This window comes from Magallana gigas, chromosome 5 (assembly GCF_963853765.1).
Source record: "Magallana gigas chromosome 5, xbMagGiga1.1, whole genome shotgun sequence".
Classification (NCBI taxonomy): Eukaryota; Metazoa; Mollusca; class Bivalvia; order Ostreida; family Ostreidae; genus Magallana; species Magallana gigas.
The window spans coordinates 10,122,439-10,233,861 of record NC_088857.1 but is presented as its reverse complement, the minus strand read 5'-3'; the positions used below and the strand labels follow the sequence as shown (position 1 = coordinate 10,233,861).

Here is a 111,423-nt window from a genome sequence, read left to right as displayed (position 1 = left end):
GGAATTCTACCTGCATTACCAAATATAACAGATTTTGTACAACAAAAATCTGACAATCTTAACAAGATCAAGTAAAACAAGATTTTGAACGACCAACATATGACAAGCTTAGCAAGGCTAGCTATGTGCATCTGATTTTTTCCAATTCAAGACTTAAAAAGCTGATGTCGTATGATCAACGTCATTTAAAGAAAAACCCATATTTTTCCTATTCTTATAATTATAATTTTCATAAAATTGGCAAATATATAGTGACGTGCTTTTGATACACCGTGTTTGACCTTTTGTCAAATTGTTTTTTTTAATTCAATGGCTGGATGTAAATAAAAAATTGTATTGTACATTTTGTATTTACACCCATCCAGTAAATACAAAATGTCAACATGTCGAACACTGGGAAACAAAAGCACTTCACTTTTTTTTTTTGCACAAATGCTAATTTTACCTTATATAAGAACAGGAAAAAATGTGTGTAAACTTCGCTAAAAAGGAATCCTTGTTAATGATATCGATCACTCATTTTTTATTCTACTTAAAATTAGTTGTAATATTTACACAGAGAGCTACTTTGTCGACAACTGTGGTGCAACTGGTAATGCATGAAATCTAACCCTAACCAGTGTCCGAAAAGTTGCGAGTAAAATCCTTTGCGGGGCGTTAAAAAATCAATGAAATCAATTAATGCATTAATTTGATTTGCGAATTGAAGTAAAGAAAATAAATAAAAAACATTGAAAATTGGAATCATTTCATAATATTCAATATATTTTAGGCAATTTCAACACGTCTGAGAATGTCGTCCAAAAATTCACGATGAACATTCGTGTACTAGAATTTTACAGACATACGTCAAAGGTAATGGAATAATCACACTGTGACTATTCCTCGCTTAGTGATACAAACAGTATATATATATATATAGTAAATGACTGTCCACAGGTACTTGTTGTACGTTTTTTTTTCATAATAAAAAAATGACCACCTAGCTATATACCTAATACCACCTGAGTGTATTATTATATATAGGTAGGGGTATATTTTTTCATTACGTGAACAATGTACAACGTCATGTACCTGTGACACTGCTGTACAAATAATAGTTATTTAAAAAATATACATATAGACTTAGTTCATATATTTTAATACTGTTTCATATGAAAAATCAATACATGAATTTATTGACTCACTACACATAAATAATATATACATGTATCTGGATAAGATATCAGCTCCCACATTCTCTCACGTTAACCATCGTCATTATAACGTCATTTAGCCTGCTGGGTAAACGGCCAAGTTCCTTGAACACATGCATTCTCATCAGTATTGGCATTGCCTCAAGCCACGATGCTGTAATGGGTAGAATAGCTTTATCCGGTCTTTATTTCACCCCAGACCATGTCATCAATACAAATGGTTTAATCATACAACTGACCAGTGCTTTAAAGGGGCATGCTCACGATTTTGGTCAAAAATAATTTTCTCCATTTTAATGTTTACAATGCTTTAGTAAGGCATTTTTAATAGGCAACCAAAATTTAAGTTTCTTTCGTTAAGTTATATAAGTGAGTTACAGAGCTTACAATTCTTTGCTATGTAAACAAAGCCTTTGTTTATAGTTTGATCGTTGAAGTGAAAACTCCAGTTTTAGACCGAAAATGAATGTGGTAAACGTAAATCTGTTTATTTATGCTTAAAATGAATAAGAAGACGAAAACTTCAGCTTGAAAAAGAATTTTTACCGGTATATTGAACTAATGTAAACAAAAACAGGGCATCAGCCTTATTTACATGACAAAGAATTGTGAGCCCTGTATCTTGCTTATAACTTCACTACTGACTCTCCGATTTCATTTGGTCATTGGAAACGCATTTCTAAAGTATTGTAAATAATAAAAACAGAAAAATATAATTTGACCAAAATCGTGACCATGCCCCTTTAACTTCTTTCATATAAGTATACTCTTAGGCGATACCCGAAGGACATGGTAATTTGTCGTATTTGTTGAAGGTCCTGTTTCTCAGTTATTACTTGCCCTATCTTCACCAAACTAGCAGGGATGATGCATCTGGACCTATTTATGGACTTGAAAGACTTGGATGCTGAATTTCAGATGCTAGAGGAGGTTAAGGTTTTTAGAGCTGGTTAAAGTTTATGGTGCCCTCTGATGATCACTGGTCGTAACTTCACCAAATTTGCATGGATGGTGTGTCTTATGTTACTGATGCGCCTGACAGGTTTGAATGCTGAATCTGAGCCATAGGTTTTGGATGCTGGATGAGGTTAAGGTTTTTAGAGCTGGTTAAAGTTTTTGGAGCAGGTGCCCTCTGACGATTATATCTTGGTTATTATTGGTTCTAACTTCACCAAACTTGCATGGATGACGCGTCTTATGATATTGATGCACCTGACAGGCTTGAATGCTGAATCTGAGCCATAGGTTTCAGATGCTGGATTGGGTAAAGTTTTTTGGAACAGGTCACATGTTCAATAGATAATAGTACTATATAAAACTTGCATAGTTGATTAAACTATAATATAAATGAATCGCAGAGGTAGCTTCAGATGCAGAGCATGATCTCCATTATCAAGGATGCTAAAAAATGTATCGTAGTTATTACTGGTCCTAACTTCACCAAACTTGAATGGAAGGTGCGTCTTAGGATACTGATGCACCAGACAGTCATGAATCTGAATCTGACCCATAGGTTTCGGATGCTGGAAAAGGTTAAGGTTTTGAGAGCTTGTTAAAGTTTTTGGTGCAGGTGCTCTCTGATGTTTATAAATTAGTTATTACTGGTCCTAATTTCACCAAACTTGCATGGATGATGCGTCTTTTGATACTGATGCACCTTCCAGGCTTGAGTGCTGAATTTGAGCCATATGGGTAGGAGATTTCTTTAACATCCTTGATATGGTGATCAGGCTCTGCATCTGAATCAACCTCTGCGATTCTTATATATTATAGTTATCTCAACTATGCAAGCTATTATCTATAAAACATTTGACATGTTCCAAAAAACTAACTCCCATCCAGCATCTGAAACCACTCAAATTAAACCTCTATGATAGATGTGTCTGTTGTTAAATGATAAAACATGATCCCTTCGCGTCGGTTGACAATGGTTTTCTCGGGGTGTCAATTTCAACTGTTATCCTCCCAAACAGGCACTATTTATTTTGTTATACTGAATGTCTGCTTTTATATAGGAATAACGTGAATTCTACAGCGAACCGTACGCGCATAATTTTCGCGCATGTAACATTTTTTAATGTTACCCGTTGCTAAGTGCGTTACTAACGCTGAGGGTAATAGAAAATATTATTAACTGCGTCTTAACCAATCAGATTTCAGTATTTAACATGAAAGTATAACAATGTATGATATGATACACTATTGTTATATATGATACAATATTATATAATGTATTATATTGTAAAAAGTTAAATGATACAATATGATATTGTATCAATTTGTTGGATATTATATGATATTGTATCATGATATTGTTATGAATAGTATTGTATATTATGATACAATATTGTATAATATGATATTGTATTATATCCTAGTTCATCGCATGATACTGTTATATATGATATTGCAATATATAATATTGTACCATATTGTGTATAATATATAAAATCGTATTTTATGATATTGTATAAAATGATATTGGTTTTCATAATATATTAATATATCCGTGAAATTGTATTATATGATATTTTTATATATCATATTGTATCATATGATACAATATTTTATAATATGATATTGTATTATATAATATGTGACTATATCACATGATATTGTATCATTTAATATGAAACAGTGTTGTATCAAATTATATTGTATCATGTGATACAATATCATATTATGTATCAAATATAAAATAGTTTCATACAATACAATATCATGCTATATCATACAATATGATATCAAATGTTAGAATATTGTTATGTATAATGTAATATAATTTTGTATCATTTAATTCTATATTGTATCATATACCGTATAATATGATATTGTATTATGTGATCAAATATAATAATGTATTGCACAATAAAGGTACTATCATATGTTACAAAATCATATTGGATAATTATTTATTACAGTAGTATATTGTGTTATATGATTATATATTGTAAGTATGATAGGATGCAATATTGTATTTTATATTATTGTATTGATAATTATTGTATCGTATAATACTGTATGAAAGGAACATATCTTTATCATACAATTTTTTAACATATCATACGATATTGTGTCAAAACAGTGTCCATGAATATCCAATATCGATCATTAACTATGATTTTCATATTATATGATAAAGAAAGTGAAATTTGGTATCAACAATCCAAAGTACGATTTTTCGGCTCGCATATTGCAAAAGACATAGGCCTATAGCACTTAGATCTCTTTAAAAATATCTTAATGGTTTGAGATGCATGTACAATCAAATTTTAAAAATGATCACGTAAAGAATGTATGTCAAAAAGTGTACTGAATATGGAATTTACATGTTCTTTAACCAATATTAATTTCTTTAAGATCTGACAAAATATAACACAAGAAGCCTTTATAAAATTAATCTTGTTTTTAATGAAATATATGCGTGTATATTTGGGAAAAAATTAAGAGTGTTCATGCATGCATGCATATTTAAATGTCAGCACGCCACTTCTCTAAAAAGAATACTGCTTCCCAATTTTTGTAAAACCAAGTGTAAAAATTATAAAGTAAAATTTGAAAATGTTCCTTTTTTTAAGCCAAGATCACAGAGACATTGGGTCTAATTTTTTGGTGATTAGCCCTTTAAAAATCAACGATTGTGATGTTTTAACGTGGCAAAATGTTTTATGGGTTGAGTGGAACATTAACACAAAAGATATACATTAAATATTATTATACAAATTTCATAAGCTAAGCAGTTCCTAGACTTAGGCATAAATGCTTTTTGATAAGAACTTCAAACATGCCTAACGAATGTAACGAGTTGTCTCTGCACTATATTCCGTATATAAACACGGCGGAGTCATTGTTTATGTGAGTGAGGCGGCTCGGATCTTCGATCGCAGACATGAACCTTCTCTGGGATTCAATTTCTAAAACTGTTGTATATTTCGGACTTTTGACAAGCCATTTATGTGGATGTAAGTTAACTACTGGTTATTGCCTGCATTTATCAATACCAATAGTTAGCTATCGGTTTGTATTTCCATATTTTCATTTTTGATAGATCTGCATCTATTTTACTTGCAGTGAGCTCTGAAAATGGCGGTGCTGCAGCAGCAGGCACTTCTAAAATGTCGATACCGGCGCTGGGTGCAAAAGTGAACTTTTTCGATGTAGATTCAAAGGACAGAATGTTGAAATCAGACACACTTTGGACGACGTTTAAATCGCAAAACGATGAGTCCAAATTAATGCAGTTTCTCCTCTCAAGAGATGGAATCGAGGATTTGGCGCATTTGAAGTTGAACACGGTTGCCAAAGTGGGACGCAAAAAGCGCTCTTATCAGTCGTATCAGGCCCAAAGATATTATCCGCCAATTCCGCCAGAAAACATCCTAGTGGTTGTAAGTATTCTCTGGTGTCAAACAATGGTTATTGAAGAATTGAAATCGGCCACTGATAAATATAACAGTTACTGTATATGTAAAGGGAATAGAGAGATGACAACTCAATTGTACCCTCTTTTCAGCTCACTCTCTTGAAATCATCACACAGTTTGATATAAACTTCAAATCAATTAATTTCCTTCGTAAATACTGTCCTGTTTAACTGTTATAGTCCAATATCAAGAAATGAAAAGTTGAAGGGGGGGGGGGGTACCAGTTGTCTCCTTTCTTGTATGGTATATTTTGTGTGTGTGTGTGTGTGTGTGTGTGTGTGTATATATATATATATATATATATATATATATATATATATATATAATCAAAATAATAAAAAACCTTGTGCAGATGACTCTAATAAGGCAATTTTTGAAAACATTTTGATTCCAGTATTGTTATCTTGGTACCAGGATGTTTATCTCACCCCATCCAGCAGCAACCCGATGTGCCTATACTGGCCTTAAGTCTGTCCCAAGATATTTATGTAGCACAATTAGAAGATTTTTGTTAAAATTCAAATACCTTTGATAGAAGTCCAATTGAAATAGATGAAAGGGAAAATATCCAAGAAAACTTCATTTGTACATCATCATTTTTCACTCTGAAAAATTCACAGAAACAAAAACAGATTTCTTATGTAGATTTATGATGGAAAATGTTCAAATCGTTTTTCCATTCGGATGTCCCATTGGAATACCTCACACAATTTTCAATGTTAACATCCGCGTCTGTTGCAATTCAAAATCCTTGTAGACATCACATTTTTTAGCTGTGTATTGAAACCTAATAAGCTGGAAGGGGCGTTTTAAAAGAGAAACTTTTTGAATGAACCTTTTTTTAACTGGAAGGGGCATTTTAAAAGAGAAACTTTTTGAATGAACCTTTTTTTTAACTCTGAGGTTGTTATTAATAATGAGTAATTACCCAGTAAGCAAAATGTGAATCATGGATATCTTGAGACAGAGTATTAAGACCAATTCTTGCCAAATACCATATCTTGGCAGTGCATTAATTGTTATGTCATTTTATCAACTCGTATATCATCATACAGTGTAGTCTAATGGTTAAAGTATCTTAATGGTTGTGAACCACAGATCACAAGTTCAAATCCACAAAGGGCTTTAGTTCTTAGTTACTGAATTACATTTTTAAAAATCATAATATTTTATCCAAAATTGCATATTTTTTTGGCTTATTTGACTTATACATGTCTTATGCACATCGTATCTTTCATATTAATCAAGTAATATTTGACTCACTGATGTTTTGAGCCACCCTTAACAATCTGAGCTTTTTTTTTTTTGTTGAAATCCAGTTGTTTTGCAGATCTGAAAATTTTCAGTGTAATTGTCATGCAACTTTGAAAAAAATAATCAATTCTTTTAAAAACTTATCCACCTTCTGGTATATGCCCATTTCTTGCCTATGTGTTGTTAAATCATTTTAACAAGACCTAAAACTATATATGAAAAATGAGGTAACAATGCTTTGGGGAGAAATGGAACTTTGCAAGAATTGGTCTCACATTTAAACATTGAATTGGGAGAAGTCAAAGAAATATTGGATCAGCTGCAAGGATAGTAAAGAAGTACATGTACCTAACAACATGGTGTTTTACTATTGAAGACAGAGCCTCACGTGCTATGATGCTGGTGTTAGTATTGTACTATAAAGTATTTGTTATCACCCTCAATGTCAAAAGTACTGAGATTTTAGGGTGTATAGTGTTGGGAATGAGATTAAATTTTGTGACATTTTGTCACCTCTCATTGCAAATTTAAAGACAAATGGTTTAAAGCTACAAAACGCAGAACACGCTATAGTATTTATATCAGGTATCCATGTGGGAATATTCAAGGGAGTTGTATTTTACATCTATATCATGTTTGCATGGGTGTACCGGTAATATGTGATAGAAATACGACTTGCAGTGTCATATATACATAGGTATACACGTGCCATGTCCACGTATCTACTGTATTTGTCAAGGATTAACTACTTGGCAAAGATATCATCTGACATGGAAGCACAAATTGTGAATAGAAATAGTATAGTTTCAAACACATTTCTTGTGGCGTCTTTTCCTTACAGTAGATTCCTTATTGTATGCGAGTACTTAAATCCACGATTTAACGGTTTTGTATTAAATCGCAAGAATTAAAAATTGCAAATAACAAATTTTTATCCTAATTTCAAATAGTTTACATCTGTAATAGAAATAAAAACAAACCTTTGAAATCCGCGAGTTGTGCCTCTTGCAATTTTACGCAGATATTAATTTCTCGCATTTACCGGGTAATTAGGAATTTACAGTAGTCATGTATTGATATATATGGTTTATTCTAGATGAGAAAATAAGATCTCTTTCCAACATATTCCATTCTATCAACAGTTTAAAAGGATATGGGGGATTTTGTACGTCTTCTTCAGAAAAATTTCCTGGAATATAAAAAGTTCACTTATTGACATCTCTTTGAAACGTTATCAATTTTAAAAAGATTTTTCCTCATTGTCTTGATTTAATGATTGGGAGAGACCATTGGTCATTGACCTGTAGAATGGAGGGATTATCATCAGAGAGAGGTTGTCGCTGGCAGTCCTTCATTTGCAGACCTGAAACAACCATAAACTGATAACACACTTGCATTGATTGTGTGAACGTTTAATTCATTTCTTGATTGACTTGTACTCTGTTAAACTCTGCTTCATGCATCTGCCTCATTTAAACTTCAAATTGTTGTAGGGAAATTTAAGGTCTGAAAGTTTCCTAAAAACAATGTATATTTGAAGTAAAAGTTATAACACTTACAGTTACTCATGTCATGTGTCATGAAGTTTTACACTGTCACTTTTTTCTAAAGATCCATGACAATGTGTATTATCACTATAAAATAATCTAAATACAAGTTGAACTTTGATATCTAGCTCAAACACTGATATCTCGAATACAATGGATATGACGAAGTGATTGGTAAATCCTAACCACTTACTTTTTAAGTATATTTTAACCCTTGATATCTTAAATACTCAGATACTTCAAAGTTTTTAAACAGTCCCATCTAGTTCGAGATAAAAAAGCTTGACTGTATGGTGTTCCTGTGTTGTGTACCAGCTGCAGACTAAAATCGGACTGCATCCATTGTTTTTTTTTGGTTTATGATCTCTCTGTTGCTTTGATATTATTTTTAATTTATCTATAAACATGTTTGATGTGAACATAAATACTATGAAAACAAGGTCCAAGTAATCTCTGAAGAAGGGAGATGATTTGTTGAAAAGGTGACATGTGTACATGGTGGAAGAACTATGTCAGCATCCTTGACACGGTTACTTTTATTGCTTAAAAAAACAAAAAAAGGGGGTATGGGACACCTCCATATTGTGACGTACTTTCTATCAGATAAATAATAAAATCAAGTATAATTATTTTCTTTCCCAGAATTGTCACGTAAGCTTAACAGCTTAGCGCAATAGGTAAGAGCATTGACCAAGAATCTGTAAGTCATGAGTTTGTATCCCGCTGGGGCTTTTACAATTTTTATCTTTTTCAAATATTTAAAAATGTTTTTTAGTCAAATAGTGCATAATTTAAAAGTTCTAAAAGTATTTTGATTTATAATACACATGTATAATGTACGTGGTACTATTATTCATATCAATATCAACAGGTGTCTCATACCACCTTAAATGTTTTATTTGTTTTTCCATAATAAGCAAAATTATTAGAATATAGATATATTAGTACAGTATTGTTTAGGACATCTTTAGATATTGAAATGGATATTCAGTCATCATATTAAAGAATAAAAAAATACTCAGTTTAAAAATGTTCATACTGTATAAAAAAATACATAAAATAATTTTTTTAAGAAAGGTAGAATTATAAAATCCCCAGCTGGTTTCAAACTTGTGACTTTCAAATCAGTAGTCTTGATCTTGTTTTTGACTTATGACAAGGTTAAGTTCTATTAACAGAAAGGATGTCAAATTATGGAGGCTTAAACATGTTAATTAATACCACCTTAATCTTGTTCTTAGAGGATGAAAAATAATACTTTTTACATGATCCTAAACATTTATATTGATTATAATTTAATCAGAACAAAATTTTAAGATTTATTACTCACGAAATGTCTTACTTTTGATTTTTTTTTCATTTTTGAATATCAATTATTTACGTTAATGTTATTCTTAGAGGATGAAAAATAATACTTTTTACATGATCCTAAACATTTATATTGATTATGATTTAATAAAAACAAAATTTTAAGATTTAATACTCACGGAATGTCTCACTTTTGATATTTTTTCATTTTTGAATATCAATTATTTTACATGTCAGGTCTTATTTGACACCACAATTAAATCTACAGACAATTAACCTTGCAAACTGTACCCACAAATGACATTTATTTATAGGTGCATGAGGGTGAGGAATGGTAAAGGAAAGCTGTGAGGTTTTTTATATCCAAGTATTGATCTGTGTTAATTAAATATCGTATCCGATGATGACTGCTTGTACACTGAAACAAAAATAATTAGCTGGATACAAAATCAATGTTTTAATTTGTCGTCCTGTTTGCTGTCCTGGTGCTCTTAGTCAGTGTGATTGTCAGATCCAAGTCTTTAATCTAAAAGGAGATTATGATAGTCAAGAAATCAACCTCAAAGTTGAATGAATGAACTTTCTAAGAGAATATATAGGACATAGGTAGACTCTGACTCCTTCCATCTATTTGAATTCAAGGTGTTCTATAGTTACCCGGTATATAAAGTAGTGGTATATTGCCAATATTGGGTATGGTATTTGCCTTGGGTGACATGCAGTCTGCTATGAGCTACAGGGAATACAACAAACCGATTAACTATGCATAATAATGAACAGCAGATCATATATTTCTGGGCCGTATTTCATGGAAATGCTTTTTCTGGAAGGACAAAGACAATTAATTTTACACTCAGTACATGTAATCATTTTCCTAATAAATGGCAATTTTGCTACAAAGATATATATGTACTTTGAAATTTTGAACAAATTTGAAACTTTGTTGTTTTTACTGGTTTGAAGATATTGAAATCTCTGTGTTAATGATTTGTTAAAGCATTGAAATTGCTGTAGACCTGCTGGGAACAAAAAAACTTCACTAAAGCAGTGAAGGAAACTTGTGTCAGAGCACTTCTTATTTCTCAGTGTTTAACAGGTCAATTAATTTTCGAGGAAAAAATATTTTCTAAATTGTATCCCCCAAAAAATTTGAAGAAATATGTAGCAATAAAACACTATTCTGAAAATATTAAGTTTATTTCATTAATAGAAATGATACTTGAAAGCAATGGTATTGTTCTCTCTATTTATGAGTTCTTCACAGGTCTATTCCGCCTGATACTGAATGCTCAGATCCCTGATTATTGTCTTAAAACTCATTTTGATAATAAATGTATATTTAAACTGATTATGTTTGGATGCCTTTACTCTTGTGTTTTGTAATAGCACCGATACCTGTCAACACCAAACTGTCAACTCTATGTAGTTTCTTCATCGTTAGAAAATGAATTTGGACATAAATAACAGCATTTATAAAATTTAGTTAATTGAAAGTGAAAAATTAAAGACAAGTTCAGTGATGCCAAATTACTGGTAACTCATTTTAACGGTAATTCATTTTTTGCAGTGCTTAGGTGCTCCCTTGCAGAATCTGAATAAAACTGCCCTGAAAGAAGCATTTGCCAGCTATTTGAAGTTGCCAGTGGAGAATGTCTGCATTGACAAAATTTTGGTAATAATCCACAAAATAATATTGTAATATATTTTGTTGTTTATTAATGCATATATAAAAGTATCATGAAGCATGCAGGTAAATGAAATGGCAGTGTATATCTGTGATCTGTTTCTGTACTGTGGATACTTTGTTGTGATTCCAGACACTTAGACTAACCAATCAATACTCATAACTTTTGTGATAAACATGTTGTTCCTAAATTTCCTTTTTTTTTCACCTAAAATAACCATCTGACATTCATAAATAGTCAAGTACATGTAAATGGAAAAAATTATGACTTTACTACTCTGTACTATTAAAGTTGTTTTTCTGAGAACCAAGTGCCCTTTGAATGGTTACAATGAATTCCACCTACATTCATTGCCATACATATATGTTTCTGTTGCAGATAAGAAAGAACATGGTGGAATTGTATTTTGTGAAGAGGGGCCACCCGGTGGATTTCTTTGATGTGGATAAGGACCTAATCCCCACCACAGACATCAGGAACCGCGATCTGCTGGAGTACCTGCAGAAAAGGATCCCCTCCATGAATATTACCATTGAAACAAGCCAGGTTTGTGACGTCTGCTCTTTGATCACTTCAATTATTATCTCCCTTATCAACCTCTCTATCAAAGCATGTGGTGTGAATTGGAATTTTGGAATGTGTATCGCATCATCTCCCATTTTTCTCGTACATACTCAGATAAATAAGAAAAGCATTATGGTAATTATTTCAAAGTAAAATTCAAACTATGGTGTTTTGGGTCAGAATTGATGTTTTGATTTTGAGTTGGAATTTTCAAGAAATCTTTGATTTAGAAAAATGAGTTGTACAGAAAAACTAATGGTTGACGTCAGTATTTAGAGAATTTATGCATGATAAAAAAATATCTTCCATACACTCCTGAGTTTTCAAACAAGTTGAATCTATTATTATTTCTTGGCACTGTGCATTAGTCTGTTAGCATATTGGGGGAGGGGAATCAATCATTTTATTTTCATATGTTCTGATACACATTGCACTCACTCTTACATGCTACAGCTATAATTATTTTATGTTCTTTAGTTTAAAATAATGTTACAGGGATGTATGCTGATTGTGGTTGTTTGAATTCGTCTACACATGCCACCCTCATGAATAGTTAATGCTGTACAGTGCCATTAGTTCAGCAAATATGATATTATGTGGGAAGTCCCTCAGGATTACGTTGTGTTTTTTTTTTTCATTAGTTGACTTGCAAAGCAAGATAGCCCAATTAGGGTTAACAAGTAACAAACCCAGGCGATCAAATCCGACAATTTCCTTTAACGTAGATCATCTATCATGTGAGTTATCATCAAGTCCGTTAAAGAAAGAGGAGTAGTAGTAAATCTCCATCATGTTTTTATCAAACTTCAATAGAAGATGTTTAATAATGAGAGCAATTCAACTATGTCACAGTAATCTAACCTTGTTATTCCATTTGACCATGAGTTAACCATTCCTCTTTTGAACTTGAAACTGAACAAGATATTCTCATCGAACTTCAAACAAAGATATTTTCATTACATGTATTTTGGGGTTAGAACCACTCAACTTTGTCTAACTTTGACCTTCCTCATAATTCTGACTTCACTATTTCATATTTTGTGTTTGCCTTACTATCTAACAAACTGCTTACAATGTTTTTACCAGTTGTCATTGATATGAATGGGTTAGAAATAATTAAAGAAAGTTCTTTCATTATTTTTCATGTTTAACTTGCATTGGTCAAAAGGTACAAAATCATACATTTCTTTTCATGGTGCAAAACAAATGTACAATTCAATTCAATTTAATTCAGTTCAATTTCAATGCACCTGTACATGTACCATTAGGTGGGACATTCATATCCTTGGAATGCAAGTCAACAAGAAAACTAATGTTTGTCTTAGGGGAGGCTAATGGTACTAATGTATACGGGTACCTAAGATTAAAACACAGTATACTATAGGTGCATCATTCATATTATACGAAAGATCACCCCTTTATGGAGGTTACAAACCAGTTAAGGTGGAATAACACATAATGATAAATAAACTGTACAAATGTCAAATAAGCGAAAAATTTGCAGTTTGGGGATAAAAAATGAATATCTAAAATAATTATTCCAGTAAGTGACAACAAAAGCCCCTGCAGGATTTGAACTCAAGATGTACGGATCACAAGTGCGACACTTTATCCACTCGGCTATGGAGTAAGTTACTTGTGTCAGTCCATAAAATCCTTTTAATAAAACGAAATGTCGTTTTGATCAGTGGTCAGCCATTTTGTGATGATGTGTTATTCCACCTTAATCCATTGTTTATAGTGAAAAGGAAAATACTGCAACAGATTACTTGGCCCTGCTATTTACATTGCTATATTATATAAAACTACAAATACTATGATAATGAACTTTATACATGCTATATACTATTCTAAGTAACAATATTTAAGAGTGAAAATGAAGAGTGGGTTGATATTAAGATTATTGAAAAAGTTGTCAAAATTAGAATGAAAAGAATAAGGTTATTACGCAGTACCAGTAATTTAATTGTTTGTTAAAAGCTATGCTGTTGTTCATTGATTGATAGATATTTGAAGTGGTTGATTGTGAATGTAATTGTATTGATTGATTGTGGGAAAGTTTCAATTCAAATATATCCTTAACACTTAAAATGTATATATGTACCGTGTAAATATTGATATCAAGAATAGGAGTCACATGCCTCAAGGAGTGAAGTGTGTTTCCTTTTTGTGTTAAGTGTGTGGGCTGATGAACTAAAAAACTTCCTGTATATTACAATCATAGCTACATGTATCAGTTTTAAGCAATAATTACGAACCTATTTTGCAGACCCCATTGATAACCTCAGCAAAGTTTTGGACAGAGAGTTACTTCCCCTATTTAGCAGCTGCTTGCAGTGTGTGCATAGTACTGGTGATGGCAGTAGTGGTATGTAAAACCTCTCAGAAGATTTTACCTGTTAAGTCTTGGTTTCTCTACTGTATTTTAACATCAAACATCGCAGTAGAACCATATACATCAACTTTGACTTGCAGTGTTGGTTGAAAAGTTCTTCATTTATCTGTTGGTAAAATAAAGTATTCTTTCCTATTTTCCAAGCAGTTTCAAAGTGAAAATTTGTTTGATATCATTAGAAACTTTAAATGACAGATTTTCTGTTGCTGTCGGAGAAGAAACAAAGAAGAACAAGTGGATGTGAAGGAGGAATATACAGAGCCTGAACAAGTATTTTACCCCTCCTTGAAGCCTCAGCAGATATTCTACCCCTCCATCAAACCCGATGTGAAACACCCAGTGATGATTCAGCCAGAGGGAAGCCCCGTGTTTGTCACCAAGGGTTGTGTCGCCCCAGTACAAACACAAGCCAAGAAAATCAAAGCAAAGGGACTCTTAGAAAGGTGAATATCTTGTCCAGTGTATATGTATCTGCAAGCATTTGGGTACTCTGAAATGTTTTACTTGAAAAAAAATACTTGTACAGGTATACATAAGCCTATAAAGAGAGAGTATAATTTTCAGATTTGATTATCTATAGTTGAAGCAACCAATGAAGGCAAAAAGTAAATTATTGCTGAGTGTTTTTAAAAAAAATAGATTTGAATCTGATATGATTACTGGAGTGCATGTTCATTTAATTTGATTAATGAAATGACAATTTTAGGTTATATTGGAAGTTGTTCTTGACAGTATTATTCTGGTGTTCCACTTCAGCACCATTGAAAACTATGTATTAAAAGATATGTGTTAGCAAAGTTATTCATGTCAGGTTTCCAAAGTACTTGCATCTCGTATTTCTTAAAGTTTAATTTTTACTAAATGGGATTAACAACATAGTAGATGTTTAGTGGAACAAAGACCTGCGAGTGATGTTTGATAGAATGGTTGGTCTGTTGTCCAAAATACATATACAGAGTGTTTATTACCAGAACAAATTTGTTTTTTCATAACGACAATGTGAAAAATCCACTAGAGTTCAGCTTACACTTAATCTCCTTTGACCATATCACACAAAAAAACCAGTGTTATAGTTTTGTATGGATTATATAGGTATAATCTGTGTAAGCCAATTCACTCTGTGTGTATCCTGATAATTTTGTACACTCATCCAAGAAACTCATCTTAAGAAATTGGATATCTAAGTAATTATTTGTTTTCAGATAATTTTTTTTAAAATCATACCATATGACAGTTTAAAAAAAAAGTAATTTAAGGTGGAATAGGACTTATGTCAATATTAATTTGGATTAAGCTACAGTATAATTGAGATACTTTCACTGGTTTAGAATTTTCGAATTTCACAATATTTAACCAAAATTTTTTAGAAAGGTAAAAAATATAAAATCCCCAGAGTGATTCGAACTCATGACTTACAGATTTGTAGAGAAGCCTCTAACCCACTTCTTTTTGGGAAAATAATTATTTTTTTCAAATTACACTTGATTTTATGATTTACACATGTATTTCAATAAATAGTATGTCAAAACATGGAGGTGTCTAATACCACCTTAAATTGTTTTTGTAGAAAAAATATTAACAAAATTATGACAGGTTTGTTTTCCATAAATCATTCTTTGTACAAAATTTGTAAATAAAAATTAATTTAAGTTTGTTTTCTAAGTAATATGTTTTCATGTTATTGAGCATTGCAATGATCCTTATTTTGACTTAATCTGTGTTGGAAACTGTTGCTATAGCAAAGTTTTAGTAAATCAAATTTGATACGTGTATCATAAATATTTATTTTAGATTATATGAAACTCTTCATGAACAAAGTTACCTTCATCATGTTCATGATAATCATATTTTGGTTTTTCTGTGTATAGTATGTATCTATGATAGAAAATTATTCACATTCATTTGTTTCTTTAACAATTTGTCAACAGAGGGTTTGTGGTTAGCTAGGGGACAAGATAAAAACTTAGTAACATAATATCTACAGTTTTATGTGTAGGCTTTTTTCTGTTCATGTCCACCATTTTGTGAAATCAGATATTTGGAGCAACCAGCACTGTAATGTGTATAATCATTAATCCTATAGATCAATAAGTCATGGGATTCTGTCCGACTTCTTACTATCAGAATGATAGAAGGAAAGTTAACATGGTGTCTTGATCATCAAAAATGAATTGTTTTTTTGCATGTTAACTTCTAGCTCTTTTTCTCTCTTTCTTTAAAATATAGAAGAGGATCGAGCGCTTCACTGAAAATTGATCTCAAGGCAGCCTCCCCAGAGACAAATCGCTGGGAAGGAACTCCCCCCAAAGAAGGGTAAAAAAAAACTGTAACCAAAATCAATCCAGTCAATGTCATGATAATAAACTCCTAAAGCAGGAAGTCGTCGGAAGGGTTTGATGTGACTTATTGATATCTTTATAGTACTGGACTTGAATATTTACTTACTGCCGGAAATAGACTGAGTCGCAGAGATTTACGCAACGCAATCAAAAACAGTAGAGTCCTATATGAAGAATTTTGGGTATGTCTCATGTACACTTTTGTACATGCAAATGTTGAAGTTAAACTTAAACCCTAAAATAAATTGGCTTAAATTTGAAGTTAAACATCTAATTTGAGACTGAGAATTATTTTCTTTATTTAGCAAAAAAAAGAAAAGGTTACCTATGTATATCAAACTTTTTAGGTCACCTGAGTCACTCAGGTGACCTATTGCAATTGGTCTTCGTCCGTCGTCGTGCGTTGTGCGTCGTGCGTTAACAATTTTACATTTTTAACTTCTTCTTGAAAACTACCAGGCCAATCGTTACCATTTTTGGTGTGAAGCATCTCTATGGTAAGAAGAATCTAAATTGTGAAATTTATGGCTCTACCACCCCTGGGGTGCCACGGGCGGGGCCAAATATGCAAAAAAAGCCATATTTTCAAAAATCTTCTTCTCTACTTCCACACAAGTGAGGAAAAAACTGAATGCATGGTTATGATGTCCATGAGGCCCTCTACCAAAATTGTGAAATTTATGGCCCCTGGGTCAGGGGTTCTGGCTCTAGGGTGGGGCCAATATGGCCATATAGTAAAAATGTATTAAATCTTAGAAAATCTTCTTCTCTACTATCATATATTTTTGTTAAAAACTAAATGCATGATAATGATGTCCATGAAGCCCTCAACCTAAATTGTGAAATTCATGACCCCTCGGTCAGGGGTTCAGGCTTTAGGGTGGGGCCAATATGGCCATGTAGTAAAAATGTATTAAATCTTAGAAAATCTTCTTCTCTACTCTCATATATATTTGTTAAATACTAAATGCATGATTATGATGTCCATGAAGCCCTCTACCTAAATTGTGAAATTCATGACCCCTGGGTCAGGGGTTCAGGCTCTAGGGTGGGGCCAATATGGCCAAATAGTAAAAATGTATTACATCTTAGAAAATCTTCTTCTCTACTCCCATATATATTTGTTAAAAACTAAATGCATGGTTATGATGTCCATGAAGCCCTCTACTTTAATTGTGAAATTCATGACCCCTTTGTTAGGTGTTCATGCTCTAGGGTGGGGCCAATATGGCCATATAGTAAAAATGATTTAAATCTTAAAAAATCTTCTTCTCTACTCCCACACATGTGGGCAAAAAACTGAATACATGGTTATGATATCCACAATCTCCTTTACCTAAATTGTGAAATTCATGGCCCCTGGGTCAGGGGTTCAGGACATGAGGGGGGGGGGGGGGGGGGCAATATGGCAATAAAGTGTTAATGCATATAATGTTTAAAAATCTTCTTCTCTATTCTCACACATCTGTATAAAAAAACCAACTAATAATTATGTTTACCAGGAAGTCCTCTACTGAAATTTTAATTTTCATGTCCCCTGGGGTATGGGTTTTGACTCTAGGGCAGGGCCAAAATGGATGTATAGATGCTAATGCATATAACGTTAAAAAATTATCTTCTTTACTCCCACACACCTGAAAGGAAAACTAAATTCATTATTTTGTAGACCAGATATTTTAGTTTTTCACCAAAATTATAGGTTTCACAGTTCTTTTTGAATTAAATGTGGTTGTCATTACAAATTTATAATTTTTCTACTCCAGTATGAAACCTAATTAATTAGATGCATATATGAGACTCCATGACAAGTTTGTGTATTGGATATATGCTACTCAGGTGACCGTTAAGGCCAATTGGCCTCTTGTTTCAGAATAACCACTGTAGCTTATCTTTGTAAATTGATATAGACTACAAAATCTATATATTGCAACAATCGGATTGTAGGAAATTCCCATGAATCACCCGGAGAAGGTTTACGTGGCAGGATCAGGAATGAAGAACCGATACCGGACCATTATACCAAGTAAACTACCCTTCATTGTTATACTCCAATTATTATTGGTTAAGCATGTATATTAAATGCATAGTCTAGTTGGTTTTATTAAAATCTTAAATACTTAAAAATTGTTATTAAATTTTTTCACACTGATGTCCAATTACAATCACAATTACCTGTTTCCTTTGTGTTGAAGTGCATAGGACATCTCTATTAATTTAAAATTAGCATTTACTTCGCTTTACTGATTTATTTTTAGTACTTAATTGGTACAATGTATTTTTTTCTCCATACACTGTTGTCAAGTACAGGTACTTGTATATATCACCAGGATTTACAAGTAGAAAGAAATAGTGCCTCTTGAATTATTATAATGTGATTATTTCTAATTTTCATACTCAACTGGTAAAGGCCAAGGTACCGTATATATGGTAATTTTCATGATAATCTTTCTTCCACAATCTCTTTCAAATCGCAAAATATTGACTACGCAGAAATTATACCCTGTATTACTTACTATAAGAGACTTTTAAAACTGCAAAAAATGACTGACACAAATTAAAAATATTACATATCTTCCCCATTCCGCAAATTTTTTGACACATGAAAAAAACAACGGATATACGTTATGTTAAGTAGAGACCAGGGCCAGAGATGACCTGGTAGATGCACTGTACCAACCATATCTGATTTCAGATGAACACAGCAGAGTTATCCTTCCTGATAGTGAATGGGACCCCTTGTCATCATACATCAATGCCAACTACATCAGAGTAAGACAGACATCAATAAAATCTTTCATTCATTTATTTATTTATAGAGCCATGGACTTTGGTTAGTTATGTCAAACAGTGATCTGATGTTGGCCTGTTAAATTTTTAGCAACTCGAGGATGGCTCTAAGCTTTGCCTACGCAATTTGTGTAAATTTCACTGGAGACCAGATCAATTTCAACTTGTTTTGATGTGCAAGCTAGGCCTACTTAGTTATATCATACTGAAAGCTCTGATCTTATTAAAATGACTCCAGTTATCTGGTCCAGTTATGTAATGTAGAATTTGCAATGCTAGTAAGATTGTATTACAATGTGTTTTATTGGTTTTGAAGCTTAATCAATAATTATTATTAAGTTACAAATCTCATATACAAAGTATTGGTGATCTATGAACTCTTTAATGTTTGTCAGGCGTAATTAGATTCATCTCACAAAGGAAACTCAAAACTTAATCCTTTTGGAGAAATATGAGAAGTGTTGTAAAAAGCTGAAGTTACACAATCCAAAAAAGTTAAAAGGTATTGTGTGCTAGAATGAGATATGTAACAGCTTGGCAGTGATTGTATAATGTTGACTTGCAGGGCTACGAAGGAGAAGAGAAGGCGTACATCGCCACACAGGGCCCTATGTCTCACACCATCGTAGACTTCTGGAGGATGGTCTGGATAGAAAAGTCACCAATCATTGTCATGATAACAAAGCTTAAGGAGAAAGCCAAAGTAGGTCTCATTACACAATTGCCAATGCCTTCTGCTAAACGGATTGTCCTTTCGTAAATTTTCATTACCAGGTAGTGCATAAATGACAAGTCTATTTTAACAGTTTTATCTAACCCTACCTTACATCCACTAGCCTATTAGCCTTGACCAAACTTTACAAAATACTACTTAATTAACAGTCTTGATAAGATTTTAGCTGTTTCAGTCCATTGTGATTAACTGGTTGCTCGAAGAAAAAAAAAATGATTTACACTTACTTTTTCCAAACCTCTACCTGTGGTAAAAGAACAGAAAATGGTAGAAAATGAGCCATATAATCTACTTGTATCAAATAGTATTGTTTCCCAGAAAAAAAATCTTTCAAGGGTGCATGTATCTTTATTAGTGCATTGGGAAAAGGATATTCACAGATATTTATCCCTAAAAGAGATCCTCATCAATACATGCATATTTTGTAAGCTACCGATATTGTCAACACATGTACAAAAAAGATGATCGTGTGTTCTTTCAAGAGTTTCATTATCAGTACATGCATCTTTATAAAATACCGGTAACGGGTAATCTCAATGAGTATCAAATGGAAATGTTCAGAATTGCATTATCAAATTTTTCAAAAGTATCCATATCATTTTATATAAAAAACCAAATTGTACAATCTAAACTAGTGTATAACACAGTCAAAATTTGTTATCTCGAACTACCGGTAGATGGGACTGTTTAAAAACTTTGAGATATCTAAGTATTAGAGATATCGAGGGTAAAATACTTTAAAAAATAAATGGTTGGGACTTACAAATCCCTTCATATATCCATTGTATTTGAGATATATCAAAGTTCAACTGTACATGTATTTTATCTACATAGACAAAATGTGAGAACTATCTACCTGAGGAGAGTGAGACCTGGTGTACTTTTGGAGACATTGAGGTGAAGGTCGACCGCATCATTGACAAGCAGGGCTACATTCTCAGACATCTACTTCTACGTGTAAGTATGCTGGAAAAACCCCTATAGTTCGGTCAATGTGGTATCTTTGAGTACTGAAAGTTCTGGTTGAATTTGAAATATCACTATGTTTGATTGACCCAAGTCGGGGCATAAAGCAGAAGTGATTGAATATTGGCCATAAAATAGAAATCATTCAATGGAATTTGAAATACCGGTAATCCAAAGATTGATTGACCCAATGAGGGCATTAGGCAGAAACGATCCAATAGGGGTCATTATTAAAGAAGTCTGATACACATACATCTGAAGCTTCTCAATCTTGTGAAGCTTTGTGCCCATGAAAACAAGACGCTTCGCCTAGACCAAGTGTCCAATGTAATTTGTTTTCCAGAGTGAAGGAGAAGTGCAGCATGTTCTACATTACTGGTACACAGCCTGGCCTGACCACAAGCCGACCCAGTCCCCACACATGCTGCTACAGCTGATTCAGGAGGTGGAGCTCCGGCGGTACCGGGGCGACAGGACCAGGGCCAGGGGACCAGTGATTGTCCACTGTAGGTAGGTATCCACATGTATTACTGAGTACTGATCAACATTCAGCAGGTATCACTTGCTTTTATTTCTTTATTCACATATATTATCATTTACTTCTGTAATACTTTTGCTTTTTCAAATATTCTTGAATGTTGCACAAAGATTTTCAAACCTGCATTATAGCTTATGATTTTCTGGAAGACAATGTAGCACAATTTTTGTTATAACTTAATAAAATATCTGGTAGTACCGGTAATTTTTGAATGGATGATTTAAAAGAGACATAGCATGGTACATTTGGTAATTGGCTTGGTTATTTTTTTTCACTGTAGTGCTGGTATTGGAAGAACAGGTTGCTTCATTGCTATCAGTACCGGTATGAGACAGCTGAGGGAGGAACAGTCAGTGGATGTGCTAGGAATTGTGTGCAACATGAGGAGTGACAGGTGCTCTCTTTTTTCTGATAATCAAATACTGTGGAATCATTAGAGTTGGTAGTGGCTCAATTTTCACAGAATTTGTGGGTTCCTCCTACCAACGAATTAACATCATCCACGAATTAAGAAATCAATCAATTTATTAAAGTCATACTTTCTTTTGTAAGTATAAAGAATACACAAAATTACATCCCCGCGAACCTATTTAATTTCAGCCATAAACAAAAATTGGCCCTCATGAATTTTAATGATTTTACAGTAATTTAACCAATTGTCAATCACAGTTAAATAATAGGGGAATTCACACCATTTACCGGTACTATATGCTGTATAGTTTATATATTATTAGAAAGGGGGTATGTTAAAAACACATTCATGTACATTTGTATTGGCATTGATTTATTTGTTCTTTAATTACAGAGGTGGAATGATCCAAACTCATGAACAGTATGAATTTATACATCAAGCTCTGTGTGAATATGAAAAGGACTTGGCTGAACCTGTTTCCAATTGCCAGCCTCACCACTAACCCTACCCTAGCTGGATGCAGCATTGGTTGATTCTATTGGTCAGCGGCAGACTCACCTGCTAAATTGGCAGTACGCAATTATATCAGCAGTACAATTTATACGCAAGAGTGTGTTAGAACCCTGATTGTCTAATGTCAGAACCTACTTGTTGGCATTTTAGCATTGAATGGTGGTGTATGGAGGGTTGAATGTTACTGATTCTTAGCTATGTACTTGTTGATCAGTGTGTGTAGTCATTAAATCTCCTCTGTTGTTAGAGGGCAGAGTCCTTGTTATGTGTCTGTCTAAAATTGATGTACTTGTGATGTAGTAAATGAAATTGTTACATATCTTTTTATTTTAATTGTATCAGACCATATTTTTTTTTGGGGGGGGGGGGGCAGAGTATTCTCTGCTCTATAAGGCTCATTTTTGTGCAATATGGAAATGGGAACTATTCATATGGAAAGAGAGTAACATTATCTTATATTTTCAACGGCAAGTTATGTGACCAAATGTGTATATTTTTGTTGTTGTTTGGTTTTTTTTATGCTTACATACTTCAGATACAAGTCTCTACATTTAAGCTCCGGTAGTTTTAAGAGTATTTTAACTATACATTATGGCATATTACTTTTTCCAAACATGATATCTTTAAAAGAGTAAGACATCCCAGTGATGTGCATGAGTTACAAAGTCAGTGGGTATACCGGTATTAATTATGGAATACATTTGCAGTGTTTTAGATAATTTTTTTTGTATGGATAGGCATGTTGAATGTTTGAAGGTAATAGAGAATAAGTACTACGTATACCTGTTGCTGTGGACAGGTTCACAGATGTGTATTGACACTGTTTATGTGTAGAAAAGATTCTGTTAACTAACAAACTCTGCTATACTCTTCATTTTATCTTTATGTATCTAGGTACACTGTTACCTAACAATCACTTTGTTCTGAGAGAATTCCTGTTGTTTCCTCCTTTTTTATACAGAGGAGATTTCTCTAGTCATGTTTTAACCTTTTTAGAATCAATCTTGCATTAATTTAAAGTATTGTGTTCAATTTTGTTTGTTTTGTTTTTTTTTACAACTTATATATATATATACTCGTATGTCTTTACTGGTGAACACAACTTGAACAATTTGTGTATTTGGTGCATTTGTGTAGTTTTATGTGTATTCACTATAACATTATCTTGAATTCCCAACAATTCTAAATTTTATCTTATACGTATAGTACTAAACAGAAGGGGAGGGTTTCCTCACTCAGAATAGAGGGCCAATATCGAAATTCAGTTCTGGTACTGAAAAATATAAACACGGAAATCCTATACTAATTTAGATTGTAATGATCTTACCTAGAGTCTCAATATATGACTTTAAAAGAATCATGAATTCCATGGCTATATTGGGTTATATTATAGCAGCTTCACATGTATTTTCTAGAGCCTTGCATTCCTTTTTAAAATGTCTTTGTACTGAACATTATAAATGTGTATATCATCATGCCCTATCATATACTTGAAATCTATATCAGGCTAATATTTTTTTTGTCTTTTGACATTTTAGAAGTGCACAAAAATATGCATATGCATGTATAAACATAAAAAATTATCCAATTATTCAATATCTTTTTCAATATTTCTGAAGCGTAAATTTATATTGATCATATGCAAAAAACTGCATCTATGGATCTCATTTCAACCTACCTCACTCTTAAACAAAGGCTTTTTTTTTTTATTTAAAGAACACCAGATAACTGAGGGTGTATTCTTGTGGTCGATTTGAGAGCTGCAAGAGTAATCCTATTTGCTCGTATGCAGTATGGAGATCTCCGGTAGATCTCCATTGTCTACCAGTTCTGGAGGTAGCCAACGAATACACCCTGATAAACTCAGTTGGTTTATTGGTAAAATATCTTGAATGATCCTTTTTAAATACATTATTTTTCACATAAATGGCAAACAATTATGACTTTGGCAAATTTTTTTAAATATTTACAGTTATTAATTACAACTTGGTACAACTATTTACATTATTCATTGACTTTTTCTCTATGGGTTTATGTTCATATTTATGTGGGTAAGATAAAATCCATTTGACTTGTTACAACTGTTATGACATATATATTTTTGTTCTGTGTTGTATTCTTTTATATGTGTATTGTACTGGTTATTTTCTGTACTTTTATTCACTTAACCACCGTATTCCATGAAACAGCGTTCGGCTGAGAACCAAGAGTTTTCATCATAACACAATCAAACTTTTTCTCTCCATTTCCTATTTTAATCTCTCCACTCCACCTGAATACAAACAGTGTTATAACTGTAAGGGTGCATACATTCTTGAATGGATCTGATCAGGGTTAAGGCCAAAAAAAATTAATGAACAGGTTCTCAGGCCAAAATTTTCAAAATATAATGCAACAGACAGGTCTTTTATATTTATTTTTATTGCAAGATTCCCAAAATATTATATTTGATATTGAAAATTGAAATAATCAATAATTGACTGCCTAATAACCAACACATTTATTCTTTGGCCTAAACTAACACTTGTGCTCTGAAGGTTACACGTTTTCTAGGTGGCCTCAGATTTTTTTACTGGCCCATAGAGCTAGGTAGTCTACTTAACATTCGTATGATTTGCCAAAAATTGAAAATTATCACTAGATGCTGTAGTGTATGCAGGATGGATCTGCTAACAATTATTAATGTGTCAGGCATAGGCATTTTACAACAATGTTCATCTTAAGACATATGATATAGAACACTGTACAGATTGTTTTGGTGTTATATAACAGTATAACTGAGTGGTAACTGAGTCGCTGTGTAACCTTCAGCTTTATGACAGTCTGGATGAAGAGGCTCATTATCTGTGATATCTTTGTCAGTAGAGAAATAGTTCTACTATGTGTTATACTTTATGCCTTTGTGCAATAAATATCTTTTTGTGTTACCTAGTTTCTTCATTTAGATTCATATACAGGATATCGACAAATTAAATTGTATTTCTAATGCTGGTTATTAGAAAAACCCAAAAACTATCGTTAAACACATTTCCTTTTTCATGCTTTTAGTATGACAGACTTATTTCATTTCTTCTGAGGAAATTTTAATGAAAACTTTAAGAATTAATATTTATGATTTATCAGAGTTAAAAACATTAACATCTATTATTTTTTTTTAAATCCATTTAGATTTTTATTCTTATGGACAGATTCAATAGTTGGGCTCTTCTCACATCATTTTCTATGGAATAAAACGTGGTCTGGAAGTCTTCCATACATATGTTCATGATAAAACGTTTAACAAAATATTAAATATTAACACTTTAATCACAAAACATAATGCGATATACACACGTACATGTACATGTATTAACAAATTCTGATCACAGACATGTAAAAAAGTAACAATGTGCACATGATACTGCATGTGTACATTCAACACAATTCAAGTGTAAAAAAACAGCTTTCAAAACGCTTTTGAAATTTTTGGTTGGTATTTCCTCATAGCTACAGTATTCATTAATGCTTTTAAGATCTGTAAGGAAAAGTAATTTTGGAGATAGTTCAAGTCATATTTCATTTGCAGAATCACAGCCAGCATCCTTTGTTATAGTCTTCGGAAACTCAACTTGTCAGCATGTTCTTGAAAGCCAAGACGACTATTTTCTTTGTAAATTCAGAGAGAGCTGTGACCATGTAGTACATGTCATTTTCACGTCCATCTTCTGCAATAAACCAAAAATATAATTTCAAGAATACTAAGAAGCAGAGCAGAATCTCCATAGCTTACCAATTCCCACTGCTATACATTGTACCAAATTCCATAGAATTTCATTGTTAACTTTGAGAAAATAAAATGAGAAAACATGGGGCTTTTGTCATTAAAATAATGGACTAGTAAGGAACATTGAATTTTAGATGTATAGGCTAAGTAAGAGCTATACATACCATTACCATATACAGTGTATATTCAAGTTTCTCACTTAGATTTAATTAGCTTTAATGCTCTCATGTCAAAATTCAACATGTGGATGCATATGCATGAATATTTAATCACTTGCGTGCATACAATTTCAAAGATTTACACAGCATTTCTCAATGGAGTGAATTTGCAACATTGGTATACTATATTTCATTTGAGGCCACACAAATTGAAGTTGGGGGTTATTAGGACTTTGAATTCTTTATTTATGATGAAGATTGATTCATATAGTATTTCACAAACATTATGGATATCTTGCATGTAAAATATATATATTTTTGGAGATCAGGTTTCATTTTGATCCCTCAAGGGAATCTCAAATTATTAGATGTAACAATGTTCTTGATAAGGCATGACTTGCTGTTTAGGCAAGAAAACTTATGTAGCTTTGACTTTTTAAATATCTTAATGATTATGAAAAACCTAATTATAATTAGTCATCTTATATGCAAATTGAAGACAGAATTATTTGCTGATCCATTTGCATAGTCACTGCACATGACTGCACACAATTATTGCTACTTTCATTAAGAGTAAAGAGCAGAAATGCTTAAAATATGAATTTATGAAGACCTTGCATATATGATTGCAAAATTATTTACCTTGATCAGAGAATTCATGTAAATCTAAAATAAGCTCCCTAAACATGTCCATCAGACTATTGAGGTAGTGCAGTCTATCCTTTGGCTTATCCATTGCTCCAATAATGTTGTGTATCATTCCAAGGACATACGACAAGCTGAAACTGTTCTTTACACAAACCTAAATTAAGTAAAAATTACAATTAAAAACTAATGAATTAAGAATATTGATAGAAAAATATTTGATATTTGCAAATACATGTACATGTACCAGGTACGGTTATTAAAAATTACTGATTATGAAAAGATGTTTAAAATTAAAAATATTAGGCTAATAGTATTAGACTCTAAAGTACGTATTTTGTGCCGAAAATGAATATATAGAAATCAATCAAACAAATAAGTGCTTTATGTTAGGTACTGTAGTTTGATTTCTTTTGCAAACATTACATCCTATAAACAACAAGGTGAAGGATTGAGTAGAAAATTACCTGTACATAAAACAACCCATTATCAGTCAGTATAATGCATAGATAAAGAGCCTGTAAGCATTAATTTGCATACATACATCTCAAAACTTGATCCAGTCATTGTCAATGATATGTAGATGGTTTATAATCAATTTTTTGAGTCGGATCCTTTTGATTATTGTGTAAACGTGATTGTACCAGAAAGTGAAAATAATGATAAATGACCTTAAAAAATGAGACCAAAACAAGCATTTTTTGTACAATAGAAATCATGAAATTTTTACCACACAAAATGAAGTAGTAATCGTGGAAAGTTCAACAGTTCTTCCATTAATGGCTTTGCTGATCAGCATTTTGGACGTAATAACATCACCACAAAGGATAAAAAGGTGTGCCACATTCTCTGCCATCCATTCCTCGGGAGAATCTTCAAAATGAAAAAAAAAAATCAAAATATTTCTCAAAACTACTAGGTGGTATATTATTTGTGCAGGAATTAAAAATAATTCTTCTGCGTACAACTGTTGGTATAATGAAAAGCTTGAATTTATTTTTTTTGGGGGGGGGGGGGGGGGTGTTAAAATGCATACTTGTAAGTTCATCCAGGATACTAATGATGTCATCCTCTGTCCATTCACGCCGATAGCCATGTAGAATTTGCACTGCATTGGCCAACTCTCCAAAATGCTTCGCAGACTGTTCTGGGTTAACAGGTGTGCTTACACAAAACTCATACCACTGAATTTCTCCTAAAAAGCAAGTAAAATAAATGTCACTATGGAGTAACTATATAATGTACTCTCTCTCTCTCTCTCTCTGTGTTAACATTATCATTCACAGCATTTTGTACAGTAATTTAAATGTTTCTAAACAGAAATTAAGATTTTAATTCTTTTTACTGATTTATTTATGATGATTAATTAAGTTTCGTCAACTGCCTCCTCCAGACAATCAGTGTACCATTGATTTCTGGCCCATACAGCAGGAACAATATCCTGGCCTGATGAACCATTGGCCATGGTTTCAGGATTCTTCCCAACCAGAACGCTCTGTCCACTATTGACTGGCAGTGGTCCAGTATCACCCTCCTAAGGAAGGTCCTTACTTCATGCTCTGTTTGGACATGGGTACCTACAAAAAATATTTATGATCAAACATATCATAACAATTTTAATGCTGAATGCAAATGGGTACCTACAAATACAATTTTGATATAAAGCATACATATAAATTTTAATGCTGAATGCTAATCTAGCTGCATCCTTGGTGTGAAAAGAGGTTAATGTGCTTCCAAATGCTTTTCTTCTTAACATGAATAAAATTGCTTGAATCAAAATTACAATATCTACTAGACATATAATTATCTATTTACTCTATAGTGTGATGGTACCTGGCTTGCTGTTGATAACAAGCTTGACATTTTTCAACAGACAGGTGTGATGGGCGATTGCATCATAGGTCCTCTGACATTCCGAATCGTCCCAACCAGCAATCACAGTGTGGAGGAACTTCCCAAAGCAGGCGAGTGACATGCACTGGGTCAGGTTATCACAGTCAGAATTATTGCACATCATCTGGAACAATGGGACATGCAGTCATAACTTTGAAATTGAAAAACTGCAGTGCAGGAATATGATTGCAGAGTACAGACCCACTTTATTTATAGAATTGAAGGAGCTTACAAAAAAATAACCTATTTCTCTTTCAATATGTAAATTCATTTCGAGGAATTTAAAACAAAGGTAATATCTTGCACAACTTGCATTCAAGATTAAAAATAGCCTTGTGATTTTTTTATGAGGAGGTGGATGGGGGGGGGGGGGGGGGTTTACAGTTATTATATGTTTTCAATCTTCTTAATTATTAATTTATATTTTTGTATTATTTATGTTATTAAATTGATAATTATGATTAAGTTTTCCAACAATTATTTAATAGGTAAATGTGAAACAACTGTTAGGAGTTAGCTTAAAGATTTATATAGTTCCAACTCACAAACCTTTGTCAAAATCTCATTAACAAATTTGAGTCTGTCTCTAGTTGCATACAAGCAAGTTGACCTTTTGGTAAGTAGGCCTACAAAAAGTAAAACATGACGGTAAACTATATCCCCGAGTACCCAAACTCCGTCACCATAAGTAGAAAACATTCCGCGTTTCTCCGCAATTTATTTTTTGCGGTTTTTATCACTTGCAATCACTAAATATAATCTGAAACGTTATAATTTATAAAATTATTTACAAAAATATTTTTATTATTATTCAAATAAGCCCTCTGAATACGACGTTTATCACACGTGCTATCATAGTTTATGAACTTAACTCCGTCACCCACATGATCTACGATACGCCAGGGAATGAAGACACATTAACAATTTAGTTTAAACTCAACTTGTATATAGGCCAAGTTAAAATAAGTAAAATCGGTGTATAAAATTTAAATTGTATTTAATTTCATCAAAGTGAAATGATCGTCAGAATTAAAAAATGGGTCCTTGTAACAACAATCACAATGACCTTTTCAGAATGTATGGAAGCCGTTTGATTTCTGTCCTTACATATTTCAAAAATATCATATCAATAATGATTATACTGATGATTACATTATTTATTAATTACATTTTTAATAAATGTTGCATATTCTAAATACCGACATACCTTATATATCTGTAACCCTGTATAAGGCAAAAATTACGGCATGAGCGATTTGACGTTATCATCAAGTGTAGTGCATGAATGCTATTGCGGACTGAAAAAAATGTATTAATAACCTAAATAAAAAATAAATTACATGTGAAATGTTTCATCTTGACCTCTCTTAAAATGACTGAACACCGTAAATGTTTGAATGGGCCCGCATGTCAGAAATATCGTTATTTTAGTGCACCCGTGAAAAAGTGTTAGCTGATTTCACGCAATTATTGTTGCATAAAATGAACAAGGTGTAATTTTGTTATGTTTGCACACATTCTTAAATTTAAGCGTTGTAAATTGTTGACATTTGATTGAAGTTTTTTGACATTCAAAAAATGACGTCATAACCGCACTTGATTTTAAACGGCGAGGAGTTTCCCGAAAGTGACGGAGTTGGGGTAGTGACGGAGTTAGGGGGCTATGCGATATATATATATATATATAATAAATTATTATTATCTTCATGACATGATGACAAGTATCAATTTCTTGATTCATATTTAAACAACTAGGCAATTTCTACATTTACATTTGATGAGTTTGTTGATCGATCAACATACCAAGAATTCTTATACCTATGTTAAAACATTTTTACAAATTCTGATACATGTAATCCATTCTTTAAAGGTTATATTGACATTAAAAGTTAAAATTCATCTTTATATACCACTAAAAAACAAAATAATTAAAAAAAATATTCTTTTAAAACTGAAGATTATTCTATTACCTAATCTGTAAAATGTGTCCAGAAAGGCTTTTTGCTTATCATGGGGGAAGGCCTGTGAGGTTTTGGTTATATGGAGTCTTTTCATGAGATCACTTGGAATAAGAGGCATCAAAACTCTGTATCCTTCTATCAAGTTTCTCATGGCTTTTGATGTTATTGTCAAAATACTCAAATCTTCAACTGAAATAGGACATTCAAATAATACAGAAAATCTATACACCTATCAATTTTCTAATAAATAAAAAATATAGATCGATATTCATGCTAAGTTTAAGTTTGCAACATTACCTGTAAGATACCGTAAAATGAAGAATTTCAACTCTAAAGGAAGTACGCTGAAGTGCCCAAGAGATCCTAATTTCATTTTTTCCGTTTGTGTTCCTGAATTTTCCTTAGCTTCCAGTCTGTGAGAGCGTCGAAGTTTCTTGCATTGCAAAAAGGCCTTGATGTCCATTACAGATGATCTTAGCCTGAGATTTAAGAATAGATTTCTGATCTTATAGCAGAACAAAGTCTTAATGTTTTACTTAAAACATTTTCGAATTTTAAAATCAAAATGAAATTGATATACGTTTATACCTTTTCATCTGTGGTGGCTATGCGTGGACACTCTGGTTTTCCACATTTGTCGTCTGCATCATGCTTAACATTTCGCGGGAACTGTCGTCTGCAAAAAACACATTTAGTACGACACAAAATAGTGATAAAATTCGGATTTATCTAAATAAGTTAAACTGGTAATGAAAGACAATAAAATGTTCACAAATAACCTTTGCTATTTCCCCATTTTTGTTAAAGAAATCTGTAAATGTTAACAAACTTACACAAACTTTCGTACCTCCCCAAATTAAAGAGTGATATTATAAGCGATAAATTAAAGACTATGAATATTTTTCTATAAGCTTTGTTCTAAGCTAGTTTTGATTAAATCGATTAAACTATATTTTGCAATCAAAATATTCAACATTTATGTATATTTGTTTATTGTATAATATTCAAGGATAAGAATCTAACATCAGCCTTAATGTAGAATATTTTATCGACTATATACCGGATGTTTACGTTTTTCAACTGCAGCATGGCTACTACAAGTTTTCAGAAGAAAGCTCGAGTTAAAATAAATCAAATACCAGGAACTAAACCGTCACTATTTAACAATCAGCTACTTATTTCCTCAGGTGTCCCGTCTCTCGACAATATTATAGGTAAAAGAATTCAATTTTAACCGAATGAGCAGAGACTGTGCGTGAAAGAGCTGGTGGCTATAGTGCCATTATCTTTAGTGTTAGTTAGTTTAGTGTTTAGTTTATATTTTATCATGGAGATACTGTTATTGTATGGGAGCAGGTTAAGACAGCTTTAAGTACAGTTTCTATATTATGACACTTAATTGGTTCCCTTTTCTTTTATAAGAATTATTTTTTACATGTATGAAACCTGACTGGTTTGGCTTGAGAAATCTGAGTATAAAGATAATAATTTGGTGCAGTACATTATGATTTTAGTCCTGTATGATGATTTGATAAATTATGCAGTTAAAGTCTGATCTAAATGTAACATCATTTTGGACAGTCATAACTGTACATAAACATGCATGGGTATTTTAACGCAATAAAATTTCGTGATTTCTATATAACGAATGGAATACTTTTGGGAAATTAATGATTCAGAATTATTAGAATATGACATTCATAGTGCATCATGAACTCATCACTTCTAATGCATGCACATTTCGTAAAACATGGTGAACCCCGTTATTGTTTGAAATGAAGCAATTTTAAAATCTCTAACTTCTTTGAAAATACATGTATTATCAATGGTGATTGATTTTTTCAAATTATTTTTTAGGTGGCGGACTTGCTGTTGGAACAGTATGTTTAATTGGTTGGTATTTTTTGTAATGTCCAGTACACAGACTCTTAGATATCTAATGCACTTCTTTCATCATCATCTAAGTTGAAGCTGTAACATCATGTGTAGATGCATAGATTATATATTTCAATGTAGATTTTTGTTGTGCTGTTATCTGGGTTGTAATTCTACTATAGTTTTATATTGAAACCAAGAATGAATACAGTCACCTCTGTCAAGTAAAGATGCAAAATAGATTACCCAGGTAGTAAGAAGTCTTTATAGACCCATGCATGTACAACTTCACTGAAATCCCAACATTTTCTTTGACATAGCTTTCAGATAGCAGATAGAGGACCAGATATTATCGTAAACACTTGGCGAAGCAAAGATGGAGGTCATTTTTAATAACTAAAACATTTGAAATCTGTAAATTGTCATATTTATCCTTTGATATCCCAGGGCTTAACAAATTAGAAAAAAGGGGGTAGTTATATGAATATGGTGGCAAATTTTAGTTACCAATTGTACAGAAACATTCAATACAGAACCAGGATTGCTAGAAAATTGAAATAAGTCATCTCCCTTTGTTTTCCATACAATCAATGTAAAGATCGAAAATCTTTTTTTGTGGAAAAATCTTTTTAAAATGAAATGTTACTCATGGAGACAAGATGGATCTTTTTGCAGTGGGATTTGTGGGTATTCTGTGTATTTATTATTTTTTTTACCAATAGTACATTTTAGTCTATATTGATGAAGATTTTGAATTGGACTTATTCTGGAACAAGTATATGTACATGAACATGATGAACAAGTAATCATACAAAAATTTACTCTAAACAGAGGAAGATGTGTATGGCAGCTACTCCCGTCTACTGTTGAAGTACTTCTCTGCAGAGGCAGCCATGACTGGCCATTCCTTGTTACTGGCCAGTGCTGATCAGGATCCTCAACTAATTGTCAAGGTTCTATACTTAAACATCTATATGAAATTTAAAGAAAAAATGATGGCATTTTTACCATGTTTAAGAGCATGTTTTTTATTTCTTTTATGTCTCATCATATCATAGGTATTTGAAATGTGGCTTGTATATTAACAGGAGCTCCCTGGACCAATACTAGATGATCCAGGCGATGTGACGAAGGGAAATACACCTGAACAGTCAGAAAACATGAAAATAGCCTGGCGATATCAGCATTTACCTGCCAGTCAGGTGCATAGTTGTTTAAGATTTTGAAAATTTATGACAGCATTAATTGAAATAAGCAATAATTTCATTTAAAAAATATGAATTTCTCCATGTACATATACATCCAACAGAATTTTGCGACTGATTTTCTCAACCACTCTTTAAGGCAGGTCACTCTAGTTCTAAGTTTGGTCATTATTACGATCTTACAAAAGTAATGGAACCACAGCTCATCTCATCTGTAAACCCAGCTCTTGTTGGAATAGAGGAACTGGAAAGGTCAGTAGTGAACTGTTCCCAGTAACACTGAACAAGTTCAAACTCAATTTTCATTGGATTATTACTGGTACATTATTGATCTTCTATTTTCATAACTTGTACATTTAGACAGCGATACCTAACATAACTTACACTTATCTTTGGACAGAGAATGTAAAGAATGCAAGGATCTAAATCCCAAGTATAAGTATTTATTGAAGAGAATCAAAGAAGAGATTGATAGAGGGCATTTTAGTACAACAGAACAGACAGATAAAAGAAGCATATTAAGAATAGGTAAGAGAACTTTATGATTGAGGATCTGAATAAGAGAGGATTTCTCAATTAATATTTATAAAGTGTAAAAATAAATTATCTACCCTCAACTATTTTTTGATTATTTCCGGTATTTCATCTATTAAAATGTACCGATAAATGATATTTGTATACTGTAGATTCCTAATTAAACACATAGAAAATTAAATATGATATCAGCCTAAAATAGCGAGAAGCACATCTTGCAAATTTTAAAATCTCGCTTAGTTTTTCGGACAAAATAAACTAAAGGGAACTATGACAAAAATTGGGTGTTCGCAATTTTATATTACTATTCCCTGTGTCTTCACAGCTGTCCACTCCCTGGGTTCTCCTCTGTGGGATGAGTGTGGGGGTCTGGCCAGTAACCAGGAGGACTTGGACTACTCCCTCCCCAGGTTCTTGCTGGCCCTCCGCGTGTTGATGAGGTCTGCCTTCGCCGTGTGTATGATTACCATACCTACACATTTATTTCAGGTATGGGCTGATCAAGTTATGTGTTGCATACCTTTGTCAAAATACACTGTATGTCACAATATAAAATGAAACAGTAACTTTATTGAGTTAAACCTAGAAATAACTTGTTTCTATATGCTGATTTTAAATAATAATATAACCAGTGCATTGCTAAAAATCAGAGAATTTCAATACTTGTGTCTTAATATTATATTTTCTCTATCCTAAAAGTTGACCACATTTAATGCATGAATGCTAGTACAAATGATTAAAACCACATCTTTCCTACCCAAGGGTGACTTGCTGCTCCTCGAAAAGAGAATAGGAGTGGATTATAACCAGCAAGTAGTGAGTGATAGAATTCTCATTATGCAGTAATTTTCTTTTGACACAGATTCCAGGTTATGTCGGGAGGCTTCGTAAGATGTGTGACACGGTGCTACACATGGACAGTTTTGCTGGATCTGACAAAGAGAAAAACCCAGCTTTTAAAGAATATCATGGTAAGCCAGAAACTGTTTAACCTAAATTTATGTATGAAAAAATGTAAACTTTAACCCCACACCTATGTTTTTTATTGACACATATGATACTAGCAATTGCTGGTCTATCTTTCACAAACGTTATTCATGCCAATTCTCCGTTTAATGATGCATATTTATCATGTCTCCATATGAATTGATTTGATTTATAATTTGCTTGAATTCTCAGGAAAGTAATATCTAACCCACTTTAAAATTTGCCTAAATAATTGCTACATAAACATTATTACAAAATTTAAATGCATAGAATATCAATGTTTAGGTTAAGTTCAAGTTTTAAAAAAAAACCCAAGCAATCATCAAAATGAATTGGATAGTTTCGTCATGATTTACATTTTCTTCCAATAAAAATCCAGTGGACTGCTGACATATTTTACAAGATCAATAAACACCATCTTGTTTGAAATAATATGGTAGTACCCTGATAACATAAAAAATACAGTAGAGGGCTTGGGTGTCCAAGTAGCATAGTGTACTGTGCACTCTTATTTCAGTGCTGTGACCCAAGTACGATCCCCACAATAAACAATGGATGTTAGTGTTAGGGTATGGTGGTCGCCCGCTGGGTTTTCTCCAAGCCCTCTGGCTTCCTTTCATTTCCGTGACCTCCTCGCGCCACTGTCGGTGCCAACCAGAGATATTGAAATAAGATGTGGAACTTGTTTAACAATCTTTATAAAATAAATAAAGTGTCTTCAGTCAGTTATAAGACTAAACTCTTAAATGTACCAAAAGTGTAAATGATTAGAATCCACACTTGGGGTCGGGTAGAGGAGGGGGAGGGCATTATTATCTAAACAGAAGGTGCCTATATGCTTGGAGATCGTACTGTAAATGAACTACTGGTACATTTGGCTGTATATTCTATTGAGCGCTTTTGGTGGAATGCGGCTTCTGCTAAATCAAGTACATTGCCAAATGCCATGCATATATATATAAGAATAGTCACATTCAGGAATATGTTTATTCGAATCCGCGCCAACTTGTTAAAAAACTAATTTCCGCCAAATATCGTACTTGCCAAATATGATTCGTTTTCAGAAATTATCCACAGTTTGACATTTTGTCTCTGTTACAAGAGTTGATTGATAATGTTTTCTTTCGTCAGGCTTGTTTAACATTGTCCAGCTACCACGCCTGAACTCCCTGCTGTGCCATATGCCTGATACACTAGATTTTGCGTTCAAACTTAGGCGAAAAAAATTTACTATAGAGGTAAGTTTATGTTTACTGGTATATCAACTTAGAAGCAGTTATAAAATTTTCTCAATTAGTATGCAATATAATTGGCTGAAAAAAAGTTGTGATATTTTTAGAATTTTTGCATGTTCTGACTTACAGAACTGTTAATGTCATTATATAGACTCATATGTAAATATAAGTGACAGTTTGCACTGGTGTTTTGTCTGTAGAAACTTCACCTACCCCCGGAGTTGTCAGAGACTGCAAACAGAAACCAGGAGGACCCATTACCTCACCTCCACCCCTCCACTGCTCTCTGTTCTACCACCAAACCCAATAAACTCGATTTTTAAAAGGACTGAGTTTATTTTTTGCTGTATAGAATTAGTTAATGTGTTATTCATGTTTCCTAAATGTCTTTCATCCCTCTGTATAAAGTGTTAATTTTTTCTTTAATGATGATTTTCCACAAGAATTCTAAATTTAAGATGCACACACTTTTAGGATATCTTTGAGGACTAAATTTTAACAATAAAAATAATTTCACCCATCACTTGAACAAGCAAAGTGCATCCATGTACATTCCTGGTTGCTCTTTAAATATAACTGTGAGTATCATAGTGTGATATCAAAAAGTGTGCATGATAAATCTCACTTAATCAAGAAAATAGCACCAAGTCAAGGAATCGGTTGAATTTTGGTTGACCATCCTATTTTCGTCACAATTTCTTTCCAATCAGCGTCTGTTTAAATTAATGCTACATTTCAACATGATTATTACTTGTTTGGATTGTACCCTTCTACGCATGTTTGTGTTGTGTACTCCATCTGGTTACCATTAAGCCCATGGGCCTCTCTATCCTTTGTTTGTTGGAAGTAAATATGTTTAAACCAAATACAAAGGACTATATATAAGGACTTGAATTGAAAACATGAAGCCAAGCTTTGAACAAGTAGATGTAAATCGTCAGAATTGGTCTCTTACAAATATATCACTGGTAAAATACATTGTTTGTTCAAAGTTATCTAGAAGAAAACCTGCTTGAAATCAGAGACTTGTATAACAGTTTATACATCCCTGCTGAAATTGAGCAATTCAATGCCAATGATACTAATATGGCAAGAAGAGGTTTACTTTTTTAAAATTGCGGCATTTTGAGCAAATTAAAGATCACGAATACGCTTCACAAATATACATGTACATGTCATCATTTAGTAAAGTAAAATTATTAATATGTTTGTCCGTATTTTTTATGGAGACATTCCCAGACATAATCCTCTGTTGTTGAGGAGTTTAGGACACCTTAATGAAGTAGAGTGCAGGTTTCCATTCTTCATTATGACAGCATCTTGTCAGAATCCTCCCTTGTTTCAATCTGTTGCTGCCAGGTTTAGATTTAATAAGTGCGAGAGCTCTCCATCACTGGGGCTTTGGTTTGTTTTTTTCATAAACTCGATATCTGGTCGCATGATAAATCACCATTACTCGGGCTGTTCTAGAAAGATAAATGCAGGAACTCGCTAATGATGTTTTGAGCCAATTTACCATGACAATGAAATTAAAGTCCCCTATTTTAGGCCAACGTGATCTTTTAGGTAGTGATTTTTCTGAAAGAGATAATGGAAAATTCAATTAGTGCATATTAGAACTTTTTGAAATCCAAATATCACGACAAGCCCCTAGCAACAAATTTGAACATGGAAGAAAGGGGGAGGGGGCTGAAAAGCGTGAAAAGATGGAGTATACCATACAAAAGAGTGCTATAGATTTCATTTCCCTGCAAATTATATAATTTGCTTTGTAGAAATTAACTTCTCTTTCAGATGCATCTAGGAGGCGTGCCTTGCAATATGGATTAATAATGAAATGATATGCGTGATGATGTTCAAGAATGCATCGCGAGCCCTCTGACAGAATCGTTAGCGTTCAGCAATACTCACATGAGACCAGACGATTTGGAACAGTGCTAAGTTCAGGACTGACATACGGCGTCTAGCCTTATTGTATCAATTCAGTGATAAGTGCTTTGTTCTAGATACTCGACAAAGTCCCTCGGTATTTCACCCCAACGATTGTACAAATGAATTTTTTATTCTGCCGATAATTCTCTAAATGGTGTTTAATGTTATAGATAGGACGGTACACAAGACCGGGCACTGAGCGTGGCATTAATGCTGTCATTAATTATGGGTTTCATTCTGTGCCGAAACATAAAAATGATCTTTAAATAATGGTTGTAAAATATGACGGTAAAGAACACGGATGAATAAGGCGGGTAAGAACGGATAAGATAAAAATTACAGAAACATATCGAACATATCTTTCATAAATCCGTTCGAATCTAAAAATCTGTTGTATTGGTGTTTGAAACACATTAATAAAAACTATAGTGTATGTGCACAGTCTTAAAATGGCAAACTTCAATACAGGCGACAACAATGTGCGATATTTAGATACATTTTATTGGTTCAGGAACAAAACATTGATCTGTTTTTGTTGATATTTGATCCCAAGAAACCAAAAACGATTTCTTTTACGCTTCTTTAAAATAATCGTAACCTCTCTAATACGGAATCTTGGTTTTGCACGTTTTTTTGTCCCCCGCCGCAACGCGGAGCTGGGACATAGAAATGCCGGGTGTCCGTCCGTGTGTCCGTGCGTCCGTGTTTTCGTCCGTCACACTTTTTTGTAAGCGCTCTCATGCCTACAAATTTTGACGGATTTTCATTAAATTTATACCAAATGTTTATACCACTATTACCTTGGTCAAGTTCGAAAATCAGCATTGGTTGATACTTTTTGTTGGAGCTATGGGACTTTGTGACCTTGTAAGCGCTCTCATGCCTACAAATTTTGACGGATTTTCATTAAATTTATACCAAATGTTTATACCACTAATACTTTGGTCAAGTTCTTTTAGAGTGTAGTATTTTGGATATATTTGCGACAGGAAAAATAGAAAAAAATGGGTGGTGGGGGTAAAAAAATGTTCCTCCCAACCTCCCCACACATTTAATTCTGGAACAGTCCTGAATGTTTGAAAATATTGCAATTTCATATACAGTATACTAGAATACTGCTTGACCGGCGGGGGACCCAGGAATTCTATTCTTGTTGTTCTTATAATTCAAACTTGATAAATTAAAAAGAAAATATTTATAATTAAACTAGTAAGCATTTGTTCTGAGTTCTTATTCTTCCATGTTCTTCAAGGGAGGGGGGGGGGGGGGCGCGCACAGAAACGATGTCGACACTGGACAAAATGAAGACTTGCATGCATGTAGGTTAATTGTCAATTCGCTGCATTTGTTCATTAGATTAAATTCATCATATTATTGCCGAAATACAGACGTGTCGTCAATTCCCTTGTTGGACAACCGTGTCTGGAAAGTCAAGGATCCAATAGGATAGGTTACGTGACCGAGCTTCTGATATCGGAACACCATCCAAACTCTGTCGGCGCGTGCGACCTTACGCCGACTCAGGAGTGCAAACATTGTGCATTAATCCAATTAAGAAATGAACGTTGTGTTTTGAGAGTATGTCTCTTCAGATTTCTTTGCAGTCATTACGACATCGTGCTCGGTTAGTCGAACAATTGCTGCACTGGCAGGTTTACATTTCCCTGGAAGCTTTGTTGGTACTAAATATAATCACAATCGGTTACAGACAAGAGAAGGCTTTCTGCGATTGAATATCTACTGCTAGTTTTTAAGTTGAGTTTAATTGCATTGTTTTTCGTTCGGTCACGACGATGAGAGGAAATAAAGACGATGAGTCAAACAATGACAAATATCGGTTACAACAGTTCCACGTACTTTAGAACATCTACATGTATATGATTCAGCCTTCCTCACAGAACGCGTCCACTTGTGCTGAAACTAAATAAGACAGGACCCATTTGTGTGCCAAGCCCTCGTTAGTCATGGCTCTCAACATTTTAATGAAATTGCCTTAATTTAAGAAAGGATGTAAGTTATTTCTTCGAACACCTGAGATTGTACATACAACCCATTATCATGCACAACACAATGACTAGGCGGGCATGGACGCAACCAACCCCCTGCCAAAATAATAATATTAATAATACAACGTTACACTTCTTAGTTTTCGTGCAAATTGCCAAATTCCTGAATCGGTTCGATATGAGGGTTCGGCAAAGTTATAAAGAATTTACTTGCAAATGGTACTGTTAACGAGGACACTTTGGATTGTAAAACTGAAGGTTTTGAGTTTTGACTGATCAGATCACTAGCTGCAGGACTAGTGGACAAAGAAAATTTGGATAGCCGATGCGATGTACCTTTATACATGTAGTATACTTCATATAATATATAATTTGTTAAACAGTAAGGGTTAAATTATATAACAAATGTAATGCTCTAAAACAATTTGATAAAAGATATTGTGCTTAATCAAAAACTGATGTTTACTTTAAAAACAATTCTTAAAAACTACATGTAAATTATCACTGCCAAACTTAAGTGATGACGTCAAATTCCAATTTTAAGGTACAACGTTGTTTAAGTATAGTTTTGAAATACTGTTGTATGTGGTGCCATATGCAAAGCGACCATTTTGATTTGGGGTTTTTTTTGTGCTTTTAATTTTCAATTATTCTGATTGCCAGTTTTTAAGTCGACCTTTGCACCGCTATACATTTAACATTCTGAATTCAAAACTTGAAAGAACGCAGATTTAGAGCAACTCGGAACCAGAAGCGAAGGGTAATTAAACAAGAAGCTTTCTATAATACTCCACCAATGTTCTAACTTTCACAACGCGTTTGAAAAACTGATCTCGATGCAGAAAGTAGAAAACTAGAATTCACTTAGAACCACTTATTGTAAGTTTCGGATCAAAATTATAAAATCCTTCCATACATTCAGAACATACATACATTCCATACATGTACAGAAGTTTGATATGGTGATAATGATTTGCATCATACATGTATTTAGTATTTGTACGTTGCAGAACAAAAATAGGGATAGAAACTACTTTGTTAAAGAATTACTGTAAACGAATTTAAAGGAGACAAAATATAAAAGAAATCACTCTTGTTATATTGATTACCCTGAGCGAGAAATTGTCCCTCTTAAAGGAGAGAGACAGTGTACCTTAAATATATGTTTGGTGAATCTATTATAGTGCACCCGAGCAAAATACACAAGTGAACTTTTGTAACTGTCTGATTGGTGTACTGTATATATCGTAATTTACTCACGTTCTTTTCTTCTTCTCTAATACCAAACTTGACACAAAACAACCTTGAGCGGGGATCAAGAAATTTTTTACCCGGAGGGGGGGGGGGGGGTGGGGGCGTAAGTGAGATAATTACATGTATATTTATCAAATGGTCCGAGGCCTGTTTCCGGTACATTTACTGTGAATTGAATAAATAAATTTGGATATTCCAATGGAGGGGGGGGGGGGGAGTTGGGTCCGGACCCCCTCCGTCCCCCTACATAGGGCCGCGTAGCGCATGGTGAGTGCATGGCTTTCAGCTAGGTTATTATTAAATATGTGTAATGCTTATACTTGTCAATGGCACTTCCAAGTTTCTTCCTTTCTGTCTCTTTCTATCACTGAATGCTTAAATGGGTTACTATCTAATCCTCTCCAAAGTAGAAATAGATCTTGATTCATTAAAACCAACATTTTTATCATATAGGACTATAATATACGTAAACACTAGACGGAACATGTTTATGCCACAGTTGGCAAAACATTTGGACGTCTTAGCGAACAATTTGTGAGTCTTCTCACCGAGAGAAAATTATGGAGATGTTTTTATCATCCAAGTCATGCAATATTGCTAAAACAACAAACAAAGAAGCAGACGTATTAATGTCTAACAAACCACCCATGTATGCCTATGCTTTTTAACTATTTGTGTTCTGCTATCTTTTGTTAGAAATTATATTGAAAACCCTACCGTATTCTGAATACCGAACCCAAGCCATAGGCCTCGGAGATTAACGGAGACAGCCGAGCGTATGGTTGAACGAGACTAGACTTCGATATCAATAGTGCTTGGGTCCATGCGATTTTTAGAATTGTTTCGATTACTAATACATAGTTTGAAATCTATTTTTAAATATTACACAACATGGTTCATATGGGGTTTCTCGAAATTCTTGTCGGGAAAGTCTAAAAATTCATATAATAAAAAAAGTGCGTAATTCAAATACAGACTAGAAACTAATATACCATGCAAGATAAGTTGATTTTAAAATAAATGATAATCGATAAAATCAACTCCCCTCAGTACTTCAGTTCTTTGATTAAAGTTAAAAAATTTCGAAGTGTTGGGAAATATTTCTCTCTCTCTCTCTCTCTCTCTCTCTCTCTCTCTCTCTCTCTCTTTCTCTCTCTCTCTGAATTGAAGTCAAGTAAAGGGGTCTGTGGAAGGGATGGGGGGAAGGGAGTATTCATAAGAATCACATTGGAAACTTTCGAAAATATCGCTGAAATGAATGAAAATCCATATACCTGACCTAAACTTAACACAATTCAATTAATTTACGAAAACCACGTGTAACGCAAGTCAAAAATAAAGTATGCAAATACATGTTTGGTTAGTACATAGATTTTCTTAGGTTAAATGCATCACGTATTAAGGTGGTCTTGGACACTTCCATATTGTGACGTGTTTATCAAAATAAACAATAAAATGAAATTTAATTTTGTAAAAAGTTTCTTTCCCAAATTAGAACAGTAATTTAAGCGTAGTGCAGTGAGTTAGAGAGTTCGCTTCGAATCTGTACCTGTCATGACTTCGAATCCCACTGGGGTTTTTAAAAGTTTTACCTTCCCAAAATTTTCTAAAACGTATTTTTTGGGTAAATATTGTAAAATTTGAAAATTCTAAAACGATGAAAGTATATTAATTATAATGCATTGTAATCCACATTATTATCGACAGATGTCCAATACCACTTAAGTTAGTTAAAGTTACGAATATTTCTTGTTGATTTCACATCTGCTGGATCAAGAATTACGATTATTCTCTTTTGAGAAGTGGAAGGCATAACCTACATCCATGTACATGTATGTTGGCTATGTCTGTCCACTTCTGAAAAGAGAATAGAATTACGATATACATGAGTTATTTAAGTGAACAATATTCACTTCGTAGTTGTTTATAAAGAGGACTAACAAATAAAAAATTATGCTCATCTTCAACAACCATATGACAGTTCATACTTTATCTTTCATACCTTGGAGTATTAGGGTTACAATATCTGCCAACCCGGCCCTATCTGTAATTTGTGGGCACTTATTGTTCATTGAGTAAAAAAAGAAAGAAGCTTAAACCTATATACATGATGACATAAATACAAATTTATTTAAGTACATCAAAAAATTAGATCAGTGATAGTATCACACAAAGGAACTGTTCTTTGAAAGTGTGAACATACTTGTCTTACATAATGACTTCCCAGAATGTTGCATACGGTTACCGAAACACATTGGAAGTTTATCAAACGATTGCGAGTAATAGCTAATCAAGACAAACGAAAACAAAACGGGATATTACTGTGAGAGTTTGTATAATGTTTAGTGAAACAATCTGCTGCTAACATCAACAAATTGAACATAGGTCTGAAAGTCATTTCTTGGAGCTTTGTTCACCTAGTTTCAATCCATTAGCCTAGAAATCAACAACCAAGATCACTCAATACCTTTAGCAAGGATGTTACAGAATTTCCATTTCATCGCATGCTTCAATGTGTCGTTAGACAAATTGCAGTGAATGTTTATAATATCGTTCAGAAGTGTTTGAGGATGGAAACTTTTTATGCAAACAAATTAATTACATTGAACAATATCGAACCGAGTGTAATTTATTCATGAAATACCGGGGTGTGTTTTTAATCCATTTAAAAAAGTTGATTAAATGTTAATGAGTACTAGTGTACAGGATTGTTGGATTTTTTAGGGTGGGTGGGGGTAGGGGTGAGTTGTACTGTTTCATAGGTTTTCGATTTTGGTCGAGTTTTTTTTTTTTTTTTTTTGTCTGACTGCAGTATGAAAATTTAAAAAAATATTTCTATGGATGCAATCTAATAGGGGATAAGCATTACAATCAATTATCAATGAGCTTCAAACAACAGACACCCCCAGTCTTAAAATATGTACATGTATATGCATAAAATCACAAAAGTAGTAATGGCACAATCAATGATTTAGTACCCGGATATACGTGGTGTCATTGGAAATATCGGGGCTTCTTTGTGATTGCATCATTTGTTTTCAAGCATACGTCGCTGCTTCAACTGCAGGGGCGTAGCTTCCATTGTGGCAATGAGGCAACTGCCTCACTAGAATTTTCTTTTGTGAATTTAAGAATTAAACAAATCCCAATTTGCATGTCATATTCCGCATTTTACTCACCATGCCAGTTGGTTCAGTCATTCTCCGCAATGAGACGCTTGAAACATTGGGGAAGGTCAACAATAACCGAGGACCTTTTGGTTGGCCTCGCCTTACTTTTTGTTCACAGGCACCAAATGGTCTCAGTTGACAATATTCTCACAAAATTTGCAAGCTCCAAAAAACGCTGAATCGGCCCATTAAAATTTTGAAGTAAAACAACGATTACAATTTTTTTTAAAATAAAAATGTTCATTCATCTAAAATATGTTAGAAGTTTTATTTTATTAAATACGTACTGTCGTATACACATTTTTGAATTATAAAAAATTACAAAAAAATGAGTATACGACAATCGTCTTCTCAATTTATGAATTCCTTTTAACTCAAAAATTTGTATACGACAAAACTGTGAATAGATGCTGGTCTGAAATGTAAAATAACTTCGTTGCGGACAATGGGTTTTTCACATTTTACAACTCCGAAATTCATTTTTCGTAGGGGGGCTTCGCCCCCTGAACCTCCCACCAGAGGAGGGCCCTGGGGGCAATAAATTTGCCTCACTAGAATATTATCTCAAGCTACGCCCCTGAACTGTAAAGCAGAACACGATGAAAACGCATTATTATTCATTTATTCTATATTTTTTAGTAGAATGTTTGCTGTATTATAGAAAGGAACAACGGATTATATATTTTTTTTTCGGGAGACTTGTGTCCATGCCAATCAAATATTTACTGATACAAAGCTCTCTATAGATGTAAAATCTGTACGGCGTTTTACAACAAAACGTCAAGTATCGGGCCATGTTCGCTCATCGAACACAATCAACGCCCTGTATAAGAGACAGCATCACAGACCAATCATCTCATCACAATCAAGGCCTTGTATATAAGAGGAAGCCTCATCACCAGGAATGGTGTACGTGGAAGAAGTGCTTCGGGACCATCGCTTGCAACAGTGAGTTCGACACGTCTTCATCATTGCATAGCGGCCTTTGGGTGAGCACTATACGTGTTTTTATCATTTCCTCCTCGAAGGAGGTGAGGGGTCGTTAAAGCATTTATGTTGTATTTATGGAGGTGTTAATATCTGGACAGCTTAGATACAACATAGAAATAACATCGTTACAACAGGCATAGTGAGTATACTTTTACAATCTTGATCTAAAATACATCTTTTCAGAGGATTCGATGTTCATTTAGCCTCACACTACTTATTTTGAAAGAGTTGAATACCTGTTGCATGATGCTGATGTCTGAAATTTCAGCCAAGGAATAATAAATAAAACTTTTATTCTAACGATTCATGAATCAGGAACCATGTGTGCAATGTACCGGTATATGAGCTAAGTACAGGCATTTTCTTTACAGTCCCTTCAACATAAGAAAATAACATGAATCGTCTTAATATGTTGCAAGAAAAATAATTAGTTAAATCTTTATAGCTAGAGGAAGCTTCACATGTTATTTTTTACGATAAACTACGCATGGCCAAGTGTTCCAAACCTATTCCAATGTCGTTGGCAACTAAGAAACGAAACGCAATGTTTTGTTTCCAAAGCACCGCCGCGTGCGTCTTTTTGAAATTGGAATAAAATTAGTTGCAGATTTTCTGCTTTATTATTAATGGGACAAATAGCAGAAAATGAGAGGAAAAGAGATTGATGAATGTTTGTTTACGATCCGGAGTTTGAATAATGGCGTGTGCTTGACGTTCTTTGCTTAAATATACACACCTCGTAACATTGTTTGTTATCCAGTATGCAGTCAATATGCTGATTTTCATGGGGTCTAATGAATCAAAATACATGGTTTTGAAGATAAAGATTTCTCAACTTATAAATTTGAGAGAGAGAGAGAGAGAGAGAGAGAGAGAGAGAGAGAGAGAGTATTTGCCAACTTGTGTAATAAACTACGGAAGTTAATTTCAGGTTAGCAAATTAAATCATTAGGTTGATAATTTTTTTTATCTGACGTTCTCTGTTATAAAATAGGCAAGTTTAGCGATTGTAAGTGTTTTTTCCTATAAAATTAACTATTTTGAATGGTTATTTAGTACGTACATAGCGTGTTTGAATTAGACTAGCCATGTACCCATTTATAATAGATAATTGTTAACTAATTAAAAAAGGTACAAGTTAATGCAGATACATGTTATTGTATATACATTTTTACGTATTTCGATCGAGACTAAATGGAATTTCTTTGGTATATTTCAGACATCTAAAAATATCATGGACGACAATCTTACGGAATCCTTTGGATCGTTGCAGAATCAGTGTTTTTCTTGGATGTTGAACAGCCTTACACGACCCAATGTGACGCTTGAGGAAATAAACCAGCAACACACACGTCGTTTCTACGGAGGTCTGGCGTTGCTAGGCTTTGTCATTGTGGCGGGAATGATCGGGAATGTGCACGTGTTGGTCCTGTACTACCGGAAATTTAAGGTCTCCAACTATCGTCTGTTCATAATCTGGCTGAGTTGTCTGGGCATACTTAACTGCTGTATCAGTGCCCCACTCATTATATTTTACCTGGTGCACTCGATGACGTACCCGTCAAATATGCTCTGTAAGTTTACCCGGTTCATGTTGTACTTTTTTGCCGTAGCTTCTACTTCCGCTATGGTTGTCATAGCAATTGAGCGATACCGAAAAATCATGACTCCACATTCAACGCAGATTTCTCTAAGGATGGCGAAGATAATGTGCCTTTTTAGTCTGGTTGTTGCAGGATTTCTGTCGTGGCCGGCTCCCATTCTATTTGGAATAACTCGAGTTCCAACCGGGGTAAGAGGTCTAGACGGAGCGCGTTGTTTAATGGACGACACGTACAAAGATACGGTCTATATGCCGATTTACCATTTCTCCACGCTTCTTTATTTTGTGATAGTCTCCATTTGGCTTATTGTTGTGTACGTCTGTATCGCCAAAAGAGTCCTGAAGTCTGGAAAATTCAAAGACCGAGTAAGCTCCGTGGCCCTGAATCCAAATGCCAGTACGCGAGGGTCCAACGGAAGTTGCATTTCCAAATCGGTCACTAAAACGTTCACGTTTCTGGCCGTGACATTCGCTTACATCGCTTGCGCCACTCCTCATCACGTGTCGGCGCTGCTTTTCTTCCTGACACGTGACCTGGACTGTAAGCTGTCCCTTCCAGAGGCCCAGGTTTACTATACCTTTGTGTGGTCGTACTTCCTGAATGGAGCCATCAACCCGTGTATCTATGCTTACCGTGACAAGAAGTTTCGGGAGGAACTGAAGTCACTGTACGGCCGTTGTCGAACACCGTACAGTGCGGACAAATGATGCAATGTAACATCGTCATGTAATACTGTTCACAATCATGTCATTGTTTTTCATGCTCAAATATTCATTCCAGTGTGACAATAAGCTTCATGTTTCTAATGCAGTGTAGCGTGCGTTATAATGTTTTTTTTTTAATATGTGATGGAACATTGGAGAACGAAAACTGTAGTTTGCCTTTCCACTGCCATTTTCTGCCTTAATTGATTGGAAAATAGATTTGATTTATAAATTCCATATTACTCTTATGCACAAAAATATATCCAACGTGAATGTGTACATATGTGAACAAACGTATACATGTGAACATCGTGTGGATCCGCGGAAGTCTATGTGATCATTTAAAGTTGAATTTGTCAGAAACAAGAATGAAGAACCAAAATTCCCCGTATGATAGGTTTTTTAATAGTAAAATGATGGCCGCATGCGTGAATGCGTAAAATGATGGACGCATGACAATGGGTTTATTATATAAATAGTGCCTGTTTGGGAGGATAACAGTTGAAATTGACACCCCTCGAAAACCATTGTCAACCGACGCGAAGCGGAGGTTGACAATGGTTTTCGAGGGGTGTCAATTTCAACTGTTATCCTTCCAAACAGGCACTATTTATTTTATTATACTGAATGTCTTGATTTTAAAGAAAACTTTACTGCTTTTAGATAGGATAAACGTGAATTCTACGGCGAACCGTACGCGCATAATTTTCGCGCATGTTACAATGAGTAACGTTACCCGTTAATAAGTACGTTGCTAACGCTGAGGGTAATAGAACGGATTATGAACTGCGTCTAAACCAATCAGATTTCAGTATTTAACATGAAAGTATACCAAAATAAATTAATTATAGTTGACATAAACTGCATGTCCTGAGAACTTACCATAGGTAGATTCGGTAAATTCAAATACATGTACTATACAGTTTAAGACTTCAAGTATTTGTATGGATTGTAATTCTTGATGTCAAACAAGAGAGTGGTTCAACGTGCAACTAGTGATTTTGACTGCTTTGTTTGTTTTCCATTCGAGGAAACATCGTCCACACATCCATGTCTATCTGTGATAGCGCGTTGTGTTTGTAAATTGTAAGAACTTTGTGCACTAATGAAAATAAAGTCCACAAACCTATATAGCGGGTTTTTTTCTTATCCTATGCCCACGTTATAATTCACAATAACTAGATCAATACGGAAGTCTGGCAGATGGATTGTTATTACTTTAATAGACTTTGATAGACTAAATTGTAATCAAGTGAAGAAAATTGCGAAGTTGAGGGTGGAAGCAGCTGCAGCACAGAAGCTTTAAGGGATACGTTTGGTTGACGTGACGTTTATAGAATTACAGTTCCTCACATGACTTTCAGAAGACGAGAAAACAATCAAACTTCGTCGAATAGAGTATATGCTAGTTTTGTTGTCACACTTTAGAATCCTCTATTTTTGTATTATAAATGCTATTTGGCAAAACCTATGGGCGGCGGAAAGGGTAAAAAAGACCTTCATGCAAAACGAACAACTGATTTTTAAAAACATACAAAAATACGAAACAGACCAGCTTAAAACAAAACCAACAGCCTCTATTGCAAAACCAACAAACACTGATGCAAAACAAACGATCGCCGATGCAAAACCAACAGTCATGCACTGAATAAACGCTAGATGGCGCTATTTCGTATTTTAGTATGTGTGTTCGTTTTGCATAAACGTATTTTAAACCCTTTCCGCCGCCCATAGAAACCAGATGGTTTAAGTGGTAGTTTCTATATCAAGAAATAAAGTGTTGAAAACACAAATTATGAGATCACTTTTGATAAGCGGGGGAGAAACTACATGTAAAACGAGAAATGCCCTGTAAGACGGAAAGACAACAGCATAAGATTAATCAAATGTTTCTTTTCATGTCTCGGGGAGGTCGAGGTCGTTCATATTGAGATGTCACGTGATGTAGATGAAATCGCGTGATGTAAATACAACATGCCGGTTCCTTTCATGACACGAGACCTTGCTCTTTTTTCAATGTATCACTATGATCGATCACTTCTAACTGATGCCATTCGTAAGGAACAAATGTTTCAGTTTAGTTGGACTTTCGCAACCAGGGATTACTCCAAGAATCATTAAGTTAAGCGGCGATCAGTAACTTTTGTTACGGTCATCTGTATTCATTGTCCGTTAATGAATCTTTAGTTACGTGATAAGTGCAAACAATTTATAGTGCAAAAGCTCATTTACATACATTATGCTAAACTTTGAAGCTTTTTTGCCACTTAATCTTATCTAGATCTATCTTTAACATTTCAGTAGTCATTGATTTGGTAAGCTTCACAATTCTTTTCAACGCAAGAAACGCTTGACACCTTACAAATATTTAGGGTTAGTTTTTAGCAATGATCTTGCTGGTCGGAATAAAGATCACAAACATCATATTCCAAATTAAGTTATTCCTGTCTCCTGGGACCAAAATTCACGGTCTAGGACTCGACAAATCCGCCTTTTACGTCCAACATCATAAACCTCGCAAGGTACTCAGAGTCTCGGTGGAATTTTATTGTCACCCATTTAATGATTCTTCAATTTTTTCTGAGATTGTGAGGGGGGGGGGGGTGGTTATTTGAATTTGCCAATTGTGGGGTGTCTAAGGCATTTTTTAGTAATTAAATAATGTAAATTTAAATTTTGCAGGGGGCTGGACCTTCTGACCCCCCCCCCCCCTTCCTTCTCTAGATCCGCGCATGCTTCAATCGTACTCTATGAAAACAGGTATGAAGAACTTCCTAACCAGCAATAGATTGTTTGCATATATTCAGATTTTTCTTGCCCCCCCCCCCCCCCCCTTTGATTTAAACATGAAATAAAGGATACGATGTACTTTCTAACAATGTTCATTGCGTTGTAATTCATTTTGTAAAGCTTCCTTTTTTCTGTTATCTGCACGGTACAAGTTTAGCATCGCTACTCAGGTGAGCGCTATGGCCCATAAACTTCTTTATACTGTCTATTTACCGGTACTCAAATTTTTGTCATCCTAAAAACGATACATGTTCTTTGTACGATAAACATGTATAAGTTGAAATTTAAAAAAAAGTACATTATAGCATCAAGGCATTTTTCAGAGTTGTTTTTAATTTTGGCAGAAATTTGGTTCAGCTTGATATTTGGACTAATTGGACTCAATTAAACTGCAGTAAGCCACAGAAGTTGGGACAGGATTACCAGAAGTGAAACATGAAGGATATTTTGCTGGAAGTGTAAGTCCAAATGTCAAACAGAGCCAAATTTCTGCCAAAATGAAATCTAAGCATGTTGACTTCTTGGTTGTATTGGTATAATAATAATCAAAGGCCGGAACGGCCACAAAGGCGTCGAACAGACATTTTATTTTATATAGAATGATATCAATAACTTGAATTTCTGTTAATTTAATTAAGTGACTTCGTATTTCAAATAATTTTAGACATAGAATAGAGAAGTATATGAATTATGTTTTGTGCTGCTTTAAAAACAAAAATAAGTTTATTTTCTTATAAAATAGGTATTGGTGCTTTTACAATTCAATAACTCATTATGGTTACAAAATTCGAAGGAATTTCAAAGTTCAAAAATAAATTATTTTTTTTTAAACAATTTTCACAAGTTCATGATTTGAATACATTAACAGTATATTCCTATTATAATAACAAAACATACTTTTATTTATTTCAATTCCCGTTTGAAACAAGATTTCCTATGGTACGGTTGTTTACAAACAAATCCACAACACGTGCTATCTAAAATGCTCGACCAGACCAACTACATTATCGTGTTTATTTTTAGCAACAAAATCACTAGATACGTTTATCGCTTACATTTATTTTGGAGACCGTGCCCGATAACAAATAAATTTACATCGCAAATTTTATTTCTATCGGGCACGCTCTCCAATTAAAATGTAAGCGATAAACTAATATAATATTTAATGAATATTTACACCTGATTGTATTCATCCGCCATTTCTTGATTAAGCAAATTTATACTTATGCAATGAGTTGTCAATAACCAGGTAGACAAAGTTGTTTTTTTGTACACAATTTATAATTTCATAAATCGAATACGTTTAATACTTTAAGGAACTTATTTCTTATGCGCATTTAAAAGGCGGTGCAGTGCATGAATTTGGACGATTGCCAATCCAGACGATCGCTAGAAGGCTCTCGAGCATTAGCTCGACGCCTTAAAAAAAAGGTAGAAGTTTGTTCAAATCTTTCAAAATGGAGGTTTGAACCCACATTCTTCAAATATCTGTGTGTTACTACTTACCTTGTCACTGATCATTAAGCACCGACATCGCTAAATGAAGCTTCCTTTTCAGTAGCACATTGACAGTTGTGACAGTTTTGATAATTAATCAATGTAAGAGCAAAATGAGATACTTGCACAGTACAAACACGAATATCACCAATTCAAAAATATAGGGGAAAATTTCCAATTTTTATCTATATAAAGCCCTCAACATCCCCAAAATGTGAGGATTTCCACTACTATACTCCAACATTACATTTTCATGTTATATGATATTTTTTGGGGGGGATACATAGTTTCAAATGAAAGTATATACGATGACTTTATCAATAAGCATTAAATTGCATTTTGCATGCTACTACAAAAAAATTCAAAATATTTTAACCCGGCCAAAGAATAGCCTGGTAGTGCATCCTGAATTTTTGGGCATAAACAGGTTGCAAATAAAGGAGAAATATAATCTATCAAGAAAACTTATCCAAAACTGAAGAATGTCGTATGTGTCCTTAAATGAATACAAAGAGCCTGATATATTTCGTAAACCTTTTATCACAACTATACAATTGTTTGTAATATAATTTATCTCAATTTCACAGTCTTTTCTCACGAATGTTCCGATATCACTTTACTTTGACTTCTCAAAATCCTTCCTTTCTTTAAGCTCCTTTTTGATAGCCTCAACGTGTGGTGTCAGGTATAATTTGTCCTACAAATCAAAACAGGCCAAAATTTACCTTTAATAAAGAACAATACAGTCATCAAAAGAAATACAGTACTGTAAAAAGAGAATATTTGTCTTATTTTACACTCAGACTCAGTGACTCAATTTGAAATAAACCCGATTCAATCCTGTGAGCAGCCTTGATAAATTCAATTTAAAACCAGGAAAAATCTTTTTTTTCTAACAGAAAAAAATAACAAAAGGTGATATAAACACAAAATTCAGTAAATCAATAGAAATTTTTTTCTGAAGAAAAAAAATCCATAAACCTAACAAATTTCATTTTTTTAAGCAATATCGAGAGATATATTAAATAGTCTACAGTCACATGACACTTACTTCATCCAATTCTGTCCACTGCTCTCTGGGGAGCTCAATCTTAGCATTGTACAAGACGGTTGCCCTGGCGATGCGAAAGTTTCTGGCTTCCAGATCTTGCCGAGATATTCTTTTAAGAGCTTCTTTGAGAATGGGGGTCTCTCTTCTCATGTCATCTCTCCAAAGACCTGACTCATACAATCACAAATCATTGTTCATCATCTAATTTTGGATGTCATTTCATTCTATTTTCATTTTTTCAAACCATTTCATTCCATTTTCATTTCTTGCAAAAAAATAGTTGCAAAGCTTTGTATGTGTTATTCACAAGTGAAAACAGATTTTCCGATGACTGGATTTTTCACTGAATTAGATCAGCAATGAGAAGGGGTTTTTAAATGCTGTTTTAGTATGTGTACATATTAAGTACCAATATATTTTCCTTAATTCTTAACAAGACACATGAATAATAAACAACACTCACCAAGAGATGGGAAAAAAGATTTGTAGTACATCCATCTTTGCAGATTGTATTTAAGACCCCTGTTTACATCTATAAATAGACACAACATAATGAATGTCAACACCAAGCATCTAATACTACATGGCTCTACAAAAATCATACCACAATCACTGACAGTAATTTTAATTCTACTTATTTTCTTAAAAATTGAATAAGCATGTACGTCTTCATCTTCGCTAGCCATGGGTTTTCGGTTCACTTTGCTCCCCATTATGGCGAGCAGAGTGGACCAAAAACCCTTGACTAGAGAAGATGGTATGTCTTTCTTGCATAAAATTTTTCACATTTCATGCGCATAGTAAACTGGGTGATCAATGCTAGCCTTAATTTATATAAATAATCAAACTTTACAGACCAATTCTCATGAAAATTTGTGGTAATGTTGACTATACTGACTATTTTATTCTTCTCGTCCAAATTTCAACTTGTCAAAATTCATATCATAAATGAGGCAAATGACTAAACCCTTTCTATTTTATCACAAAATATTTCCTGATCTTTTCAGTGTTCAGTAAGAACATCAAAATCTGAGTCAAAATAATTACATTAATTTTAATAAAGCATGCTGGTTAAATTGGAGATACATGTAAAATAATTTTATTGAATAATCTAAATCACTTGTCAATTTTCCCTACATGAAAAATCATCAATTTTTCAACTGAAAAATCATTTTTTTTCAATTCACTATAATAACTACATTTACAGTATAATATCCCAAATGGGATGTTAATTTGGAATGCAAAAAAACAGAGATGCAATGTATTTTACTTGCAAAAAAATATGGTTAATCTGCATTAGAATACCAGTATATACCGGTACATAAAATTTTCAAAAATTTTAATAGTATATCCAAAAGTTAGACCAAAACTCTTTGGGGGTCAATTTTACAAACCATAAGTTTTCAGGGAAAATTTGCAATCCTATTTGGGATATCATATCTCAAATGGGCTATTATAACCCATTTGGGCCATTGGTTCCAACCTGTTAAATAAAGTCTTGTGTAACATACAAGAGAGTCGAAGAGACTTAACTATTAATAAATCCTTAATTAATTTTAGGGGTTGTGTATATTGCAATTCAATGACATATAAATTGATTTCATTAAAAGAATATACTTTTGGTTTAAGTTCATTATCTCAGTTCACTAAAATGTAGTTCTCAAAGTGGGGTTGGTCCCGTACCATTTTTCAACAACAAAACACGCTAATGGCGGAGTTGCCAATCTCTGTTATTTATGTCTCTGGTTATAGGTAAAGAAAGCTATGTAGGTAAATGAAGCTACGTAACTAAATCTAGTGGTTGTACTGGGCCTGTTAATGATCGCTAGCATACCCTAGTTGCTCTGAAGACTATATTTATTGTATTTCAATGGCTTATGTGTTCGCTTTTTATCTAAATCTCATATCCCACTGACTGACTTTCTTAGTTGTTTTTTTAAGCTAACCTTGAATCAGATAACTGTAAGAGTTCAGTTATGCAACATTGTCATTTTTGTAAATGGTTCAATATATTTTGAGGAAATTCGAGATCGTCTACATTCAAACATAAATGGAGTACTCTGAATAACATAGACGTGAAAACATAAACAAAATAGTTTCCGAACAGTAACATTAGTCTTACATTTGAAACGCTGAGCTTGAGACGCCATTTTCAAAGTGGTAAAACTGGAAGGGCACAGAAAACACAGACGGACAATATGTCCTTCGACACAAACGGATGTGAAATCGACTGGAACCTCGATCCCGATTGATAATTCTGAGCTACATCAAGCGCTAAATCAGCGTATTATACTATATACATATTTTATCCTTTATTATACTGTAGGGATGCAATTTTTAAAAAGATAATTTTAGAATGGGGAAGGCACCTGACATTAAAACTATTTCTTTTCTTTCTTCTTCTTCTTCTTTTTTTTTGGGGGGGGGGGGGGGGGGTTACCCGAATTACCGAAATGACCTTTATATTTATATTTCATGATTAAATATCTATTCAATTCTTTATTGTTAACAAAAATATATAACAGGACGTTCATTAGCTCAAAACTCGAAAAACTCTCCTTAAAGTTTCATAAGGCACGCTTTATTTGCACGGTCAACAAATTATATATCCGTCAGATTTCCTAAGAGTAAGGATCTATTGCAAATAACAAAAGAATTGACCTATAGATGGATTTCCCGGAAAAATATCACTTTTGATATCAGTTTTTTTGTCATTTCCTATCGTACATATATATTTCTAAATTTTTCGAATTTGCATTTTGAACCTATATCATAATGCTCTTGCAATTTTTTATTAATCTTCAAAGTTGACTGAAACAGTATTTTCTCAGTAAATTGGTATATTTCTGCATGGTATTTGGCCTAGATATCCTTCAGGACCAGGACCGGTGTTGAATATCAGTTTTCCCCATGGTAGTTTTTCCCCCAGAAAACCTACTTATATAATAGCCTTTCCCCCGGGGGAAAAGCTACTACACGTACATGTATATAGTAGCTTTTTTCCCATAGTAGGGTTTCCCCCTCACGATTTTGGTTCAGATTTTATAAAAAAAAATATACATGAAACCCAGTAAGAATTAAAATCAATGTTTCTTCTTAGGTTGCATATATCTGCATTCATCTGTACAGGTTATGTTTTGTTTTGCCGATTTATTATTTTTTATAGAAAATTCTTATCCTCATATGTACAAAAGGCCGCACATCCCCCTTAACTTTTCCATGTAAGTGTTAGGACGCTATTCCACAGACAGATGGACTGTAGTGTAGAGTTTGTTGAACGTTTTATAGTTAACTATTTAATAGACAGATGGCGTATAGTGTTTGAAGTGTTTGTTGAACGTTTTATAGTTAACTATTTGATAGACAGATGGCGTATAGTGTTTGAAGTGTTTGTTGAACGTTTTATAGTTAACTATTTGATAGACAGATGGCGTATAGTTTTTGAAGTGTTTGTTGAACGTTTTATAGTTAACTATTTGATAGACAGATGAGGTATAGTGTTTGAAGTGTTTGTTGAACGTTTTATAGTTAACTATTTGATAGACAGATGGCGTATAGTGTTTGAAGTGTTTGTTGAACGGTTTATAGTTAACTATTTGATAGACAGATGGCGTATAGTGTAGTGTAGTGTTAGATGAACGTTTTATAGTTAACTATTTGATAGACAGATGGGGTGTAGTGTAGTGTAGTGTTTGTTGAACGGTTTATAGTTAACTATTTGATAGACAGATGGCGTATAGTGTAGTGTAGTGTTAGATGAACGGTTTATAGTTAACTATTTGATAGACAGATGGGGTATAGTGTAATGTAGTGTTTGTTGAACGGTTTATAGTTAACTATTTGATAGACAGATGGGGTATAGTGTAGTGTAGTGTTTGTTGAACGTTTTATAGTTAACTATTTGATAGACAGATGACGTATAGTGTAGTGTAGTGTTTGTTGAACGGTTTATAGTTAACTATTTGATAGACAGATGGCGTATAGTGTAGTGTAGTGTTTGTTGAACGTTTTATAGTTAACTATTTGATAGACAGATGGCGTATAGTGTAGTGTAGTGTTTGATGAACGGTTTATAGTTAACTATTTGATAGACAGATGGCGTATAGTGTAATGTAGTGTTTGTTGAACGGGTCTATAGTTGAATTTTCGACAGACAGATGGACAGACAGACAGGCAGATGAAAGTTAGAACAAGATGCTTCATGTTCATAATAAACAACACCTTTAAAATAACCAAAATATTCAATTTCAATTTTATTTCATTGAAACATTTATTTATACAGTGTAACAAATGAAAGCAATATGCATGCTTATAACAACAACAAACTTCAGAATTCGACCAGTAATTTGAGACAAAAAATAAACAATATCACAAAATATTCTTTTAATCAGAACAACCTTACATTTCTTTAATTTATTCATTTATTCAACATAACGCTTTTTCATCAATTAAACGTTACATGTCATCTGACATAGAGTAAACTTTACATCAAAGATGTCATAATTTGATCAACCACTCATAAAATTTAGCATACGAAATACGCAAAATACTCACATGCAATAAATAAACACACACACAGACATACGGACAAAATAATTTCATATACTAGTATAATGGCATACAGTCTGTATGACTTCAATGACCTTCTGTATGCGCTTTAATCACTGTATTATGCATTGTTTGCAGTTTAACAAGCGGCAAATGGACAGGGTATAGCCATGCACAGCGGCCATCAATATCTGCACCAGTGTGGGTAACATTGCACCAAGTTAATCATGACGGTCAAAATCGTCGTTTCATGCACAAGTTCAGAGGTGGGAGAAAGCATTGCTGTTCATTTCGCTGATCTAGCAATTTTCAGGCGATTCGTTGTAGGATCTGAGTTTGATTATCACAGATGAGAATTGTCTAACTGTTTAAAGTTGGTGCATTTTATGTCAATATCAGTGAATGCAAAATTTGTGCGTCCGTTTGAGTGGGGACGCTGTTCATGGACGTTTCCTTCTTCTGAGGATTCTATAAAGTCTAATTTCACTTTGTTCACTGGGGGACCTGGAAAAAACAGAATAATAATATTTAATATAACTGTAGTAATAAAATATTTTCCCTTTCCCTCTTTTTTACGTCGTTTACTGGAATTTAACAAGGAACCTTAATTCTTGACTGGAAGCGCAACCTGGTGTTACAAGGATTCTATCTACACGGTATCATACATGAATAATTTAAACATATGGATATCGCAGTAACATAGATGTGAGAGAGAACATTTGAAAGCTTACCAATATAACTTAATAGAACTGGTAGAAAAATCAACCCGTGGGTGGCCCCGTACACAACTATGGCCAGGTACATCCGGAAGTAGAAGACCTGGAACAGCTGGGACTTGGCAAAGGCCAGGACGATGATTCCTCCTAACTTTGTCAACGTGATGCCACTCAACACCTAGATGAAAACAGGTAGAAAAACATTAGCACTTAGTATCGAATATCATCAGTACTGCGAGTGAAATTTTTCGATTGGTTGGTAGAGTGTGTTACGCCTAATGCAAGAACATTTTACATGTGATTGGGTCTTTTGTTCACGTGATTTAATAAATATATATATAGTAACATACCGAGCTCCCCATATGAGCTACGGCGTCCTTTGCTCTCTTGACTCTTGTGGTTTGATGGCTGACAGCAAAGGCCCGCGTGATGTGTGCGCAAAATTCTACGGATATTCCTACAGCCTACAGATAAACAAAGAAACACATATATGTTTAATCAATCGGTGTTTTTAGCAAAAAGTACTTTTCTTAGAAATTGAGTATTTGATTAATTAAGGACTCTGATTCTCTGGACTTTTGAGAAACAAAAGGTTTTTCCTTTGAGTAAGGAAAGGAATACAGTGGCTGACTAACCATCACAAGATTGACTAGGGTGACCGCGTTGATAGAAATATCCCACAAAGCCATGAATCCTAAAATGTCTATCACGATCATAGTTATTGTGAGCACCACCAGGAAAGCGGAAATGATGTCAAATCCCAAGAGTACAAACGTCACAACAAATATGGCGGCGATGCATATGCTCAAGTTTTTTATAGTATCTTCCACAATGGTGAGGTATTGTTCATAGAACACATAGAACACACTGCAATGTCAAAGAAGAAAATACTAATTATTTCTTTATCATAAACATTAAAACAAACACTAAAATGTATGCACGCGTCGCGTTTTCCATTTTGCATGACAGAAAAATGCGTTGCGATATTTACCTGTAAGGGAACACTTTGGTGGAGTTTCCGCCGGTCTTCAATCTTAACATGTTGGTCATGTTGGCCGCCACCTTCCTGGCTTCCTTCAGTCCCGTGATGTAATCCTTATTGTCCTTCATTATGGAGTGGTATGTCATAAAATACGTGGCTGGAGAATGGATAGAGAGATAAAAAAATTTTCATTAAGTTTTCTTTCATCACGAAAGGACCAACAATCTTGAAAGTATTAACAGAAAGACACTACTAGTATCAACTATCTTCCTGATTCCAATGCTTACCTCCCACAGCTTTGTTGTTGTTTTTTAGGTTAACAGCGCTTCCGTATGCTGCATGACCTCTGAAATTCCAAAAGGTACAATGCATGTACAGATCAATATAAAAATGCATCAATAATTTTTTTCTTTTCAATTTTGTTACAAATGTTTACCCTTTGGCACATTTGATCCCCGGATTGTCCTTAAGGTACCAGGGAAGGAACTTCATGAAGTCTTGTGAGACAGGCCGGCTGTCGGCAGTCTTATGAACAGGACACGTGGCACAACTGGCATTGACCACTGTACAATGAAATTTACATGGATTTAAATGCTTTTGTCTAAAATATTATTCTCAATGACATTGCAGAGCAATTTGGAACACGTTACCGGTGGCTGCGCAGAAGTTCCCCGCCTGATTGTAGACGCGACAACACGGGGGGTCCCCACCCGGCCTCAGCCAATCAAAATAGTCGTCTATCCAGGCAGACGTGGGGTGGGCAATGTAAGTGCTAGAGTTTGAAAATAAAAAACCATGGAAATTGTGTTTTCTTTACTAACACAAGCAATACAGAACAGATTCGATATCTTCAAACTTTAAAATTAATTACACGTCGCCATAATTTACAGTATAATATAGTACTCACTAATTGGCTTGTTTGGCCGCTGTGCTGATCTGGCCCACCACAGAATCTTCCGGACACCCTGTCCCCCCACACACCACATCCTGACCTACTTTGGTGGTGTAGTCCAGACCATCTTCGACCACGAAGTAGACGGGGGCCCCCACGTGTAGGTACTCACTCAGGTTACCAAAGTAGTTCAGTACGTACGAGTCCTGTCAACAGAGATATCAAAACGAGATACATTAATCCTAAACATATTAAGTTAATAGACTGGTCAGCGGTGATAATTATTCCCGACCAAGGGATTCTGGCTATAAGAGTTGATTCACAGTACTTGTATCACCCTACAGAGAATGAATTTTTTATCAGAGAATCATCAAACCCCAGAGTGGAAACCAATTTCAACAGAAAAATGTTCTTTGAATAGTTAAAAGCCGTGGATTTTATAGTTTCTATGCCATTGAGGTGTTGACTTGGTTTCATCCTAGTCTTTACTTACATCTGGCATAGAGAGCTTTTGATCCAGTCCAATCTCTATCTTATGTATCTGTGAGGCACTGAAGCATAAATATCCCACAAACAAGACCATCTGAAAAGGAAAACAACATTATTATTGAAATTTTTGAAATGGAAAATTTCAATTTTTTTTACACGTATTTGTTTGATAAACAAGATATCATAGGTATTGAAGATCAACAGCTGATAATCTTACCACAACTGGTCGAACAAATTTAGACAGCAACGCCTCTGAATAGAAGTTCTTAAAAATTTTGAACAGGATTCCCTCCGAGGCTTCATTTTTCTTTGATTTTTCCAGTTTTACACAACAGCAAATGTCTAGTCTGTTGCTCTGGAAATAATCAAATACAAGGGTTATTGAAACCAAACACAATAGCTCAAATAGCATATTTACATTCAGAAATGTTTAAACGGACATCCACATTAGTACAAAGCATGCCTTATTAAACTTTTTGTATACGGAAATTTTTTTATCACTCATTTGAAAATAGAACAAAAATCCACCGCGCCAGTGTATTAATTTACGAAATAACAAATCTGAACAAGAAAAAGAGCGAGAGAAATGTGATTGTAAATGACCGCTGAAAAAATTGATTCAGTTATTAACTGTCCTTACTGACCTCTTCGCGTTTGGCATCTAAAGTCATTATTGCAACAAAAACCGTCACTTGAAATAAAAAGTCCAGTAACACCGCCATTGCAGAATAAAGGGAGAACACTCTAACAGCAGGCATGTCGGTCAATGCACCTGGAGAAAAAACAACACATGCATATAAAATCTCTTTATTCTTTAAACCCTTTCTAGGTAATGACAGTCATTATAGTAGACACCCACCCAGAAAGAATGCCAGTGACTCTGAACAGCTAGCCAGGAGCATGCTGGGACCTACTTTTCCCAGAAGTCTCCCGATTCTGTCCTCCAGTTCCTCGTCCGGATGACCTTCGTCCCTCTGTGTGCGAATAATAAAACCACACGTCAGAATATTTAGGTAAATCTTTGGTAATCTTTGGTACATGTCAATTCAATTCTGACACTCTCAACAAACTCTTAACATGGTTAATTTTTTTTTTTTATATCAAAGCGTTTCTCGATTCAATGGTGTTCTGGAATGATTTGTAGTTGATTCTTCATCGCAATTCGCAATGTTAGGTGAAGACCAGTTTTTACAACGATATCGATACATGGCTAGGTCATTTGAATATTACCATTGTTAATCCATGCATATTCAGAATGATTTCTTTCTTTACCTGAAAAGCTTGGACCAGAATAAAGATGTTGTCCACACCGACAGCCAGTACCAGGAAAGGTACGACCTCAATGATGATGAGAGTGGCGGCTATCCCACAGTAGCTGAAGAGACCCAGGGACGAGGAGACGGACAGCAGTACAATACAGACCCCACACAGGCCGAGGCTCGTCTTGGAGGAGACCTGAAACAAGCACCACATGTATAGGAGATATTTCTCGGATAATTCTAAAGGATGATCTTCTATCTACATTATTAGCTAATTTGTCATTTTAATAAGGAACGCAAATTACTTTTTTATTTTTCCCTTTTGTCTATTACAAAGATAATCGGTCAAATGATGTTCCGCAATGTTTATTTCGATTGATTCGAGAATATTGACAGAACTAAACACAGTAGTGGCGTCAGAAGCAAATTGAGAGGGGGGCTAGATGTAAAAAAAAAAAAAAGCTTTTGTTTAAGGTTATATCTTATTTTGAAAAATAGTACATCCTTTAGCCCCCCGGTTCCGACGCCTATGCTCAGGATATACATATACCTACCACACAGCGTGAGCATCGTCCGAATTGCCCCAGCGTGATACTGATGTACCCAAACATGACTATGTAACTAATCACGATGGTCCACACGTCAGATGCACTCTCGCGCTGTATCTCGTCCTCGATGGAGCGCTGCGGAAACAACAAAAAGAACTGTATTCATTTACCATTCAAGACTAGAATCACCTAATGTGGCGTTACACCTAGTCTGTGAATTCTTACTTCAGCAGAATAAGCTATGATCATGTCGGGGTCGGAGAAGTTCTTCATGAAGCGGAGGAACTCTAGTTCCCAGGCGCGGGCCTTCTCGTTCTGCTTTTCGTCGACATGGTTGTTGACAACGAAGGTGATGACGAGAGCTGTAGACTCGTTGTACTTCTCTCCTATAGAAAGAACGGACAGTGATCAGCGGCGAAACCACGAAACCAAGTATAGAGTCTGGCCGTAGTACAACAACATTCGTGATGACGGATGAATAGCACTGAAACTGTCTATAAATCTTAAAAGTTATGAAAGATAACGTTACCTGTGAATCCCCCCAGGGAGATCCAGGGGAAAATTGGCTGACCACTGGCCCCTAGACAGGACAGGTCCATGTGATGCTGGTCAGAGACTGAGGCAGGGGCCCTAGACAGGTAATGACACTTACATTATGCCAAGTTTCTTAAAAATCCGTCGATCAAAGAGAAAACTAATTGAGGCTTCTTTATAATAATTTCCTAAAACAGCCCCGTATGTCAATTAAGGCAATTGACACTTGATTAAACTCATATATAAAATATATTTGTTCGTATTTGTTTTTAAAAAAGTAATTCCAAGCTTATAATTTACTTGTTTAAGACCTAGAATAAAGTAATAGAGATCTTTTTTAAATAAAAACCAGCTAATTATTACTCAGTTATTTAACAACGTAAAAATTTGTTTCCAGATACTAGTAAGTGGTAAAATTAATCGACGTAATTTTCACCCTCCCTGTGCGTCCAGATTCCTGCCGAATCTACATCTTAAGCGCCCACTTTCTTTAATGTACATGTACATGATTTGGTGTGGTTACCTGGCACAGTCGGAGAAGTGGTCCAAGTAGTCCCCTTCTACGTAAAACCCGCTATAGTCGTCATACTTAATCTTGTCCAGCCGTGTATGGTTGTTCTGCCAGTACTCCAGTATGCTCTGTATGGTACAATCAGTGTTGTCTGGGGCCAGGGGCTGGAAACAGATGTCTTCTAGCGCCACCTTGCTGCCCTTGTGGTCCGCCTCAAGATTCTGTATGGTAAGCTGTAGATCCAGAACCTGTCAATAAGAAATCTAAGGTAAAGACCCGACGTTACGTCTTTTATGACACACATCGAAATTAAGGTGGTATGAGACACGTATTGTTTATCGAAATAAACAATAAAATAAAGTGTAATTATATAAGTAGTTTCTTTACAAAAATGGTCACCTAACTCAGTAGCGCAGTGGGTTAGAGGGTTTACTACGAACCTGTCATGAGTTCGAATCCCGCTGGGGGTTTTACAATTTTTACCTTTTCAAATAATTTTAAAAGCTATTTTTGGTTAAATATTGTAAAATTTGAAAATTCTAAACCAGTAAAAGTTTTTCAATTATATAGTACTTTAATCCACATTGATATCGACAGATGTCCCATACCACCTTAATAATATACATTGTACATGTATATCAAGAATAATATATTTTGCAATATTGCTACAAAATTTATTTCAGATAATCATGATATACATGTACATGTATGTCTTAGAGGACATTTAAAACAATAGGTTTTTCTTTTACTGTCCATTACTAATTTTCAAAATAAAGTTAAGAATTATTACATGACAAATTAGTAATAATATTTAACTTTATATTAAAAATTACTATAAAAAACACAATCATAAAAATATCCCCACCAACCCATGCAAAAACAAACTCACTTTGTGCAGGAACGATTTGTCGAATATGGAGGTATAGTTCCGATAGATGCCGTAGTTGATACCGGGGACCTCGTGCCGCACCCCAGAGGCATTTTCTGGTCTTGTGATTATCAACTGCTGGGTTCGGTAGAAAGGTCTGGAAAAGGTCATAAATAAATTTGGGTGTATTGTGACGCTTCCTTATTTTTTACCCCTTTTAATCGAGTTATTGAATAAATTGAGCTTTCCTCTCGAAGAATATTAATTCCATATCTATAATTATTTTTTAATTATGCTTGTAGTTGAAGATTAATAAGATATAAGATCAATGCGCAGTTCAAAAGGACTTATTTCGCGATGTGTCGTATTTCAACGAAATGCAAATCGTTAAAGCTTCTTGAATATTGAACATGTATTACCCAAAATGAGAGTCGAAGTAATTCTTCTCCTGCCTGGCTCTGCTATTCTCGGCTGACCAGAGTTTGACGGGACTGGTAGTCACTTCGAACATCACTATGCCAACAGAGAAGACGGCACCCAAAACGAGGCCGGCTACGATAATCTTAACGGGGTTTTTGGCGCAAAACGTTCCCCATCGTCGGAAAACCATCTCCAGAGACGTCTCGATCCATAACCCCCCTCTCTGTAAGACCGTGCCTCTATGTTTCCCTTCAAGGGAGGAACTGTCTTTATATTTTTTGTCTTGACTCCATTTATTTTCAGTTTTTGCCGGTCTGTTTCGATTGAAAAACATGGAGACGATAATAAAACTGAGAAATACGACACAGAATGCGATGAAAGTGATGAGCATGGCAAAGAACCAGCAGTCCATTCCCAGCACGGTACACGGTTCTCTGGGTGAGGGAGGAGGGGGGAGGGGCGCGCACGTGGCTTGACAGTCCTGACAACTACAGGCCGACAGGTTGCCGTATTTCTGGTCACATGGAGTCACGCTGTGATTCATGGGATGAATGTCCACTGTGGATGTATTGTCGATATGGTAGTTAATGGTGAACGGCGTCTGCCCGTTAGAAGTGGATCCCATGTAGTTCAGCCAGTCCTGGACGGAACAGTCCGCCGCCGGCTTTCCACAGATGATATCCAGGGCTTTCGCGTTCGTGCTTGGCATTTGGACGTCTTTGCAGGAATTGTACATTCCGTAGGCATAAGTCTCGCTCACGTGGTAGTCCACCGAATAGACGACTTCTCTAGGATCAGAAGGATTCGCGATGTTAGGCATTTTCATCGACACTTTGAGGAAATCCGCCTGCATGGGATCACAGGTGAAATAGCAGAAGAGATAGAGGAAGTTGTAGTAACATGAGGGACATCGAAGCAGCAGTTGCTGGGGTACGCCCATGTTCTTCTTAAAAGACCTCAACTGAGCTAGATCGCAGCAAGTCAGTGGCTGGTCACCTACAGAGAGAGACAAAATATCAATTTATAAAGACAGTTCCATCAAATTGAAGACATATTTTTTTTACACCCCTGATACAGCGGGACCATTTACCGCATCTGAAATGACCGCATATTTACGGTTATTTGCCCGAACTGGTCGCCTTACTTTAGCCATGTATTTCGCAACTAAGTAGATTGAGAAATACATACTAGATAAAAAAAATATTTTTTCTTTATCAGTTTGTGTTGATTTTATAATAATCAAGTATGCTTAAAAAGTATACGAATCACCTCATATTTAGTCTCATGATGGTAAATATTAAGTTAATAAATAAAATCGATTTTGTTTGAAATCGAATTTGTTACTATATAAGTACAGTACTCACTAGTGACTATTCGGACAGAACTCGCTAGTGACTTTATTGGGGCTGTGCTCACTAGTTACTTTATTGGGGCAGTGCTCACTAGTGACTACTAATATATTGGGACAGTACTCGCTCATTAATATGCTTGCCTGTTTTAGGGCAATACTCTAAAGTAACTATATCAGTCACTATACTCACTAGTTACTTTGTTAGTGTAATACTCACTAGCTACTACGGTATATAAGTATAATACTCACTAGTGACTAAATTAGTGTAATACTCGCTAATGAATTTATTAGTGTATTATTTATAAGTGACTATATAAGTGTAATGCTTACACGTGACTATATTAATGTAATACTTTCCAGTGACTATATTAGTGTAATAATCTCCAGTGACTATATTAGTGTAATACTCACTAGTGACTATATTAGTGTAATACTCACTAGTGACTATGTTAGTGTAATACTCACTAGTGACTATGTTAGTGTAATACTCACTAGTGACTATATTAGTGTAATACTCACTAGTGACTATGTTAGTGTAATACTCACTAGTGACTATATTAGGGCAGTAGGTCCGGAGTATTTCCAAGCCCTCGCTCTCATTCATGGGTTTGGGAGGCCCATCGTACACACAGTTCAGGTTCCCTGTGGGTCCCTCCTGACATTCTCCGTACATAGAACATCTACCCGTAGTCTGAAACAGAACACACATTCAAAAGTCTTTGCAATAAACTCATCATCAAAATACTCGTTTAGGTATATTTACACATACATGTATCTTTATTTTTGATTTTGGCTTTAAAAATAAGGTTCAATATCAAACCAACAACGTCAGAAACAAAGATGTTTGTATGTTAAAATATTGTGTATTTATTTTAAAAAATCGTCATGCCGATAACGTATCAAATCTTCCTGTAGGTTAATTGAAAAAGATTCATCTTATCTTATCAAATATGACTGGATTTTATTTCATGGAGGGATGGAGGAATATTATGTCAAAAGTCTTTAAAATTATTTTCCTACTCATTCGCCGGTCGCGCGGTATTTAAAGCAAAATTACCCTTATTTGTTTGGTGTTCAGATCATTCTGTATGAATGAGCTTAAATCAAAATAAATAAAAAAGTATGAATTTTATCAGCGGGATATTTGTGAGCGTAGAAGTGGGTCAAACTCAAAAGGTTAAGACGCACTAACTTATCACATTCTTAGCGTGGTAGGTAGCAATACTTCAACCGAAATGTTTCTACGCAAAACTCACGTTTGTACTTGACAAATCTTTAGTTAAGTAATTACATGTATTAAAATATAAAAGTATCCAAGCGTTAAAAAAGTTAATTATAATGATTAAAAAGTTCCTTAATTAAATAATTAGTTGGTTATTGATATGCGCAAGATATAACATCAATAATTTAATTTCAATTTGTTTTGTGTATAGTTCTTTTTGGAGGGAGGGTAGGGGTGAAGGGGACTATAAAATATTATAGGTTTAGTGAATGTACTAAGATTTTCCGACAAAAAGTTCAGTATGATATTCAAAGTCTTTACTACAGTCGACCAAATTAAGCAATTATAAGACATTTTAGTCGTCGAAAATTCACAAGGTCTTTTAAAAACCAAAGGTTTAATTCAAGTGAACAAAATTATTACTTTAAATGTGTAATAAACCCACTAAAATGGTGAAATATGTACATAACAACCGTTAGCATTGTACGTCACGATCGCCAATTCCGTGTTTTATCAATCAAACAGAAGCCCCTTACCTGTGTAAAAGTGCCTCTCAGACACAATATAAAAATCGCTACAAATAAAAAGTCCTTCATTCTGTCTATCATGATGGCAGGTACAGTAAATCAGGAACAGAAAGTGAGCTGAAGAGAACCAGTAAGTCGATCTTTGTCCTTCGGAACTATCGTACGATGGGGTGACACAGTCGGTGGACTGATACCATGAATGGATCGATCTATGGGGAAGGTAGTTGGACTCAAGCCGATAAGGGGCCACCACTAGCAACATGGCTATTCGGTCTTGTTTGTTTTTGTGTCGTCATTGGAGTAGGTGGGGGGGAATTGTTTTGGAGTGCAAGATAACTTGGGGTCAACCTTTTGTGTCCCCTTCTTTTTATGGAACATTCTGGAATAGAGTTTATATCCAAAAAAGTTGTTGTCCCTGCTCTGTCTCTCGGAGTTTTCAATATTTTCCTTGAGTGGAGTTAAGAATGCTCGGCAAGGAAAGGAATCCGTGAAACTGGAACTATTTTTAAGATAACCTTATATATCTAATTCAAACATTGGTAAAAAAAAAAATAAACAGAGAACAGATAATTCAATGTGTAACAACTAAATATGGCGCTTGTTGTGGGATGTCTTTGTATTAAATGTAGTAAACTTCAAGTGTTCTTTATTATTTGCTAACCATCCAATCCCCAGATAGGGATATACAGATTCGTGTTTGGACGAGGGTGTTCTGTTATCTCAAAATATTCAGATTTGTGAGTATACTTGTTTCTCTATTCTGATGAGATAGGGACAAATCGGTTGATGAATTAAGTTTATAAAATTAAGGTAGCTATCGATTTCATTTCTTTAAAAAATGTAAATGAATAACATGCCTACTAAGAAAATCGTTTTAATATAAACTGGAACAATATATATGTATGTTACAATCCAACAGGGTATATGCATTTACGTCATCAATAGAGACAAATTGTTCAGGGTATTTTGAAGTTTTTACTTAAGTGTGATTTGTTACTTTTATAAAGCAAAGGTTTGTAATTTCTTACTTAGATACAGCAAAGGTTTGTAATTTCTTACTTAGATACAGCAAAGGTCTGGATGAAATAAATTACATTGCTTAAAGGACCCCACGGCCTATCTCGCTTGCGAATACCAATCGCTAGCCAACTGGCTGGAGTTTTCTCGTTCTCATGAAGAATACATTCCGTGTTCCAATTGGCTCCTTCAATTTTTTTCTGAAGCGGGAAATCTCATCAATTACTATGACACACCAAATTCACAACAATGAGCTCATCATAGTTTCACAGTGACAAACTAGGTGCAACGGTTATAAACTTTACGAACAAAAAACTTTAGTTTACGAATGTTAATAATCGTATATTTCACAATTGTAAACCATAGTCAATGCGATCACTTATTTTTCAGAAGTGTTAAACAATAATTAACACTGAAAACAAACAGTTGGGATTGCAAAACATAGTTTATCTGATAACTATGGTTTCACGATTTTTAAACTATGATAAACAACTCTTAACTATATACTTCACGAATGTAAAATTATACTTTACAAACACGAATCTATATTTATCGGTAAAATCTATAAGAGAGGGATTTGTGTAAGCTTTTTGGCTTGTTTCCCAATCTTATTGTACTTTATGCCGAATACATGTACATGCTTTTGTAAAATATCAATAAATATTGTTTAAACTAAAATCTATAACGTTAACGTTATTTGCATACAAACTTAGATAACCATTCGTAAACTATAATTTACAACCGTTAAATATGGTTTTGCAGATGAAAGTTATAGTTTACGAATAGTTAACTATAGTTTACGGTCGAGGTTCGTAAACTATGGTTAACAGTCGATAAACCTAATTTAAAACTATGTTTAACTATTTTTGTGAATTTGGTGTGCCATAATCAATTGGGTTACATTATATAAATAATGCCAAGCGTCATAGTTTTAAATTAGGTTTATCGACTGTTAACCATAGTTTACGAACCTCGACCGTAAACCATGATTTGCGCGCATGTAACAATTCGTTGTGTTACCCTTTGCCAAGTGTGTTGCTTACGCTGAGGGTATTAGAACGGATTACCAACTGCGTTTAAACCAATCAGATTTCAGTATTTAACATGAAAGTATAATAATAACGCATGTACCTCTGGACAATGAAGCTTACAAAATATAATCTTCGTTACTAAAGGTTACTACTCAGACTTCTTCGGTATCATTCAAAGTTGTGAAACAGAAAGAGCATCGGAATCTCAGAATTATTGCACAATACAATATATTTACATCTACCAAGTATTATTCCCTCTATTTCTTACGGAAACTTATAGTTAATTCATAGTTCTATAGATACAGCCCTCTGAAATCTACACGCCCCGTGTATCGGTTGGTCAAAATCTACAGCGGCTGAAACTGACAAGAAAGTGACAGGACTGAAATTGACACGCCCTGTTTATCGATTGGTCGAGATCTACAACTACCCAAGAAAAATCACGGACTGCACGAAATAATCATGAAGATGTCAGACTCAAAGTCTCAAAGGAGACGATTTGGCTGTTTCATTTAGCAAACGTACTTATGTACATTTACAGTAATTTAGTGAATTTTACTTACTTTTTACGCTCAATTTATTAATAAGTTAAAAGAAAGATGTTAATATAAACAATAAAATGCTTTTCTTTAATGGTTCATGCGGGTTATGAAGGTAGCGATCATTGCAGAAAAAAATACATAACCCGCGAATGAATCACCAAAAAAAACATTTTATTGGTCAAATGATCTCATTGAATGACGGACGTACTGTTCTGCCATGGCTTTCACATATGTGTATTTTTATTCGATAATATATATAATCATGGTTAACAGCATATATTTCAAAAATATATTAGCGATTTAAGAAAGAAGAATATGCAACTGCTGACATGGGAACCTGCGATAGGGTGGGGTTAACTAAGGACACAAGAAAAGGGCGAGTTATCTAGCTTTTAACCGGGTGTGGTGCATTCTTCGACGATAGATGGAACTCAATACGCTTGGTGATAAGTTAACTTACTTTAAACCGCGATAAAATTACCTGGACCACAGTTAAAAATGTTGAACCTTGGTTTGTTATTTGTAAAACTGAAATGTCAAGGCGACTTGATAGTAAAGAAACATTCTCCGAATGTTGAACCAGTTTTAAAACAATACACGACGTCATACAACTGGCCATCTGACTGATCGTTCGTTCACCGACTTCAATACGTCAGCTGACAATCACTCGACCACCTTTGGGTCGTTCGATAGGATGAAGTCCTACCTGAAAACGGGTTTTGAATTTAAAGGTATACCCACCCCCCTCCAAATTTTTTGGATGAGTCTGCCCCCCCTCCACCCACTTTTGAAAAAAACGATGCTACGTGCTTGACTTTTGAGAAGAGTAACAATTCGGTGTAATATTTCAAAGAATTTCATAAATGTATGCGAGAGATACTTGCTTTATCTCATCGATCACACTACAACATTTGTCATCGGCACGGGACTTCCGATTTTGGCCTAAACGGAATCAAATCATGTAGTTTGAGAAAGGTGGGAATCTATGGGCAGCGGAAAGGGCAAAAAATACATTTTTACAAAATCAACGATAAACTAAATTCAGCAATCTAAAATAATATTATCAATGACCATAAATGCAAAACCAATAGTCTTCTTTGCAAAATAAATGTACATAAAAATCAACCAAAGGTATTTAAATACAAATCAAACACAAAAAGTAAAACCAACAGACATAAATGTAAAACGAACATACATCAACATGAAACAAGCGGACGCACAAATAAACACCAGGTGGCGTTTTTTGGGAAGCAATATACGTCATCGATTATTGGAATCCGGGATGGTTCGCACCTATTTTGTTTCGCCCTGAGATGTTTCGCACCTGCCTCGGAGCGAAACATCTCACTGTATTTAGATATTTTTCTCGTATTATCATTCCTCTGAAATTAATTATTACCTATACAAGAATTGAAATATGTTTTTAAAAAAAACTATTGAAACAGTGCTTGTCTTTATGCATGCATCGCCAAGAGAGCGTTCTTGCTTGATTAGGATTTTTATTTACTAATTTTATTAAGCCATGTCGTTTTATATGGTTCAGAACAAGAGGTGTGAACTGTGTTGTAATAACATTTATAGCCTGTCATTCACTTGAGAATTACCTGTATTTTTATAATGAAAAATTTGGGAATGTTAATTACAAATGTAAAATATTATATTGTTAGCATAGCTCTGTTTATGGGATCATTTAATTACATAAATTATCAGCTTGAACTTTACATTACACACCCCCCTCCCCTGTATCCATTTTTTAAACTACGCCTATTACCAGTCTTATTCTTATGGCAAAAGTCAAACTCGTTAAAAAATTTATTTCTATCCGACTTCTTTTTATTCTATAAATTGTTTATTTTCCGGATGGCAGTAAATACAAAATTTACAAAGATGTCAAGTTATAACTTTTGCATTACTTCCACCCGGTAAAATTAAAGTGATACGAAATGCAACAAATGACTGACAAATTTTACGTGAATAGAGGCGTGAAAATTTGGTTTGCTATAATTATCTATATAGATGTGCCTTAGCCTGACGGAAACGGAAAGTCATAAAATAAACATTTTGTATAAATTGTTATCATCAAAATATGCATTAATTAATGCATACAATGTTTTCTATAACGAAGTTTGATTTATTTTCCTACAGTCTTATGTATTGCCTGTACAAGTAGTTTGAAGAAAATTTAAGGCATGGCAGTATTCACGTCGCACTGGCGTCGGAAGCAAATTGAAAGTGGGGGGGGGGGGGGCTAGACTGATCCTCAGAAATATTGAGAGAAAAAAACCTAATTCCCAAAATCATAAAAAATCCTAATCCGTGGGGGAGGGGGGGGGGGTGAGGGTGGGGGGAGTAAACCTATACTTCCAAAAGAAAAAATCTAACCTAGTACATTAAAAATTATTTTCCCCCAAATCATGAAAATCTTAATCCGTGGTGGGGGGGTGGGGGGATGGGGGGGGGGGGGGGCTAGTATGCCTAAGACTCTAACTTCTCAATCTTTCAAGGTACATTAAGGAACAATTATATTTCCTGCGAGAAAAAGTGGAGGGGGGGGGCTGAACCGTCTATTCTGCTATGTGCCTAATGGTTAGGTCTAACTTTGCAAAAAGCCCCCCCCCCCCCGGTTCCGAAGCCTATGTTTCGAAAAGCTTGAAGTATTCTGATACATGCACTTAATTTTAATTCACAATGTACATATATGTCTTGTAGCATTTAAAATTTTTTTTTCCAGATACATGTATTTGTATATCATCATGTTTATGGGTAACAAATAAATGACTTTTTTTTTATATATAAGACTGTACAATAATTGATTATACATATGTTTTCATCCGAATAGGAAATTTGGAACAAATGTACGAGTATAAACAGGTCATTAAAATATTATTTATAATTTTAAATAAATCATAATAAATAAATGGGAATGGAAATAATATTTAACCCCACGTTTGCTATAAGAATAAGACTGGTAAAAATCGTAGTTAAATAGTGGATGCAGTTGGGTAATGTAAAGTTCAACCAGATACCGGTAATTTATGTAATTAAATGGTCCCCAAAATAGATCTTTGCTAACTATATATACATGTACATTTCTAATTACATCAACACTCCATTACATTACAATACAGTCAGATGGTTTGCTCCGATGCAGGTGCGAAACATTGAGGTGGGAAACATCTCAGGGCGAAACAGAATAGGTGCGAACCATCCCGGATTCCAATAATCGATGACGTATATTGCTTCCCAAAAAACGCCACCTGGTGTTTATTTGTGCGTCCGCTTGTTTCATGTTGATGTATGTTCGTTTTACATTTATGTCTGTTGGTTTTACTTTTTGTGTTTGATTTGTATTTAAATACCTTTGGTTGATTTTTATGTACATTTATTTTGCAAAGAAGACTATTGGTTTTGCATTTATGGTCATTGATAATATTATTTTAGATTGCTGAATTTAGTTTATCGTTGATTTTGTAAAAATGTATTTTTTGCCCTTTCCGCTGCCCATAGGAATCTTTGGTTAGAAGACGGGAAATTGCTAAACTAACGATTATGTATAAATTTGATGTACATTCTTGTACCACAATATCATTACTATGCAAGCATCCTGGTATGGTGTTGATTCTGGATTGTTCAAACATTTACTTCTATCAATAAAGTGATCAAAAAAGGTATGTAAAATCATGGAGAGAAGATGAAAACAAAATCAAATACAATTAATCTACTACGTCCCAGTGTGACATTAGGCGACTATAGTCAGCATGAAGCATCGGGGGGGGGGGGGGGGGGGCTCCCCACCCCCACCACTTTTTCTCGGCGCAAACATTTTTCTTCTTCGAATATCTTTTTATCGCCATCCACATAGACCTTCAATGCTACAACTTGTGATATCATTTATGTAAACACAATGACACACAAATATACTGGATTCAATATTTTTTCTTCAAAATGTGGACTTCATCCCAAACCCAAAATTTATTCGAGATATTTAAGTGAGGTATTTGACCCATGGGCCTGTTGTTATTTACTTATCAGTTGACTTTGATACACATTATACACCAGAATCATTATTTTGAAACTTGAGGATTTTTATGAAAGTTACTATATATTATATTTAATATTGATTCGATATTCTCCAAATTGAAGACAGTTGAGAATGCATGAATTAGGTCTACATTCGATAGGTTTTGTGAAAAATCTTTACATGAAGCATATAGTCTAAAATTGCCGATTTATCATCATACAGTTTGTCAATTTTCGACGATTATTCAGCCTACAGCATTAATAAAAAATTTGTAACAGCGTTTTCACTATACAAATTCCCTCCATTAATATAATCAAAAACATACATTAATTAAATATTAACGTGTGACATTTTGACTGTAGGATAGTACAGTTTCATCTGTTAATGTTTAGGACATTGCAAACGTCAGAAAACACGAAACGCGATGCGATTCAAATACCCCCAATTGTAAACATTGTTTATGGTGTAAATTTTATGGTGTAAGTCAAACATATGCTTCCATTCAGTAAACACGACAGATATGGGTTCCCTTACGCTTCGCAGCGTTTTATATGCAAAAATCTTGATCATTTACTGTTCTAAATTGCAAATTTTAGGAATGAATGGGTCTTGACTCCATCCTAAAAGTACTTTTATTTAAAGGATAATTTTTTTTTCATTTTTATTAATTAATGATTTATCGAAATGGAGTCTATACCCATAATAGGTCAAAATCCGTGGTTTTCACCAAAAACATTTCACTTTTGTTAAATAATTAATGATATAAAATAACCAAAGTTATTCACCATTACTTTAGTGTATCAGCGTAGCTCAGTTAGATCGGCGGAGGCTTGTTGACTAGACTTATCGGATATAAGAGGGTGTTCGAATCATAGCCGTCGTTTTATTTTTAATTTCTGTGATTCAAAGTAAATAATCTTTTTAAAAAATTGATATGATTTTTTGGGGGAAAAAATATTTACTTCCCTCTAGATAACGATCAAATATACGTAATGTTTATAACACTATGTCGCATAAAAATAGCGCTAGCACAGACGTGAGATCATGATGTTAATGTTTAGAAAAATAAACAAATAAAACAAACGCGATAAGTACAAAGTATAAATGTATATTTTTTAATTTGTCAGTTAATGCCGTTTTATATTATACATATACTGATGTACACTTTCAAATGTAAATTTCTTTTTATATGTACGTATGCCATTCTAACATTCTGGGTGCGGGGGATTTGTCAGTCATTGTCCGCTATTGTTCTTTGAATCTACCCTACCTGAGGATGCTTACATACATTACGCAAGTTCCAGCTTTTCCTGGCCTTATTGTTTTTGAGATGAAGACTTTTGAAAAATACGAACTCAACAATTCTTAATTATATCCCCTTTAAAGAGAGCGTGCCCCTGTGTAAATGTGCTTTTATGCAACTAATATTGTAACAAACAATATACATGTATATAGGATCTCGTGATTTGCGGAGGTATCTGATTTTTATCCAATGAGTTGTGTGTTTTCTACCTTGGCAAGCCTGGCCCTGTCACGTTTTCTTATCCTCGCCCAAATATAGCTTACATTTCAAGACAGTAACCATTTATTTTGTATTTATTGTCAACTCCCTTCACACTAATGTGTTACTGAAAACATTGCAAATTCTGGTCTTGTGGTCCATGAAATATTATCTTGATAAAATCTTCATTTCCAATGGAGCATCCCTTCAAAAACAAGCTAAGACTCTTATTTCATCGTGACTTTTTAATATTCATATTCAGCACTTTTCTTCGGCACTATTACAGTCCAGCATACAAAATTACATATAGTAGCATACATACCTTTAATAAATACTCAATTTTACATAATATATTTCATTGAAAACAAAATCAAATAAGCAACAAAATAAAACGTACCTGTACAACTAGATTTTGTAATGCATTGCATCACAATCAATCTCATAAATTTCTAAATATAACAACAAAATCCTTGATTTTAGACAATAAAAACATTGAATTTTTGTCATTTCATGTACATTTCCCAAACATCAAAAATAAATTTTAAAAATATGTCTCATTATTACTTAAAAATTTAAATGTTTTTCAACACACAATTGTTCCAACATATCCAATATCCAAATATTCTTTGAATTCCAAGAGATTAAAGGTCAAAACAGAGGAATGAAAGAAAAAGCACTATCTAAATAGAGTAATGTGCACCAATCTCAGTGGTAGGTTCTTTTGATGAAGATTTCCCTTACAGATAGGGATTCCATGATGAAAGAGGGGTTTTCCCCAATGAGTGAGAGGTTTTCCTGCTAAATGGATGATTGACTTGATGGGTCAGGAATGACTATGACAATATCACTGTGGACTTCCTTCCATGCCCCCATCAGCCGGGGATGGCGTCGTAACTTGAGCGGTTATGTCTGGGTTCAGCTATACTGTCTCTCTCTGACTGGTCCCTGTTTTGGTGCTTGTATAATTTGGCTTTGTTAAGTGGTGGACCTATAGAAAGGGCGAAAAAATCAAAATAACGTTAGCAGGAAAATTGTCTTGGTAATTTACATGTATAAATATTTTTTAAGTTTCAAATTAAAAGCATTTACAAAGAAATCAAAAGCAATCAAATTACAATCATTTATTAATGTTTGTCTAAAACTTTTGAATACCCTATCCCTGCTTTACCAGTAAGTGAAGCTGTCTATAAAATCAGAGATCGGGAGGAAAATTTCCAACCGGGAATATATATTGTCTGTTGTATATACAGTGAAACTCACTGATATAAGGCACAGAAATAAGGAAATAATAACATTTTCTACATTTCTCATATCTTAACTCTTCCTTAAATAAATAAAAGGAATGTTGGGGATGAGGAACTTAAAATTCATAACCCCAGGACTTGTTCAGAAGCTTAATTAAATCTTCTTCATATAATATATTGTATTGTTTTTTTGCTAAAATTCATATGAATTCTAAGCAGTTGTAACACGTGTACATAATTATTAACATATTACGCTAGACTCTATCTAAGCAGAAGCACACATGTCACTATCAACTTTATACAATATTCTAAACAATTATTTTTCGTACATGTACATTCATAGGAGGAGAGACCCTATAAATCAATAAATAACATGTCATTTTACCTTTTTTCATATTGCTGATAATAAAAAGTTAAAATCTAGCATTGTTTTTATACTTCCTTCATAAAAGCTTTTGTTTTAATAATCATACCATCACGTACCTATATAACTAAGTAAAACTGGCAGGAAAATTAATCCATGTGAGGCTCCATATACAACCATGGCCAAGTACATCCGGAAATAGAAGACCTGAAACAGCTGCGATTTGGAGAAAGCCAGCACAATTATTCCTCCCAGCTTGGTCAGTGTAATGCCGCTCAGAACCTGAAAAATGTGATGCATGGTATTTACTTCTCAAATGGCGTTACTGTAGATTCCTTATCTCACACCAGTACTTAATTTCATGATTCTAACGTTTTGCATCAAATCGTGAGAATTTAAAATCACGAACATCGATTTTTCATGGTATTTCCTAACAGTTTATATCTGTTAAAATTCAAGTGAGATTTTAAAATCCGCGAGATGTGCTTCTCGCAATTTTACACGAATACTAATTCTTTGCGTTTAATTAGGAATTTACAGTATTTAATTGCGTTGAATTTGGAATAACAACATAATTTTTTTAACAGAAAGTTTCATACTACAATAACATTTTATTAAAATGAACAACAGAACAAGACTCCTGTGGACTGATTTAGAGACACTCACAGAGCTACCCATGTGTGCCAAGGATTCCCGAGCTCGCTCAACTCGAGTGGGCTGTAAACTGACTGCAAACGCTCGAATGATGTGAGCACAGAACTCCACCGATATGCCAATAGCCTGAAAAATAAAACATACAGTGTATGTAAGCATTGTAGACATCTTGATTTCATTTCCTGTACTCTATTAACTAAATTTTAGCTGAGGAACCTGCTATTCTGTCAAGACATTATTTGATTGGTTAAACTAAGAACAGCGAGCCTTACCATGACCAGGTTGACGAGGGACACAGCGTTGAGGGTGATGTCCCAGAAGTACATGAGACCCAGGATGTCCACTAGTATCATGCCGATCGTGATGACGACCATGATGGCCGAAAAGAAGTCGAAGCCCAGCAGTAGGAAGGTCACCAGGAAGATGGCGGCAATGCAGATACACAGGTTCTGGATGGTGTCTTTCACAATGGACAGGTACTGCTCATAGAACACGTACCACACACTGGAGAACAGAAAACGCCTCATAGTTCATTATCATTTAAAGTTCAGTGTGGTGTTTCACTTCTTCTATTAATACATATTCTCAAATGAAATCCAAAAAGAATGGTGATAAACAAATACTGATGAAAAAAAAATTTCTTGGTCAAATGACTTTGCAATAGATAAATGGGGTTTGACAATTAACATGTTTTATTATTTGTGCAATCTTCTCTATACTATGTATGGAATACAAAATGGCTTTGTATGACACCTTATATTACCTGTATGGGAACACTTTGATATTGTCATTATGGAGCATTGTTCTAAGGGTGTTTGTGATGTTGTCTCCTATTTTTCTGGCCATCTTCAGGCCCTCAATGTAATCCTCATTTTCAGTCATAATGGTGTGATATGTCATGAAATAGGTTGCTAAAATCATAGAAATATGAATCTTAAAAACTGCTGACAAAACCGTAAACAAATGATGGTCTTTTGATGTAACTGACAAAATACCTACCTCCGACATCTGTGTTGTTGTTTATGAGATTAACTCCACTTCCATAGGCAGCATGTCCTCTGTGAAAAAAAATACAAAGATCAATTTGTTTACATTGTATACAAGCTGGAAGGGACAATATAAAGACAGAAATTTCACAGCAGGAATAAATGCACACAAAGTCTCCTACCCTTTAGCACATTTGAGCCCAGGGTTGTCCTTCAAGAACCATGGAAGATATTTCATGAAATCTTTTTCATTCGGCCTTCCATGAATTGATTTTCCCATTGGACACCCAATACATACAGAAGAGTTGTCTGAAAAAAAAAATATACAAATCAGCACTTCTGCTTGACTTACAAGTACTTGATCACAACCCTTAACTTTTTCTCAACCTTTGCATGCACTAATCAACATTGTTACTGAATCAGTCATTATCAGGTACAGAATTGTTGTAAACAAATGGTATATGGTTGTCTCATGGTGGCTTTTCATAAATTGCCTTGGTACCCCTTACCCAAAAATACCCATCCCAGCAAATAAGGAAAAACAGTTTTCATTCAAGTGAATCAAGAAAGTAAGATCCCTTTGAACCATTACAAAATTCTCAACCCACAAAAACTGACCCCCTTAAAGTTAACTGATTCTGATGGAGGGTGTATGTTTACCTGTGGAGGGTGTATGTTTACCTGTGTGTTATGATGGAGGGTGTATGTTTACCTGTGTGTTATGATGGAGAGTGTATGTTTACCTGTGTGTTATGATAGAGGGTGTATGTTTACCTATGTGTTATGATGGAGGGTGTATGTTTACCTGTGTGTTATGATGGAGGGTGTAAGTTTACCTGTGTGTTATGATGGAGGGTGTATGTTTACCTGTGTGTTTTGATGGAGGGTGTATGTTTACCTGTGTGTTATGATGGAGGGTGTATGTTTACCTGTGTGTTATGATGGAGGGTGTATGTTTACCTGTGTGTTATGATAGAGGGTGTATGTTTACCTGTGTGTTATGATGGGGGGGGGGGGGGGGGTGTATGTTTACCTGTGTGTTATGATAGAGGGTGTATGTTTACCTGTGTGTTATGATGGAGGGTGTATGTTTACATGTGGAGGGTGCATGTTTACCTGTGTGTTATGATGGAGGGTGTATGTTTACCTGTGGAGGGTGTATGTTTACCTGTGTGTTATGATGGAGGGTGTATGTTTACCTGTGGAGGGTGTATGTTTACCTGTGTGTTATGATGGAGGGTGTATGTTTACCTGTGTGTTATGAGAGGGAGTATGTTTACTTGTGTGTTATGATGGAGGGTGTATGTTTACCTGTGGAGGGTGCATGTTTACCTGTGAGTTATGATGGAGTGTGTATGTTTACCTGTGTGTTATGATAGAGGGTGTATGTTTACCTGTGTGTTATGATGGAGGGTGTATGTTTACCTTTGGAGGGTGTATGTTTACCTGTGTGTTATGATGGGGGTGTATGTTTACGTGTGGAGTGTGTATGTTTACCTGTGTGTTATGATGGAGTGTGTATGTTTACCTGTGTGTTATGATAGAGGGTGTATGTTTACCTGTGTGTTATGATGGAAGGTGTATGTTTACCTTTGGAGGGTGTATGTTTACCTGTGTGTTATGATGGGGGGTGTATGTTTACCTGTGGAGTGTGTATGTTTACCTGTGTGTTAAGATGGAGGGTGTATGTTTACCTGTGTGTTATGATGGAGGGTGTATGTTTACCTGTGGAGTGTGTAAGTTTACCTGTGAGTTATGATGGAGTGTGTTTGTTTACCTGTGTGTTAAGATGGAGGGTGTATGTTTACCTGTGTGTTATGATTGAGGGTGTATGTTTACCTGTTGAGGGACAGAACTGGTGGGAGGATTTGGTCTCCCTACAGCATGGGGGGTCTCCACCTGGGGACAGCCAACTCAGGTAGTCGTCTAGCCAGGACGATGTAGGCTGGGCTATCCTAGAGCTGAAAATGAAAATTACTTTTTATATCACTGTGTAACTTATATCCAAGGAGTTCAATACCATGTATTTCTAAGCTCACGAAACTATGATATGGAAACAAAATATTGTTTAAATTTGTAAACTTCTGAGCATTCCATTCCAAAACTTACTAATTGGACTGTAGAGACGCTGTGTAGATCTGTCCGACCAGGGAGTTCTGTGGACAGCCGTTCCCTCCACAGATGGAGTTCTGGCCTTCCACTGACTTGTAATCCTGTCCTTGTTCAACCACAAAATAAACGGGGGCTCCAGTGTGGAGATAAGCACTCAGGTTTTTGAAATAATCCAAAACATAGGAATCCTGAATTTTAAAATTGTAAATTAATTACAATTCACTGAATTAGACAGTATCTCTGGCATAGCCCATTACGGTAGATTGTATTGCTTGCACATTACATACTTGAGAAAAGGCTTTAAAAAGAATACAAGTACTAAAATAAATGTTCAGCTTTCTTGGTGAATTATTTACTAAAAGATAATGTTATAAGAAAAATTAATAGAAATCAAAAATCAAAAAAATATGTGAGTAAACAAAAAGAAAAAAATTAAAAGAGAGCTCTTACATCAGGCATGGAAAGTTTCTGATCCAGACCAATTCCTACATTGTGAATGACTGCTCCACTGATGCAAAAGTAGGTCACAAAAATTGACATCTAAAAATAGAAAAAAATACATGTACATATAAAATCACCATCATTAAAGATCTGTGTGTTGGGCAGACAGTGATCCACTTGTTATAGATTAGTGTGGGAAGCGTTGAACCTATCACCACAGTCTTGTGTGGTAGGCGGTGAACCAATTCTTTTAGTGGTAGTTGGTGAACATATCAAAGATTTCTGTGGTAGTCGGTGAACATATCATAGATTTTTGGGGGTTGTGGGTTACCCTATCATAGATTTGTGTAGTAGGCAGTGAACCTATCATATATCTGTGTGGTGGGCGGTGAACCTACCACTATCGGTCGCACCCACTCCTTCAGCAGGAGGTGAGAGTAGTAGTCCTTGACCAACTTATACAGGAATCCCTCACTGTCTTTGTCCCCAGATTTCTGGTTCCCCATTTTGACGAAGCAACACATGTCAAGTCTGTTACCCTTTTCAATGTATGTAGAAAATTAAATCATAATGCATTAAGGCCACAAAAAATCTACACAAAGCAGATTACAAAACAAATAACAAGGTCAATTCAAGCACAATTTGTTGAAAACGAAAAGAAATTCTGCAATAAACTGATCAATGACATATAAATGATTTCTTAAGTTGTTCCTGTTGTGTACCTTTTGCCTCTTGGCATCAAGTGTCATAAGTGCAATGAAAACTGTAATCTGAAGTAGGAAATCAAAGAGGACGGCCATTGCAGCGTAAAGGGAGAACACTCTCACAGCAGGCATATTTGTCAAAGCTCCTAAAATGTCAAATTAAAGGAATCATGTAAACATGTACTAAAGCATGCTAAATCTGACTTTAAGATTTTGCGAGGATCTGAAATGTTTTGACTAAATCATTGGCAAAATTGAAAACTTCTGCCTGCCTAAGAAGAATGCGATGGATTCGGAGAAGCTGGACAGCATCATGCTCGGCCCGACCTGCCCCAGAATTCTACCGATCTGCTCCTCTGTAGTTTCTCCAGGCCTCTGCTTGTCTCTCTGTAAGAAATCAAAGGACAACCCTAAAGCATATTTAATGTGTCTCTTAATACCCTGCTTCCAAGAGCAGCTTATTTTTAAGAATAGGCTTATTTTCCATTGAAAAGAGTATTAAAAATGATTTTGTGAACTTAGTATTTGTTAGGCAATTTTGTGAACAAAATAATACATAATCTTACAGAAAATATCATAAATATAGCACATATATATATATTTTCTTACATTATTGTTTTCTGCAAATAAGAAGCTTATTTTAAAGAATTGCTGATGATTAAAAGTCTCTATAACTTAAGATTTTAAAAGAGCATTATTTTGCATACACAGATGTACTGCAATCTGCAGCTGAATATTTTCTTTGTACATTGTAATTACCTGAAATGTTTGCACCAATATAAAGATGTTGTCGACACCAACAGCCAGAACCAGGAACGGTACGACCTCAATGATGATGAGAGTGGCGGCTATCCCACAGTAGCTGAAAAGACCCAGGGACGAGGAGACGGACAGCAGTACGATCAACACACCGGCCAGACCTAGGGTGATCTTAGCATCCACCTGTGTACAGACAGTAGAGAATATCAAATGTAAGCTAGACCAACACATCTGTGGAACCAGATCTTATAACCCTCTATGTCCACAGAGTACGGAAGCCTGTTAGTGCCACATATGATATATAAAAAGAAAATTCTATATAAGAAAAACTCATTGTATATATAAAAACATACACATATATATAAGATAAACTGGAATATATAAAAATAAGCATCTTTATATATAAAGAAATTGCCAATATATATAAAGAATTGTGTACACATGTATATATATGAAGCTAGGTCGTGTATACATAAACAGTACTGTGATATATAAGAGCAGCAGTGATAAATATATAAAGCGAAAATTTTCCACTGAGTGACCTTCACTGAGTTCAGCCCAGCATCTGCATGATAAACCCCGCCTACGGAGGAGAGGATCAGCAATGTTATGCTCCCGAGGCAGACAGTTTTTAAAGATTCAACAGCTAACCGGCTGGTCCACATATTTTCAAAGAATGTTTTTGAGAAGTTGTTAGAAAATGAACAAACAAATTAGTGTCAACGCGGGATTCATGGATATCCATTTTTGGACGTTTTTGAGGTGCAACAGAGACTAATAAGTTGAATCAAAATTGTTGCTCATACATGCATATTAACTTCTCTAATATAAATGTGAGTTGCGTTATCTTGATACACATATCATTTAATATTTATTCATTTGATGAGATATCGGCGCTTCTGATTGGTCGAAAAATTTCTTTGATACCTGCATCAATAAAATTTTTGCCGGATCTACTTTTCTCAACTGTTCTGATCTAACACTATTTATAGAACGGGAATTTCCAAGATAAACACGGGCGCCTGTAAAGTGCGAAACGAAATCGAAACGAAACAAAACGAAACGAAATCAAATGAAACGAAACGAAACCAATCGAAACGAAACGAAACCAATCGAAACGAAACGAAATCAAACGAAACGAAACCAAAAATCGAAACGAAACGATACGGAAATAAACAAAACTAATATCAATTTTGACTACATAAAAGTGAAAATAAATTCATTGAAATAAATTTTTGAACCATAAAATATAACTACCTGTATGTTTCAGATTGGCGCTGTAAATTTTTAAGCCGTTTATATGAAATTTGCAAAAATTATATAATTATGTAAATAAGCGATGTACATTCCTATACCCTTTAATGTTTCTAATTTGTTTCATTTAATGATATTCCGACGTTTAGAGAGAGAGAGAGAGAGAGATGCCTCAAAACTTATCAGCAACATCACATAGCAAAGTATATACGCAAGTTTTGGAAGAGAGAGATAGAGATATGATGATGACACTGAAGGGGACATTCTAACAACAATTTTCTTTCTATCGATTTGAAATATTGTAAAAATAGAACGATCGAATACAATGTAATTTATAGCATACTGGTTGGTTACCAGTTTCTAACATATAATAAGAAAGTATAGCATGAATTTGGACGTCGTAATTTGACAAAATTAAAGTGCAATATAAAGAGGTTTTTTTTTTTTTTTTACCTTAAATCAAACATGATCTCCTCTTTCTCTCCCTTTCACACGCACGCACAATGTATTTGAATCATTTTACAATATTTCATATCGATATAAAAAAGATCGTGTAGTTGGAATGTCTCCGTAAATACTGTAAACGCACTATATTTAGGGTGTACAATATTTGCCGGAATATAATTTTTCAACAAGTTAGCATGGGTTTGATTTACCGCATTTCTGAATTTACCTTTTTATCTAATTATATATTGGCAATGTACTTGATTTTGCAGACGCCGTTTTCCGCCAAAAACGCAAAATAGAATACATAGCCAAAGGGGTGAAGACAGTTTTATAATACGTTTACAGTATAATCATCTTTATATTGCAAGTTAATTTTGTCAAATTACGACGTCCAAATTCATGCTATACATATTACAACAATTCTTATTATATGTTAGAAACTGGTAACCAACCAGTATGCTCTAAATCACATTGTATTCGATCTTTTTGTTTTCACAATATTTCAAATCGACAGAAAAAAAATTGATGTTAGAATGTCCCCTTCAGTATCATCATCATATCTCTCTCTCTCTCTCTCTCTCTCTCCATCTCTCTCTCTCTCCCAAACTTGCGTATATACTTTGCTATGTGATGTCGCTGATAAGTTTCAAGGCATCTCTCTCTCTCTCTCTCTCTCTCTCTCTCTCTCTCTCTCTCAATACGTCTGAATATCATTTTTATCATTTAATGAAACAAATTAGAAACATTAAAAGGTATACCAATGTACATCACTTATTTACATAATTATATATTTTTTGCAAATTTCGGATAATCGGCTTAAAAGTTTACAGCGCCAATCTGAAACATACAGGTAGTTATATTTTATGGTTCAAAAATTTATTTCAATGAATTTATTTTCACTTTTATGTAGTCAAAATTGATATTAGTTTTGTTTAAATTCCGTTTCGTTTCGTTTCGATTTTTGGTTTCGTTTCGTTTGATTTCGTTTCGTTTCGATTGATTTCGTTTCGTTTCGATTGGTTTCGTTTCGTTTCGTTTGATTTCGTTTCGTTTCGTTTCGTTTCGATTTCGTTTCGCACTTTACAGGCGCCCGATAAACACTGTCAACAAAATGTAAAGTTGTGTCTGTTTTATTGTCAGCAAACAAAATGCAACCTTGTGAATATAAAAAAATGAAAGTTTAACCTTCAAAAATAAACAAAACACATTATTTGATTCACGAAATAGAGAATTAAGCGTCTTCTCACGATTTCGTCTGCTTGAGATCAATCAACATTTACAGCGAGGCTGGCTGTTCCTTTTCCAGGAATATTATAACGAACATATAGGCCTATAAACTTTCACGGTAACACTTCTGTTCAAATTTGGTAACGATGATTTTTGAATTTACATACGTACACCATCTGTCATCAGAATTAGCGTCGTAAAGAAAAGCTATGAGTAATGCATCAACTCCTTCGGCGCATTGCAAGCGGCAGAAATACCATTTAAGTACATCACTGGCTATCTAGTTACCACAACGTTTACAAAAGTCGCTTATACATACTCTTCTCTGTCGACATATCAGCTATTTTCATCCACGATCGCCTTTTCTTGGATGGTTATGTCCAGTTGCATATTCCAGCGATCTCACATAAAAACTAGTTTTATTACGAGTTTTTCTGCACAGTGAATAATATCACAAGCTATCGCATGTATTTTCCTTTCGTTTTCAATTCAGCCGGTTCAGATTTTAACTCACTATTTGTGTTTAATCCTTTAATTCAGCTCAATAGTTCTGCATCAGCTGTCAAAGGCGCATCTATTTTGAATATTGTTGCTGTTGTTGTTTTGTATTCATACGCGCCGTTTCATTTACATTATTTACATTTTTGATCAATGACACTTCACATTTTTTTATTTGAAAATGTTTTATTAAATGATAAGAAATGAAGATAATAATTTTTCTATTGATCGACGTATCAAAGAAAAAATTGACCGGAAAACTTTTTCATCAATGCGCTACGCGCATTGATGAAGTTTTCCGGTCAATTTTTTCTTTGATACGTCGATCAATAGAAAAATTATTATCTTCATTTCTTAATTCATGTCGTCAAACTTAATAAACTAATATTAAGTACAATTTTGCTTTGTTTCTTATAATGCTATCAAATAAGTGACAATATAATTTATTTAGTTAAGGATAACTGGATACATCGTAAAATATCTTCATTTCAAGCCAAATCCGGTTTACCCCCCCCCCCCCCCCTTTTATCGATCAAATTCGCCGTCCCAATATGAAATACCTTCCGACGCCCCTGTATCAATGCTTTATACAAACTCCTTGAGGCTGGGTTTTATTTGCGTGGGGGGGGGGGGGGGGCAGTTTAATCTCATTATTGTTGTGTTTAGAATGGTTAATATGGGTACTTTTAATGCTAAGTCAAAATTTGAAAGTAAAAAAACTGAGTTACAAGCAAGATACAGATTTTGAAATTCTTCAAAGCTCAAGTCTTGTTATATAGTTTACATTTTTGTTTTTATTGGTCAGTTTCAATCAAATGTTGGTTCTTCTGTTGATAATGTTATAAATTTATGAACATTAAATTAGTTTATATTGTGTTTGCCTCGAGCCATTTTGTCAAAGAAATGATAATTCCTTTCTTAATTATTTGTAAAATAATATAGAAAATAAAATTTTCATGTTCATCGAAGTGGAATGAAGTAAAATTAATGTTCTAGACAACTGTTCTGCAAATTTGGTAGAAAGTATTATTTAATGTAGAACCTTAAAAGTAGGTAAAGTATTGACAAAATATATCATCGTTTATTTACAACAGTAAACACAAGAAACAGAAAAGAAAACTTGACAGAAAAAAGATCTTAAATTTGAAAATTTAGGTAGGGGTGCTGGATGCCCTCCCTTAAAATCTGCCACTGACTTTTCCCAAATCCCTGCGGAATCATGTAATGTAACTTTAATTAGATCGTTCAAACTAATCACTGGGAGCATAATATTGCTGATCCTCTCCTCCGTAGGCGGGGTTTATCATGCAGAAGCTAGGCTGAACTCAGTGAAGGTCACTCAGTGGAAAATTTTCACTTTATATATTTATCACCGCTGCTTTTATATATCACAGTACTGTTTATATATACACGACCTAGCTTTATATATATACATGTGTACACAATTCTTTATATATATTGGCAATTCCTTTATATATAAAGGTGCTTATTTTTATATATTAGAGTTTATCTTGTATATATGTGTGTGTTTTTATATATACAATGAGTTTTTCTTATATAGACTTTTCTTTTTATATATCTTATGTGGCACTAACAGGCTTCTGTAACAGAGAGTAAATTGTACTTACATTAAATAAATGCCATAAATTACAATTTACTGCAAGTCATACATTATCTGGGATAGAATGATTCCCACAAAACCACACATTACAGAGGTAAAGCTTTAGAATATACCAGCATTTTGGGCAGAGAGCAGTCGACACAATCGCCGTACTGTCCGAGCGTGAGTGCGATATAACCAAACATGATGAGGTAGGAGGCGAGTATGGTCAGAACGTCCGAGTCACTCTCCCTTTTAATCTCGTCCTCAATGGAGCGCTGAAACAAACCAAAACACAGTCAAATTTACAGTAGTTTTTTATATTTACACAAAGCCTACCTCAGAAGAGAAGGTCACAGTCATGTGTACAGTAAATTTCCTAGTTGTACAAAAAGCCTACCTCAGAGGAGAAGGACACAGTCATGTTTGGACTGGAGAAAGACCTCATCTTCTCAATAAACACTTTTTCCCATGCCTCTGCCTTGTTGTTCTTTTCTTCGGCCAAGTGATTATTCACAACAAAAGTGATCACCAAGGCTTCAGAGGACTTGTAGTCATTTCCTGAAAATGTTAATGTTACATTCTACAGCAGTTCCATCTAACATTGATATAGAACAATGTTTTGGAATAAACTTGAATAAGTTTCTCTTTTTTTGTCTATTCATGAGTTACAGTCATTATATAATCACATTACTCAACTTTGCCATTTCTCCAAGAGTAAACATGATAAAAATAAATTTAAAAGCTAGAGAAATTACACACATATAGGTGGGTTTATATAGCGTTAACTGTCCAACCTAGTTTATATGAGTATAAATTCTGTGGCTTTAGAATTCATCCCTATTAATTTAATAACTTTTAATCAAATACAAAAATAGAGAAGACTGGGGCTGATTTAAAATATAAATGAATTTTTCAGCATATTAAGCTATTGTATCGTCAGCAAAAAAGTTTGTACAAGTGCAACCTTTTTCCTTTAACCAATGAAATAGAGCGTTACATACCATTATTAACCAATGAGATAGAGAGTACTGATTTTGAATTCTACCTTTGTATCCTCCCAGTGAGATCCAGGGAAATATTGGCTGACCACTCTCTGCCAGACAGCTCATGTTCAGACCTACTGTGTCCTGTGTTGATGCAGGTGCCCTGATAGGAAGAAAACACCTCAACATAACAACAAAGTCAAACAAAGCCATCTGTACCATCTCAAAAATGTCCACATCTGTACAGAGCTATGTTGATGGTTAAGTGTAGAAGATAAATTCTTGACAGTCAAGGATTACTGAGCCAGAATTATCATTGCAGCCAATGAGTAGGTGACTTATCTTTGACTGTTAAACCAAGATTAATCTAAGGAGCAGTTATGCGACAGAAAAGTTGTAATTGAAACAGTACCAATTAAACAATCGATAGTCCTTCTGTGGACTCTCAACTAGTAACAAAAGACCTCCATTAAAAACAGTTTCTATAAAAAACTGAAACTGAGATCCAAGCAATACAAAGTCAATGATAAAAGCTGACAGTACATATAAATACAAGGCTGCCATCAGATTTATGTACCGGGTATGTACTTACTGCAAACAGTAACGGAGATGATCTATGTAGTCGGCTATGACGGAGAATCCGTAGCTGTCCATCACAACCTTGTCGATGTTGGTGTGGTTGTTCTGATAGTACTGGAGGATGCTCTGGATGGTACACTTGGTGTTGTCGGGGGCCAGGGGCTGGAAACAGATGTCCTCCAGGGTGACTGTCTCCCCATTGTACTCAGCGGTCAGATTCTCAATGGCCAGCTGAAGGTCCAGTACCTGGGGGAGTGGGGAATCAGAGGGGTACTTGTGGTTAGTGTCAAACTTAATTAGGCCAGTCTTCGGCAATACTTTCAAAAAAACTTCTTATGACAAATTTTAAGAATATCATAATTTACTAGCTACTTTATGTTTCAACCTCCAGTAAAATATGCTTGAAGTGATTGAAATACTTTAATTTTGAATACATGGGTTTGCATTTCTGTGCAATGAGAATCACTATAGGAGATTGAAAGTGTTAAGGACTTAGTTCTTTTATTTAACACAACTCAGACTGATAAAATTTAAACTTCATTCACTTGTTCAAGAATATTATCTTAGTTGAACAAAAGCCATTAAATTTTTACCATATGTAGAAACTCCTTATCAAATATGCTGGTATAATCGACAGTGTCCTCGGAGGGGGGTGGGTTTTTGTGTACAACATTTGTGTGGTTGTTGGGTCGAGTAATAATTAGCTGCTCTGTCCTGTAGAATGGCCTACAATTCACAAACAATATATAAAGGCTGAAGTTTCCTTAAAAATGTAATAATGAGCCGTTATTTTATGCCCATACATGTATATGCTTTATTCCTTGAAATTTGTCCTTCAATTTTCCTGTTTCCTCCTATACTGGTTAATTTCCTACTCATTAAACTATAATAAAGATAATAAACGCTCAAGCCTTGTAAATGAGTTCACTTCAATTTAACTAATTGAAACATGGTTATCAAATGTTATCATTGTTTATCAAGTGACAAAGCAATTCTGTACAAACTATGTAACTATGGGAACCTCTATCATCAATAAACAATACCGTACCCAAAATGAGAATCAAAGTAGTCCCGCTCTGTGCGTGCCTGACTGTCTTTGGCCGACCACAACTTCACGGGGTCAGTGGTCACCTGGAACACGGAGATTCCTGCGGACAGGGCACCAGCTACTGCCAGACCGACCACCATCACTAGAATCGGATGTCGGGCACAAAATGTTCCCCAGGCGTGGAAGAACGACTCCAAAAGTGTCTCCATCCATGATCCAGTTTTCTCCAGGCAGCTGATATCTGCATGGGAGACTTTGGGGGCATTGATCCTCTGGGCTCCAGGTCTGCGTTTCTTCTTGCCGTCACCGTTCACACAGAAGACTCCACTGTAATCTCCATCCTCATCCTCAAGTTGAGAATACTGCGAATCCATAACATCCAAAGAGTTTCGAACCAATATATTATAGCAAATGACATATATGAAGAAGAATAGATTGAAAACCAGACAAACAATGGCAAATGCAAAGTAGTAGCAATCAATGTGGAGGATTTTGCAGGGTTCTGGCTTTGGGGGGATGGGTGGCACAATGGCACAGCTTGCCTCACAGTCCTGACAACTGCACACCGACCGGTTCTTATATGACTGGTTACAGCCAGTGATGGTGTAGTTCATTGGAACGTACGTGGTATTACCTTGTGTCACATTTTGATCTCCAATTGCAAAATTGATAGTGAAAGGGGTGTGGCCATTAGCTGTTGATCCCATGTAGCTGAGCCAGAGTTCTGCTGAACATTGGTCTGCAGGCCGCCCACAGAAGACACTTAAAGCTTTCTCATTGGCTGACGGCATTTGAACATCTTTGCACGAGTTGAACATTCCGTTGGCATATTCGTTTGTTAGATAGTAGTTTACTGCTTTGACAGCTGTTTTGTTGGCTGGTGTAACCTCTGTTCCATTTGACTGCAGAAATCTGCTTTGGTGGGGCCCACAAGTCAGGTAGCAGTACAAGTTGAGGAAGTTGTTGTAGCAGGATGGGCATCGGAGAAAGAACTGCTGGGGAAGCCCCATGTTGGATTGCAAGGTGTGGAGCTGATTCACATCACAGCATGTCTTGGTCTGGTTACCTGAAATGGAGGAGTTACCATTCCTGATTACCACCGACAAAATCTTTTTTCAGAGAGAGAGAAAGAGAGAAAGAGAGAGTTAGGAGGGATATTTTTTTAATGATATAATTGTTTTTTTTTATACATCTTAACATAGTAATTTGATTGGGCAACAGGAAATAGAATTCATTTTTGTTATGATTTGGAATGTGAAAGAACTTCAATCATTAATGCCATTACTGCAAATGCAGACTAAACATGAACCTATGAACATGATAAAAACTACTTAGTTTTAAAAGTTTCTTCACAAATATAAATTGTCAACTATGACTATGAACAGAGGTAGATTAACTAATTGTAATATGAACTTCGACTTGTCAAGTTCTAACTTACCAGTGACGAGATCTGGACAGTAGGTCCGGAGAATATCCATACCGACCGGATCTTCCATCACCTTTGGGGGTCCATTATATTGACAGTTAATTTTGCCTGAGGGCGTATTTTCACATTCCCCATACCAAATACACTGACCCTCCTCCTCCGCCTGTCAAAACAATGTTGTAGATTTGCAATCATCAAGAAAGCCCTTCAAGTTAAGAATAACTACCCGTACTGTAAACAAACTTTGGTTTTGGAGGACTTTACTTAGACATTCATCAGAGGTAAACTACATTGTAACTCATGCACCCATATGTAGATAAAGTTTATAACTTTTGGGTGTATGTTCAAATTGTTTTTTGGAAAATCTCTTTTTTTTCCTACTAGTGATCCTGTAAAAGTATGATGACCTGAAAATTGTTGCTAGTTCAAGGTACTTATTCTCCTTGTACAGAAAAACAACAAATTAAGCTGGGTCTACAAAAGTCACATGTTATAACACTTACAGTAAACACTCTTGTTAAATCTTCAAATCTGAGAGCAAACTACTTTACCTAGTGTATACAGATAAATACGATAAACCAACTTCATAGCCACAAAATGAGATATATACACCCCTGTATGTATTCCAAAACCCAATCATATTCCTTAATTATGTAGGCTTTGTCTGTACAGAAGGATTGAAATACCATAACAGTACAACAATACAGAGAATGGACATTTTGTGTAGACTGATTTTGCACTTTAAATGGACATGGCTTTCGTAAATATCTTGTAGTTATCTTTCAGGCATTAACCCTGGTCAACTGGAGCAACGACACTGACTACCCTACAAACTGCTGTGTGGGACTTTCATGAATCCTCAGTGACTGCATGATTACATAAGGTTATAGGTTAACACACTTAACATGTGATGTGGCAGTGATTTACACCTGGTATAACAGGTAAATGTACAGGTAAATGTGTTAGTGAGCCCTGACCTAAAACTGAAGATCACATGTACATGTGCACCTATGATAACAGCATCAGAAACTGGGGTATACATTGTTTTGTTATACACTGAACTCAGAACTCTATCTAATCAGGCCTTTTATCTTTCTCTCTGATGAGAGCAATCACTATAAGTAAACCATTGATAAATACACATAGAACAAACAGTAAATTGGACAATATAATGTAGATATTATAATTGTATTTAGATTAATTAAAGATCATTAAACTCAATCAAATTCAAATTAGATGTTAGAATCAAGTTTTTGAATTTACTTTAAAAAAAGATATAGATCATGTAGATCTGCATCATTTTAATTTGCTAATTTTGTGACACATGAAAAAGGAATGGAAATAGGGTACAATGGTTTATACTTGTAGCTCTTTAAACAGTTGTATTTCTTAACTTTTTAAATCATTGTATGTCCTCTTATCTTTAGGTCTTGCTCCTAAGTTGATTTTGTAAATAAGCAGATATAGTTGAACATGGTATTCTTTTAAAATATACCATTGTAATTCATCCCACACAAAAATGTTAAAAAAGCTTAAGTAATGGTGAAGTGAAAATGTTTTTGCTTCTAATTATAAGCATCATTTATATGACAGACTTCAGATATAAAAAAAATAATTTTTTAAAGGGAAATTTTTAAAAGTTATAGTTGTTAAGGGAATTCTTAATATATAAAGGATTTCCTTGTTTAAAAATACAGGGCTAACAAAATATATGAATAAAATAGTGAAAATGCCTATTGGGTTGATCATGAATAATTCAAATTCAGTTAAACACACATGTATTGACATTTTAGTTTAATACATATGTATGTATTTAAACAGGTGTTAAATCACCTGCTATAATACATGTAAATTTCCCTTGTAAATTAAAAATCACTTGTGAGCATAATCATAGTGACAGGAGTCCTTCTCAAATTTGGGCTTTTGATATTCCTCCGTAAATACCGGTATATCATGGTTTTTTGTTAATAGCAAAACTGTTAATGACTTGTCTGATTTCAGGAATTGAATAAAGAATTGTGGAGCATAAGGCTTAGTTATCATAGATGTAAGGCCAGTAACCCAAAGGTCGCTTGTTCTTGAAAGCCACCACGTGGTCACTTGATGTTGTATGTGTACCCTTAGACAGGACACTTAATCTACACTGTCTCAATCCACCCAGCTGGAATACGGTACCATCTTATGTTAGTAATTAACCTGTGATGGAATGGTGTCCCACCAAGGGGGAATCGATGACTCTCATCCGCTTTACACCATGAAAACCAGGGATAAGCATTGGCCTTATGCACCTCATGACTCAGAGAAAGATAAAATTTTTAACTTAATTTGAATAAAATTGCATGATCCTTCATAGACAGAAATAATTTTATATTCAAAGACCTTTAGTTTCTTAATGCATACAATTTGAGCTTTTTGCAAAATTTGACCAAAAGATTCCTAAATATATTCAGAGACATGAAGTCAAGTGAAGTCAAACCCAAACTGACTCATAATCCCTTGGTCCGGTGGTAAACAATGATACTTGGATTGTAAATACAAAAGATACGCTGTATAGGTTAGGTTTTAATATAATTACAAATAATTAAAGCAATATGAGCTGCAATTTTCATGTTGAAATTTTTTAAAGAAAATGTTTATTTCTACTAAAATGACAACAATTATCACGGTTTTTAAATTTCTGTTAGCCATATTTTTGTGGGGAAAGCCATTAAGAAGCCTTAATTGGAGCAAAATTGAATTATTGTTGTCCTGTACAAAAATTGATCTGTTATATATTCTTTAGAAGCTAGGAAATCTTTTTCTTCCCAAAATTCATGATCTTTTCAAATCTTATTTATCATGAAAGTTAAATATACATGCAGAGTAATCATACTAGGAGGTTTTTGCAGCAAAATAAAATTAAAAAAATACAGCTCATATTGCTTTAAGAAATTATGAGATAAATGAATGAAGAATTTTTTATAATTTAATGCCATCTCCTATAAGCTTGCCAAAGAGGTCCCAATAGTAACATTAGATAGAAAATTTCTGTTTACAACAAATCTTATCTTTAAAAAACCGATTAATTGTATTAACAAATTTACAAATTCTTCCACTCTTTGATGACAGGCATAATATCATAAAAGAAATTTTTTACTTCGACTACTGTGGAATCATAAGATTTCGTGGTGGCTCAATTTTCGTGGTATTCGTGGGTACATGTACCTCTTATCCACAATTAACATCCTCCACGAATTAATAAATTAAGGCAATAAAGTCTATTTACTTTTGTAGATATACAAGAATACACGAAATTATGTCCCCACGAACCTGTAAAATTTAAGCAATCCACGAAAATTGGCTCCCACGAATTTTAATGATTCCACAGTATTTGATTACAAGTCGGTTTGGGTACGAGTCTGGTTGCAAGTTGACTGTAATTTATTTAGAGATGTACATATAGGTATAACAGCATATACGTCCCTGATATGTCAGAGTATATGTCCATATAACTGATATTATATGCATTATATCTCTGTGGAGATATAAACCAATGTGGGGAAATATGACTCCAGTTTAGTACCTAAAGTGTGAAGGGTACCATATAAGTCAATTGCGACCATCAATTGGGGATAAGACACCAACAAAAAATGGGCTATGCCCAACCCAGTTATATAAAAATTCTTTATTACAATTTGAGTTGACAGTCATAGTCTCCATTAAAAATCTGTCAGTAATTTGGTGATTAAAATCATGATTCATACCATACAACCATTAGATGTGAAAGAAGACTTAATAAAATTTACAATTGTTGTAATTACCTCATTATTAGATGTTGCTATCCCACATAGGCATATCACCATAAAAAACACAGACGTCTTGTAAATATTTCTTTCGAACAGAGACATCCTCTCACACTAGTTGCAGCAAAATAAGTGGAAGATGATCGTATAATGTTGGACCCTGGACTCTCTATAAGTTACATAGTAACTTCGACGCTGATTCAGTCATGAGATGAGGTATAGAATAGGGTACTTTTTATATCCTATAACCAGGGGCGCCTGTAAAGTGCGAAACGAAATCGAAACGAAACGAAACGAAACCAATCGAAACGAAACCAATCGAAACGAAACGAAACCAAGCGAAACGAAACCAAAAATCGAAACGAAACGAAACGGAATTAAAACAAAACTTATATCAATTTTGACTACATAAAAGTGACAATAAATTCATTGAAATAAATTTTTGAACCATAAAATATAACTACCTGTATGTTTCAGATTGCCGCTGTAAATTTTGAGCCGATTATCCGAAATTGGCAAAAATTACATAATTATGTAAATAACTGAACATTTTTGAGCCGATTATCCGAAATTGGCAAAAATTACATAATTATGTAAATAACTGATGCACATTCCTATAACTTTTAATGTTTCTAATATGTTTCATTAAATGATATTCAAACGTTTAGAGAGAGAGAGAGAGAGAGAGAGAGAGAGAGAGAGAGAGAGAGAGAGAGAGAGAGATGCCTTAAAACTTATCAGCGACATCACATAGCAAAATATATACGCAAGTTTTGGAGAGAGAGAGAGAGAAAGAGAGAGATAAAGATATGATGATGATGATGATACTGAAGGGGACATTCTAACAACAATTTTCTTTCTATCGATTTGAATTATTGTAAACATGAAACGATCAAATACATTGTAATTTAGAGTTGGTTACCAGTTTCTAACATATAATAATAATTGTTTTAATATGTATAGCATGAATTTGGAGGTCGTAATTTCACAAAATTTACTTGCAAATATAAAGAGTTTTTTTTTTTACCTGTGTATTACCTTAAATCAAACATAATCCCCTCTTTCTCTCCCTTTCACACGGACGCACATTGTATTTGATTCATTTTTACAATATTTTATATCAATGTAAAAAAAATCGTGTGGTTGGAATGTCTCCGTTAATACTGTAAACGTATATTTAGGGTGTACAGTATTTGGCGGAATATAATTTTTCAACAAGTTAGCATGGATCTAATCTAGCGCATTTCTGAATTTACCTTTTTATCTACTTATATATTTAACATTTGGATATGTACTTGATTTTGCGGACGCCGTTTCCCGCCAAAAACGCAAAATAGAATACACAGCCAAAGGACTAAAGACAGTTTTTTTAATACGTTTACAGTATAATCATCTTTATATTAAAAGTCAATTTTATCAAATTACGACGTCCAAATTCATGCTATACATATTAAAACAATTCTTATTACATGTTAGAAACTGGTAACTAACCAGTATGCTCTAAATCACATTGTATTCGATCACTTCATTTTTACAATATTTCAAATCGATAGAGAGAAAATTGTTGTCAAATGTCCTCTTCAGTATCATCATCATCATCATCATCCTCATATCTCTATCTCTCTCTTTCTTTCTCTCTCTCTCTCTCTCTCCCAAACTTGCGTATATACGTTGTTATGTGATGTCACTGATAAGTTTTAAGGCATCTCTCTCTCTCTCTCTCTCTTTCTTTCTCTCTCTCTCTCTCTCCAAACGTCTGAATATCATTTAGTAAAACAAATTAGAAACATTAAAAGGTATAGGAATCTACATCAGTTATTAACATAATTATATAATTTTTGCAAATTTCGGATAATCGGCTCAAAAATTTACAGCGGTAATCTGAAACATACATGTAGTTATATTTTATTGTTCAAAAATTTATTTCAATGAATTTATTTTCACTTTTATGTATTCAAAATTTATATTTGTTTTGTTTAAATTCCGTTTCGTTTCGTTTCGATTTTTGGTTTCGTTTCGTTTGCTTTCGTTTCGTTTCGATTGGTTTCGTTTCGTTTCAAAATATGTCGTATTCGTAGTTTTACATAGAAAACTATAATAGCGAAAACAGAAACTTTATAAATGCATTTAGATGTAAAGTAATTTGCCACAAAAATAAAATATGTAATTTATAATAAATAAAAAGGAAATATCCGGTATTTATAACTAAACCTTTTAATTTTATAATGTTATATTCATTAAATGATAAGGTTAAAATCTTTGAGTGCGACATATTCTGAAACAGGCTATTTGTGACCTTGACTGGAACTCTTCAGCATTGGAGATGTGAATGAGTGTGGAAATGAATTGAAAAATAAACAAGTTCATATTTTGTGGGATATAAATCTTTTAACGGTAGGAAGCTAACATTTTATGTTGATAGGGAGTTAAAGGGATGTTCAACGTAAAAAGTTGAAGCGAGCAGATGATTTAATTCAGCGTATTTCTATCGTAACAACCGGCCTAAGTTGGGGCAAATTTTCCCGAATCACTTTGTGTCAATGTGTCACCCCTGCGAATGTGTTCGGAATGTTTTCTTTATCGTTGCTAAGTAAGTAATAAATCCAGAGGTGCTCGAATGAAAGTTCACGAGACTTCACCGATATTTGTTCACTTCCTGTGAAATTTCGAGCGGAAGTATAAGTGTTCGGATAATATTCTCAAAATACGTAAGTACTGGTCGTTTTTCATATCATATCCTACTGTGATTTATGTTAAAACGGGAAAAGCTTTCAAGGTGTATGTCTTATTTTACCACCTAGCAGTTATTTATATTTAACGATAATATTCAGAACAGAGTTATCGTTCGTGTTCAAACACGTGTAGAGTGGTTGAAAATATAACCATTGAGTTGCTTAATAAAATCATAGCCATGTTTGATGCTTGTGGTGTGCAATACCATGTTTTTAAAAAAATAATGGGTGTCTGTTTTGCATTAAAACTTAGTATATCGAGCCATTTTCAAGGAACATTCTGCATATAATGGTATAGTCTGTTTCACTATTGATGTTATTACTAGGTCAGGCGCGGATCGAAAATTAATCCTCAGGAGGGATCTCTTTTAAGCATGTTAGTTGTTGCAACAGCAGACAAAAACTAATTTTTGTATAGTCACATTTATTTCTAGAACACATTTTATTCACCAATTAATGAAGATAAAGTTTAAAATCAATAAACCTCTAAATTTTATATTTGTCTACTATATTAAGAACCTAGATACATGTACTGTGAAATAGACTTTATACACGAGGTACGATTTTTACTGCGAAACAAAGGGTCAAATAAAACCACGTGGTCTAAAATATGAATGACAATAACATTCGCAGGGGTGTGTGTGGCACTGGTCTGAGATTCGGAAGAGACGTCCGTCAAAAATGTTTCAGTCTCGACGAATCTCGCTGAGATTAGCAACATGGCTATTCGGTCTTGTTTGTTATTGTGTCGTCATTGGAGTAGGTGGGGGAATTGTTTTGGAGTGCAAGATAACTTGGGGTCAACCTTTTGTGTCCCCTTCCTTTTATGGAACATTCTGGAATAGAGTTTATATCCAAAAAAGTTGTTGTCCCTGCTCTGTCTCTTGGAGTTTTCAATATTTTCCTTGAGTGGAGTTAGGAATGCTCGGTAAGGAAAACAATCCGTGAAACTGGAACAATTTTTAAGATAACCTAATATATCTAATTCAAATATTGGTAAAAAAATAAAAATAAACAGAGAACAGATAATTCAATGTGTAACAACTTAATATGGCGCTTGTTGTGGGATGTCTTTGTATTAAAATTTTAGCAAAATTTAAGTGTTTTTTATTATTTGCTAATCATCCAATCCCCGGATACAGATATACAGATTCGAGTTTAGACGCGGGTGTTCTGTTATCTCAAAATATTTAGATTTGTGTGTATACTTGTTTCTTTATTCTGATGTGATAGGGAAAAATCGGAGGATGAATTAAGTTTATAAAATTAAGGTAGCTATCGATTTCATTTCTTTAAAAAATGTAAATGAATAACATGCCTACTAAGAAAATCGTTTTAATATAAACTGGAACAATATATATGTATGTTACAATCCAACATGGTATATGCATTTACGTCATCAATAGAGACAAATTGTTCAGGGTATTTTGAAGTTTTTACTTAAGTGTGATTTGTTACTTATATAAAGCAAAGGTTTGTAATTTCTTACTTATATTCAGCAAAAGTTTGTAATTTCTTACTTAGATACAGCAAAGGTTTGGATGAAATAAATTACATCGCTTATAATGGACCCCACGGCCTGTCTCGCTTGCGAATACCAATCGCTAGCCAACTGGCTGGAGTTTTCTCGTTCTCATTTTAAGAATACATTCCCTGTTCCAATTGGCTCCTTCAATTTTTTTCTGAAGCGGGAAATCTCATCAATTAATATGACACGCCAAATTCACAACAATGAGCTCATCAAAGTTTCACAGTGACAAACTAGGTGCAACGGTTATAAACTTTACGAACAAAAAGCCATAGTCAACGCGATTACCTATGTTTCAGAAGTGTTAAACAATAATTAACACTGAAAACAAACATTTGGGATTGCAAAACATAGTTTATCTGATAAATATAGTTTCACGATTTTTAAACTATGATTAACAACTCTTAACGATATACTTCACGAATGTAAATTATAGTTTACAAATATGAATCTATATTTATCGGTAAAATCTATTAGAGAGGGATTAGTGTAAACCTTTTGACTTGTTTCCCAATCTTATTGTACTTTATGCCGAATACATGTACATGCTTTTGTAAAATATCAATAAAAATCTATAACGTTAACGTTATTTGCAGACAAATTTAGATAATCATTCGTAAACTATAATTTACAACCGTTAAATATGGTTTTGCAGATGAAAGTTATAGTTTACGAATACATATAGTTTACGGTCGCGGTTCGTAAACTATAGTTAACAGTCGATAAACCTAATTTATCAAATGTGAAACTATGTTTAGCTCATTTTTGTGAATATGGTGTGCCATAATCAATCGGGTTATGACGCTTACAAAACATAATCTTCATTACTAAAGATTATGCTCTCTCATTGGTGGAATGAGACAATGCATATATATTCAAAAGTTGATTCACAGCATATATGTGTATGCGAGACAGGGCGTGGGTATTTGGGTGTTACTACTCAGACTTCTTCGGTATCATTCAAGATTGTGAAAACAGAAAGAGCATCGGAATCTCAGAATAATTGCACAATACAATATATTTACATCTACCAAGTATTATTCCCTCAATTTCTTACGGAAACTTATAGTTGATTCATAGCTCTATAGAAACAACCACACTGAAATCTACACGCCCCGTGTATCGATTGGTCAAAATCTACAGCGGCTGAAACTGACAAGAAAGTGACAGGACTGAAATTGACACGCCCTGTTTATCGATTGGTCGAGATCTACAACTACCTAAGAAAAATCACGGACTGCACGAAAAAATCATGAGGATGTCAGACTCAAAGTCTCACAGGAGAAGATTTTGCTGTTTCTTTTAGCTATTATGTACATTAACAGTAATTTAGTGAATTTTACTTACTTCTTACGCTCAATTTATTAATAAGTTAAAAGAAAGATGTTAATATAAACAATAAAATGCTTTTCTTTAATGATTCATGCGGGTTATGAAGGTAGCGATCATTGCAGAAAAAAACTTACATAATCCGCGTTATTTTCTGCAATGTCGCTACCTTCATATCGCGAATGAATCACCAAAGAAAACATTTTATTGTTTAAATGATCTCCTTGAATGACGGACGTAAACTCAGGTGACCTATTGCTATCCGTTATCGTCCGTCGTCGTGCATCGAGCAACGAGCGTCGTGCGTTAACAATTGTACATTTTTAACTTCTTCTTAAAAACTACAAGGCTGATTGTTGCCATTTTTGGTGTGGGGCATCTCTCTGGTGAGAGGGATCTAAATTGTGAAATTCATGGCTCTACCACCCCCGGGGCGCCACATGTGGGACCAAATATGCCCCCCCCCCAAAGCAAAATTTTCAAAAATCTTCTTCTCTTCTCCCACACATGTGAGGAAAAAACTGGTTGCATAGTCATAATGTCCATGAAGTCCTCTACCAAAATTGTGAAATTCATGGCCCCTGGGTCAGGGGTTCAGGCTCTAGGGTTGGGGCCAATATGGCCCTATAGTTAAAATGTATTAAATCTTAGAAATTCTTCTTCTCTACTTCCATATATATTTGTTAAAAACTAAATGCATGATTATGATGTCCATGTGGTCCTCTACCAAAATTGTGAAATTCATGACCCCTGGGTCATGGGTTCTGGCTCTAGGGTGGGGCCAATATGGCCATAAAGTAAAAATGTATTAAATCTTAGAAAATCTTCTTCTCTACTCCCATATATATTTGTTAAAAACTAATTGCCTGGTTATGATGTCCATGAGGCCCTGTATCAAAATTGTGAAATTCATGACCCCTGTGTCAGGGGTTCAGGCTCTAGGGTGGGTTAAATCTTAGAAAATCTTCTTCTCTACTCCCACACATGCGGGGAAAAAATTGAATACATGGTTATGATGTCCACTAACTCCTCTACCTAAATTGTGAAATTCATTGCCCCTGGGTCAGAGGTTCAGGACATGGGGGGCGGGGGGGGGGGGCAATATGGCAATATAGTGTTAATGCATATGTTTAAAAATTTTCTTCTCTATTCTGACACGTGTATAATAAACTGACTTATAATTATGTTTACCTGAGAAAGTCCTCTTCTGAAATTTTAATTTTCATGTCCCCTGGAGTATGGGTTTTGACTCTAGGGCAGGGCCAAAATAGATGTATAGGTGTTAATGCATAAAATGTTAAAAAAATATCTTCTTTTCTCCCACACACCTGAAAGGAAAACTGAATTCGTGATTTTGTAGACCAGATCTTTAAGTTTTTTGCCAAAATTATAGGTTTCACAGTTCTTTTGGAAAGATTTCAGGCAGGAAGGTGGTCGTCATTACGATATATATATATATATATATATATATATATATATATATATATATATATATATATATATATATATATATATATATATATATATATATGATATTAGTCAAATTTGGCCCCCATAATTCGCTATTTTTAAAATGATTCAGATACATTAATTTGTAGTGTTATTTTTTAAAAGAGTTGACACTGAATATGTTTTTCACCTATTTATTTGATTTATATGCACTCACTGACAGTATAATATGACGTCAGAAGCGACTCTATTTTTATTATTCAATCAAAATCAGTCAAAAATTGATATTTTTCGTATATTTTTTCGAATTGGAAATATAGAGCGACTCTTTGAACAAGAACAAACTTTTTATCACTTATAAGTATTGGAGAGATACATCTTTGGTGAAAATATTTTGTTGTTCAAGCAGTCGCTCAATGTTTCCTTAAAGAAAAACTGCTTCAAAACAAGCCGTTTTATGCTAAAAATGAGAAAATGGCGGGAAAAGGTAAACTTTATGATGTCGTATTTTTAAATTGTTGACACTGAAATCAAAATGAAAATTATGAAAAAGCTTCAAATGTATATTTGTACATATAAAACAAAGAATTACAGTAAAATGAAAATGTTCATTTAGGGGGGCCATTTTAGGCCCAAACCATATATAGTCCTTTATAATTTTTCTACTCCAGAATGAAACCTAATTAATTAAATGCATATATGAGACTCCTCGACAAGTTTGTGTATGGGTTATACGCTACTCAGGTGACCGTTAAGGCCAGTTGTCCTCTTGTTATTCGATAATATTTAATCATAGTTAACAGCATATATTTCAAAAATATATTAGCGATTTAAGAAAGAAGAATATGCAACTTCTGACTTGGGTACCTGCGATAGGGTGGGGTTAACTAAGGACACAAGAAAAGGGCGAGTTATCTAGCTTTTAACCGGGTGTGATGCATTTTTTGATAAATGGAACTCAATACGCTTGGTGATAAGTTCACTTACTTTTAACCGCAATAAAATTACCTGGCTCACCACATGTACAGTTAAAAACGTTGAACCTAATGGTTTGTTATTAATTTTGTAAAACTGAAATGTCAGGACGACTTGATAGTAAAGAAACATTCTCCGAATGTTGAACCAGTTTTAAAACAATACACGACGTCATACAACTGCCCATCTGACTGATCGTTCGTTCACTGACTTCTATACGTCAGCTGACAATCACTCTGTCATGTTGTAAATTTTGAATTTACTGGGTGGGTGTAAATACAAAATTTACAACATGACAACTTGTAAATTTTGTATTTACACCCACCCAGTAAATTCAAAATTTACAACATGACAACTCGACCACCTTTGGGTCGTTCGATAAGATGACGTCCTATCTGAAAACGGGTTTTGAATCTAAAGGTATGCCCACCCCTCCCAATTTTTTTGGATGAGACGGCCACCCCCCATAAATGTATGCGAGAGGTACTTGTTTTATCTCATCGATAACGCTGCAATTTGTCATCGGCACGGGACTTCCAATTTTGACCTAAACGGAATCAAATCAATGTAGTTTGAGAAGGGATGGGAATATTTGGTTAGAAGACGGGAAGTTGCTAAACTAACGATTATGCATAGATTTGATGTACATTCTTGTACCACAATATCATTGCTATGCAAACATCCTAATATGGTGTTGATTCTGGATTGTTCAGACATTTACCTCTATCAATAATGTGATCCAAGATAGTGTGTAAAATCGTAGGAATGATTAAAAAAAATAAAATACAAATAATCTACCACGTCCCAGGGTGACATTAGGCGACTATAGTCAGCATGAGGCATCTCGGGGGGAGGGGGTTCCTACCCCCACTTTTTCTCACCGCAAACATTTTTCTTAAATTTAGTTTTACATATATATGACTGAGTGAATGATACGTGCCTGCCACTGGCTTTATATATACTAGGAATATATTGGCGAATATCTTTTTATCACTATCTACATCGACCTTCAATGCTACAACTTGTGATATCATTTATGTAAACACCATGATACACAAATATACTGTAGATTCAATATTTTTTCTTCAAAATGTGGACTTCATCCCAAATCCAAAATTTATTCGATATATCTAAGTGAGGTATTTGACCCATGGGCCTGTTGTTATTTACTTATCAGTTATACACCAGAATCATTATTTTGAAACTTGGGGATTTTTATGAAAGTTACTATATATTATATTTAATATTGATTCGATATTCTCCAAATTGAAGACAGTTGAGAATGCATGAATTAAGTCTACATTCGATAGGTTTTGTGAAAAATCTTTACAGCTCCTGAAGCATATAAAATTGCCGATTTATCATCATACAGTTTGTCAATTTTCGACGATTAATCAGCCTACAGCATTAATAAAAAATATGTAACAGCGTTTTCACTATACAAATTCCCTCCATTAATATCATCAAAAACATACATTAAATATTAACGTATGACATTTTGACTGTAGGATGATACAGTTTCATCTGTTAATGTTTAGGACATTTCAAACGTCAGAAAACACGAAACGCGATGCGATTCAAAATACCCCCAATTATAGACATTGTTTATAGCGTAAATTTTATGGTGTAAGTCAAACATATGCTTTCATTCAGTAAACACGACAGATATGGGTTCCCAAATTAAGCTGCGCAGCGTTTTATATGCAAAACTCTTGATCATTTACTGTTCTAAATTGCAAATTTAAGGAATGAATGGGTCTTGACTCCATCCTAAAAGTACTTTTATTTAAAGGATAAGTTTTTTTTTCATTTTTATTAATTAATGATTTATCGAAATGGAGTCTATACCCATACTAGGTCAAAATCCGTGGTTTTCACCAAAATTTTTTCACTTTTATTAAATAATTAATAATTTAAAACAACAAAAGTTATTCACCATTACTGTAGTGTATCAGCGTAGCTCAGTGAGATCGGCGGAGACTTGTTGACTATACTTATCGGATATAAGAGGGTGTTCGAATCATAGCCGTCGATTTATTTTTAATTTCTGTGGTTCAAAGTAAATCATCTTTTTAAAAAATTGATACGATTTTTTTTGAGAAAAAATATTTAATACGCTCTAGATAACGATCAAATATACGTAATGTTCATAACACTATGTCGCATAAAAATAGCGCTAGCACAGATATGAGATCATGATGTTAATGTTTAGAAAATAAACAAATAAAACAAACGCATTAAGTACAAAGTATAAATGTATATTTTTTAATTTGTCAGACAATGCTGTTTTACATTATACATATACTGATGTACACTTTCAAATGTAAATTTCTTTTTATATGTACGTATGCCATTCTAACATTCTGGGTGCGGGGGGTTTGTCAGTCATTGTCCGCTCTTGTTCTTTGAATCTACCCTACCTGAGGATGCTTACATACATTACGCAAGTTCCAGCTTTTCCTGGCCATATCGTTTTTGAGAAGACTTTTGAAAAATACAAACTCAACAATTCTTAATTATATCCCCTTTAAAGAGAGCGTGCCCCTGTGTAAATGTGCTTTTATGCAATTTATATTGTAACAAACAATATATATAGGATCTCGTGATTTGCGGAGGTATCTGATTTTTATCCAACGAGCTGTGTGTTTTCTACCTTGGCAAGCCTGGCCCTGTCACGTTTTCTTATCCTCGCCCAAATATAGCTTACATTTCAAGACAGTAACCATTTATTTTGTATTTAATGTCAACTCCCTTCACACTAATGTGTTACTGAAAACATTGCAAATTCTGGTCTTGTGGTCCATGAAATATTATCTTGATAAAATCTTCATTTCTAATGGAGCATCCCTTCAAAAACAAGCTAAGACTCTTATTTCATCGTGACTTTTTAATATTCATATTCAGCACTTTTCTTCGGCACTATTACAGTCCAGCATACAAAATTACATAAAGTAGCATACATACCTTTAATAAATACTCAATTTTACATAATATATTTCATTGAAAACAAAATCAAATAAGCAACAAAATAAAACGTACCTGTACAACTAGATTTTGTAATGCATTGCATCACAATCAATCTCATAAATTTCTAAATATAACAACAAAATCCTTGATTTTAGACAATAAAAACATTGAATTTTTGTCATTTCATGTACATTTCCCAAGCATCAAAAATAAATTTTAAAAATATGTCTCATTATTACTTAAAAATTTAAATGTTTTCAACACACAATTGTTCCAACATATCCAATATCCAAATATTCTTTGAATTCCAAGAGATTAAAGGTCAAAACAGAGGAATGAAAGACAAAGCACTATCTAAATAGAGTAATGTGCACCAATCTCAGTGGTAGGTTCTTTTGATGAAGATTTCCCTTACAGATAGGGATTCCCTGATGAAAGAGGGGTTTTACCCAATGAGTGAGAGGTTTTCCTGCTAAATGGATGATTGACTTGATGGGTCAGGAATGACTATGACAATATCACTGTGGACTTCCTTCCATGCCCCCATCAGCCGGGGATGGCGTCGTAACTTGAGCGGTTATGTCTGGGTTCAGCTATACTGTCTCTCTCTGACTGGTCCCTGTTTTGGTGCTTGTATAATTTGGCTTTGTTAAGTGGTGGACCTATAGAAAGAGGAAAAAATCAAAATAACTTTAGCAGGAAAATTGTCTTGGTAATTTACATGTATAAATATTTTTAAGTTTCATATTAAAAGCATTTACAAAGAAAATCAATCAAATTACAATCATTTATTAATGTTTGTCTAAAACTTTTGAATACCCTATCCCTGCTTTACCAGTAAGTGAAGCTGTCTATAAAATCAGAGATCGGGAGGAAAATTTCCAACCGAGAATATATATTGTCTGTTGTATATACAGTGAATCTCACTGATATAAGGCACAGAAATAAGGAAATAAAAACATTTTCTACATTTCTCATATCTTAACTCTTCCTTAAATAAATAAAAGGAATGTTGGGGATGAGGAACTTAAAATTCATGACCCCAGGACTTGTTCACAAGCTTAATTAAATCTTCTTCATATAATATATTGTATTGTTTTTTTGCTAAAATTCATATGAATTCTAAGCAGTTGTAACATATGTACATAATTATTAACATATTACGCTAGACTCTATCTAAGCAGAAGCACACATGTCACTATCAACGTTATACAATATTCTAAACAATTATTTTTTGTACATGTACATTCATAGGAGGAGAGACCCTATAAATCAATAAATAACATGTCATTTTACCTTCTTTAATATTGCTGATAATAAAAAGTTAAAATCTAGCATTGTTTTTATACTTCCTTCATAAAAGCTTTTGTTTTAATAATCATACCATCACGTACCTATATAACTAAGTAAAACTGGCAGGAAAATTAATCCATGTGAGGCTCCATATACAACCATGGCCAAGTACATCCGGAAATAGAAGACCTGAAACAGCTGCGATTTGGAGAAAGCCAGCACAATTATTCCTCCCAGCTTGGTCAGTGTAATGCCACTCAGAACCTGAAAAATGTGATACATGGTTTTTACTTCTCAAATGGCGTTACTGTGGATTCCTTATTTCACACCAGTACTTAATTTCATGATTCTAACGTTTTGCATTAAATCGTGAGAATTTAAAATCATGAACACCGATTTTTCATGGTATTTCCTAACAGTTTATATCTGTTAAAATTAAAGCAAGATTTTAAAATCCGCGAGATGTGCTTCTCGCAATTTTACCCGAATACTAATTCTTTGCGTTTCATTAGGAATTTACAGTATTTAATTGCGTTGAATTTGGAATAACAACATAATTTTTTTATCAGAAAGTTTCATACTACAATAACATTTAATTAAAATGAACAACAGAACAAGACTCCTGTTGACTGATTTAGAGACACTCACAGAGCTACCCATGTGTGCCAAGGATTCCCGAGCTCGCTCAACTCGAGTGGGCTGTAAACTGACTGCAAACGCTCGAATGATGTGAGCACAGAACTCCACCGATATGCCAATAGCCTGAAAAATAAAACATACAGTGTATGTAAGCATTGTAGACATCTTGATTTCATTTCCTGTACTCTATTAACTAAATTTTAGCTGAGGAACCTGCTATTCTGTTGAGACATTATTTGATTGGTTAAACTAAGAACAGCGAGCCTTACCATGACCAGGTTGACGAGGGACACAGCGTTGAGGGTGATGTCCCAGAAGTACATGAGACCCAGGATGTCCACCAGTATCATGCCGATCGTGATGACCACCATGATGGCCGAGAAGAAGTCGAAGCCCAGCAACAGGAAGGTCACCAGGAAGATGGCGGCAATGCAGATACACAGGTTCTGGATGGTGTCTTTCACAATGGACAGGTACTGCTCATAGAACACGTACCACACACTGGAGAACAGAAAACACCTCATAGTTCATGATCATTTAAAGTTCAGTGTGGTGTTTCACTTCTTCTATAAATACATATTCTCAAATGAAATCCAAATAGAATGGTGATAAACAAATATTGATGAAACACTCAGAAATGGATTATCTCCAACTACAAACATATGGAAGCGACTTGAAGTCCCAACCACTGTTACTTATGCATTTCAAGCTCTACTTCTTAATTTTTAACATCTTTTTCTTTAAAAAATTTTTTTTCTTGGTCAAATGTCTTTGCAATAGATAAATGAGGTTTGATTGTAAACAAGTTTTATTATTTGTGCAATCTTATCTATACTGTGTATGGAATACAAAATGGCTTTGTATGACCCCTAATATTACCTGTATGGGAACACTTTGATATTGTCGTTATGGAGCATTGTTCTCAGGGTGTTTGTGATGTTGTCTCCTATTTTTCTGGCCATCTTCAGGCCCTCAATGTAATCCTCATTTTCAGTCATAATGGTGTGATATGTCATGAAATAGGTTGCTAAAATCAAAGAAATATGAATCTTAAAAAATTGCTGACAAAAACTTAAACAAATGACGGTCATTTGATGTAACTGACAAAATACCTACCTCCGACATCTGTCTTGTTGTTGATGAGATTAACTCCACTTCCATAGGCAGCATGTCCTCTGTGAAAAAAAAAACAAATCTCAATTTGTTTACATTGTATACAAGCTGGAATGGACAATCTAAAGACAGAAATTTAACAGCAGGAATAAATGCACACAAAGTCTCCTACCCTTTAGCACATTTGAGCCCAGGGTTGTCCTTCAAGAACCATGGAAGATATTTCATGAAATCTTTTTCATTCGGCCTCCCATGAATTGATTTTCCCATTGGACACCCAATACATACAGAAGAGTTGTCTGAAAAAAAAATATTAAAATCAGCAAGATGTACAAGTACATGATCACAATCCCTCAACTTTTTCTCAACCTTTACATGCACTAAGCAACAT

General features: G+C 34.4%; 8 protein-coding genes across 10 annotated transcripts in view; 3 read left to right on the top strand and 5 right to left on the bottom strand.

Moving 5' to 3' along the window:
- The first annotated feature begins 5,015 nt into the window (after positions 1-5,015).
- LOC105317341 (tyrosine-protein phosphatase non-receptor type 5) lies at positions 5,016-25,587 on the top strand. The gene is made up of 15 exons (XM_066083970.1): positions 5,016-5,158; positions 5,268-5,584; positions 11,296-11,400; positions 11,792-11,959; positions 14,247-14,345; positions 14,568-14,815; positions 16,599-16,685; positions 16,794-16,893; positions 18,656-18,734; positions 19,404-19,480; positions 20,064-20,201; positions 21,066-21,188; positions 21,541-21,707; positions 22,016-22,129; positions 22,541-25,587. The coding sequence occupies exons 1-15, from the start codon at positions 5,086-5,088 to the stop codon at positions 22,647-22,649; spliced, it is 2,004 nt and encodes a 667-aa protein (XP_065940042.1). The 5' UTR covers positions 5,016-5,085; the 3' UTR covers positions 22,650-25,587.
- A 360-nt stretch (positions 25,588-25,947) lies between these two features.
- LOC105317342 (F-box only protein 47) lies at positions 25,948-31,935 on the bottom strand. Of its 2 annotated transcripts, none has more exons than XM_034461557.2 (11): positions 31,917-31,935; positions 31,672-31,759; positions 31,381-31,562; positions 31,093-31,272; positions 29,672-29,748; positions 29,063-29,246; positions 28,633-28,803; positions 28,263-28,421; positions 27,957-28,099; positions 27,224-27,383; positions 25,948-26,364 (listed from the first exon to the last, which is right to left on the bottom strand). In XM_034461557.2, exons 2-11 carry the CDS (start codon positions 31,677-31,679, stop codon positions 26,264-26,266), a joined length of 1,365 nt encoding a protein of 454 aa, XP_034317448.1. In that variant the 5' UTR covers positions 31,680-31,759; positions 31,917-31,935; the 3' UTR covers positions 25,948-26,263. The 2 variants fall into 2 exon arrangements, with proteins under 2 accessions (XP_034317448.1, XP_011412255.1); XM_011413953.4 differs by having other exon boundaries at positions 31,863-31,927.
- Positions 31,936-32,135: 200 nt separating this feature from the next.
- LOC105317343 (elongator complex protein 4) lies at positions 32,136-37,244 on the top strand. The gene is made up of 10 exons (XM_011413955.4): positions 32,136-32,297; positions 32,941-32,976; positions 33,790-33,911; positions 34,047-34,160; positions 34,303-34,415; positions 34,564-34,691; positions 35,023-35,186; positions 35,560-35,668; positions 36,816-36,922; positions 37,120-37,244. The coding sequence occupies exons 1-10, from the start codon at positions 32,147-32,149 to the stop codon at positions 37,240-37,242; spliced, it is 1,167 nt and encodes a 388-aa protein (XP_011412257.4). The 5' UTR covers positions 32,136-32,146; the 3' UTR covers positions 37,243-37,244.
- An 8,670-nt stretch (positions 37,245-45,914) lies between these two features.
- Positions 45,915-48,706, top strand: LOC105317344 (G-protein coupled receptor 83). 2 transcript variants are annotated; one of them, XM_066085067.1, is made up of 2 exons: positions 45,915-46,270; positions 47,491-48,706. In XM_066085067.1, exons 1-2 carry the CDS (start codon positions 46,076-46,078, stop codon positions 48,580-48,582), a joined length of 1,287 nt encoding a protein of 428 aa, XP_065941139.1. In that variant the 5' UTR covers positions 45,915-46,075; the 3' UTR covers positions 48,583-48,706. The 2 variants fall into 2 exon arrangements, with proteins under 2 accessions (XP_065941139.1, XP_011412258.2); XM_011413956.4 differs by having other exon boundaries at positions 46,150-46,410.
- Positions 48,707-53,388: 4,682 nt separating this feature from the next.
- On the bottom strand, positions 53,389-56,195 carry LOC105317345 (cytochrome b-c1 complex subunit 7). The gene is made up of 4 exons (XM_011413957.3): positions 56,040-56,195; positions 54,381-54,449; positions 53,918-54,084; positions 53,389-53,563 (listed from the first exon to the last, which is right to left on the bottom strand). The coding sequence occupies exons 1-4, from the start codon at positions 56,065-56,067 to the stop codon at positions 53,483-53,485; spliced, it is 345 nt and encodes a 114-aa protein (XP_011412259.1). The 5' UTR covers positions 56,068-56,195; the 3' UTR covers positions 53,389-53,482.
- Positions 56,196-58,155: 1,960 nt separating this feature from the next.
- LOC105317346 (NPC intracellular cholesterol transporter 1) lies at positions 58,156-69,013 on the bottom strand. The gene is made up of 22 exons (XM_011413958.4): positions 68,794-69,013; positions 67,582-67,726; positions 65,684-66,680; positions 65,286-65,421; positions 64,409-64,644; positions 63,881-63,981; positions 63,577-63,737; positions 63,358-63,486; positions 62,817-62,999; positions 62,404-62,518; positions 62,189-62,316; positions 61,762-61,899; positions 61,549-61,638; positions 61,071-61,261; positions 60,814-60,935; positions 60,600-60,726; positions 60,451-60,509; positions 60,173-60,320; positions 59,817-60,048; positions 59,532-59,645; positions 59,197-59,359; positions 58,156-58,969 (listed from the first exon to the last, which is right to left on the bottom strand). Exons 1-22 carry the CDS (start codon positions 68,863-68,865, stop codon positions 58,809-58,811), a joined length of 3,948 nt encoding a protein of 1,315 aa, XP_011412260.3. The 5' UTR covers positions 68,866-69,013; the 3' UTR covers positions 58,156-58,808.
- Positions 69,014-77,119: 8,106 nt separating this feature from the next.
- On the bottom strand, positions 77,120-97,272 carry LOC105338347 (NPC intracellular cholesterol transporter 1). The gene is made up of 22 exons (XM_066084056.1): positions 97,026-97,272; positions 93,238-93,388; positions 91,800-92,865; positions 91,345-91,477; positions 90,765-90,997; positions 90,235-90,335; positions 89,587-89,747; positions 89,321-89,464; positions 84,161-84,343; positions 83,674-83,788; positions 83,420-83,547; positions 83,096-83,236; positions 82,707-82,796; positions 82,254-82,444; positions 81,984-82,105; positions 80,327-80,453; positions 80,158-80,216; positions 79,922-80,069; positions 79,431-79,662; positions 79,171-79,284; positions 78,624-78,786; positions 77,120-77,884 (listed from the first exon to the last, which is right to left on the bottom strand). Exons 1-22 carry the CDS (start codon positions 97,110-97,112, stop codon positions 77,769-77,771), a joined length of 4,005 nt encoding a protein of 1,334 aa, XP_065940128.1. The 5' UTR covers positions 97,113-97,272; the 3' UTR covers positions 77,120-77,768.
- Positions 97,273-107,916: 10,644 nt separating this feature from the next.
- The window catches only part of LOC136275313 (NPC intracellular cholesterol transporter 1-like), a 19,490-nt gene continuing 15,983 nt past the window's right edge, over positions 107,917-111,423 (bottom strand). The window contains exons 16-22 of the mRNA XM_066084052.1: positions 111,205-111,331; positions 111,036-111,094; positions 110,799-110,946; positions 110,189-110,420; positions 109,929-110,042; positions 109,382-109,544; positions 107,917-108,649 (exon numbers count right to left, since the gene is read on the bottom strand). Of these exons, the coding sequence (XP_065940124.1) occupies positions 108,534-108,649; positions 109,382-109,544; positions 109,929-110,042; positions 110,189-110,420; positions 110,799-110,946; positions 111,036-111,094; positions 111,205-111,331 (959 nt within the window). The 3' untranslated portion in view covers positions 107,917-108,533. The remainder of the gene's footprint in view (positions 108,650-109,381; positions 109,545-109,928; positions 110,043-110,188; positions 110,421-110,798; positions 110,947-111,035; positions 111,095-111,204; positions 111,332-111,423) is intronic.

Coding starts and splice junctions, on each gene's coding strand:
- LOC105317343 (XM_011413955.4), top strand. CDS start 32,147: ATGTTTACGTTTTTCAACTGCAGCATGGCTACTACAAGTTTTCAGAAG. Junction 32,298..32,940: donor GTCTCTCGACAATATTATAG/GTAAAAGAATTC, acceptor ATTATTTTTTAG/GTGGCGGACTTGCTGTTGGA. Junction 33,912..34,046: donor ATCCTCAACTAATTGTCAAG/GTTCTATACTTA, acceptor GTATATTAACAG/GAGCTCCCTGGACCAATACT.
- LOC105317341 (XM_066083970.1), top strand. CDS start 5,086: ATGAACCTTCTCTGGGATTCAATTTCTAAAACTGTTGTATATTTCGGA. Junction 14,816..16,598: donor GCAAAGGGACTCTTAGAAAG/GTGAATATCTTG, acceptor TTTAAAATATAG/AAGAGGATCGAGCGCTTCAC. Junction 21,189..21,540: donor TCAGACATCTACTTCTACGT/GTAAGTATGCTG, acceptor TTTGTTTTCCAG/AGTGAAGGAGAAGTGCAGCA.
- LOC105317345 (XM_011413957.3), bottom strand. CDS start 56,067: ATGGCGTCTCAAGCTCAGCGTTTCAAAT. Junction 54,085..54,380: donor ATCTTTTTTCCCATCTCTTG/GTGAGTGTTGTT, acceptor TGTATGAGTCAG/GTCTTTGGAGAGATGACATG. Junction 53,564..53,917: donor AGTGGACAGAATTGGATGAA/GTAAGTGTCATG, acceptor TTTGATTTGTAG/GACAAATTATACCTGACACC.
- LOC105317342 (XM_034461557.2), bottom strand. Junction 31,273..31,380: donor CATTTTACGGTATCTTACAG/GTAATGTTGCAA, acceptor GTCCTATTTCAG/TTGAAGATTTGAGTATTTTG. Junction 27,384..27,956: donor TTACTACTTCATTTTGTGTG/GTAAAAATTTCA, acceptor TACTTAATTTAG/GTTTGTGTAAAGAACAGTTT.
- LOC105317344 (XM_066085067.1), top strand. CDS start 46,076: ATGTTCGCTCATCGAACACAATCAACGCCCTGTATAAGAGACAGCATC. Junction 46,271..47,490: donor CATTGCATAGCGGCCTTTGG/GTGAGCACTATA, acceptor GGTATATTTCAG/ACATCTAAAAATATCATGGA.
- LOC105338347 (XM_066084056.1), bottom strand. CDS start 97,112: ATGTCTCTGTTCGAAAGAAATATTTACAAGACGTCTGTGTTTTTTATG. Junction 89,465..89,586: donor CTGTGTCCTTCTCCTCTGAG/GTAGGCTTTTTG, acceptor GGTTTGTTTCAG/CGCTCCATTGAGGACGAGAT. Junction 82,797..83,095: donor AGTGGGTGCGACCGATAGTG/GTAGGTTCACCG, acceptor TTCTATTTTTAG/ATGTCAATTTTTGTGACCTA.
- LOC105317346 (XM_011413958.4), bottom strand. CDS start 68,865: ATGATAGACAGAATGAAGGACTTTTTATTTGTAGCGATTTTTATATTG. Junction 59,646..59,816: donor CCCTAGTCAATCTTGTGATG/GTTAGTCAGCCA, acceptor GTTTATCTGTAG/GCTGTAGGAATATCCGTAGA. Junction 58,970..59,196: donor AGTTCTATTAAGTTATATTG/GTAAGCTTTCAA, acceptor TGTTTTTTCCAG/GTCCCCCAGTGAACAAAGTG.